The 129,239-nt window shown below is 48.8% G+C and overlaps 3 protein-coding genes and 2 long non-coding RNA genes across 6 annotated transcripts; 1 reads left to right on the forward strand and 4 right to left on the reverse strand.

Annotated features, from left to right (window-relative positions):
• Window positions 1–1,015: 1,015 nt before the first annotated feature.
• Window positions 1,016–27,967, reverse strand: CSF2RB (colony stimulating factor 2 receptor subunit beta). 2 transcript variants are annotated; one of them, XM_045002537.1, is made up of 14 exons: window positions 27,708–27,967; window positions 26,249–26,411; window positions 23,076–23,205; window positions 20,757–20,941; window positions 20,028–20,185; window positions 19,417–19,588; window positions 14,552–14,687; window positions 14,301–14,461; window positions 13,757–13,902; window positions 13,479–13,650; window positions 6,722–6,812; window positions 6,382–6,451; window positions 4,629–4,732; window positions 1,016–2,851 (listed from the first exon to the last, which is right to left on the reverse strand). In XM_045002537.1, the coding sequence occupies exons 2-14, from the start codon at window positions 26,310–26,312 to the stop codon at window positions 1,594–1,596; spliced, it is 2,847 nt and encodes a 948-aa protein (XP_044858472.1). In that variant the 5' UTR covers window positions 26,313–26,411; window positions 27,708–27,967; the 3' UTR covers window positions 1,016–1,593. The 2 variants fall into 2 exon arrangements, with proteins under 2 accessions (XP_044858472.1, XP_044858471.1); XM_045002536.1 differs by lacking the exons at window positions 26,249–26,411; window positions 27,708–27,967 and having other exon boundaries at window positions 23,076–23,559.
• Window positions 27,968–45,984: 18,017 nt separating this feature from the next.
• On the reverse strand, window positions 45,985–50,161 carry LOC123368615. Its single transcript, XR_006578836.1, has 3 exons — window positions 49,757–50,161; window positions 48,411–48,487; window positions 45,985–46,230 (listed from the first exon to the last, which is right to left on the reverse strand). It is a non-coding gene; the product is annotated as an uncharacterized LOC123368615 (long non-coding RNA).
• Window positions 48,081–68,824, forward strand: LOC123368609 (cytokine receptor common subunit beta-like). Its single transcript, XM_045013531.1, has 12 exons — window positions 48,081–48,199; window positions 49,746–49,960; window positions 52,453–52,565; window positions 52,997–53,168; window positions 53,785–53,920; window positions 54,030–54,190; window positions 54,590–54,729; window positions 54,830–55,001; window positions 56,674–56,764; window positions 57,038–57,107; window positions 64,501–64,604; window positions 67,300–68,824. The coding sequence occupies exons 1-12, from the start codon at window positions 48,081–48,083 to the stop codon at window positions 68,015–68,017; spliced, it is 2,211 nt and encodes a 736-aa protein (XP_044869466.1). The 3' UTR covers window positions 68,018–68,824.
• LOC123368612 lies at window positions 50,253–60,425 on the reverse strand. The gene is made up of 3 exons (XR_006578835.1): window positions 60,320–60,425; window positions 51,821–51,885; window positions 50,253–50,579 (listed from the first exon to the last, which is right to left on the reverse strand). It is a non-coding gene; the product is annotated as an uncharacterized LOC123368612 (long non-coding RNA).
• A 4,360-nt stretch (window positions 68,825–73,184) lies between the features above and the next one.
• On the reverse strand, window positions 73,185–92,917 carry NCF4 (neutrophil cytosolic factor 4). The gene is made up of 10 exons (XM_044981036.1): window positions 92,728–92,917; window positions 90,243–90,327; window positions 88,734–88,887; window positions 88,343–88,413; window positions 85,078–85,205; window positions 84,025–84,082; window positions 79,114–79,212; window positions 76,964–77,094; window positions 76,787–76,852; window positions 73,185–73,871 (listed from the first exon to the last, which is right to left on the reverse strand). Exons 1-10 carry the CDS (start codon window positions 92,757–92,759, stop codon window positions 73,637–73,639), a joined length of 1,059 nt encoding a protein of 352 aa, XP_044836971.1. The 5' UTR covers window positions 92,760–92,917; the 3' UTR covers window positions 73,185–73,636.
• Between the last annotated feature and the right edge of the window lie 36,322 nt (window positions 92,918–129,239).

Below are 129,239 nucleotides of genomic sequence, written 5' to 3' on the forward strand. Positions count from 1 at the left end.
TTGCCCGGCCACCCGACGTTGATGTTAGTAAAACGTCCCCTATGGTCCACCACTGCTTGCAGCACCATTGAAAAGTAGCCCTTTCGGTTAATATACTGGCTGGCCTGGTGGGCCGGTCCCAGGATAGGGATGTGAGTACCATCTATAGCCCCACCGCAGTTTGGGAATCCCATCACGGCGAAGCCATCTATGATGACCTGGACGTTTCCCAGGGTCACTACCTTTGAGAGCAGTAGCTCAACGATTGCATTGGCTACTTGAATCACAGCAAGCCCTACGGTAGATTTGCCCACGCCAAAGTGGTTCGCTACTGACCGGTAGCTGTCTGACGTTGAAAGTTTCCAGAGGGCTATGGCCACTCGCTTCTGCACAGTCAGGGCTGCTCGCATCCGGGTGTCCTTGCACTTCAGGGCAGGGGACAGCAAGTCACAGAGTTCAAGGAAAGTGCCCTTACGCATCCTGAAGTTTCGCAGCCACTGTGATTCATCCCAGACCTGCAGCACTATGCGGTCCCACCAGTCTGTGCTTGTTTCCCGGGCCCAGAATCGCCGTCCCATAGCATGAACATGACCCATTGCCACCATGATCTCCACGGCGTGGCGTACCGTGCTTTCTGAGAGGTCTGTGCCACTCTGAGACTTCATGTCCTCACCGCGCTGCCAGAGCCTCCTCGCCCGATTTCTCAGCATCTGACTGTTGAAGAGGTGGACGATAAGGTGCGAGGAGTTGACAACAGCCATAAGTGCAGCGATGATCACAGCGGGCTCCATGATCGCAGTGGAGTGCTGTGGCGTCCGCGCTGTCACTAACAGGAAAAGTGCGCGAACTGATTTCCCGCCGGCGGGAGTGACGGTTGAATGCTGACAGTTACCCAAGACCACCCTCGACACAGTTTTCCCCCCAGCATGCATTGGGGGGGAAATCCCAGAATTCCAATGGGCAGCGGGGAGTGCGGGAACTGTGGGATAGCTTCCCACAGTGCACCACTTCCAATTTCGACGCTTGCCCCGTTAGTGTGGACTCACAAAGTCGAATTAGTGTCCTTACTGTGGACACACAAATTCGACTTTGTAAGGTCGATTCTACAAATTCGACTTAAGTTGATTCGAACTACTCTTGTAGTGTAGACATACCCTAATTCTTCTGGATGGGTATTATCTCTCTAAAAAACTAGATCTGTTTTCAGAATGCGAGGCATTTCAGTCCAGGTGCTTGCACCAGAATCTTATCCATGACATGACGTTTGATCATTCATGCCGTGAAGTTTGCGCTGAACTCAACATTACATTGCAGCAGAAGCATGGCAAGGCTAACGTGATAATGGCAGGAGGATGAGCAGATCTCTCCCATGGGGATAGGTTTCCTGGTTTCTCTAGCCAAGGACACTGATACAGCTGAGGAAGACATGGTGCTGATTAACATCCGCCACGCACTTTGGAAGAAGGAGGGCTGGGAAGAAGAATTGCCCTTTGTGTTTTTCCTGCCTGGGTTCAGAAGGGGAAACAGTGATGACAAGAAGAGGCAACATGCTTCGAGTGGGAGACTTTTCATCCATTCACCTGCTCTCTTGCCCTCACCAGTCCTCTCACAGCGCTAGCACAGTTCCTTGGCCCTGAAAGCCGGTTCCTGTCCTGCCCACGGAGGCAACACAAAGTAATCGTCACACTTCAGGGTTTTGAAGAGCTGAATGGCCTGCATGTGAAGTGCAGGCTCTTGCTCGCCATTGACAGATCCTCCATCACAGGGCGGCTTTCCAAATGCCTGTCTGGCTTCTGATGTCTGATCAGCCAGGGGGTCTTTCTCACCCATGGGGGTCTTCTCACCAGGTTTGAGGCCGGGAAAGAAGCAGTATTCCCCCACCTGACGTAGAAAAACTGGCCCGGTGCCGTCGGGGTTGAACATGATCACATTGTCCTCTTGCCCAGGCTCTGCTTTAGCTAAATCAACCCCCTCTGAGAGGATGGGTGGGGGAAAACAATTGGGTTCTGGGGTGCCATAGAGAGCATTGGGGAACATAACGTAGCTCTCAATTCCAGAGAGATTGGCTGATGCTGGAGACGGAAGTGGGACTGTGACACAAAGTTTTTCAGGTCCCAACTCAGGGCTAGGGGTGCTCTCTGTGGCATGGGGCAGTTGTGGGTTGGATGACAACATGCCAGAAGCAGTGAGAATTACCTCTGGCAGGGCCAGTGCAGGGGACAGATGGGCAGAGTCTCTTGCTGGCATCAGTGACAGATCTTCCGTGGTGACGTATCCTGATGGCAATTTCTGACAGGAGTTGTTTAAGATGGCAGCAATAGGTGACCTTTGACCTTCGGAGTCCCCTTGCGCCACTTCCCCACCTGCTGGCTGGCCTTGTGGCCCTTCTTGCCCTCCAGCAAGGGGCTGCTTCATCTCTTTCTGAGCAGGAAGCGAGATGGGGTGGAGCTGAGCTGCTCCTCTCTCCTCCCCCACCAGCAGGGTCTGGGAAGGGGCCCCCTGGGGTAGGGACACGTACTCCAGGGACACTAGCCTCTCCCTGGTTCCCAGTGGGGCAGCTTCCCAGTCCTGATGAACGTCAGGCAGGGAGCACCCATGGGGGAGGCTCAAGTATGGACCATTAAAGTCAAAGCAGGACATGGGTGCCTGAGAAGCAGTGACCTTAGCACTGATCCTCCAGGGGAGCGTGGCTGGCGACAGGGACTGACTGGTGCCCTGACTTGAATGGCAGCCAGCCGGGGCTGCCGGATGTGGAGCTGGAGTTGTCATTTCAAGAGTCTGATACGGGTTCTCTGGGTCCAGTGCACCAAGGAAGCACATCATCCTATCGGCCAAGGCTGCAGGGAGCTCTGCTGAATTAACTTTCATCGGTCTGCAAGAGGGAAACAAGAGGAATCAGAGATGTCACCCTGCAGAGAACATCACATACAGACAGGGAGTGGAGCTGAGGGCCCCCTGGGAGAAAGGTCTCTTGGAGGTTAGAAGGAATCTTTCCCTGGGGGCAGATTATCACATAACTGCCTATGGCAGAGTTTCTTGTGCTTTCCTCTGAAGCAGCTGGCACCGGCATCTGTTCCTGGCAGGATACTGGACTAGATGGACCATTGGCTGGATCCAGTCTGGCAGTTTCTGTGTTTCTTGAGTCTAAGGGGCCCAAGCAGCACATCACCCTACAGAGACCGTGATCACCACCACCCACATTTATATAGCACCAGACCTTTGCCTGGCACTTGGCAGAGATTGTAAAAAGACATGGCCCCTGCCCCAAGGAGCTTACAGGCACTGAGATAGAAGCTAGTGAAAGGGAGGGAGCAGGCAAGGAGAGATGGGGGTTGAAACAAATACAAATCACGGCCTGCGCTTTCCAAAAGTGACCAGTGATGGCTGGGCACCCACCCATGGGTGGCAGGTATCAAAGGCCAGGGGAGACTAAGCCTCCCCTAACCCAGGCTGTGGCCTTGCCCATGCTCCACCCCAAGGCTGTGGCCTCGCTCCCCCTCTCCCCTGAAGCCGGCAGGGGCTCAGCTTCTTCCGGTGGCCTGGAGCTCAGGGCTTGCGCTGGCAGCCAGGGGCTGGGGTGGCTAGAGGCGACTCAAGGAGGGTGAAGTGCTCCTGTCCCCAGCCTGATCTCTTGCTGCAGTTGTCTAAGCCCTGGGATGGGGGGGGGCAACCTGTGGCACGGGTGCCGAAGGCAGCACACAAGCTGATTTTCAGTGGCACTCACACTGCCCGGGTCCTGGCCTCCAGTCTGGGGGGGCTCTGCATTTTAATTTAATTTTAAATGAAGCTTCTTAAACATTTTGAAAACCTTATTTACTTTACACACAACAATAGTTTAGTTATATATTATAGAATTATAGAAAGAGACCTTCTACAAACATTAAAATGTATTGCTAGCACGCAAAACTTTAAATTAGAGTGAATAAATGAAGACTCGGCACAGCACTTCTGAAAGGCTGCCGACCCCTGCCCTGGGAAAAGGGGTACAGCTATAAGCGTCTCCAAGTTGGGACTCAGGCTGTTCTAACTGAATACAGCCTTCCTCAGGCTAATCTTCTTAACCCAGAATCCCTCACAGCATAGAGCATGATGGGTACCCTGCCTCAGCACAACCTCCCTACACCAGGAGCTGTGAGGAGGGCAGTCTTGGGCTTCTTACATTGGCCCCACACTTCTGCATTGGATGAATTATCCTCTGGTCTATTGCAGTTCCTACTGGCTCTTGTATGCTGCCAGAGCCAGAATTGGCCCCAAGAGTGGTGGGGGCCTCACTTCCAGATGACAGAGAGTTAGGGCATGTGGGGGAGTGAGCCTGTGTGTATCTGTGTGCTGGGGGTGCTTATCCACCTCCATTTCCTGATTGGGAAATCAAGGGCATTGAGGCAAGCCCATTTTCAGGAGAGATCAGGGAGGAAGGGCTCAGGGTTTGGGACTGGTGTTTCCTGGGAGCCAGGGAGACCAGGGGCTGCAAGTCCATCCATTGACATTTCCAGATGGGCAGGTGGAAGATGTGCCAAGGTTTATTATTCACACCAGTTACATTTGCCACCCCTCCCTGATGGGTCAGCCACACACACGAACTGAGATGCCACCATCACTGAGTAACGTCTCGGAGAGTATCACCAGTGAGCAATGCACCAATCACTCACCCATCCAGCACTTGGATGCAGCTGGCCAGGTCCGTCTTCTCAGAAGGGCTCTGCTTGCCAAAGTCCAGCTGGCTGCTTGGCAGCGGAATCCCGAGCTGTATTTTCTGAAAAGAGACAAGGGCAGATAGCACTCCGGGCAGACAGAGGGCGATTCCCTGAGGGCAAATTCCCTGTAGTGGAGATACCACAGTGTGTGGTAGCACTTTAACCCCTTGTGAGGGCAACATTGCTTCTGGGGACTGGCCCTTTGATGGGTGGAATAGGTCTGGAGGCCCCTTGCTGAAGGCCTCGTGGCCCTGCCTCACTACACACCAGAAAAGAGCAGAGGAGAAGTCCTCCAGGCAGTCTAGAGTGGCTGCAGGGGAGCAGCTAATCAGAAGGGCTGCTGGAGTGGTCAATCGGGGGCACAAGGGCCATATAAAAGGAAGCAGCAGGGGCATAGCAGTCAGTTGCTGCCTGGAGCTTGAAGAGGGAGAAGTGAGTGCATGGCTGGCAGAAATAGGGTGACCAGACAGCAAGTGTGAAAAATCAAGATGGGGTGGGGGGTAATAGGAGCCTATATAAGAAAAAGACCCAAAAATTGGGACTGTCCCTATAAAATCAGGACATCTGGTCACCTTAGGCAGGAAGAGTAGCAGGACCATGGGCAGCTCAGTGTGGGCAGACTGAGCCCAGAACCTAGCCAGACCAGGCGAGGGTACCATGATGGGCCCTGCTGATCTGGTTGAAGATTGAGCCCAGGGAGAGCTGACAAAAAAGACATTAACCGAGGGTATCGAGATGGGCCCCTTTTGGGCTGTTAAAGAAGGCAGTGCCTCTGGGGGGAAGCCTTGGTTCCACAGCCCCATACCAGGGCCATGAGCAAGAACTAGAGACTGTACACCCCCGAAGGAGGGACAGTGTGTGTGACTTGGCCGGGTGGGCGGGGGGTGCCTGTGAGAGGCAGGTGCCATGCCATGTAAGAACTGAAAAGAAAGCAGGGTCACACCCAACCAGGAAGCGGGCACCTGTGAGAAGTGGGTGCTGCCATGTTCAAAACTGAATAATTGCCGTCATGTATTAGCCAGAGAGGGGGCACTCACAAGTGTAAGCTAAAACACAGTGGCAAAAATACTGCTATCTCCTGGGCTTCTCCAATGGGCAGTGTCCTCGGACAATGTAATGGGGTATTTACCCTACAGGTGCTGTGAAAGGGTAAAGGCTTGAGAGGCCAATTAACCTGCCTGCTTGAACCTGGAGGATGGGCCAGGCCAATTAGAAATAAAGCCCAGGTGGGGAAGAGAAGGGCTTGTGGCCATAAGGAGCTGAGCGAGGCTAGTGGGAGGAAGGAGACCCAGGGGAGAGGAGGCGGGAAGTAGCCTGAGAGGGAGGAGGCAGAGCAGACAGGCTACTCCAGGGGTGAGTAGGAAGCCAGAAAGGAGACAGGGGCCCTGAAAAGCACTAACCTGCCTGAGCCCCTGAGCGAGGGAAGGAGCGTGCCAGCCCCTGGACAGCGGGGTTATTGAAGGCACAGGACCTGGAGACAAACTGTGGGGATAAGCTGTAGTGGAGGCAGGCCTGTGAGGCCAAGGTGGCCAGCTGAGCCCAGCCAGGCTGAGGGATTGGTTTTGTTTACAGTTCTATTGGACTTGGTAAAGAACTCAGTTGGCCAGAAGGGGCAGGACTCTGTCAAGTCATCTGACCAGAGGGCTGGGATACTCTTACAGCTGGAGTAGGCCAAAGTGTAGTAGGGGAAAGCTCAGTTCTCTCTTACCTGGAGGTAGCTCTGGAGCAGCTGACTCCTGCCAGGATTTGGAATCTTTTCCTCCCATTTTTTCTTCTTGCTGTAACAAGACAGAGTTTGCAGGGTCACTTCTCTTGTGGGGAGGCTCCACCAGACACACAGCCTTACCCTAGGCCCCCTTGTCAACACAGAGGTCCTGAAACTCCATGGCCCTCAAGCTGCTGGCCAACATGGAGAGCGCTTTGCACTGCACCCCAGGCATATCTCCCGCTCAACTAAGCCCTAGGATAGGGGTGTGCCCATGCAGCACCTGCCTGCACTCACTCTATCAATGTGCCTGGCATATCTCCAACTCCCAGTGCACACTTACCTGAGTAGGCATCTATAAATGCACCAGCCAAATGCTATCAGCATGGTGGTGAAGACTGGGACCAGCAGTAGGAGAATCAGTTGTGACTCGTCTGAGGCAGAAAAATGAGAGAGAGAGATAAAGAGACAGCAACACAGAATAGCTTCATTCTATTTCAAACCTTACAGTCTGGATGCTCTTGAGGGATGATACTGAGGTCAGGAAAATATAGGTTGCCTATCAAGTCACGTGTCCTAACTGACAGATCTGTTAGACCATGGAATACTCTCCCAGTTCTCCCAGGAGGTGCTGTGGAAATTGGGTTCCCCTCTACAGATCTCATTAGGTCAAGCCCGAAGCGGATACGATATGGTCCTCAAGCCCCTGTTCTCCCCAGTCTCATGTTAGGACTATTTAAAAAAAAACCCTAAAGAAATTCCCAGAGCAAAGAACTTTGTTAAAGTGAAGCTCAGGCTGAGGGCCTGTCTATACTCTTGGCTAAATCAGCATTGTTGCGATCAATGTAGAGGTGTCGATTTAGTGGGTCTGGTAAAGATCTGCTAAGATGATGGGAAAGCATTCTCCTGTTGACATCTGTACGCCGTCTTCCTGAGAGGCAGATGGTAAGTCAGCCGGAGAACGTCTCCTGTCGACACAGCATAGGGATCTGGGGGTCATAGTGGACCACAAGGTAAATATGTGTGAACAGTGTAACAGTGTTGCAAAAAAAAACAAACCCCGCAAACATCATTCTGGGGTGTATTAGCAGGAGTACTGTAAGCAAGACACGAGAAGTAATTCTTGCACTCTACTCCACATTTCAGGAAAGATGTGGACAAATTGGAGAAAGTCCAGAGAAGAGCAACAAAAATGATTAATGACCTATGAGGGAATATTGAAAAAATTGGGTTTGTTTAGTCTGGAAAAGAGAAGACTGTGAGGGGACATGAAAACAGTTTTCTAGTACATAAAAGGTTGTTACAAGGAGGCGGGAGAAGAATTATTCTTCTTAACTTCTGAGGATAGGACAAGAAGCAATGGGCTTTAATTGCAGGAAGGGCGGTTTAGGTTGGACATTAGGAAAAACTTCCTAACTGTCAGGTTAGGAAGCACAGGTTAAGTACTGGAATAAATTGCCTAGGGAGAGTGTGGAATCTCCATTATTGGAGATTTTTAAGAGCACGTTAGACAAACACCTGTTAGGGATGGTCTAGATAATAATTAGTCCTGCCATGAGTGCAGGGGACTGGAACAGATGACCTCTCGAGGTCCCTTCCAGTCCTATAATTCTATGGTGTAGACCAGGGGTCCCCAACGTGGTGCCTGCGGGCACGGGCATCTAAATGTGCCTGCGTCCTGGCCGGCGGTGGAGCATCCGCCAAAATGCCGCCGAATTTCGGCGGCATTTCAGCAGCGACGCCTCTCGATGACGCCGCTTGCCGCTGACAAGCGGCGTCATCGAGAGGCGTCACCCCCGAATTTCTGCGGCATTTCGGTGGCGACGCCTCTCAATGACACTGCTTGCCGCTGACAAGTGACGTCATCGAGAGGCGTCGCTGCCGAAATGCCGCAGAAATTCGGCGGCATTTCGGCGGATGCTCCACTGCCGCCACGGTCCGTCTGGTGCCCGTCAGACGAAAAGGTTGGGGACCACTCATGTAGACACTGCTGTAAGTTGACCTAAATTTCATCTATTTCAGTTACGTAATTTATGTAATTTATGTAACTGAAGTAACGTCACTGAGATCGACTTACAGCTTTAGTGTAGACCAACCCTCTGAGAACAAATCAGTAACGTCCGGTGAAGATCCTTACAAGAACATTGCAGATATCAACAAAAAAAAGACTTGCAGTTAAGTGTAAATGTACAAGAAACACAAACATTTGAGATTCTGGAAATTCACCATTAAGGCCTATTCAGTCAACTCTCCTGTTTGTACAATCAGGGACCAGGAACCACACGATGATACCTAGTGACCAATCACACAGCCTGAATTCCAAATGCTGAACAACACACCTATGAAGCAATGCTTCTCTGAATGACCAGAGAAACCCCTGTAGGCGCTGAGAGATTTGCTTAAAATCAGTTACAAAGAGCCCATCTTTTCGTTATTTCACAGACATGACTTAGATCCACAAATTTCTCTCACTGGTCTTGTAGTGGGCTGAGCACCGCTCCAGCCCTGAAGGGGTTGGAAAAGGCCTGCAGAGGACTGGGGAAGGAAGCAAAACCCTGGCTGATTGGGGGAAGTGGCTGCAGCTGGGGCCACGCCCCAAACTAAGCAACTGGGCCTTATAAGAAGGCCAGGGCAGCCAAGAGCTTAGCAGGCTCTCTCTGGTCTGTGAGGGAGCAGGGACTGGCTGCCAAGCAGAGAGGGTACTAGGAGTGAAGCAGGTCTGGGGAAAGCCAGAGGAGCAGGGGAGCTCCTGGCTGGCAACTTCCCCAGGCTGCAAGGCCTGGTTTAAGGCCTAAGAGGGTACTGGGTGGTAGAGGAAGGCAGCAGGTCTGAACCCCCTTGCCTGTGATGAGTGGCTTATACTGCAGTCTGCCCCAGGGCGCGGGGGCTAGATGGTGACTGACAGTAGCCCAGACTGAGGCGGGGTGGGATTAGTGGGTGGGGGTTCCCCTGGGTGGGGAGACACAGAACCTGAGTGTGGGGGTACTGCCAGGGGGGCAGCAACCCAGAGAAAGGGGTACTGGGGTCTGGGAGGGACACGGGGGCCCCAGCGGTAGCGGATCACTGGCTGACAAAGGGTGCTCCAGAGGGCTAGTGAGCTAATTCCCACAGATGACCAGCAGGAGGTGCTGCAGGGGTGAGTCCACACTCTTACAAGTGGTGGAGAATGTGGGCAGGAGCGGTCCGTCCCTGACACAAGGGGCCAGAGCAAGGACAGTGGGACTATTGCATAGAGACTTTGGAAGGGGACAATGGAACCCCAGTATACTGGAGTGTATTTTACAGAGGACAATGGAACCCCAGTATACTGGAGTGTAACTCTGGGTGGGGGACAGGCATCAGTGCCCTGGCAGAAGGGGGCTGATGACCCACAGACACTATGGGAGGTGCAGTGGGCCCTCCATGGACAGCGGGGCCGGCTGGCAGAAGAGCAGCGGGCCCTGGTAAAACTCCTCTGACAGGAGTTTCAGAGAAAACAGGGAGAGTGGCGTGGAGAAGCTCAGGAGAGACTGAGAGCCAGGGCCAGGGGGCCTGTGGATGAGTGCCGGACATGTTATGTCTGCTTAAGGCACGGACATGTAAAAAGGCATTGTCCCTACTGGAGTGGAGGCCGGGAGCCTCACCCAGGAGAGAAACAGGGGCAAGTTCCGGGGACTGTCCGCCGGGTGAAGAGACCCAGACAGCTGCCAACCTGTTGGGCCTGTGGGCAGAAGGGCCACCTGCAGTGGGCATGCCCAGGCCCAAGTGAGAGGGTCCAGGTCCACCCTGCTGGGGCAGTGGGACCTGAGAGGGACCGAAGGGGAGCGAAGGCAGCAAAGAGACGGGGAGCCTGTTAGGGCTGCCATCTCCTAAGACATATTAGGAGGCACTGCCCCCTCAGAGGAACCGAGGAGCGGCTGGACGAGGTGCCTGAGGGTCTGGAGGGGCCAAAACTAGAGGAGGTAATGACCGGGATGGAGGGAACCCTGCAGGAAGGTGAGACCCAGACTGTCACAGAGAAGGAAACCCAGACCGAGTGGGGCTGGCAGGAGGCTGGGACTCAGACGGTAATGGAGAAGGGAACTGTGGAACCCAGACCCTGAGGGAAGAGGGCTCGGGGGATTCTGGCCTGTGCGCACAGCTGGAGGCTGCAGAGGGGGCAATGCCGAGGTGAAGGCCTTGGACCTCACTAAGGAGTATGAGGCCATTGTCGAGGAGGAGACCCACTTGCAGAAGTGGCTAGAGGACTCCAAGAAGAAGTGCATGGCTCTGGAGGCCCATGGGCAACTGGTCCAGGCCAGGAGACACCCCAACCCCCAGGGGTGGTGATCTTGAGGAGGGGGAGGGATGTAGCAGGGTGCAAAAGGCCTGCAGAGGACTGGGGCTGGGGAAGGGAGCAAAACCCCAGCTGATTGGGGGAAGTGGCTGCAGCTGGGGCCACATCCAAACAGACTAATTGGGCCTTATAAGAAGGCCAGGGCAGCCAAGAGCTTAGCAGGCCCTCTCTGGTCTGTGAGGGAGCAGGGCCTGACTGCCTAGCAGAAATGATACTAGGAGTGAAGCAGGGCTGGGGAAAGCCAGAGGAGCTCCTGGCTGGCAACTCCCCAGGCTGCAAGGCCTGGTTTAAGGCCTAAGAGGGTACTGGGTGGTAGAGGAAGGCAGCAGGTCCAAACCCCCTTGTCTGTGATGAGTGGCTTATACTGCAGGTTCCCCCGGGGCACAGGGGCTAGATGGTGACTGGCAGTAGCCCAGACTGAGGCGAGGTGGGGTTAGTGGGTGGGGGTTCCCCTGAGTGGGGAGACCCAGAACCTGAGAGTGTGGGGGTACTGCCAGGGGGGCAGCAACCCAGAGAAAGGGGTACCGGGGTCCAGGAGGGATCTGGGGGCCCAGCGGTACCAGATCACCAGCTGACAAAGGGTGCTCCAGAGGGCTAGTGAGCTAATTCTCACGGATGACTAGCAGGAGGCACCATAGGGTGAGTCCGCACGCTTACAGGCCTCCAGCCCCATTTTCAACCTGACCACATCCAGTGGGATCCAGTCTGCCTGGTGTGGAAGCAGGGAAAGAATTAATAAGGATTTGAAGGGGATCTTAATGCATGTCAGTCAGTTAGCAAGAGTTAGCCCAGCTGTAACCCTAATGACGTGAGACTTCTAGAAGCAAGGATAGTGTGAGGCAGAGGGAAAGAACTGTGTAAAAAGTTATTACGACCTTGTAACTGATAACCAAATATGCAGCCTGGTGTCTTCTAGGAGTGAGAAAACAAGATAGCAGAATGGCTTATGTATAAACAAAATGTAGTTGTTGCTCTTTATTGTCTGTATTATTGCTAGTTATTGTCTGTAACAAAAGTATAAAGGCTTGCTGTAATTGTTTACCAGTTGAGAGACCTGTCCGGGACTGGGGCGACCCTGTGTCCTATGGCACTCTCTCCCTCCATTGTAATTACTGGAGAAATAATAAAGTATTTGATTTTGCTGCACCCAAACGAAAAAGCGAGAACTGAGTTTTTCTCCAACAATGGTTCCTCTTAAAGGTAGTAACCTGGAAACCTCAAAGGCTGCAGTGCAGACATACAATGTGGAGAAGAATAGTCATGTGACCCTCCTGTGACATTCTGTACCTTTGGGGAGCATGTTGTAACCCCCATATTCCTCATTTTCATATAACTGTGATCTTACGTATAAAGCATGCCTTGTAAGGTATCAGGGGAAAGGTTATGATGTGATGAAAGTAATTTTCTCTATCCATATATGTAGATCATAAATGCATATGAAGTTATTATAATCGCGTAGTATGGTTGAAACTAAAACCTGCTGTAAATTAGGAGAATCAGGCAGATATTAGCTCCTCAGAGGCAACAGCAAGGAAAATAACTAATGCCAGGACAGGGTGTCAAACAACTCATCAACAGCCATTGTCCAGCAAGGGAGCTACAATGCAATGGCTCACCTGCATGAGGCCACACCAGGGGAATTGCTCGACCTTGCTTGGAGAGATTCAGTAATGCTCACCTGACTCTGAAGCAGGGGGCAGGGGGCAAAGCCAAGAGAGGAGAAAGGACATGATAAAAGGGAGAGACATTTGACATGCTCTTCCTGTCTCTTCCACCTACATCTACAGCCACCACACCAAGCGAGTGAAGCACTGATCAAAAGGGAGAGCCTGGCTGAAGAGCAACCAGCCAGACTGTGGTGAGAAGCATCTAAGTTTCTAAGTACATTGAAAGTGTTAAGATCAGCTTAGAATGCGTTTTGCTTTTATTTCATTTGACCAAATCTGACTTGTTATGCTTTGATTTATAATCACTTAAAATTTATCTTTGTAGTTAATAAATCTGTTTGTTTATTCTACCTAAAGCAGTGTGTGTGGTTTGAACCATGTCAGAGTCTCCCCTTGGGAAAACAAACCTGGTACATATGAATTTCTTTGTTAAATTGACAAACCCATATAAGCTTGCAGCATCCAGCGGGCATAACTGGACACTGCAAGACAGAGGTTCCTAGGGTTGTGTCTGGGACCGGAGATATTGGCTAGTGTCATTTGGTTGCAAGTAGCTGGGAGCAGCTTACATGCCAGAGGCTGTACGTGAACAGCCCAGGAGTGGGGGTTCTCACAGCAGAGCAGGGTAAGGCGGATCCCAGAGTCAAGGATTGGAGTGACCTAGCAGATCACCAGTCCATATAACACCAGAGGGGAATGTCACACCTCCCTAATTTTCCTGGGAATCATGGAACTAAAACCTCTGTAGGACACTCTGACAATGTAGGCAGTTCATACTTCTAATCCTCCTTGTGGAGGCCCCCTTCCCTCCTCACCTAGTGCATCCACTTCCAACCCCTGATTTTCATGTAGTTTTCTTGCTCCCATGGAGAATGGCAGTCCTAGGATCCCATTCATATAAGCCCTAGGATCCCATTCATATGTACCAGGTTTGTTTCCTTCTCTGTGATCTGAAGCATGCAACCAGGTACCAAGGGGACCCTGATCAGGCTCTTTGCTTAAGTAAGTGTATGAAACCCCGGTTCCCCTGAAACTCCAGCCAAGAGACCCATTTCTCTAGGGAGGGAACTGACCCCCCTCCCCCAAAGCCCCAAGCCACTAGCCCAGCTGGGATGTACCACTCTCAGTTTCCCAGGTGCACTCCTCACTCCACTCGCTCCAGGGCCCCTTGTAGCCGCCCAAGTGCACCCTTGCCCGCATTCTCCCCCTATAGTGTGTGGAGGGCTCCAGCATCTGCAGGGTGAAGATGAGGGGAGGCTTGTCATTGCTGATGTTTACAAGCTGGGCATTCTGGGAAGAGAAGAGGAGAAGAGATGGAGGAGGGGTGAGGAACTCTCTGTCCCAGCCACCCACCTCCTTGGCAGAGTCCTGGGCTCCCAGCAGTACCATCACCTACCTCTATGGAGTCACCAGTCTTCCAATACAAGAATTCATATCTCTGGCCTATATGCTCAAAGCTTAGGATCTGTTTTGTCCACCTCAGCTCATACTTCAGGTCTTTTGTCTTTGTCATTGTCACGTTGACAGGTGCAAGTGGCTTGACTAGAACAAAAACAATGCATTAGGAACATGCATCCATCTCCCAGCTTATCTTCCTGCCCATTCCCTTTCCCACGCTGGGTTGTGGGCAGGACTAAGAATACGCGGGTGCAAAACTTGTTGCCTCAGCAGACGAGCACCAAGGACTGCTAATAGCAGTGCCCCTATCTGACTCATCTCATCTCCACATGCCCATTCTGTACCTCCTCACGGCAGTGCTCTGTCGGTGCCAGTAAGGAGCTCCAGTGCTGGGAGCTTCCTTTACCAGCCCTCTGCCCACCCACACATCACTGTCTAGCTCTTTTGTTAACCATTCCACCTCTCTGCTAACCCAAGCATTTCCTAAGCTGGAGGAGAAACCACCAGATAACCCTGGGCAGAGGATCCAAATGGGTTCTCACTGTTTTTGTAGGCTTTAATCAGTTTCTCTTCCTTCTTGGGCCGGACAGTTATGAAGTACTGGCTCAGCCTGCTGGGGTTGGTGACATTGATCTCACAGCTGTGGAACTGGTAGTGGCTGCCAGGCAATTCCTCCTCATGGACTGGAGAGCATTCTGTCTCTCTGGGGAAGAGAGCAGCCAGGCCTGAGTGAGCAGGAGGGATAGTCAGATACAGGAGGACAGGCATATGCTGCCATGGGCAGGTCACTTACTCTGATGCCGGTGGGGTTCTGTAGAAGAGCGTGAACAAGACAGAGCTGGTGACCTCTCTCCTCACTTCCCAGCTGCACGTTAGCCGATCAACCCCATTGAAGAGGCAGCGAAGGTTCTTGGGCTGAGCCTCATCCCCTAGTGAGGAGCCAGGGATTAGTGTAGCTCTGGGAGGGGCAGGGTTGGGAGGGATGGGGAGGACAGTGGAACAGGGACTGATTGTGACCATTGAGGGAAGAAGGGAAAACTTTTAGACCTGGTCTACAGTACAGAGTTAGGTTGACGTAAGGCAGCTTACATTGACCTAACTAAGTAAATGTCTACATTTAAATTTCATTCCTGCTGATTTAACGCACCTGCAATGCTGACTTAATAACTTCACCTCCATGAGCAGCATAGAATTTAGGTAGATGTAGTTAGGTAGAAGCAGTGTCAGTGTAGACACTGCGTTACTTACATCAGCCATTAGTGGCCTTCAGGAGGTGTCCCAGAATGCCCCATTTTGACCGCTGTGGTCAGCATTTTGAATTCCATTGCTCAGCAGCAGGTACACAGGAAGCCACCCCTCCCTTTTAAAGCTCCATGAATTCTTGAAGTTCCATTTCCTGTTTGCCTGGCTTGGAGAGCTCACCTAGCAGCTCTAGAGCACGCCTAGCAACTGACCATGCTGGCTACATGCTACAGACGCATTCCTGCCTGGAGTACACTGGGGATGGGAAGGGAGTCAGATCTCTTGGGTCTGTCAGGAGAAGAAGCTGTGTAGACACAGCTCTGAGCTAGACATAGAAATGTCAACATCTAGGAGAAGGTCACTTGGGGCATGGAGGAGAAGGGCTACAGGAGGGACCAGCAGCAGCATCGTATGAAAGCCAAGGACCTGTGGCAGGTGTATCAGAAGGCAAGGGAGGCTAACAATCACTCTGGTGTGTAGCCGCAGTCCTGCCATTTTTACAAAGAGCTGCATGCCATCCTCGGTGGAGACCCCACTACCACCCCCAAGAGCCCTGTGGATATTTCAGAGGAGCCTGAGTCACAGGTCCCTGCCATGAACACTGAAGAGGAGGTGGAGGAAGAAGAGAAGGAGGAGAATGGAGGACACGTGACTGGGGGTTCCAGCCTCATAGTTAGCCAGGACCTGTTTTTGAGTCCTGGGCAGTCCAGCCAGTCCCTACAGTCCAGCACAGGTGAGTGAGATGCAGGGGAAGGAACCTCTGGTAAGGCTGCAGTTTGCTTTGAAATTGTTGGGATGGAACCCACGAAGTAGCAGGACACATCTGTTGATTTACTCTTTTTTTACTTAGGCTAGAAGAGGTAGTGAAATAACCAATAGAGGTAGTGTCGCTATCTGCTTCTCATCCCCCTCTAGAGTTGGAAAGAAGGGTCCCCACAGAACAGTTTGTTTATGTGCACCAGGATGTCCCAGAAATCCTCCATAAAGATCTTGAGGAAACTTTACTGGAGGTAGTCTGCAATCCCCTGCTGAAGGTTTCTGGGGAGGGCTGCCTTATTTCTTCCACCACAGTAGGACATTTTCCCGCACCACTCAACAGACATCTATTCCATCTCCACCCTGGTGGAAACTTTCCCTCCTTTGCTTCACAGATATTATGCAGAACACAGCAGGCAGCTATAACCATTGGGATTTTTTTCACTGAGATCACTCACTTCTCCACTAGGGTGAGCAGATAGCAAGTGTGAAAAATTGGGATGGAGTGCAGGGTAATAGGTGCCGATATAAGACAAAGTCTTGAATATTGGGATTGTCCCTATAAAATCGGGACATCTGGTCACCCTATTCTCCACTGTCCATGCAGCTCTCATTTTGGTGTCTCTGAGTTGGAGGGCTGGGGCAAGCTCTGTACATAGATCCAGGAATATGGCCTTGCACATCTGAAAGTTCTGCAGCCACTGCTCATCATCCCAAACCCACATGACAATGTGATCCCACCAGTCAATGCTTGTTTCTCGGACCCAGAACCGGCTCTCCATCATCTGCAGCTGCTCCATGAATGCCGTCAACAACTTTGAATTGTTTCTTTCTATGTCCCACAGTAATCTAGCCTCCAAGGAATCATCATAGAAACCACAACTGCATTAAAAAGGCAAGAGGAAAAGCAGCAGAGCAGTCTGCAAAATATCTTCAATGTCTGTACACCAGTGCCAGAAGTATGGGGAATAAGCAGGATGGACTAGAAGTCATGGTATATGAAGAAAATTATGACTTAATTGGCATTACAGAGACTTGGTAGGACACCTCTCATGATTAGAGGGATATAGTTTGTTCCAAAAGGATAGGTATGGGGGGAAAAGGAGACAGCATTGTGCTGTACATCAAGAATGAAGACACTTGCTCTGAGGTCCAAGAGGAAGTGAATGGCACACATACTAAGAATTTCTGGGCGAGGATAAAAATGGAAAAGCTTAGTAGCAATGTTATGGTGGGGGTCTATTATACAGCACCAAATCAAGAAGAGGAAGTGGATGAGGCATTCTACAAGCAGGTAACAAGATTAGCTAACACACATGAGCTAATATTAATGGGGGATTTTAACTTCCCTGATATCTGCTGGAAGACTATTACAGCGAAATATAATATGTCCTGCAAATTCTTAGCATGTGTAGGGTACAACTTTCTGGATCAGTTGGTCAACTAGGGGGTCATCCATTTTGGACCTGGTGTTGACCAACAGGGATGAATTAGTTGTGAACATGAAGGTGGCCGGGAACTTGGGAGGAAGTGATCATGATCTGATAGAATTCAAGATCCTAAGGAAAGGAGGACATGAGAACAGCCAAACAAGAACACTGGACTTCAGAAAGATAGATTTCAACCAACTTGGAGAAATAGTAGGCAAGGTCCCATGGAAAGACCAATTAGGAAGAAAAGGAGCCAAAGCAGGCTGGCCGTTCCTAAAAGATGTAATATTAGAGGCTAAACATCAAGCTATTCTAATGCAGAAGAGAGATAAGAAGAGCCACAGGAAGCCAATGTGGCTGCACAAGCAGTTTTTTACCTATCTAAAAACCAAATGGGATACATCCAGGAAATGAAAGGAGGGCCGTGTCACCAAGGAAGTATACATGGGAATATTGTGAGTGTGTAAGGACAAAATCAAGAAAGCCAAGGCAAGAATGAGTTACATCTGGCAAGGAATGTTAGAGACAAGAAGAAAGAGTTCTACAAATGTGTCAGATGAAAAAGAAAAATCAGGAATGATGTGGGCCTGCTGCTCAATGGAGAAGGTGAGCTGGTAATGGAAGATAGTAGGCACTGAGCAGCTATGCCTTCCTTTGCTTCAGTCTTTCACAAAAAATAACGTGACTGGATGACTAATGAAGTTACCATAGATAATAAAGAGGAAGGGATGCAGATCAGAATAAATAAAGAACACGTCAGAGGTCTTCTGACTAATTTGAATGAATTCAAGTTAGCAGGGCCGGATGCAAGGCCAGTGTAACCACTAGGCAAACTAGGTGTCCGCCTAGGGCGCCAAGATTTGGGGGTGCCAAAAAGCGGTGCCCCAATTTTTTTTTTTACACTACAGTGGAGTCACATCTTAGGTGGGGGTTAGGTTCTAAGGTCAGCGCATCAGAGGAAAATCGTGTTTAGTGAAAATTACCATAAAGTACAGTACACACAGTATACACTAGAACAGGGTTCCTCAACCTACAGCACGCGTGCCAAAGGTGGCACGTGAGCTGATATTTTTTTAATGGCAGGCCGCTGGCCCGCTCAGCCCACTGCTGGCCTGGGGTTCCGTCTGGGACCCCGGCTTGCAGCAGGCTGAGTGGGCTGGTGGCCGGGACCCTGGCTTGCAGGAGCCGGCAGACAGAACCCCAGACCACTCAGCCCGCTGCTGGCCCTGCTTAGCCCGCTGCCGGCTGAGTGAACGGAACCTTAGGCTGGCAGCAGGCTCAGCAACGGCCAGGACCCACAGCCTGCCATTAAAACAAAATCAGCTTGCATGCCACCTTTGGCACACATGCTGTAGGTTGAGGACACAGAACATTATGGGATGCAGATGAAATTATGGGATGGAGAACACTACATTCTGGGAAGTTGAAATCATGTTCCCAGTCACCGCTTTGCCACTCATTCTGGCCCAATGAGGCATTGCAAAACCTTCCCAAAACACCCTGTGCTAGATGGTGGCGAGTTGCACACTGGGATAGCTACCCATGGTGCAGTGCTCTCTGCATCGATGCAAGCACTACTGATGAGGATGCGCACCACCAACACAAAGAGCATAGTGTGGACACACAAAAGTGATTTAATTACTGCGGAGGCTGTATGCCAACAACATTTGGGTCAACATCATTTAGTAGTGTAGCGATACCCTCTGTTTCAGAGTTTTCTATGAGAGCCCAGAGCATTACGCTGGTCCATTCATCCAAAAGATACAATCTATATATTGCAAGAGACAGAGAGACTGGCCTCTCCTGAGCCCACATCCCAAAACCCACCATCTCCACCGGCTCTCACTGGCCCTATTGCTGAGAGGCTGGATACTGAGCACCCCTAGAAAAGTCCCATCAAGGTGAGGGGTTTCAGGTGCAATGGCAGGGGAAGTGTGTATAAGGAGCTTGTACTGCCCCAGCCAGTGCTGCACTGGGACTGGTACTTGTGCCATGGGACTATAACCAGAGCGCTGAAGTTTCCGCAGCTTCTGCTCTGCTACCAGTCAGTGGCACCAAATTCACTTCAAATAAGAGAACACCAGTGAAACTGGACCATTTTCATCAAATTCCAGAGATTCTCATCAGCTCAGCCCCCAAATCCTCTGGAAGCAAAGCACAATATCCCTCTGCTGCCAGCATCTCATCACATCCCCTCTTCCCCCCATGACCCCTCGGCCTCCTGAATTACCTTCCTGGGACTTCCAGGACACAGCAGTGCTCCATTCGCTGGACTGCCCAGACCAACCAGCGCCCTGGCTCGGCTTGGATCGCACACGAGCTACATAGGTGCTGCCTGGCACAAGGGCATCACGCCTCAGCAGGTAATGGGAGGACTTTGCGACTGACACCGAGGAAGAGTTCTGCCAGTGGGGAAGAGATAGTGAGGAGTCAGGGGTAGTGGAGAGAAAGAGAGAGAGAGAGAGAGACTTGTTAGAGAGGCATGGGAGGATCCTTTTCTTGGGCAATTCTGCTTAGCCAAGCACAGCCAGCACTGTGATCCTGGGGTAAAGTGGAGCCGGATACTGCTTGTGCAGGGTTCATTGCTCTCATAGTGCAGAGGCTGCTTTTTACTTGATAGATCTCTGGCCATGGCTATCCAAGGCTGGATGGCACAGGATTTGTAAGATGTACACACAGCTAGCTGCAGCGTGCACGGACCCACCCTCAGGTTTCTGAGGATCAGCTGGGTTCAGCAGCAGCCAAGCAGGTTTCAGAGGATTGCAAAGGGTTGTTTTCTACCCTCTAAAAGGTGCAACCTAGAACAGCACATGCCAATGCCTAAGCACATCTCATGCCTACCTCCCAGGATTCCCACTCCCTCCTGTAGGTCACTTCAAACTCCAATTCATCATGCACCCAGTGGCTTCTCTTACTCCCTTCAGCTGCTTCCCAGGCCAGCAAGAAGTCACCTGCTTCTGTGACGTTGATCCAGAGCTTCTGAGGTGGGAGGGGCTGGACTGGAAATGAGAAGGGAAAACACAGGTTGTGGTTATTAGTAGATGGGGATGGAGAGTGGGCAGAGGGCCTGTTTAATTCTTATCCTGTTGGCACTTGGCAGTGTAACAAGTGGAATTGCCAAGGCCATAGTAAAAATGGTGGTGAACAGAACAGAAGGGTAATAGGGACACGAGTGCGGTATTCATTTAAAGGTGAAGACATATTACTGAATATTTTTCTGAGTAAAAAGGTATGTTTAAGATCAATTTTTTCCTAATGGCAGAGACACTCAGCCAGAGCAAGAGGGTGGGTCAACTGGGAGGAATACGTTCGGCTTTTCTTCCATTGTAGGCCGGTAAGGAAGGAATCGATCCATCCATCATCCTCTAAGTGAGAAACAGGAGCACAGGCCTCACAATGGAAATGAAACTATTCCTGGCAAGATAATAGGCTGGCATGCAGAAGTAAGGTTAAAGGTTAGCGATCAGGATTCTTGACTAGGGTTAGGGGATCAGGGCAGAGGAAGAAGTATTAATTTCAAAGGATCTCAAATATTCCTGGAGCAAAGAGAATTGGGTGTCTTGCCCTTACCATGCTGGAAGAGGCTGACGTTCAGCTCGGCCTGCAGCAACCGATCAGGTTTGAAAGTGTAAGTATCATTCACCCCCATAGCAAAAAGGGTGCTGTTCCTGTGGCAGCTCCAGCAGACACAGGAGTCCTGGCAGTCAGGCAACCTCTTGGTTCCCTGAGGCTCACATGGCATCTGCGTGCTGTTACTGTGTGTGAAAAGAGAGACCTAGGAGAAGCTGATTTAGGTACAGATAGAAAATCCCAAATTAGGCTCCTGAAACCTTCCCCACATTCTGTTCTAGTCTATATAGATTCTTATGCTGCGCTCATCACTGTAGCATCTGAGCGCCTTTGAGTAGATTATTAAGCAATGTGACTTCACATCTGTCATCTGTGGATGTGTCTCTCATCCTCTTCTCAGGGGGAAAAGCATATGAAGTGCAGTGTCTTGTGTTGGTAGGGATTTTTTTTTTTAAATATACACATGTTGCTGTGTATTTATATTAGCAAAGGCATGTCAAAGAGGTTGCCTTGCACTCGGAGTGGAAGGTGGTGAGGTTGTGACTGTTGTTAAGTTCCCATGGAAGTTGATTCCACAGTCTCAGACTGGCCCCTGAGAAAGCTCTGTCTCCAGCACAGATGAGTGTTACTCTTAGTGACAAGAATTCCACTGTGCCAGAGGAGTGGAGTTGTCAACCACAATTTTTGTTCCAGAACATCAGATGGCCCGTTAGATGGCTTGGGCTCCAACCCTGGAGAGCCTTGAAGATAAGGACAAGACCTTTAACTTCATTTGAAATTCTGTGGGAAGCCAGTGGAGGACAGTGGTGGTGAGTTCCTGATAGCCTGTGTTGCTGAGGAGACGCACTGCAGTGTTCTGTACTAGCTGGTGTTTCCTATACACTGAAGGTTTCATGCCCAGGTACTTTTCCTTGCTGTGGTTCAGCCAAGAAATGACAAAGGTGTGAATAACTGAAGCCAGGTCCACCAGGATGGGACCGAGTCTCCCAGCCAACCAGAGATGATAAAAAGCGTTATTTGCTGGCACTGCTATGTGAGAGCTTAGGGTCAGTGAGGAATCCATGAGTACTCCTCAGTGATAGACTGAACTGACTGATTGTGGGTATGTGACTTCAGCCAAGAGAGACTGCACTGTGGCTGCAGACTCTTCAAAATGCTTTCCTCTGCCCACCAGCATCACTTCTATCTTGCTCTGGTTCAGCTTCAGCCAGCTGTTCTTCACACATGAGCTGGTCTCATCCAAGCACTGGGCCGTCTTGATGGTAGTGGCGTGCTTGTGTGTGGTGAAGGATAAGTAGAGAGCTGTGTTTCATGGGCATATTGCTGGCAGTAGTGTCCATGTTGTCTGACTAGTTCATGCTTATCCCAGGATCCATCCTCACAGCTCGTCTGATTGGACTCCAAAGCATTCTCTCAAGGGTCAAGTCCTTGTATGGGTTCTTTTTCCAGAGGTGATGGGCTCACTTAGGTCCCAACCCAAAGCACAGTGAAGTCAGCAGGAGACCTTCCACAGACTTCAATAGGCATGGGATCAAGTCACTAATGATTTCAGCATCTCTTCCCGAAAAGACAACAGAGATGATACCTTCCTATTCTCCACCACTTTCCCCCACTCCTAAACCCTGACCTTTACTCTCCCCATCTCTTGCTTTCCACATCTCCCCTTCTGTCCCTCTCTCTCTCTCTGCCCATCACATCCCTCCAGGCCTGATGGCTTAGTTCCCCTCTTTAAAGGAAACAGATGTGGTGGGCAGATACTGAGGTACACAGCCCAGTAACTCTGGGCGGAAACCCGATTGCACAACTTTGCATAACCACTTCCCTCTTTTCACAATCTCTCCACCCATCCTTATTTTGCAGATGTGACCTCACCAGAGCTATGTTCCTTTTGACCCTGCAACGAAGAAGATCCAGGGGAAAGTTTGGGAGTGGGGAACCATCCTTCTCTCTTCTGCTGTTGAATGAACCTCAACCCAGCTGTACTCTAATGCCTATTTCTCCACTCCAGGTACAGTAAGCTAACAGGCCCTGCCATCACTCACACCTGGGATCCCCCAGAAAAATCAAGGGAGAGTGATAGAAAAAGTAATGAAAATAAACTGATCAGCGCACCTTCCTGTATCTCCCCATCCTCCCAATGCAGACCTTAAAAGAGTCTCCAACTTTCACCCCCAGCAGGGCCAGCACAAGTGTCCACGTGCTCCTCAAAGCCTGGCTATCAGCTCGGATCCCTTTTCCTCCTCCCACTCCCACCTCTTAGGTTCAGCAGCCACAGGCCTCCTGTGTCCTTCTGTAACAGAACAGGGGTCAGGCACTTACTTGTTTAAATTGTCCTCATGGTAAAGAGTCACATTGAGGAAGCGACGTGCCGCTGTGCATTCCTGCCATGTGCAGGTCGTCTGGGAGGTGTAGTCATTGTAGCAGTGCAGGCTCTGCATCGGGAGGCTCTCTGCAGGGGGAAGGAAAGCACAACACTGCCGGTGGGTCATAGAGATGGGCAGTGAGGAATAATAGGATGTGCACACCGGTGCCATGGTGGGGAAGGGCAAAGATGGGGGAACAAGGCGCAAATGGGTAAACTCTCCTGGGAGTCCCTCGCATGTCAGTGAGCTCACGTGTCAGGGATGTCATGGACAAAAACCTCCACCTCCCCGATGCTCACTGTCCAGAGGCTGGAAAAGAGAGGTTTACTTACCAGGAGCTGTGGTAATGAGAGAATCGCCCCTGTGCATTCACAGTCTGGCCAACTTGTGTGAGTCTATCATAAGCCTCGGGCAACTGAGTGTTTTTCTTAAAGCCCCAACATCTGCATTGAGGTTATTACCCGAGAATCTCACTTTTCATGTAAAAAAAGTAAGTGTCTGACTTACACAGCTGGGAAGAGAAGCTTGAAGGATGAGCCCTAAATACGCCAACACCAAACGACAAATCAACCGCAACCAAGCTGTAGTCTCATTCAAATCTCATGATATTTAAGTCACTCTTGGGATTTTTTGGGCCTGACCCTTGATTTCTGAACACTGGGGGTTGGCAGTCCTGATTCATATTGTGGGAGTTGCCCTGGTGAAAGCCATGTCCATGGGGGGTGCATGAGCATCCTCACAGTGTCATTGGTCAGACAACCACCTCTGCATACGGGAGTGTGCCCACCAACTGCCTCCATTCCTTCTCCTGAACTGCTTTATTATTGTTGCATTATTTCAGGAGGTGTCGCTAGCAGTAATGCACTATATGACATGTCACATGTCATGCCATGACACAAAATGCTTCTAAGGCCCAAGTGAAGGACTCGGCAATGAAGAGGGCTCACCTGGTGTGAGCATGGGATTTGGACCTGAGAATGGATCACATAGCTTAATGGCCTCAGAGGTCAAATAGTCCTGGAGACTTGAGTGTCTTTCCCTGAGCATGTGAGAGGTGAAAGCCCTGCCAATAGCACATAGGGCTGGGGAGTGTGATTGCCCCAGCACAGCAGACATCAGACATGCACATCCACCTCTGGAAAGAGAGATGTGCATGAGGCACCTGCTCTGAAACCCATTTTAGGGTCTGTACGGTGTCTGGGCTTGGTGCAGAGCTGGGGCAGCAGGGGCTCAGAGAGAACATTGTGGAATTTGGAGAAATTCCTCCCTCTCTAAGGTACACTGACTTAGGGTACGTCTATACTAGCCACCGGATCAGTGGGTAGTGTTCGATGTATCGGGGATCGATTTATCACATCTCGTCTGGATGCAATAAATCGATCCGCTAATCGACGCCCGTACTCCACCTCGGCAGGAGGAGTAAGCGGAGTCGACGGGGGAGCCGCGGCAGTCGACTTGCCGCCGTGAGGATGGCCAGGTAAGTCGAACTAAGATACTTTTAATTCAGCTCCGCGAATCGCATTGCTGAAGTTTCGTATCTTAGTTCACACACCCCCGCTAGTGTAGCCCAGGCCTTAGAACAAGCAACAAACAACTAGCTCAGGGGTGGGCAAACTACAGCCCGGAGGCCACATCCAGCCCTTCAGATATTTTAATCCGGCCCTTGATCTCCCGACGGGCAGCAGGGTCAGGGACTTGCCTTGCTCCGTGCATGCCGTGGCTCTGTGTGGTTCCTGGAAGTAGCGGCATGTCCCCCCTCCGGCTCCTATGCATAGGGGCATCCAGGGGGCTACGTATGCTGCCCCTGCCCCAAGCGCCACCCCCGCAGCTCCCATTGGGAACTGCGGACAATGGGAGCTGCAGGTGCGGCACCTGCGGACGGGGCAGTGTTTCGAGCCACCTGGCTGCACCTCCACGTAGGAGCTGGAGGGGGGACATGCTGCTACTTCCAGGAGCTGCTTGAGGTAAGTGCCACCTGGAGCCTGCACCCCTGACACCTTCCTGTGCCCCAGCCCCCTGCCCCAGCCCTGATCCTCCTCTCACCCTCTGAACCCCTTGGTCCCAGCCCAGATAACCCTCCTGCACCCACAACCCCTCATCCCCAGCCCCAGCCCAGAGCCTGCACCACATCCGTACCCTGCACCCCAACCCCCTCCCCCCAGCCTGGAGCTCCCTCCACACTCTGAACTCCCCATTTCTGACCCCCTGCCAGAGCCCTCACCCACAGCCAGAGCCCTCACCCCAAACCCGGACCCCAATCTCCAATTTTGTGAACATTCATGGCCCACCACACCATTTCCATATGCACATGTGGCCCTTGGGCCAAAAAGTTTGTCCACCCCTGAACTAGCTCTAACTGTACACAGATGGGAGATTAAACCTAGAAACAGGAGCAATCAATGGACATGACAGAGGGTCCTGGTTGTTCTCTGCAGCGGTAAAGAAGGAACTAAGGCGGTTCAGGGGGATGGACACCCCTAGACGTGAGCCTTCGACATTGACACTGGTGACTTGCTCTGTCTCTCTGCCCCCCACATTTCCCCCCTCCTCTCGGTCTCTCTCTCTCTCACACACCTCACAGAGTCATCCTCCCATTTGTCCACACCTCCAAATGGATATTCGGTCACTTACACTCCCACCTGAATCTACGTGTCATTCTAGCCCTCCACTCTGCTTCAGGGGTCTGTCTATCCCTGCTCTACACCTCCAGTTCATCCACCTACTCACCAGCCAGCTTGTTCACACATTTGCACAATAGCCCACCGGTCCATCCATCCATCTACTCACTCTCCTCCTCTTCCATCCATCCATCCATCCACTTCTCCATCCAACCATCCATCACTTCTCCATCCATCCATTTCTCCATTCATCCATGCACCCTCCCATCTATAAGTCCATCCACATTTCCATCCATTTACCATACCACCCATTCACATAAACAATCGCCCTCTTGCCTGTCAGTCTAGTCACCGACATACGCATCTGGAATGGCAGAGGGAGCAGTCGAGCAGAGGAAAGGGGGAAAAGAAGAAAAGGGAATGGAGAAGAGTAAAGGGACTGGAAGGAGGGGAGGGAAGATGATTTAAAAGGCAGGGAAGAAAAAGAAGAGGAAAAGAAACTGAAACTCACCTCGCGATTCTCCAACCCTGAAAGCCCAGCACAGAGCCAGCAGAGCCCTGCAGAATGCCTTCATGTTCACACCAGCCTGAGCCCACCCGCTCAGTCCTGCTCCCTGTGCTCTGGGCTGGTCGCCGGCCTGGGGTTCTTGCACTCACAACTCCTTCTTTGTCACCTGTTGAATGTGGAAGCCAAGCTCTGATGGTCAGGTGGGAGCAGTTGGGACCTTCTGTGAGATACAAAACTTCCCCTCCTGCACTGAGGGGACCTTTCACTGATCCATCAAGGCCACAAGGGACCATTAAGTCACCTAGTCAGACCTCCTGTAGGCAGGGGTGGCTCTAGGGATTTTGCCGCCCCAAGCACAGCAGGCAGGCTGCCTCCGGCGGTTTGCCTGCGGAGGGTCCGCTGGTCCCGTGGCTTCGGCGGACCTTCCGCAGGCGTGCCGCGGGACCAGCGGACCCTCCGCAGGCACGCCTGTGGGAGGTCCACCGAAGCCACGGGACCAGCGAACCCTCTGCAGGCATGCCGCCGAAGGCACCCTGCCTGCCGCCCTCGCGGCGCCGGCAGAGCGCCCCCCGTGGCTTGCCGCCCCAAGCACGCGCTTGGCATGCTGGGGCCTGGAGCCGCCCCTGCCTGTAGAACATAGGCTGGAGAATAAAATTTACTTCCAGGACCGGTTCATTGCAGGAGAGAGGGGAATTCAGTCTCCATGTTCATTCACCACTGGGCTTCCCCCGCACACGTACACAGCTCCCTCATTTGTTCGCAAGCCTGCCCTGGAAACTCACCATTCTACCCTACCCTGCCCCATCTCCCCCACTCATATACATCTCCCCTCTCTTGGGATGAGATGGGGATTTAGTCTTCATGTTCCTTCAGTTCTGGGATTCTCCCCCATATGCTTCTCCTCCAGCGACACCCCTCGAGAGAGTTGCTTTGAAGTGATTCCAACTGGCAGTTTGCAGCCAGCTCCCCTGGAATTGCTTTGGGACCCACTTCACAGGCATAATCCCAAAGGAGATTTATTGTCTCTTTTTGTGGGATCTAGCATTGAATTCGGTGATGCAAAGCCCATGGGCCAAATTCTCCACTGGTGTAACTCAACTGAAGTGAAAGGAGTTGCACCACTGGAGAATGTGCTCCCATATTACCGCTCTCTAAAGAGTATAACAGACCCACACCACCTTGGGCACAGCCACAGAGCCAAGCCTCTGTGCTCTGGGGATGTCTGGTCTGTGGCTTTTCCCCACTTGGGGAGCATGGAGATGGGGATCCACCCAAAACAACCCCCAGCTTCCTAAATGCCATTTCCTTTGATAGAATATAGCCTGCTAGACAAGTGAACATTCATCACAGAGAAGAGATTTCACTGTGACTAATGGCTCCAGAGCTCATGAGCCCTTGTCTGTCTGGGGACAGGCTCTCTCTGCCATGTACCCTTTCCCCAGTAAAGGCAGAGTTTCCTCACCTGAGCCAAGAGCTGCCGGCGGGACGGCTGCCTCACAGCTGGTGGATCGCTGACCCCCTCAGTTCTCACTCCCTGGCAGCTGGAGTGTCTTTACACATACAGGAATCAGCATTGACCATGGCTGTCCAAAACCGGAATGGATCCCCCTGGGAAATAATGAAGCTGGGGCATCCCCTGCACCTTTTGCCCTCTGCAGGCTTCCACACCCCTATATGCCTCCTTCCAGGGAGTAGACACAGTCCTGAACACTCTGAAGTTGGAGTGTGACACTCAGACTCTGAACTTCCTATTTTTGCTGCTTGTTTGACACCCTCGGAGTGCCTACTGATGCAGTTAAAATCTGGGCGGGGAAGGAAGTATTTCTCTTTTCCTTGTTAAGTTGTATTGTTTCTGATTAAACAGTTTCCAGGAATCAGGGCACACTGTTTTCTCGAAATTAGGAGTAATATGCTGCTAAAAGAGGCTGTCCCTTACTCCCTATCTCCTTCCTCCACTTCCCCCCCGCCCACCTACTCGGACCCTCGGGAAGAAGACAGATGGAAAAGGGAAGTAGTTCCCTCCCTTCCTGTCCCCCATTTGTTTCATCCACCTGCTGTATCTTCCCATGACCTAGATTGTAGATCTTTGGGGGCAGGGATTACTCTTTACTACATTGACCGCTGGCGTCCCAGTGAACTCAGTCAGCTTTGCATCATACTTTAAATAATAAAGAGAGCACAAGAGGAGCTAGAAGAAAATTAGAGGGTAGAAATGTAGGATAACTCACCCAAGAATCCCACTTGGTTTTAAATACAACTTCCTGTAACTACCAATTAGCCTTCAACCTAGAGGCCCATGAAGTGGGCTACGGAGAGTTGTGAGTGTCAAGGATGGGGCCCTCTGAAGCCTAGCAGCCCCTTGGCTTGGGTTATAAGGGTCAAGGTGGTTGCATGAAGGCAAACTGGGGGCCAGCATTCCTCTGAGGTTGGCTGTAAAGGCATTTATAGGCTACGGATGGGGCGCTCTGCAGTGCAGTGCCCAGGGAGACTGTGTGTAAGGGGCACGGCGTGGGGTGACTGGCGAAAATGGCAGGCTATAAAAGGTTATATCAGACTGAGTGTTAGGGCACACTGGAGTCCAGCAGCCCCATGAGACAGATGGCAAGGGACCAGAATGAGTCGGACTCAAGAGCAGAGCTCCACTTGCTACAGGGTACATCTGCACTTCAGGCTGGGGTGTGATTCCCAGTTCAAGGAGACATACTAATGCTAGTTTAAAATATAATGCAGACAGCAGTGGGAGCAGTGGGAAGGGCTAGCAGCCCCAAGTATGTACCCATCCAAGACCCTAGGCACAGTGGAAGTATACGGGAACAAGACCCCGGGAATGATTCCTTGCATAGCTTATCAGAAGGGACTTTTGTGGTCATCTAGTTTGACTGCCTGTCCAACTCAGGCCATAGGGCTTCCCTGAATTAAATTCCTTGTTGAACTAGTGCAGATCTTTTAGAAAAACAGCCAATCTTGATTTTAACATTTCCAGTGATGGCAAATCTGCCATAGCCCTTGCTAAATTGTGCCCTGATAAAAATGTTAAATAGTGTAGGGCCAAGAACCAATCCCTATAGACCCCACTAGCAATACAATGATGATTTCCCATTTACAGTTACATTCTGAGACCTATCCATTAGTCAGTTTTTAATTCATTTAATGTGCCATGTTGATTTTGAATCAGTCTAGTTTCCTAATCAAAATACCCAGCAGTACCAACTCAAATGCCTTACAGAAAGTCAAGTATATTACATCTACACTATACCTTCATCAATCAAACTAGTAATCTTATAAAAAATATCAAAACTGACAAGATCTATTTGCCATAAACCCAAGTTGATTGGTATTAACTTTAATTCTTTACTAATTGAGTTCCATCTCAGCTGCTCCATTAATTTACTTGGGATCAACAGGCCTATAATATCCAGGTCATCCTGTTTACTTTTTAAAGTATTGGCACAACATTAGGTTACTTCCAGTCCTCTGGAACTTTTCCAGTGTTCTAAGAAAGACTTATTGAAATCCAACATTCACAGCCCAGACGTCCTCAATCAGCTCTTTTAAATTCCTGGACCTGCTGATTTAAAGATGTCTAACTCATAGGCACTGACTCTGTGGGTGTTCCAGGGCTGGAGCACCCATGGACAAAAATTAGTGGGTGCTCAGCACCCACTGGCAGCCAGCTCCCCCCTCCTGTCCCAGCGCCTCCTCGTCCCTCCCAGCGCCTACTGCTTGCCACATTCAGCTGTTTCGCAGCGTGCAGGAGGCTCTGGGAGGGAGGGGGAGGAGTGCGGATGGGGCATGCTGTGGGGAGGGGAAGAACTGGGTGGGAAAGAGGTGGAGTGGGAAGAGGCAGGGCAGGGGTGGGAGCTTGAGGGAAGGGGTCAGGTGGGGGCAGGGCCTGGGGCAGAGTGGGGGGTTGAGAACTCCTCGGGCCCAGAGGAAGCCGGCACCTATGGTACAGTAGCTGCTGTTTAACTTCCTTCTGAGTTACTATTAGAATAGAGAGTCTTTCATCTTCATCATACAATATGAATACATCACCCTGCTTCCCACCCACCCCCAAATACAGAACAGAAATGGTCATAGATAGGGCCCTACCAAATTCACGGCCATGAAAAACACATCACAGACCACAAAATCTGGTCTCATCCCGTGAAATCTGGACTTTTGTGTGCTTTTACCCTGTGCTATACAGATTTCACGGGGGAGACCAGCGTTTCTCAAATTGGGAGTCCTGACTCAAAAGGGCGTTGTAGGGGGGTTGCAAGGTTATTTTAAGGGGGTCACGGTATTGCCACCTTTAGTTCTGTGCTGCCTTCAGAGCTGGGTGGCTGGAGAGAGGCAGCTGTGGGCTGGGCACCCAGCTTTGAAGGCAGCGCCCCACTAGCAGCAGCACAAAAGTAAGGATGGCAATACCATACCAGGCCACCCCTACTTCTGTGCTGCTGCATTCAGAGCTGAGCGGCCGCCAGCCAGAGTGTGGTGGCTGCTGACTGAGGGCCCAGCTCTGAAGGCAGCAGCGCAGAAGTAAGGGTGGCTTGGTATGGTGTTGCCATCCTTACTTCTGTGCTGCTGTTGGCGGTGGCTCTGCCTTCAGAGCTGGGCTCCTGGCCAGCAACTGCCACTCTCCAGATGCCCAGATCTGAGGGCAGCGCCGCCAGCAGAGCAGCACATAAGTAAGGTAGCAGCACTGCAATCCCCTCTACAATAACCTTGTGACCTCCCTCCTTTTTGGGTCAGGACCCTTACAATTACAACACTGGGAAATTTCAGATTTAAATAGCTGAAAGCATGACATTTACTATTTTTTAAATCCTATGACTGTAAAACTGACCAAAATGGATCGTGAATTTGGTAGGGCCGTAGTCATAGAAAACATCTGCCATTTCTGTGCTACTGACAATTCTACCACTTCTGTCTAGTAATAGACCCGTACCATTGTTGGGACTTCTTTCCATGGAATTTCAGTACTGTAGCAAAGATTTCACTGGATTTCCTCACTGTGGTGAGAACAGGGGGAGGGAGACGGGTCTGTGAGCAGGCAGTGAGAGTGTGTGGAAGTGTGGCTGTGAGCAGCTGTATAGGAAAGCATGTCATCAAGCAGCTGAGTGGAAGAGTATGCAGGGGAAGAAGGGTTTGCTTTGCATCACTCCAGGGTGATTTTTCCCAGATACAGGTTTCCTGTTTGCCAGAGGTCATTCTCCCTCCCTTTCCTTCCCCTGCAGAACAACCCCTCATTCACAGAACTGGCTTTCAAGATTGTTGGTGTGGGGGATGTATCTCTGCCAGTCAAAAAGAACCCTCAGGTTTCCTTTGCTCAAGTAAACTCCAGGGCTGACAGACAGGTGATCCAGCACTCAGCTCCTAAGCCTCTAAGGGGCTTTGTTACCTGGGGACGTCAATCAGCTTTCAGATGCCTGGCAGGTCCCTTGTCTCACCTGGAGGACAGATTGTGAGCCAGTCAATTACCACATCCCGAGTTATTTCAGTCCTCTTCTTTCCCGTCCTCACTCCAACCCTGCAAGGCCTTGAAAGCAGAAGTTGTATTTAGTTTTGTAAAAGACACAATCTCCATCAAGCTTTCAGTTCATGAAAAATACAAGCCATCACCTGCGTCCAGGCGGGGCGTATGCTAATCGGTTGTGGAGTCAGATGTGTCTGGATCCTTCAGCTGAACGCCTCCACACCTGGCAAATAGGAACAAAGAGGAGACTTCCAGTACAGTCTGCTATGGCCCCTCCCCAGGCTGTTCTAATGAGCAGAAGTTCCCTTCCCTTCCCCCGCTGCACAATGGACCAACTTCAGAGAAAAGAAATAAGTGTTTATTATTCAGCGCAACAAGCCTCTGGAGCAGGGATGCTCAGTTTTATTAAGGCTTATGATACTGTCTCACATGATCTTCTCATAAACAAATTAGAGAAATATAACCTAGACAAACTTACTATAAGGTGGGTGCACAACTGGTTGGAAAAGTATACCCAGTAAGTAGTAACAATGGTTCACAGTTTAGCTGGACAGGCATACCAAGTGGGGTCCTGCAGGCACCAGTGCCAGAACTGGGGGGGACCAAGGTGCCATAGCTACCCCCTCATGTCACCTGCAGATTCCGCCCCGCCAAATAATAGATTCTTCAGGGGAGATGCTACAATTACACCTTTGGCCCACCAGAAGCTGCTGTGGTGCCAGCCCCTGGCCCCGCCCTTGCCCTGCCCCCATCCCACCCCTTCCTCAAAGTCCCCACCCCCTTCCTATCCCCATTCCACTTCTTCCCCCAAGTCCCTGGCCCTGCCCCACCTCTTCTCCGCCTCCTCCCCTGAGCGCACCGGGTCCCCGTTCCTCCCCCTCCCTCCCAGAAAGTTCTACGCACCACCAAACAGCTATTAGGCGGGGGGGAGGGAAGCCCTGGGAGGGAGGGGAGGAGTGGGGACGTGGTGCACTGGAGGGAGGAAGGAGGTGAGGATGGGGGAACTTGGCTGCCGGTGGGTTCAGAGCACCCACTAATTTTTCCCCGGAGGTGCTCCAGCCCCAGAACACCCACAGAGTTGGTGCCTATGGCAGGTTGGGTGGTGGAAGAGAAATGCTAGTCCAGTATAGCTGGGCCTGCTGTACTCATGCTACTCCTGGGGGCACATGTGGCTCTGCACGCTCTCCTCTCTGCAAGCACCGCCCCCGCAATTCCCATTCACCACAGTTCCCCATTCCTGGCCAATGGGAGCTGTGGGGGCGGTTCTTTCAGGGAGGAGCAGCACACAGAGACCTCTGCTCCCCTCCCCCCCGCCCCCGCCCAAGCCAAAGCAGGCAGGGAGCCTCCCTTAGTGGCAGCCCCGCTGTACCGCCGGAAATCGCCGGAGATTGTGATCAACAGGGAGCTGCACTTAGGGTCGATGGGAGCTGCCCCTGGCTTGCGAGCCTTGCAAGGAAGAACACTGGTCTAGATCAGTGGTTCCCAAATCACTGGGAGCCGTGATCGGCCAAACCTGCGGACGCGGCAGGTAAACAAACTGGCCCGGCCCACCAGGGGCTTTCCCTGCACAAGGGGTGGAACAAGTTTGGGAACCACTGGTCTAGAAAATATTTCATACTGCCCCAGGGCAGAGGACTGGACTAGATGACCTATCAGGGTCCCTTCCAGCTCTGCATTTCTATGATTATATTGCCCGTCCAGCAGCACCTAGCACACTGATGGCACTGTATAGTTAATATATAAAAATCCCATACAAAAAGCTACATATAGGCCCGGATTGAGCAAAGCACTTCAGCACATGCTTAACTTTAAGCACATGAGTTAGCCCTCTGGTTTCCATGGGACTACTCACATGCTTGCTGTTAAGCACATGCTGAAGTGCAGGCCTGCACAACATATGGATGCGGCCCGCGGAGCCTCACTGTGTGGCCCGCGGGGGATTCTAAATCCCCTGCACACGGTGCTCTGCAGGCAGTCCAGAGCCCTTTGAATCCCGGCTGCAGCAGGGATTCAAAGGGCTCTGGGCTGCCGGCAGCCGCGGGGAGCCTACAGCCCTTTAAATCCCAGCCGCGGCCAGGAATTAGAGGGCTTTGGGCTGCCGGCCGCCACGGGGAGCCCAGAGCCCTTTAAATCTCAGCCGCGGCCGGGAATCAGAGGGCTCTGGGCTGCCGGCAGCCGCGGGGAGCCCTGAGCCCTTTAAATCTCAGCCGCGGCCGGGAATCAGAGGGCTCTGGGCTGCCGGCAGCCGCGGGGAGCCCAGAGCCCTTTAAATCCCAGCCGGGGCCGGGAGTCAGAGGGCTCTGGGCTGCCCGCAGAGATTCCCAGCCGTGGCTGGGATTTAAAGGGCTCAGGGCTCCCCGCGGCTGCCGGCAGCCCAGAGCCCTTTGAATCCCAGCCCGCGGCCGCTAATTGCCCCCTCTCCAACTCCTGCCCCCCAGGACCGCATCTCCTATCTAAATGCCACTGCTCCTTGTCCCCTGATTACCCCCTCCCGAGACCCCTGCCCCTAACTGCCCCTTGGGACCCCAGCCCCTATCTAAGTCTCCCTTCTCCTTGTCCCCAACTGACCCCTCCTGAACCCCCCCCCAACTTCCCCCCAGGACCCCACCCCCTACCTGTCTCCTGATAAACCTCTGGGACTCCCATGCCTATCCAATTGCTGCCTGTCCCCTGACTGCCCCTCCGAACCTCTGCCCTATCCAACCCCCCCTGCTCCCTGTCCCTTGACTGCCCCCTGGAACCCCCTACCCCTTCTCCAACCCCCAAACCGCTTACTGTGCCACTCAGACCAGCGTGTCTGGCTCCGTGCAGCTCCAGACAGTTGCTGCCATGCTCCCCCATGGAGCCCACAGCCCTCCCCCCCCCTGCCCCCCAGCACCTGCCTTCCAGATTTGAACACCTCAAAATTCAGGAGTGCTCATGCTCAATTTGGGCAGCTTTTACTTCATTTCTCCCAAATCAAATATACTGATCCATTGTAACTTGCTGTAGAAAAAGTAGGATAAAATTGAGCAAGAAATGCTTATTAAGACTGGAATTGCTATTTTCAACAGCCATTGCCTTTTTGTTTGTTTGAAAGGAAGACAGTGATATTGCATTGGCAAATTCCCCATAGAAAGAAAGAGTGGAACAAAAGAATAATAAAGGCACCTCAACTTCTCCTCATTTATGGAGGACAGTCTTATAATATGCATCCAGATATCCTCCAATCACAAGCTGAAAATTGTTCCACTTTACTGCAGCTCTGTAACCATATGGGAACCAATCCTGTGTGTGTTCTGTGCACATCTAAAATTCCTGCTGAATGACCCGCCCTGGGAGCGAGTTACCAGTGACCCAGGGCTGGGGCGGAAGGAGGTGGTGGTGGGGCCACTGGTGGGGGGGAGCCCAGAGCTGGGGCAGCAGCAGGGTGGAGGGAGGGCACTGGTGGGGAGGAAAGGGGGAAGCCTAGCGCTGGGGCGGCAGGGGGTGTGGGTGGGTGGGGGGAGAGCCCAGGACTGGGGCAGCAGGAGGGTACGGGGGGAGCCCAGGGCTGGGAAGGGGGGCAGCAAAAAACCTAGAGCCGGCCCTGCTGGGTTCCCCCAGCCCCCGGAGCCCCGGGCCCTTTAATTTGATCCTGAGGGCTCCCAGCCACCTCTGGTTGATTTAAAATAAAGTATCACCTCCCCACCCCCAACCTTCCTTTTTGGCCCACAGCTGTTTTGGTGGGGCGGCGCTGGGGAAGGAGGGTTTGTTTCTACAGGGCTGGGCAGCCCTGGGGTGGGGTGTTTCCGCGGGGCCGGGGGGTTTCGGCCCTCAGCTGTTTTCTTTGGAGGAATGTGGCCCTCGCCGCTTTACGAGTTGTGCAGGCCTGCTGAAGTGCATTGCTGGACCAGGGCCTAATGGAACATTCAAGCTCCAAAGTTATCTGCACAAGTCAGGAAATTCTCTAGTTGAAAGGACGTGTCTCATTGTTACAATTAACACCTAAGATAACAAAGAGACTAAAGAAAGCAATAGCTAGTCTATTTTTTTTCCCAGTTTGTCATGGTCTGTTTTACTGCGTCCCCGGTATAATCAGGAGAGCTGGGTGAGTAAGGGATATTTTGGTTCATTGGTAATGCTGAAAAAAATAAATTGTTTTGGGGTCAAATGAAGCATTTTGACAAGACTGAAATGTTTCATTTTGATCTACCCTCTTAAAAATAAAATTAGAGGGAATTTGGAAACAGTTGTTTCAAACAAAACCCAAAGCATTTAATTTCAAAACTGTCAAAACATTTCATTTTGATTTGGGGTTTTTTTTAATAAGTTGTCCCTCTTAACTCCTCCCCCCCCACACACACACTGAAATAATTCAGTGAAATTGACATAAATGTGTCAAATATTTTGGTGTCATAGAATCTGCATTTTTTTTTTTTGCCAGGAAAAATGTGAACATGTTCATCCAGCTATTAGTCAGTGAATCAGTTTCTCCTGTTTGTGTGGATTTTACACCCAGCAACAAGAGAAAAAAACATTTAAAAAAAACAAGGAAAATGTGATTGTAAAAAACACCAAAATTTGCAGGGGGATTCAACCCTAATCCTAACCTAACCCTGAAACCACTTTTAATTTTTTTTTTTTTTTTTTACAAATGGAATACATTTCAAGTTAATGGCATCCCTTTAAAATTACACACATAAGCTGCATGCTGCCTGTTGGTGCAAGTACATTACAGTACCATCTTCCATTATAAAATTGCACAGTATTTTTCAAATATATCATAATTTTTGTATAATCTAAGAAACATAAGTAGCCCTTGTTAGGAGCAATATATGACTTTCTTGGAGGATTTTTTTTTGAACAGCCCTGCAACTGAAAACCAATTATTGCAAGAAAATTTTTATAAAAGTGTTTTCTTCCTTCCAAATTCCTCATGTTAAAAATGTCTAAACAGATTTTGCTGAAGCTTTCAAAAAAAATTTCACTTTCAGGCAAAGATCAAGCTTGGGAGATTTCAGCCCCATAAGTAAAAGTTTCAGAAAGTTATAAGTGACAGAGAAAAGGGAGTTAAAGGTTCATTCTAGCTTCCACTCTAACTATAGCAGGGTTTGATATAATAGCAATTTGCTGGTACTCTGTTATGTAAGGCTGCAAAAGTTGATTAAAAAAAGGAGGAAGCCAGAGAAGGAGTGAAATTTGACCGAGCAATTACGTCATGGAAATTATCATCAGTCATCATGGGTCCCATTTCCTAAAAGTGGTAAGAGTTACAGAAAGCCATGGGATTTAACGCATTCAAGGCGGAACCTTGACGGTCTCTTGGTTTTATGATAGGGAACTTAAAATATTTTGGCCTGGAGAGAGGAGGAAGGAAAGTGACTTTGCAGTCTCTGCACTGGAACAATACATTTCCCTCAATGCTTCCAGGAGTAGCTCTGAGTTCCCAGCATGCCCCCCGGTTACACAAATAGTTACAACCCCCCCTTGCCCCACCCCGAGGGATTGTAATCAAGGCATATATTATAAGCAACATAGCAGCTGTCCCTTTAAGCCTAATGTGGGAGCACAGTGAATTAGCTTAACTCTTCTGGGGGCTGGGGTGTGCAGAGGGAGCATATGCTGCTGCTACAAGAAGAGGCTAGCCTGTAGCTGGGCACTGAGAAGGTCTCTGTCTGCAAGAGGCTCCTAAATAAAGTGGTTTGGACTCCCAGCATAAACAAAGATTTCCTTCAAAAGCTGAGTCTTGTGATTAAGAATGTAGGGGGACTGGAGCTTCCCAGTGGAGCACATGGCAGAGAGACAGAGATCTATTTAAGAGCAGGATTCTGCTCTGTACAGGAGGGCCAATCATCGCTGCATACACACAACCAAAGGACTTGCAGGAGAGGAGAGCAGGTAGGTCTCTGGTCCTCCTGAAACGCTGACAGACATCAGACTCCCAGCAGAGGTGAGTTCACACCAGGGCAGGGGGCGTCTCAGGACTTTTGTTTTCAGAGAGCTGTAACTCTTGAGTCCTTAAAGAATAAAGTCTCTGTGGTTAAGAAATTCCTCTGCTAAGTCTGTGTTCCTTGCTTTCCTGCCACATTGTCCCCTAAGGGGTTAAACGGAATAAATGACTAGGGTGCTCAGCAGGTCTCAGACACCAGTTTAAGGGTCTAGGGTGGCTGGACAGTGGTGCCCCACATCGCAAGGGTGTCAGACAAAAGGCCTAAGCCTGGGAGTGTGTCCTAGAGTCCCACAGCTAGCAGCAATGACGAGACTCTGCCCAGGCCCACTTGGCTTGGAAGCACATGGGACCCAATCATTGGGTCCATTCACAACAGACTAGGGACCACACAGAGTGGTACTGGGCCAGGTTGTGACAACTGCCAACTCTCCAGGGTAATAGGGAAGAGTATGTCAGGCCAAGAACACTGGGATGGCTGGACCCTAACACAGCCAGGAGTGAGAGAAACTCAGGAAATATGCCTGGGAGTGAATCTCTGCATGACATTGTCATCTCACATGATCAGAGCAGATCCCTGACTGGGCTGCAGGAGTCTGGGCATCTCTCCTGCCATCACCTGAAAGTATCGTCTCCTTACCTGATGATGCTGATAGTGTCACCCTGGTATTAGCAGCACCGGGTGCATTTAAGCTAACGCAGAGTCTGAAGGGTCAGCATGAGCTATGGGGATAGATAGCTAGACATGGATGGGAGGTGGGAATCTAAGCTCTCAGGAAGGGATAACAGAGCCTGCACCCCAAAGGGAGTGCCCATGGACCTGTGTCAGGGCATGCAAACCCCCTAGGCAAGAAGGAGTTAAGAGCAGTTGGGTGCTTGGGCAGCCCCACCCCCCACACCTGTTAGGCATGCCATTCTTAGAGGAGAAGTCTTAAAAAGGGAGGTGCCCAGTTCAGAATGTACATAGACCTCTCCCCACTAGTTCCCAGAAATAAGCATCATGGTGGATGAAGCTAGTAGAGGTTTCCTGCAAACAATGCACAAAAGCTCTGAGGATGCTGAACCAGGCTCATCAGGTAGCTCCTAAAAGGAGGGAGGCCAGGGGCATACTTGGACTATTTTTGTGTTGTGCTTTCCTTTGTTACCTTTCCTTGGATGCCTGAGGACAGCTGGGCAGGAAGGGCTAGAGGCTGGCTGCAGTAGCAAGAAGCCCAGGAAAGAAGCAGGTGGTCTGAAGAAGCAGACCTTAGCCACCTGCTACAGGGACCCTGGGTTGGAACCCAGAGTAGAAGGAGGTTGGGTTCCCCTATGGGCCCCCAAGGAAAGGCCTGGTGAAGGCTCTGGACAAGAGTCACAAGCCCTAGTAGACCTAGAGTTGAGCCAGAGACCTGGTACAAGGCTGCCATACTGTTTTGGACTGGACTCAGTCCCATCCCTTCGGGGTAAGTCAGAGTGTGACCTGGCTGGAGGAGGCTGAGTTGCAAGACAGAGGGGACCGCCAGCAGCCAGCGTGAATGGCTGTCTGGCAAGGCAACAAAAGGAGGGAAAACCCTGTGCCCAGCCACAGTGGGGCACACTGATGGATGAGTCGCTGTCACAGGGCTCCAAGACAGGGACAGTGCCTGGACTCCATTCAGTCTCAGGGAGGCTTAACAGCCAGAGATTCAAAGGCTTGGATTCCCCTCACACCAAGCTGGAGGGCAGCTAAGAGGAGGTGCTTGACTGGATCTGTGACGATGATCACATAAAGAGATGAGTTCAATGGAAGTGACCTCATGCCATTCCTGTAACAGGAGTGCTGGATGGGGTAGTCAGCTGCAGAAGGACTGGGGCAATGTCTCTCATATACACAAATCAGACACCTCCCCTCAGAGGCTCTCTTTCACAGAGCAGAGATACCATATCAGCAATCAGCTTGCATGCACCCCCAGCCTGTTCTCACAATCTTGGGTATTGCTCAAGTCCCCTTTCAGACAGGGTGGTGTGAGTGGATGAAGTACAGCACATACGGGTAAACAGACGCAATCTAATCACATCTAAACAGGAGTTTCCTTCTGCTTTCTGTGGCACTTGAGCATGCTACTCATTTCTACAGAATCCAGATGGTATTACAGGGAAGAAGTACAAGTGAAACCCAAACACCAGAGAAGAGAAAACCTGAAATCGAAACACAGTCAAGAAAGTAAGAATCCTGGAATTTGGAGAGGGAGGCTTAGTCCCTAGTAGGCTAATGTCTTATGCACCCTGACAGATTTGTGATCCAAATGCAGTCTCACCTCTAGCCTTTGATGATCCTGCTGCATAGATAGATCAAGTTTCCCTTCTTGAAGTCCTTCTTGCGTCCACACAGAAAAGAGGTTACTTACCTGTAGCTCGCATTCTTGGAGTATACTGCCCATGCAGATCCCTGCTACTGAGATGCACACTGAGAGCTGGACCCATCAGGAAAGCATAGACATGTTTCTATAGGCAGGGCAAAAAACTATCCACTTGTCCTAGACAGGAGCGCCGGCAGCCTTTTTGGCGCCCTAGGTGGCAGAAGGTCCCACCTCCGAAATGGTGCCCCTGAAATACTACCACCCCCCCAAATGTTAGTGCCCTAGGCGACCGCCTAGGTCGCCTGATGGGTTGCGCCAGCCCTGGTCCTAAACTATTATTATCATATCCCTGAGACAGCCTTACAAGAAGATACTGCAGCTAAAGAGGGGATTGTGCATGTCAACTCCATTTTTGCTCGACGTGGATGTATCTGACAGTATTATACAGCCATGTGCCAAATTTAGTGGGCCTGAGTTTAAGTAGTTTGCAATAAAGTAGGAGGATTTGGCAGGTGACTGCCTCCTTATTATCCCCAATCCAATGGGCCGGTGGCAAACTGAGTCTAAATAATAAAGTGCCAATAGAAAAAGGCTGCAGAGTCAGACTCTGATCCTGCTTAGAACTGTTTAATCACAGAATGGCACCACTGAAGCCTAGGCTGTCACCAGCTGCTAGTAAACAGGAAACTAAAAACAAGAATCCCTCCACGGCTGGAAATTGATGTCGAAATCACTGAGGACTGGGAAAGTATAGAGACAAATAAGGCAAAATGAAAAAAATCGGTATAATTTGGGGGCCTGGGAGCTGTAACCGCTTTGTGAAAATGGCGCTGTGCCTATCTGTGATAGAAGACAATGGTCGCAGGCAGCAGTGACGTTGTCACCCCAGATGGACACACACTAAAGAGGAGTCGGTGACACTGTCTGCACATTTTAGAAGGGAGGGAAATAAGTGGTAGTGAGTTACTATTGGAGGCATGACCCAAAGCTGATTGAAGTCACTGAGAGCCCGGGGGGCAAGGTACTGCACGAACATGCAGTGAAAAGCAGTCACTGCCCCCAAAATCGTACAGCCTAGGTTATGGTAAGCTACAGTGGGGCAGGGGGAGATCAATACAGAACTCCTGTTGCTAGCGCTACTTCCCTTTTCCTTCACAAGTGTCTGACTGGGCATTGGGGGCAAGGAGATGGGAAGCAAAGACCAGCCTCTGTTAGCGACGTGTTACTCTTGATTCCTAGAAAACAGCGTGTCCTGATTCCTCCAAACCGGTTAATAAGAATCAGTGAAAGATCACAATGAAATGAGATATTTCCTCCCCCTCCCAGCTTTTAAGAACTGCATCTGCGGCAGGGACCCGGTGGGTGTGAAAAACACCAAAAATAGGAAGTTCAGTGTCAGTCTCACACTTCAGCTCCACGGTGTTCAGGGCTGTATCTGCTCCTTGAAAGGAGGCATATAGGGGTGTGGAAGCCCTCAGAGGGCAACAGGTGCAGGGGATACCTCAGATTCATTATTTCCCAGGGGGATCCATTCCATTCTATTCTTGGACAGCCAAGGTCAATGAGGATTCCTGTATGTGTAAAGATGCTCCAGCTGCCAGGGAGTGAGAACTGAGGGGGTCAGCGATCCACCTGCTGTGAGGCAGCCGTCCCACCGGATGCTCTTGGCTCAGGTGAGGAAACTCTGCCTTTACTGGGGAAAGGGTACATGGCAGAGAGAGCCTGTCCCCAGACAGACAAGGGCTCATGAGCTCTGGGGCCATTAGTCACAGTGGAATCTCTTCTCTGTGGTGAATGTTCACTTGTCTAGCAGGCTATATTCTATCAAAGGAAATGGCATTTAGGAAGCTGGGGGTTGTTTTGGGTGGATCCCCATCTCCATGCTCCTCCAAAGTGGGGAAAAGCCACAGACCAGACATCCCCAGAGCACAGAGGCTCGGCTCTGTGGCTGTGCCCAAGGTGAGGTGGGTCTGTCGCTCTTTAGAAAGCAGTAATATGGGAGCACATTCTCCAGTGGTGCAACTCCTTTCACTTCAGTTGAGTTACACCAGTGGAGAATTTGGCCCATGGGCTTTGCATCACCGAATTTAATGCTAGATCCCACAAAAAGACGGTAAATCTCCTGTAGGATTATGCCTGTGGATTAGGTCCCAAAGCAATTCCTGGGGCACTGGCTACAAACTGCCAGTTGGAATCACTTCCAAGCAATTCTCACCTGTGGTCCTGCTGGAGGAGAAGTAGATGCGGGAGAAGCCCAGAAGTGAAGGAGCATGAAGACTGAATCCCCATCTCCCTCCAAGAGGAGAGAGGTGTATTTGAGTGGTGGAGATGGGGTAAGCTGGGTAGGATGGTGTGTCTCCAGGTTAGGCTTGGGAACCAATGGGGAAGTGTGGGTGTGTGTCTGTGTGTTCGGGGGAAGCCCAGGGAATGAATGAACATGGAGACTGAATTCCCCTCTTTCCACAGCCTAGGACTGTTTCTTGCTGATGAGGTTAATGTTAGTCGAATAGACCACAATAGCCTCTCAGTTCTCTGGGCATTCAGCAACGCCCCAGTAAGGAGATGGGGAACTTGCTCTGCAATGAATTGGTCCTGCAAAGTAAATGTTATTTTCCATCCTGTGTCCTACAGGAGGTCTGACTAGGTGACCTAATGGTCCCTTGTGGCCTTGATGGATCAGTGAAAGGTCCCCTCAGTGCAGGCAGGGGAAGTTTTGTATCTCACAGAAGGTCCCAACCGCTCCCACCTGACCATCAGAGCTTGGCTTCCACATTCAACAGGTGACAAAGGAGGAGTTAACAAGTGTGAGTGCAAGAACCCCAGGCCGGCGACCAGCCCAGAGCACAGGGAGCAGGACTGAGCTGGTGGGCTCAGGCTGGTGTGAACATGAAGGCGTTCTGCAGGGCTCTGCTGGCTCTGTGCTGGGCTTTCAGGGTCGGAGACTCTCGAGGTGAGTTTCAGTTTCTTTTCCTCTTCTTTTTCTTTCCTACCCTTTTTATCATCTTCCCTCCCCTCCTTTCAGGCCCTTTACTCTTCTCCATTCCCTTTTCTTCTTTCCCCCTTTCCTCTGCCTTTCCAGATGCGTATGTCGGTGACTAGACTGACAGGCAAGAGGGCGATTGTTTATGTGAATGGGTGGTATGGTAAGTGGATGGAAACGTGGATGGACTTATAGACGGGAGGGTGCATGGATGAATGGAGATGTGGATGGATGGAAGCGCAGGAGAGTGAGTAGATGGATGGAGAGACAGGTGGGCTATTGTGCAAATGTGTGAACAAGCTGGCTGGTGAGTAGGTGGATGAACTGGAGGTGTAGTGCAGGGATAGACAGACCCGTGAAGGAGAGTGGAGGGCTAGAACGACACGTAGATTCAGGTGGGAGTGTAAGTGACCGAATATCCATTTGGAGGTGTGGACAAATGGGAGGATGACTCTGTGAGGCATGTGTGAAAGAGAGACAGAGGTGGGGGGGAATATATGAGGGGCAGAGAGACAGAGCAAGTCACCAGTGTCAATGTCAAAGGCTCACGTCTAGTAGTCCATCCCTCTGAACCGCCTTAGTTCCTTTTTCATCGCTGCAGAGAACAAACAGGACCCTCTGTCATGTCCATTGACTGCTTCTGTTTCTAGGTTTAATTGCCCATCTGTGCACAGTAAGGGTACGTCTACACTACGGGATTATTCCGATTTTACATAAACCGGTTTAATAAAACAGATTGTATAAAGTCGAGTGCACACGGCCACACCAAGCACATTAATTCGGTGGTGTGCATCCACGGTCCGAGGCTAGCATCGATTTCTGGAGCGTTGCACTGTGGGTAGCTATTCTGTAGCTATCCCATAGTTCCTGCAGTCTCCCCCGCCTCTTGGAATTCTGGGTTGAGATCCCAGTGCTTGATGGGGCAAAAATCATTGTCACGGGTGGTTCTGGATAAATGTCGTCAGTCACTCCTTCCTCTGGGAAAGCAACGGCAGACAATCATTTCGCGCCCTTTTTCCCTGGATTGCCCTGGCAGAGGCCATAGCATGGCAACCCTGGAGCCTGTTTTGCCTTTTGTCACTGTCACCGTATGTGTACTAGATGCCGCTGACAGAGGCAATTCAGCAGCGCTACACAGCAGCATTCATTTGTTTTTGCATGATCGCAGAGACGGTTATCAGCCGTTCTGTACCGTCTGCTACCATTGTAAATTGGCAATGAGATGATGGTTACCAGTCCTTCTGTACTGTACTGTCTGCTGCTGTCATGGGTGCCCCTGGCTGAGGTTGGCCAGGGGCGCAAAAGACAAAAATGGGAATGACTCCCCAAGTCAATCCCTCCTTTATGGTATCTAAAAATAGAATCAGTCCTGCCTAGAATATGGGGCAAGTGTACTAGAGAACCAGTGTATCAGAGAACCAGAGAGCATAGCTGCTCCGTGTCAGATCCCGCAGAAATGATGAGCTGCATGCCATTCACAGGGGGTGCCCCTGCAACAACCCCACCTGTTGATTCCCTCCTCCCCCAGCAACAACCCCACCTGTTGATTCCCTCCTCCCCCAGCCTTCCTGGGCTACTGTTGCAGTGTCCCCCAATTTGTGTGATGAAGTAATAAAGAATGCAGGAATAAGAAACAGTGACTTGTTAGTGAGATAAAATGAGGGGAAGGCAGCCTCCAGCTGCTATGATAGTCCAGACAGGACGTTAAGCAGTGTGGGGGAGAGGAGCCCAGCATCCCGCTGCTATGATAGTCCAGGCAGAACAGAATCTTTTCTTTACACATGAAGGGCGGGGGTTGATGGAGCTCAGCCCCCTGTTGCGATGATGAAGACGGTTACCAGCCATTCCGCACCATCTACTGGGAATGACCGGGAGGCCAGACAGGAGCACTCATGGGCTGATGTTGAGGATGGATACCAGTCCTTCTGCAATGTACCATCTGCCACAAGGCTGATGATGAAGATGAATATCAATCATATTGTACCATCAGCCACCAAGGGGGGGGGTGAGGATGCTGCAGTCACTGCCGCAGCATCGCATCTACCAGCAGCATTCAGTAGACATAGGGTGACATTTAAAAGAGTCAAGAGATTATTTTTTTTCCTTTTCCTTCTGTGGGGAGGGGGGGAAATTGATGAGCTATGCCCTGAACCACCCCGGACAATGTGTTTGACCCTACAGGCATTGGGAACTCAGCCAAGAATGCAAATGCTTTTCAGAGACTGCAGGAACTGTGGGATAGCTTGAGTCTTCAGTCCCCCCTCCCTCCCTCCATGAGCGTCCATTTGATTATTTGGCTTTCTGTTATGCTTGTCACGCAGCAGTGTGCTGCGTCCCTGCTGTGCCCTCTGTCTGGAGATTTTTTAAAAATGCTTTGGAATTTTGTCTTCTGTAACGGAGCTCTGATAGAACAGTTTTGTCTGCCCATACAGCGATCACATCCGTACGGTCCATGCTGGAGCTCTTTTTGGATTTGGGACTGCATCGTCACCCGTGCTGATCGGAGCTTCACGCTGGGCAAACAGGAAATGATATTCAAAAGTTCGCAGGGCTTTTCCTGTCTACCTAGCCACTGCATCCGAGTTCAGATTGCTGTCCAGAGCAGTCACAGTGGTGCACTGTGGGATACCGCGTGGAGGCCAATACCATCGATTTGTGGCCACACTAACCCTAATCCACTATGGTAATACCGATATTAGCGCTACTCCTCTCGTTGGGGAGGAGTACAGAAACCTGTTTAAAGAGCCCTTTATATAGATATAAAGGGCCTCTTAGTGTGGACGGGTGCGGTGTTAAATGGGTTTAACGCTCCTAAAATCGGTTTAAACGCGTAGTGTAGACCAGTCCTTAGATCTAGTTGTTTGTTGCTTTGTTCTAGTTCAGTGTACCTTAGAGAGGGAGGAATTTCTCCAAATTCCTCAGTGTTCCCTCTGAGCCCCTGTTGCCCCAGCTCTGCACCAAGCCCAGACCCTGTACAGACCCTAAAATGGGTTTCAGAGGAGGTGCCTCATGCACATCTCTCTTTCCAGAGGTGGATGTTCATATCTGATGTCTGCTGTGCTGGGGCAATCACACTCCCCAGCCCAATGTGCTATTGGCAGGGCTTTCACCTCTCACACGCTCAGGGAAAGACACCCAAGTCTCCAAGCCAACTGACCTCCGAGGCCATTAAGCTACATGATCCATTCTCAGGTCCAAATCCCATGCTCACACCAGAACAACCCTCTTCATTGCCGAGTCCTTCACTTGGGTCTTAGAGGCATTTTGTGGCCTGGTGTGACATCATGACATCGCATAGTGTATTACTGCTAGCGACACCTCCTGAAATAATGTAATAAAAATAAAAACAATAAAAGAGTGACAAAACAAAATAAGTTTCTAAATGAAAAGTTTGTTTTGAAATGAAATTTTGAAATCTTTCTGATGCTCCACGTGCCAAACAAACTCTTCAGAATTTCCATTGTCTGAGTAATTTAACAGCCTTTGGTTTCGTTTCAGTTTAGAAGGAAAACCAATTTTGTAATGTTGAACTGACTCATGCAATGGGAATTCCACGTGTGGCCCAGCTTTAGCCCTGCTCACAGACAGCACAAACAATTCTACTCCAATCAAGGGTGGCGTCTACCTGGAAATTTTACACACCAGAAGGGATAAGATTTCCCTCCTGGGTCACTAATAAGGAACCGATTGCATCTCAAACTGGAATTCCAGCAGTTCTAGATTATCTGCTGCATGTGAGGTCCCCAAACCATCTGCACCTTCTCAGAAAATGAACCAAGCACCTATCTCTGTTCCCCACCAGCACAGGGAAGGGAGAACTATATTTTCCCATTCCATTTGCTAGATTTTTAAAAGGCCTTTTCAGTGTTTCTCTCAACCCCCACATTCCCAGTAGGGAACCTACCTTTCTCGGGACTTAAACCTCATTCTAACAAAACTGATTGGCCTTTCCTCGGAGTCACTGATAAATGCCTCCCTCTTAACGGGAGTCTCTTAAAACTGCCTTTCCATTTGCCATGGTCTCTTCTGGGAGGGACAGTGAACTACAAGCAATAATCTCCACTCCACCCTTTCCAACAATCCACAAAGACAAAATGATTGTGAGGCCCCAGTTGAATTTCATCACAAACAGTCTATCTTCTACATTATATTCTTCCCTGGATCCCATTCCCCTCCCAAGGAAACATGTATCCACACCTTAGACGTTGTGTTAAAAAGCCAAACAGACATTTGTAGCTCTCTGGGAAAGATGTCAAGTAAAACCTCTCAAAACAGACACATTCTCTGTGGGTTAAGAGGTGCACAGGGCTATGTTACGCCTTCGGGAAAGTGCAGGTTCCTGCATGGATAAGATCTCACTCCACTAGAGCACCTGCAGCACCGTAGCTGGCCTTGGGCATCAGGACTGTGTGGTTCAGGAGAAGGAATGGAGGTGGTTGGTGGGTGCATTCCTGTATGCAGAGGAGGTCGTCTGACCCATGACACTGAGGATGATCATGCATCCCCCACGGACATGGCTTTAAACGAGGGTTCTGTGTGCTCACCACCAGGGCAAATCCCACAATGCAAATCAGAACTGCCAACCCCCAGTGCTCAGAAATCAAGGGTCAGGCCCAAAAAATCCCGAGAGTGACTTAAATATCATGAGATTTGAATGAGAATACAGCTTAGTTGGGGTTGATTTGTCGTTTGGTGTTGGCGTATTTAGGGCTCATCCTTCAAGCTTCTCTTCCCAGCTGTGTAGGTCAGACACTTATTTTTTTTACATGAAAAGTGAGAGTCTCAAGTAATAACCTCAATGCAGAAGTTGGGGCTTTAAGAAAAACACTCAGTAGCTCGAGACTCATGAGAGACTCACACAAGTTGGCCAGACTGTGAATGCACAGGGATGATTCTCCCATTACCATAGCTCCTGGTAAGTAAACCTCTCTTTTCCAGCCTCTGGATTGTGAGCATTGGGGAGTGTGAGGTTTTTGTCCATGACATCCCTGACACATGAGCTAACTGACATGCAAGGGATTTCTGGGAAAGTTTACCCATTTGTGCCTCATTTCCCCATATTTGCCCTTCCCACCAAAGCACCAGTGTGCACATCCCATTATTCCTCACTGCCCATCTCTATGATCCACCGGCAGTGTTGTGCTTTCCTTCCCCTTGCAGAGAGCCTCCCAATGCAGAGCCTGCGCTGCTACAGTGACTACACCTCCCAGACGACCTGCACGTGGCAGGAATGCACAGCGGCACGTCGCTTCCTCAATATGACTCTTCACCATGAGGACACTAGAGGCAAGTAAGTGTCTGACCCCTGCGCTGCTGCAGAAGGACTCAAGAAGAGTGGAATGGGAGGAGGGAAAAGGATCCATGCTGACAGCCAGGCTTTGAGGAGCATGTTGACACCTGTGCTGGCCCTGCTGCGGGGTGGGAGTTGGAGACACTTTTAGGTCTGCAGTGGGAGGATGGGAAGATACTGGAAGGTGCGTTACTCAGTTTATATTCATTACCTTTTCTATCACTGTCCCTTGGTTTTTCTGGGGGATCCCAGCCATGAGTGGTGGCAGGGCCTGTTAGCTTACTGCACCTGGAGTGAAAAAAGAGGCATCAGAGTACAGTTGGAGTAATGCTCATTCATCAGCAGAGGAGAGAGCGCTGGCTCTGTTCTCACAGACCTTCCACACCTCCCTTCTTTGCAGCAGGGTCAATGGGAACATTCTGTTCTATGTGGAGTTTTGCACTGCCCTCATCACTGTCTTTTCTGAGTGCCTTCCAGTAGTGCATTTAAACAACATGACTACACAGCTGTAAGATGCGCTTAGCTCTCTGATCCTTTCCCACAGTGGGAGAAGCAGGTGCAGTGCAGTTTGAGTTGTTTTTTGTTTGGAGTAGGAGGAGTGTTAATATACAAATGTTGCGCTGTAGCTGCATTAGAGAAGGCAGGTCAAAGAAATGCACCTTGCACTTGGAACGGACAGTGGTGAAGTTTGGGATGGGCCTTAGTTCTCAGGGGAGTTCATTCCGCAATCTCAGAGTAGTGCCAGAGAAAGTTGTGTCCTCTGCCCAGGTCAGCTTTACCCTTCCTGTAGGAGTTCCTGTGTGCTAGAGGAGTAGATTTGTTGACCATCTTCTTCAACCTGGAGTTTTAGATGATCTGTTAGATAGCCTGAGCTCAGGTCAGGGGAGTGCCATGAAAATAGGGACCAAAACCTTGAATTTTATTTGACTTTCTATGGGAAGCCAGTGTAGAGAGCAGAGGAGAGGTCTTAGGTGTATACCTCAGCCAGCATTGCTGAGCTCAGCACAGAGATGGCCCACACCTGCTGATAATGGGGCAGCACAACCCCAGAACAGCTCAAGTCATCCTCCCTCCCCAGCAGCTCCTCCTCCTGGAAAGCAGTGGCCTCTCGCTGCAGCTTGCAGCTGTTCCTCCTGCCTATCCCGGACAGGTGCAGCTCCCAGCTCCCCAGCTCAACTGCCCTGCAGGGAGAGGGCCTGACTGCAGCATGTGACCCAGCAATGGTGGGGGACACATGACCCCACATGCCCCCCTATGCATCGTCTCTGGCTCACCACCTTCCATACTAACTGCAAGGCTCATTTCTTTAACCAGCCTTCTCTCATATAAATACAGAGCAACGTGTGTATATGTTCTCCCCCTGAGGTTAGGGCAAGACAATAACTGTAGCAGACACATATTCACATTTCTTAAAGATTTACTGGAAGGTGCTCAGATACTACAGCAATGAGTGCAGTATAAGAACTTATATTGAGTAGAATAGAATTAAAGGGTGGGGAAGATTTCAGGAGCCTAATTTTGGATTAGCTATCTGTATCTAAATCAGCTCCTCCTCACCCTCTTTCTCTGCACGTGGGAGAAGCACACAGATCCCATGTGAGCTTCAGAGAGCCGAGGAGTTGCCGATCTGCCAGGACTCCTGTGTCTGCTGGAGCTGCCACAGGAACAGCATCGTTTTTGCAATTGGAATGCACGACAGATACACTTTCAAACCCGATCGGTTGCTGCAGGCCGAGCTGAACATCAACCTCTCCCAGAATGGTAAGGGCAAGACACCACCGCTCTCTTCTCTCCAGGAATATTTTTGATTCTCTGAAATGAATACATCTTCCTCTGTGCAGGTCCCCCAACCTTAAGCAAGAATCCTGATCCCCAATCAGAGTGGATTGGTTTAAATCAAAACCATTTAAATTTTAATCATGATTGAAATCAGCAGGCAGCAAATCTTGATTTAAATCCTCAATATAAGTTTTGTTTTGTATTTGTACTTTTTTAGTTATTTTTCTAAAGAGATGTTGATTTTCATTGGTTGGTAACCATTAACACATGATGCTTTGCAACTAAATATAGCCTTTCAAAATGTGACAGAGATGTAGTAATCAGGACCGAATGTCTTTTAGGGCTAATCCCAGGTTGACCCTAGGGACTTCTGCTTTTGTTTCTTAGCTCCAGCCCTTGTCAAAGTCCAAACAGCAGAGATGAAAAATGTCCGCTATCTTGATTTCCCTTTTCCAGCATTCAAACCGATGGGACAAAGCTTTCTGCACATTCTTCTCCATGAGTGGACAGGGCAATCAACAAATTTTGTCCTACAACAGTCCACTTAATTTTGATAGTCCACCTGAATATGTGGGGGAAGCCATCCTTCACTCTGCGTGCACTAGTTGAGAATGGGTATTCTTATCATTATACCTTGTAGCATGGAATACAGACATTACAAGTAAGATTAATGCATGCAGCAACTTACAAGCATTTTATAGTCTAAACACATCCTTACAAGTCTAACACCTATCTTGAACACTACTAACATATAAGTGAGCTGGTCTGGTTTCCAGCTATGAATTTTTCAGTGCTCAGCTGATGCTTACAGACTTTAAAGGAGCTGGCAGGTGGTTTACCAGGATCACAATATCTGTACACTTTTTAAAAGCATTTATATAGCCTAACATACATTTATTCAGATTCCTACTTACTTTTTGTATTATGTTACAAAAAGGCAAATGACACATTTCTTATTTACTAGGTTATGTTTAAATTCTACTTGTGATTAGTATCAAGCTCAATTAGGATAGAAATTCAGATTCAATTAAAAAGGCACAAAACCAGAATTTTAATTTGTATTATGATTACTATAATTAGTTAAATAAAACTACTGTGTGTGTGCTGGATACATAAGAAAATTTTTTTTTGTCAAAACATGTTTTGCATTTAAAATTAAGAGAATTGTTAAACAAAAGGAAGTAGTAATTGACTTTAATTCATTGTTTCGAATCACCACATTCTTCAAGATTTTAAAACTAGTAGATCACGTCCTCTCACACCTAGTTTTTATACAGAGATTAGAAGAGCAAAACAAGCTTTCCTGCTTTTTGAACTCCAGTTGGTTTCTTAATGTGGAATGAACTAGTTGAATAAACAGAAATGAAGAAAATATTCTCTAAGCACCAACAGAAGAGGTTACTGCTGTCAAAAGCTGCTTTTAGCACTGTATCAAATTCTGAAACCAGGTGCTTAGCCAGTAACATCCACCAGTTCACAGTCTCACAGGCTTTAAACTTGGCAGCAAATATGTGTTGCTTAATATTATTATTTTAATTGATTTAAATTATTATAATAGATTATGGTCAATTTAGGCTTTAAGATAGTTGTCATAATTTCACAATTTAATTTTAAATAGGCTTTTTTAAAAAAATAGGCTGTATTTAAACTAAAAAAAAGATTTAAATAAAAAATAATTTTAATTAAAAATTTATTTATACCCACCCTGCCCCTAACCCTTCAACTTACTTCTGCATGTCAGCTATAATTCTACTAGGAACTGAGTTTCATTTTCATTGTGACACCTGTTTAACAGCTTCTCATTTACAAGATTCCAGATAGATAAATAGATTCTTTCCTTACCTGCCTACAATGGAAAACTTGGACATATTCCATCCACCTAACACCCATGTTCTAGCTGGGTTTCTCTGCCATTAGGAATAAACTGATGTCAAACAAACGTTTTCACTCAGAAAAATACACAGTGATATGTCTCCACCTTAAAATGAATGCTGGCTGCAATGGGTCTACCTGACAACACTCACCTACCTATTCTTCTTCTGTTCTGTTGATTGCTATTTTCCATAAGGCCAGGGCTGGCCCACAACATTTTAGCACCTGAGGCAGGGAGCTCAAATGACGCCCACATTCCCCCTTGCTTGGGCCAAAACTTTGAAAGGTCTCAATTCTGGGTCCTAGTGGTGCCGCCCCCCCTCCCCCAACACACACACACACAGTCTGGCACCTGAGATAGCAACCTCAGTTTGCCTCATTGTAAGGCCAGCCCTGAGTAAGGCCTTGGCAACTTTATGTCTTCCACTGCCAAGTGCCAACAGGCCTTAGATGGGTTTTCTTTTCTTTTTTTCCCCAGCCCTGAGAAATCCCACAAAAGCCTGATGTTAGGCCGATTTGGGTCCTTCCTTATGGAAATAAGACTTAGACTCTCTCCCCATCTACTAATAACCCCAGCCCATGTTGTCCCTTCCTATTTCCAGTCCAGACCCTCCCACCTCAGAAGCGCTGGATCAATGTCACGGAAGCAGCTGGAGGGAGAAGGGCAGCTGGTGTTTTCCCTAATGCACTGGAGCTTGACATGGAATCCTGGGAGGTAGGCATGAGATGTGCTTACGCATTGGCATGTGCTGTTCTTGGTTGCATCTTTTAGAGGGCAGAAGACAAACCTTTGCAAACCTTTGAAACCTGCTTGGCTGCTGCTGAACCCAGCCGATCCTCTGAAACCTGAATGGCCCAGACGGTGGGTCCATGCACGCTGCAGCTAGCTATGTGCGCATCTTACAAATCCTGTGCCGTCCAGCCATGGCCTTGGCTGGTTAAGACCAGAGATCTAGCAAGTAAAAGAGCAATGAGCCCTGCACAAGGAGCATCTGGCTCCACCTTACCCAGGGATCACAGCGCTGGCTGTGCTTGGCTGAGCTGAATTACCCAAGAAAAGGGTCCTCCCCCCACCTCTCTCACAAGTCTCTCTCTCTTTCTCCCTCCACCTTCTCTCACCTCTTGCTATCTCATTCCCACTGACAGAAATCTTCCTCTGTGTCAGTCACACGCTCCTCCCACGGCCTGCTGAGGTGTGATGGCCTTGTGCCGAGCAGCAACTATATAGCTCGTGTGCCATTCAAGCCAAGCCAGGGTGCTGGTTGGTCTGGGCAGTCCAGCAAATGGAGCACTGCCGTGTCCTGGAAGTCTCAGGAAGGTAATTCTGGAGGTCAAGGGGCCGGGGGGGAAGAGGGGATGTGATGAGATGCTGGCAGCAGAGGGATATTGTGCTTTGCTTCCAGAGGATTTAGGGGCTGAGAATTTGATGAAAATGGTCCAGTTTCACTGGTGTTCTCTTATCTGAAGTGAATTTGGTGTCACTGACAGGTAGCAGAGCAGTAGCCACAGAGACTGCAGCACTCTGGTTAGTTGCCCAGCACAGGAGCACGGCACCAGTCATAGTGCAGCACTGGCAGGGGCAGTACAGGCTCCTTATACACACTTCCCCTGCCACTGCACCTGAAACCCCTCGCCTTGATGGGACCCATCTAGGTGTGCTCAGTATCCGGCCTCTCAGCAAAACGGCCAGTGAGTTCTGGTGGAGATGGTGGGTTTGGGGATATGGGCTCAGGAGAGGCCAGTCTGTGTCTCTCGCAATATGTGGATTGTATCCATTGGATGAGTGGACCAGCGTAATGCTCTGGACTGCCCTAGAGAACCCTGAAAGTAAAAGTTTTCCCTTCCTCCCTCAATGGTCACAATCAGTCCCTGCTCCACTGTCCTCCCCATCCCTGCCCCTCCCAGAGCCACACTAACCACTGGCTCCTCACTAGGGGATGAGGCTCAGCCCAAGAACCTTCGCTGCCTCTTCAATGGGGTTGATCGGCTAACGTGCAGCTGGGAAGTGAGGAGAGAGGTCACCAGCTCTGTCTTGTTCACGCTCTTCTACAGAACCCCACCGGCATCAGAGTAAGTGACCTGCCCATGGCAGCGTATGCCTGTCCTTCTGGATCTGACTCCTGCTCACTCCCCAGAGTGAGCCTCCTGCTCACTCAGGCCTGGCTGCTCTCTTCCCCAGAGAGACAGAATGCTCTCCAGTCCACGAGGAGGAATTGCCTGGCAGCCACTACCAGTTCCACAGCTGTGAGATCAATGTCACCAACCCCAGCAGGCTGAGCCAGTACCTCATAACTGTACGGCCCAAGAAGGAGGAGAAACTGATTACAGCCTACAAAAACAGTGAGAACCCATTTGGATCCTCTGCTCAGGGTTTATCTGGTGGTTTCTCCTCCAGCTTAGGAAACACTTGGGTTAGCAGAGAGGTGGAATGGTTAACAAAAGAGCTAGACAGTGATGTGTGGGTGGGCAGAGGGCTGCTAAAGGAAGCTCCCAGCACTGGAGCTCCTGACTGGCACCGACAGAGCACTGCCGTGAGGAGGTACAGAATGGGCACGTGGAGATGAGATGAGTCAGATAGGGGCACTGCTATTAGCAGTCCTTGGTGCTCGTCTGCTCAGGCAACAAGATTTGCACCCGCGTATCCTTAGTCCTGCCCACAACCCAGCGTGGGAAAGGGAATGGGCAGGAAGATAAGCTGGGAGATGGATGCATGTTCCTAATGCATTGTTTTTGTTCTAGTCAAGCCACTTGCGCCTGTCAACGTGACAATGACAAAGACAAAAGACCAGGAGTATGAGTTGAGATGGACAAAACAGATCCTAAGCCACATAGGCCAGAGATATGAATTCTCATATTGGAAGACTGGTGACTCCTTGGAGGTAGGTGATGGAACTGCTGGGAGCCCAGACCTCTGCCAGGTAGGTGGGTGGATGGGACAGAGAGTTCCTCACTCCTCCATCTCTTCTCTTCTCTTCCCAGAATGCCCAGCTTGTAAACATCAGCAATGACAAGCCTCCCCTCATCTTCACCCTGCAGATGCTGGAGCCCTCCACACGCTATAGGGGGAGAATGCGGGCGAGGGTGCACTTGGGCTACTATGAGGGGCCCTGGAGCGAGTGGAGTGAGGAGTGCACCTGGGAAACTGAGAGTGGTACATCCCAGCTGGGCCATGGGCTTGCGGGAGGGGATCAGTTCCCTCCCTAGAGAAATGGGTCCCTTAGCTGGGGTTTATGGGGAACCGGGGTTTCACACAGTTAATTAAGCAAAGAGACTGACCAGGGTCCCCTGGGTACCTGGCTGCATGCTTCAGATCACAGAGGAGGAGTATAACTGGCTTATCTGAACAAAACGTCTGTTAGTCTATAAGGTGCCACAGGATTCTTTGCTGCTTATCTGAATGGGAGCCCAGGGCTGCCATTTCCCGTGGGAACAAGAAAACAGTATGAAAATCAGGGGCTGGATGTGGATGCACTAGGTGAGGAGAGAAGGGGCCTCCACAAGGAGGTTTAGAAGCATGAACTTCCTACACTGTCAGTGTCGTACAGAGGTTTTAGTCCCATGATACCCAGGAAAATTAGGGAGCAGGGCCACATGACTGTAATCTTCCCCTACACATTGTATCTCTGCACTGCAGCCTTTGAGGTGTCCAGGTTACTACCTTTAAGAGGAACCAGGCAGACTGGATCCCACAGGATGTGGTCAGGTTGAAAATTGGACTGGAGGCCAGTAAGAGAAGTTCATGGATCTAAGTGGAGGGCTGGAGAAGGGAAGAAATGATCCATGCTAGAAAGGGATCAATCAGTGGAGCTGGTTGAACTGTTCATTCTGAACAACATTTTCATGTCTGAAATAAGAAAAAGATGGGCTCTTTGAAACTGATTTTAAGCAAATCAGTCAGAGCCTACAGGGGTTTCTCTGGTCATCCAGAGAAGCATTTCTTCATGGATGTGTTGTTCAGCATTTGGAATTCAGGCTGTGTGATTGGTCACTAGGTCTCATGGTGCAGTTCATGGTCTCTGATTGGCTTCCTGAACCTGTACAAACAGGAGAGGTGACTGAATAGGCCTTAATTGTGAATGTACAGACTCAAATGTTTGTGTTTCTTGTAACTTCACACTTAACTGCAAGTCTCCTGGCATTTCAAATGACTGGGTGTTTTTCTTTTCTGTTGATACCTGCAATGTTCTTGTAGGGATCTTCACCCTGAAGTTACTGATCTGTTCTCTCAGTCTGAACTTCACTTTAACAAAGTTCTATGCTCTGGGAATTTCTTCAGTTTTTTTTTTAAATATTCCTAACATAGGATTAGGAGAGTAGGGGTTTGAGGACCATATCCCCTTTGGGGCTGACCTAAAGAGATCTGTAGAGACTAACCCCACTTCCACAGCACCTCCTGGGAGACCCTGTGCCTTGGAGTTGTGCCGGAGAGGGAATTTTTTCTTGGGAACATCTGAGGTCTGTGGGCATATGAGGACTCACACAAATACAAACTCATCCCCAGATGTTTGCACAAATGTAAACTGGTTATCCAGACGTTCATGGAAAACCCAACAGAAAGGGCTCGGGCACAGACAGATCAAATCACGAGTTGGTTTTAGCAAATGTGTTCATGGATTCATTGCCCTGATTAGGTCACACCTAGTCTGTCACACATGCACAACTATTCCATGGTCTAACAGACCTGTCAGGACATGTGACTTGATAGGCAACCTACATTTTCCTGACCTCAATATCATCCTCCAGAGCATCCAGAACATGAGGTTTGATATAGAATTAAGCTATTTTCCATTGCTGTCTCTTTATCTCTCATTTATCTGTCTCAGTCTGGTCACCACTGATTCTCCCACTGCTGGTCCCAGTCTTCACCATCATGCTGATAGCATTTGGCTGGTGCAGTTATAGAGGCTTACTCAGGTAAGTTTGCACTGGGAGTGAGAGATTCACCGGACACATTGGTAGAGTGAGTGCAGGGAGGGGCAGAGAAACAAGGGTGAGGTGCTGTATGGGCACACCATTATCCTTGATCTAGGGCTTAGTCGAGCTGGGGATATGCCTGGGCTGCAGCTTGAGTGCTGGGCCATGGAGTTTCAGGACCTCTGGGTTGACAAGGAGGCCCAGGGTAAGGCTGTGTGTCTGGTGTAGCCTCCCGCTAGGAGAAGTGACCCTGCAAACTCTGTCTTGTTACAGCAAGAAGAAAAAATGGGAGGAAAAGATTCCAAATCCCAGCAAGAGTCAGCTGCTCCAGAGCTACCTCCAGGTAAGAGAACTGCTGACCCTGGAGAAGTGGAAGTAGAAGCTCTGCATGGGTCAGAGAAAGGGGAAATGCTGCCCTGGGGTTTATTGCTGAGTGTGTAGCTGCCCAGGTGGAACCTGAACATGCTGATCAAACCACTGCCCCTGACTGGGGGATGATGGGAGCACTGAGGACAAAGTGGAAACAGCAGATTAGGCCATTGGTCTCTCGCATCCATTATCCTGCTTCAGTGACCAAAACCTGATGCTTCAGAGGTAAACAAACTCCTGCCCACAATGCACCTGGCCAAGAGTGCAACACTGCATAGAGAAATTACTTCCTGGCCTTATGTGCACAAGATTCAGTTACTACTAGTGTACCACTTGCACCACTACTACCCATGTTATTATGAGCCAGGGTGTTAGCTGGCTCTTTATAAAGTCAGCCCTCCGCCCTTCAGAGGTAGGGAGGTTTCCAATACAGTGTGGGAAGATCTATTTCTTCTCTCCCATCCCCCCAATGTTACTTTTATTGAGTGACCCTCTCATGATATGGGACAAGGGGAAATGAGTCACTCAGTCTGCCCACTCCCCTTAGTAATGATCTTCCAGGGCAAGCCCCAAACCACATGCATTTCCATGCGAGGGCCAGTCACAGTGTTTGATTTGCTGGAGCGCAGGGACTGTTCCCTCCTTGTGCCCCAAAAGGACTGGGGAAGGCAAAGGCAGGAGGCTGAGTCATGGTCCTGCCCCACCTCTGTACCAACTGCACCCTGGCAAGCAGGTATAATCACCCTACAGGATGGTGGCATCTGCCTAGGTCCACCTCAGAGACACAGTCTCTCCCCCACCCACCCTGAAGTGGTGGTGCTCCCCACCAGCACAATTCCTCAAGACCTCAGCCAGATCTATGCCAGGTGCCTCCATGACTCCCATCAGCACAGTATTGGGTGCCTCATAACCTTTAGTGTATTTCTCCTTACAATGCCCTTGTGAGACAGGGCAGCACTACTATCCCATTTTACAGCTAGAAAACTGAGGCAAGGAGGTTAAATGACTCACCCAAGGTCATGAACAAAGTCTGTAGAGGAACAGGAACTTAAACCCAGGTCTTCCACACCTGACACTAAACACCATCCCCCCTCCATTTTTGTCCTTTGCACATGAAATAAACCTGTCACTCTTTTTCTGTCCTGTAGCTGCTGCCCAGTCCTCAACCCACCTCCACTGGCCCTCTTGGAAGCTCTTCAATCTCAGCTACATCCTCTGTCCTGCGAGGTGATCAGAAATGTAGTGCTCCAAGGAGAGCACCCCTGTCTGACAGAAGGGGACTATTTCCATTCCCTTTTTAAATGCTCCCAAGCAACCCATCAGCTTTTAGATCTTTGCCCCACTCTGGGCAGACACCTCCATTGCTGTTCCTGAAGTCTTGGCTGTAGGAAGTAGCCACCCCAGCACACCTCCTCCTGGCTGGGTGTGTCAGTGCAGCAACTTTTGCCTTAGTTTTTCCCTAAAAATCTTTGGCCTACTCCAGCTGCAAGAGTACCCTGGTCCTTTGGTCAGACAGCTTGACAGAGTCCTGCCCCTTCTGGCCAACAGAGTCCTTTACCATGTCCAATAGAACCATAAACAGAACAAAACCCCTCAGCCTGGCTGAGCTCAGCTGGCCACCTCATCTGCGCCACTTATCCCCACAGCTTGTCTCCAGGTCCTGTGCTTTCAACAGCCCTGCTATCCAGGAGCTGACATGCTCCTCCCCTCACGCAAGGGCTCCAGCAGGCTACTGCTCTTCAGTGTCCCTGTCTCCAGTCAGACTTCCCACTCACCCCTGGAGTGGGCTGTCTGCTCTGCCTCCTCCCTTTCAGCCTTCTCTCAGGCTACTTCTTGCCTCCTCTCCTCAGGTCTCCTTCCTCCCACTAGCCTCACTCAGCTGTTTATGGCCACAAGCCCTTCTCTTCCCCACCTGGACTTTATTTCTAATTAGGCCTGGCCCATCCTCCAGCTTCAAGCAGGCCTCTCAAACCTTTACCCTTTCACAGCACCTGTAGGGTAAATACCCCCATTACATTGTGTAACTGTGCCTCAATGCCAAACTGCTGAGAAACCGGGCAAACAACCTAGAACTGGGGGTTATTCCTCCATAAGATACACCAAACCAGCAACAAAAGTAAACTTCTGTTTCACTACACTGGCGAACAAGATGTCATAAAAGCTGTTTCCTTAAGCATTCCAGTTCTTATATCACCACCAAAAACACTGGATTTAGAGATGAGTGGTTCTTTAAAACCAGTCAAAAAATAAAAGGTTCTTCTGATCCCAAAGGGCCAGCCACACACCCAGATCAATATGCAACTCAGATCCTACCCAAAAAATCATGCTGATGCCAATCCTTTAGTATCTAGAATCTAAAGATTTATTTATAAAAAGAAGGGGAGTTAAAATTGCTCAAAGGAATCAAATACATACAGTAATTGCAAAGACCACACTCAGGCTTGTAGCAGTAACAGAATAAACTGCTGGCTTAAGTCAAGTCTCTGGCTGCTTCCAAGGTCCTCAATTCCTTGATTAGACTGCTTCCATTCATATAAGTTCATAGTCCAGAGGTTTGGGCAGGAAAGAGGCCGGAGCAGGATAGAGGCAAAATGGAGGGGTTTCCAGGGCCTTTTATATCTTTTGCCATGTGCAGGGAACCTATTCTTTCAAACAAAGCTCTTAGCACATCTAGTGGAAAATTAGAGGTGACAAGATAGTGTTTGGAGTCACATGGGCAAGTCACATGTCCATGCATGAAGGTTTGGACACAGAAGACATGTAGCACAGCAGGCACTCACTGTCACAGCATCTCCTGCTACTCAGTTCCAGCCTCAGTGTCCCTCCTGCTGGCCAGTGTCTTTCTACCGGTGCCTGCTTCCTCCTGATCACCACCACTTATAGCACTTCAGGTCCCGCATCCTTGCCAGACCCTAGTGCCCCTTACCTTGGGGTGTTGCCTCACAACAGTGCCCCACACTCTGGGTCTCCTCTCCCTGGGGAACCCAGTCCCCTAAGCCCACCTCACCTCAATGACCCACTGCCAGTCCTCATCTAGTCCCTTCCCTCAGGGCCAAACTGCAGTCTGAAGTGGCCACTTCTCATCGGCAAGGGGATTTAGAGCAGCTGCCTTTCCGGCTCCAGATGCCTCCCTGCAGCCCTAGTACCTCCCCTGGCCTTCAGCAAGGCCTCAGTCTGGGGACTTACCAGGCCAGAGCTCTGCCTGCCTTTCTCCAGCCCTGCTCTGCCTCAGGTACTCTGCTTGATCTCCCAGGCAGCCGGTCCTCTCTGCTCTTCAGCTGGAGCAAGAGTCTCTCTTGCTCTCTCAGCCTGCCCTTTTATCAGGGTCAGCTGGACCCTAGTTGGGTGTGTCCACACCTGTGGCTGTTTCCCAACCAGCATCCCTTGGCTGCTTTTAATCCCTTCTTAACCTGAGCGGAGTGACCACCCCGCTACAAGAAGCCATTACCTATACCTCAAACAGCACCTTTGCAGGACAGTTCATTCAGTGTAGATTGGCATCTCCCATGGTCTATTGTCTGTTAAGTGTTTTTTGATGAGCCTCTTAATTTGAATAGTGCCTCCAAGCTGTGCTGGCTAACTACCTTGTGGACGTTACCTCAGGAGCAAGCATTAGAAATCCAGGTATAGCACCAATACTTATATCTTCAAATACAAAAATAATACATGCATATGTAACCCTTCTGCCGGGCCGAAACGATAGCAGCAAGGGCCAGGTTCAATACATAGGGGTCCCTTCCCCACAACATAATGCAAAACCAGCTCGAGCCCCCACCCAGTGACCTGGGAAAATCTTACACACACCCCTGGGCACCTCGAAGAGGCAATACTTCCCCTCTCACAAGCACAGAGTCTTGGTGTAGCAGAAAAGGTTTAATTACATGACAAACAACAAGCATTAAATTGGGAAAATACCTCAGCTAGAGTTCATAGGTCAAACCGTGAGCAAAGACCCACTCCAGCAAATTGGGCCATGTCCTTCTCTCGGGGCCCTTGAGTCCAGCAACCCCCAAATCACCCACAGTCCCAAAAGTCCCACAATCCAAAAGTCTCTGTCCTGGGTCAGTGCAGCCCCAGAGCTCAAGAGTCTCTCTGCAGAGGTCCCCCTCCCCAGCCTGGGTAGAAAGGGGCACCTTACGTGGTTTCGGGGCCAACTGCCCTGCCTCTTCATGGGGTTCTGCTTCCACTAGTCATCTCCGCAAACAGCTCAGCTCTGCTTGCTCTGTGGGCTGCTCCGCTCTGCCAGCTGCTCTGGTCCACCAGCTGTCCTGTGAGCCACTCCAGCCGTCCTTGTGAGCTGCTTGGCTCCACTCACCCAGTGGCTGCACAAACTGCTCCACTCCGCTCTGTCAGCTGCTCTGCTCCACAGTATGGCTTCAGGCTCCCCCACTCATTAGCACAGTACTCAGTGCTCTCAGCTCAGCAAGTCCAGCTCTTCAGTGATTTCAGCTCTTAGTGATTCCAGCTCATAGTAGGGGAACCCAATGCCCATGAGTTCAGCTCAGTAACTGGTATCTTGATTCTTAAGGGAATCAAAATATTAACTCTGACATTCCACAGTGGAGAGAGGCATGGGTGGAACTGGTGCTTCTGGCTTACACGAGGAGTCTGCACCACCAAGTACAGACATCTGTCCCCAGCCTCTCTCTTTTCAATGGGTTTTGGAACCCATGTGCCCCATCTAGCAAGCGCTATCCAGCTGACAATGAAACCCCCCATCACAAGACAATTTTGTAGTTCCCCATTTACCCAATCAGGGTGACAACATTTCATTCCTCCTGCCCCAATAACAAAGAAATTGGGGATCCCACAGCGGTGAAAATAGCCATCCCAGGCTGCTGTGAGCTATGCTAATGGGAGTGGGAGTGCCAATGCAAATAATTGAAATACCAATGCGAATACATGAAACTTCTTTCTGCACTCCCCATAATTTACCACCAGATGTCAGGGTAGAGCTCATCCTGACTCTGCTTACACATATAGATAGCATAATCATAATCAGCAAATCATAACCTTTTTATATACATCTTATATGCCACATTTTGTATGAGATTTGTTGCAAATATATAAGAGAGGTTGCAGCAATGATCTATATGGTCATATCTTAATCAGATAATGTCACACATTGTCCTTCGAGGACCCTGCCCAGCAGTGCATAGGAGAAGCCCAAGTGATAATATTTTTGCCACTGTGTTTTACCTTATGCTTGGGCAAGCTGAACTGCACCTACTATCGTGTTGCTCATTCCCTCCATGGGTTCACATCCACCCGGAGATGCTGTCAAGTCTCTCTAGTTCTAACTGTGTTGCAAATTATACCTGTAGGCCACGCACTGTTCGTTTCTAGGCTGAGGCACAAAAACCAAAGATTTACAGAGTGTCCAAACAACAAAGTTATATTGCGCAAGGTTCAAACAACGTTCGAGCGTGGTGTCCCCCTGCTAGTCAGGGAGAGACCCAGGCTGCAGATTACATAGAAGTTATATACCTTTTAGGTGTGCGTGCTACCCTCATGGATCGGAAGCCTTAGCCAATAAACAAGCCATTTTCTTATCTTTAGCCTATTACAGCTAATCATTGTCCTCGTGCTGGCTAGTGCACAGTCCAGCTGTTACCTTGCATACTAGAATTTTTCTTTAATTATGCTGTTGCCGCTGTTTTCCTATCCTCTTTCCTGTTTCTGGCTTTATCTTTCTTTAATGCTGCCCTTGGGAGCTGTGTACGTGATGTGCTCTCTTTTAGTTAATGATGGATACAAAATAGGGGAACTTACAAAATGGAGTCGCTCATGCTAATTACCCTTAACAACTGAAATAATCTTGTGTCACCGGCAAACGTCACCAACCTGCTGCCCAGTTCTCTCTCCAAATCCATAATGCACACAGCTCCCAGGGCTGGCCCCAGAACAGCTCAGTAATGAGCTCTCTGCACCCTGAGGAACAGCCATTCCCAATAGTTCTTTGTTCCTAGTTGTGTAGCTGGTTTTCAATTCATGGTCGGACTCTGTTCCTTACCCTGTGGTTTTAAGTGTCTGTCACATTTCATTAGGTGTCGGATCCAAAGGTGTTCAGAAATCCTAGGAAATGGGGTGCCCCAGCTCACCCTGGGATGGCAGAGCTCTTATGCTATAGACACAGGCTGATTTCCTGGGCCCTGGCCCTACCTACAGCATCCCCATAGTCTCCCAGGGCAGGGCTGCCATTACGCACAGTGGCTGATTTGCTGCCCTCCTGCACCTGCCCACACTGTTCCCCTGCACCCTGTGGGCAGAGCTGCCACAACACACCTGGCATTACCTGACAAAGGGCGGAGTTAAATGAGAGAGATCAGCACTGGGGAAAATGAAAGGTCTGTGGAGAACAAAATAAATCTTGCCTGTAATGATGTTGACACCTGTGTCCTGTGAGCACCCCCTCTCTGGCCGATACATGCCTGCAATCACTCAGTTTTGAACAGGGCAGCACCCACCTCTTGCAGGTGTCCCTTTCCTGGTCGGGTATGAGACATTTTCTTTCAGTTCTTACAACAGGGTTGCACCTGCCTCTTATGAGCACGCCCCCAGCCAATGGTTCTTTTGGCAGTTCTTCAGTGACTCAGCCCTCCGGCCAAATCATACACACTGTCCCCCATCCTGGGGTATGCAGTCTCTAGGTCTTGCTCATGGCCTGGTATGGGGCTGTAGCACCATGGCTTCCCCCAGAGGCACTGCCTTCTTTAACCGCCCAAAAGGGCCCATCTTGGTATGCTCAGTTAATGTTTTTCTGGCAGCCCTCCCTGTGCTCAATCTTCAACCAGACCAGCAGGGCCCATCATGGTACCCTTACCTGGTCTGTCTAGATTCTGGGCTCAGCCTGCCCGATCTAAGCTGCCCATGGTCCTGCTTCTCTTCCTGCCAGCCAGGCACCTGATCTTCAGCAGCATTTCCTGGGCTTAGTCTTACTTGCAGTGAGCTGTCAATGGGCCTGCTGCTCTTCCAGCCAGCCATGCACCCACTTCTCCTTCTTCAAGCTCCAGACAGCGACTGACTGCTCTGCTGCTGCTGGTTCCTTTTATATGGCCCTTGTGCCCCCTGATTGGTCACTCCAGCAGCCCCTCTGATTAGCTGCTCCTCTGCAGCCACTCTAGACTGCCTGGAGGACTTCTCCTCCGCCCTTTTTTGGGGCGTGGTAAGACAGGGCCACGAGGCCTCCAGACCTGTGCCCCCCATCAAGGAGCTATGTTGTCCCCAGGAGCAATGTTGCTCCCAGGAGGGGTTAAAGTGCTACCACACACTGCAGTATCTCCACTACGGGACTTCTGGCTCCCCTCTGCCCTCAGGGAATCACCCTCTGTCTGCCAGGAGTGCTATCTGCCCTTGTCTCTTTTCAGAAAATACAGCTCGGGATTCCGCTGCCAAGCAGCCAGCTGGACTTTGGCAAGCAGAGCCCTTCCAAGAAGACAGACCTGGTCAGCTTCATCCAAGTGCTGGATGGGTGAGTGATTGGTGCACTGCTCACTGGTGATACTCTCTGAGGCGTTACTCGGTGATAGTGGCATCTCAGTTCCTGTGCGTGGCTGATCCCATCAGGCAGAGGTGGCAAATGTAACTGGTGTGAATGATAAACCTTGGCACATCCTCCACACGCCCATCTGGAAATGTCAATGGTGGACTTGCAGTCCCTGGTCTCCCTGGAAACACCAGTCCCAAACCCTGAGCCATTCCTCCCTGATCTCTCCTTCTGTAAATGGGCTTGCCTCAATGCCCTTGATTTCCCAATCTGGAATGGAGGTATGTGATGGGTTGAGTCACAGAAACCCCCTTGGGACTGTCACCTGATGTGCTGAGACTACCTCTGAGCCCATTCGCCCTGCCAGCTTGGGACTCCAGAATCCTGCCTTGTTGAGCCTGATACGCTAATCTGCTGAAACACAAACCCAGGGTCCAACCCTTGCCCCCCAAACTGCAAACTTAACTGAAAACAGCTTAGCAAGTGCTCCTGTCTCTAGCACCCAGACACCCAGCTCCCAATGGGATCCAAACCCCTAATAAATCCACTTTACTCTGTATAAAGCTTATACAGGGTAAACTCATAAATTGTCTACCCCGTATAACCCTGATAGAAAGATATGCACAGCTGTTTGCTCCCCCAGGTATTAATTGCTTACTCTGGGTTAATTAATAAGCAAAAATGATTTTATTAAATATAAAAAGTAGGATTTAAGTGGTTCCAAGTAATAACAGACAGAACAAAGTAAGTTACCAAGCAAAATAAAACAAAACATGCAAGTCTAAGCCTAATACATTTAAAAAACTGAATATAGGTAAATCTCACCCTCAGAGATGTTCCAATAAGCTTCTTTCACAGACTAGACTCCTTTCTAGTCTGGGCCCAGTTCTTTCCCGTGGTACAGTCCTTGTTCCAGCTCAGGTGGTAGCTAGGGGATTTCTCATGACTGCAGCCTCCTTTGTTCTGTTCTACCCCCTTTTATAGCTTTGGCACAAGGCGGGAATCCTTTGTCTCTCTCTGGGTTCACACCCCTCCTTCTAAATGCAAAAGCACCAAGTTAAAGACGGATTCCAGTACCAGGTGACTTGGTCATATGTCCTGTGAGACCCCAAGCCTTCATTCTTCCTGGCCTGACTCACAGGAAAGCTTGCAAGTAAACAGAGCCATTTACAACCAATTGTCCTAGTTGATGGGAGCCATCAAGATTCCAAACCGCCATTAATGGCCCACACTTTGCATAATTACAATAGGACCTCAGAGTTATATTTCATATTTCTAGTTTCAGATACAAGAGTGATACATTTATACAGATAGGATGACCACACTCAATAGATTATCAGCTTTGTAATGATACCTTACAAGAGACCTTTTGCATGAAGTGTATTCTAGTTACATCTTATTCACACTCAGCATATTAAATAGTAACATATAAAATCATATGGAGTGCAACGTCACACTCGCCTCCTGAACTTACTGCCAGAGACTTGGACACTGTCCATGGCAGAGGCAGTATATCTAAAATTACCTTATTTTTGGACAGTGCATTTGCTACCCAGTTCTCTTTTCTTCTGCTCCTGAGCATCTTTCTGTGCTTCAATCAATTTGTCTTTTAAGTCCAGTGCTTGCTCGTGTGCAGCCCTTTGTTTGGCTGCTTCTGCCTTCATGGCAGCCTTTTCCCGGGCAATTGCACATCAATTTCCATTTGTCTTCCCTTGAGACCGTCACTCAATGACCGGGGATACCACAGAGAACCCCTTCCTGCCAGAACAGGTGCCCCTTCACTCCTGTCTTGCTGAGTTAGGCACTCCAGTCAGCTTCAGCACAGACACAGAGGTTGGGCCACACCCCTCTGCAGTTCACTGAAACTGAGATCCACTCAGCTCAGGGGCTTCTGGAAATGGGCTTGCCTCAATGCCCTTGATTTCCCAATCTGGACATGGAGGTGAATAAGCACCCCCAGCACACCCTCCCCCACACACCCTATCTTCCTGTCACCTGGAAGTGAGGCCCTCACCACCCTTGGGGCTCATTCTGGCTCTGGCAGCATACAAGAGCCAGTAGGAACCACAATAGGCCAAAGGATAATTCCTCCAGTGCAAGAGAAGTGTGGGGCCAACGTAAACATTGCAGTGGAGACGTACCTTAAAGTGTCTTGAGGTTGGTGCCCAGCCATCACTGGTCACTTTTGGAAAGCGCAGGCCATTATTTGTATTTGTTTGAATCCCCATCTCTCCTTGCCTGCCCCCTCCCTTTCTCTATCTTCTACCTCAGTGGCTGTAAGCTCCTGGGAGCAGGGGCCATGTCTTTTTACAATCTCTGCCAAGTGCCAGGCAAAGGTCTGGTGCTATATAATGTGGGTGGTGGTGATCACGGTCTCTGGAGGGTAATATGCTGCTTGGGCCCCCTAGATTCCAGAAACACCGAAACTACCAGATTGGGTCGAGCCAATGGTCCATCTAGTCCAGTATCCTGCCAGGAACAGATGCCGGTGCCAGCTGCTTCAGAGGAAGGAGCAAGAAACTCTGCTATAGGGAATTATGGGATAATCTTCCCCCCGGGAAAGATTCCTTTTAACCCCGAAGTGACCTTTCTCCCAGGGGGCCCTTAGCTCCACTCCCTGTCTGTATGTGATGTTCTCTGCAGGGTGACTTCTCTGATTCCTCTTGTTGCCCTCTTGCAGACCGATGAAAGTTAGTTCAGCAGAGCTCCCTGCAGCCATGGCCGATAGGATGATGTGCTTCCTTGGTGCACTGGACCCAGAGAACCCGTATCAGACTCTTGAAATGACAACTCCAGCTCCACATCCGGCAGCCCCGGCTGGCTGCCATTCAAGTCAGGGCACCAGTCAGTCCCTGTCGCCAGCCACGCTCCCCTGGAGGAGCAGTACTAAGGTCACTGCTTCTCAGGCACCCATGTCCTGCTTTGACTTTAATGGTCCATACTTGAGCCTCCCCCATGGGTGCTCCCTGCCTGACGTTCATCAGGACTGGGAAGCTGCCCCACTGGGAACCAGGGAGAGGCTAGTGTCCCTGGAGTACGTGTCCCTACCCCAGGGGGCCCCTTCCCAGACCCTGCTGGTGGGGGAGGAGAGAGGAGCAGCTCAGCTTCACCCCGTCTCGCTTCCTGCTCAGAAAGAGATGAAGCAGCCCCTTGCTGGAGGGCAAGAAGGGCCACAAGGCCAGCCAGCAGGTGGGGAAGTGGCGCAAGGGGACACTGAAGGTCAAAGGTCACCAATTGCTGCCATGTTAAACAACTCCTGTCAGAAATGGCCAGTGGGATACGTCACCACGGAAGGTTTGTCACTGATGCCAGCAAGAGACTCTGCCCATCTGTCCCCTGCACTGGCCCCACCAGAGGGGATGCTCACTGCTGCTGCCGTGTTGACATCCAACCCATGATGGCCCCAGGCCACAGAGGGCACCTCCAGCCCTGCACTGGGCCCTGAGACAACTTATGTCGCAGTCCCAGTTCCATCTCCAGCATTAGCCACTCCCTCTGGAGCACACCAGCATATATTTGGGAGTCACGTAACGTTTCTCCAGGCCCCACATGGTACCTCACAACCCATCAGTGTTTCCCTTCCTGTTCCTGACCCTTCCTGTCAGAGGGGGTTGATACTTCTAAAGCAGAGCCTGTGAATGAGAGTAACATGGTCATGTTCAACCCCAATGACACTGGGCCAGTTTTTCTGCATGAGATGGAGGAATACTGCTTCTTTCCTAGCCTCAAACCCACACACAGGCCATTCAGCTCATCAGAACTCTGAAGTGTGACGCTTACCTTGCATTGCCACTATGGAAAGGACAGGAACCAGCTGTCAGGGCCAGGGAACTCTGCTAACTCTGGAGAGGACTGGTGAAGACAAGAGAGCAGGTGATTGGATGAAAATTCCACTGTTGGTGTCACTAGGCATAAATCTAGGTAACTCGGGAGGATGGAAGACCACAAGTGTCAATGAAGTCTTCTTGCTCTAGGCCTATGTGAACTAAAGTACCTCCATATTAAGCGCTTCTGTTAGCCTTATTAAACTTTTGTAACCTCCTGTGCTATGTGCTGACTGCTAGCAGCTGCAAAGCCAGTTAGCCCTAGATGCAGCCAATACTAGATAAGATAGGCGGAAAGCAAATGCTGTAATCAAGGTTATATGCATGAGAAAGTAGCCCACACAGTGGGAAAGTACAGAAAGAGAAAAACAAAGGGGGTATAAATACTGGGACCCCGCCTGCGTGCGGGTGTGCAGGATTTGAGATTGCTATTTCTCCCTTGCACCTTATTTGAGCTCAAATAAACTTGTGTTTGCTTCTCCACCCTGGTGTGTTAATTAGTGCGATGCACACCGGGCAACGAACCCCACTGTTGCCCCCTCGGGCCCTCTGGGCTGGCAACACCACCATTCAAAGCATGTCACCTCTATTGTTTTCCCCACTGGTCTTCACCCTCTTACACTGGGAAACAAAAATAGCAATTCTTCTTTCCAGCCCTCTCCACTCCCAAAGGGGCTGGAAGACATCAGTCAGCACCATGTCCTTCTCAGCTGTATTAGTATATTTGGATACAGAAACCAGGAAATATATCCCCATTGGAGAGGGCTGCTCATTACACACACTCTAATCCCCTTGCCATTACCATGTTAGTCTTGCTATGGTTCTGGTGCAGAACATAATGTTGAGTTCAATGCAAACTTCACGGCATGAATGATCAAACTGCATGTCACCGATAAGACTCTGTCACAAGTACTTGGAATGAAATGCCTCACATTCTTTAAACAGATCTAGGTTATTTAGAGGGATAATAGTCATCCAGAAGAATTGGTGTTGGAAGGGTGTAGATACCAAGGAGGGATTGGAATTGTTGCGTATGGGACAAAGTGGGTCGGAGTAAAGGATGAAACAGAAACAGGGAAATTTGGCTGGGGATCAGGAAACCTTTCCTAATTGTGATATCTACTATCCTGTGGAATAATGTCCTTAGGGAAGCAGTGGAAGACCAATCATACGAGACATAAAACTAGATCGGAAAAAACAATGGAGAATATATATTATTGCAGGGAAAGCTGGGGGCGGGGGAAGAGGCTCTTAAGATGGACAAGCTATGATTTAATTGGTCTGTTCTATCTCTAATTCAGAGCAATCTGGATTGCTTGTTAAACTGGGAGCAAACAAACAATATGTGCTTTAATAGAGTTAAATGTAAATGTATACATCTGGGAACAAAGACTGCAGCCATACTTACGGGATGGGCAACTCTCTTCTGGGAAGCTGTGACTCTGAAAAAGATTTGTCATGGAGGGTCATGCTGCTTAATCAGTTGAACATGCGCTCCCAGTGTGATGCAGGGCCCAGAAGGGCTAATTCAAATCTTGGATGCATAAACAGGGACAGGGGAATCTTGGGTAGAAGTAGAGAGGTTATTTTACCTCTGTATTTGGCACTGCTATGACCACTGCTAGAATACTGTATCCAGATCCGGTGACCACAATTCGAGGATGTTGATAAATTGGAGAGGGTTCAGAGAAGAGCCATGAGAATGATTAAAGGACTAGAAAACATGCATGATCGTGACAGACTTAAGGAGCTCAAGCTTTTTTGCTTAACGAAGAGACGGTTAAGGGGTGACTTGTCTATAAGTACCTACATGGGCAACAGATATTTAATAATGGGCTCTTCAGTCTAGCAGAGAAAGGGATAATACAATCCAATGACAGGTTGAAACTAGACAAATTCATACTGGAAATAAGGCATACATTTTTTACAATGAGGGTAATTAAGCACTGAAACAATTTACTGAGGGTCATGGTAGATTCTCCATCACTGACAATTTTTCAACCAGGATTGGATGTTTTTTCCAAAAATCTATTCTAGAAACTATTTTGGGGACGTTCTCTGGCCTGTGCTATACAGGAGGTCAGATTAGATTATCACAATGGTCCCTTCTGGCCTTGGAATCTATGAATCTATAACTGCTAAAATACTATGATTTGCTGCTTTCCAGTGCATTGGCTGTTTGTGGAAGATGTTAACATCAAGCTGGTGCTTTGGTGAAGATCTGAGCAGTTTCTTGTAAGGTATGAACTGTGCCAAACAAAGAGAACCCAGTTCTTTCCGGTTCCTCTAGTGCAAGGAAAAAATATTGGCTCAGAGCTGTAACCAGTGATCACACTTGACAAAAATCAGCTCTTAGTCCATCGGTCAGCTCCATTACTGATTGATTTAGATGTGTCACCTACCAGGGTGGGATTCTTGCATCTCACTTGTTTGGGGCATCATGTGACATGGCTGATGAGGGGAGGAAAGGGCAGTTCTGGGAGTATGTTTCTGTTTTTTCTGCTATGTTAATCGGACGTTGCCAGGCCTGCATTGTGCAGTGCAATTCTTCTTTTGGATATTTTAAGTTCTGATAAACTCATTAGTTTTAAACACGTGAATAGTGAATTGATTGCTCTTGAAAGGAAGGGGCCGACAGCACTGCCTCAGGCTGACCAGAGCGGAGATAGGTGCCATCCAAGCATTCCTAGCCCAACTCATTCCTGATTTGCTAATCCAGTCCCAGGCCTTGCGTGAATAGAGAAGGCCACATATTCCAGTCTGTGCTGTGGTTTTGTTACGTGTCTATGTAGGCATTAGAACAAGACCATAAAACCCCCATGTATTAACTCTGCCCCTGCACCCAGATGCCTGGATGTGTATCAACTCGCTGCGCCCCCGAGCTGCCCTGTTTTCTGTATCCCAGATCATCTCTGTGAGCCTGAGCCCAGTGCCCAATGAGGTCAATGGGAGTCTTTCTACTGAGTTCCTTGTGTTTTGCATGAGGCCCAATTAGTGATGCAAACAGATCTCTTCAGGAGCCCGGAACCATGTCATCTTGGCACAGCAACAAACCAGTGCCAGGCCAGTGGGCCCGAATCTTTCATTCTTTGAAACCCCCCCTGGAGTAGTTTCTACTAATTAATAGTGAGTATTAATTAGAAAGGCGAATTAGTCTTATGATTTGATTTCTATATTTGCAATTGTGTGTTTGCTAAAGGAAATGCTTTATTCCTGTTTGCTGATATTGCTTTTACTGAGAAAGGGGGGAGGGGGAATTCTCTCCAGAGATTGATAAGGTTATACCCTATGAGTGTCCAGCTTGGGCTCATAGAGATTCTGTACTTTCTTTTTGTTCTCTTAATAAATTCTTTTCTATTAAGGACTTGTTGGTCTTTCCTTGGGTGGATTCTCAGGGAAAGGAGGTATCCCTCTGTAGTTGGATCCCGGTATCTCTCCTAGAAAAAGGGAGGGGGGAGGAAGCAGGGGGAATGGTTTGTTTCTCCTGGGTGTGAGAACTCCATGGATTTGGGGCTCTTGGAATCCCCTAGGATTTTGGGGAAGGACTGTGTCTCAATTCACATTTCTTAATTGAGTGGTGGCAGCGAGAAGAAACCCCACCCTAAGGGTTAGGGTGGTGGCAGAATACATGCGGGTCCCCATCTTTGAACCCACAAGCTCAAAGTGGGGGTGAGATCCCATGACACCCCCCCAGATCCCTAGCACTAACTTTGGGTGGTTCCGCACCCCCTCCCCTCACCTGCAGCCTTGCTGTTCATATTGTCATTGTTATTTGTCTTGCGGTAGCGCCTAAAGAGAGCCCCATAGGCCATGGTGCTGTGTATACGCATACGATTCCTTGCTACTTGGCTGGGGATGGCGCGCTGCATGCTGGCACCTGTGCACTCCGTGCTGAAGCAGGAGGAAGCCCAATAGGAGATCTCTGTAAACTGCACTTTGGCCTCCCTTTTTAGTCACTGAGCAATTTTTTCTCCTCCACACCATGTACCTTGGAACAGCAGAACCTGTCACAGTTAATTATTGAGGGTGGGAGATAATCCTCCCATAGTTACCACTGATTACATTTTAATGTCTTCTACTTGCAAACCTCCGGCATTCCTCTGCAGTCAGCTCATTCTGACCTAATCCCACTGACAGATAGTGGGGAAACAGCCCTAATTCATGCCCAGAATCAGTTCACATCTGTGGGCAAAATAATCAATAGTTCCAAGACTGGGGGTGGGGCTGGGGCAACTGGGGAAAGAGAGAGTCCCTCTCCCCTTGCAAACTTTGTGGCAAGTAGGTGACCTGTGTAGGGCCAGCAGGAAGAAACAAACTCTAGAAGCCCCTGGGTTCCCTGAGGAGCCATATCAGACAGGACAGCCATGTGCAGATCCTAAACAACCATTGCACCCTCTAGCCAGTGGACAGTGTTACTGTGTGATGCCCTCTCGCCAGCCACGGTTCATCTCCTCCCTTCTGAGGGATTCATTCCCACTTGGATTTACTATCTGTGGAGTGGATCTGGACATCAGAGAACACGACCCCTGAGATGTTGGCATCTTCATGCCCACAGAGAGACGTTGCTATGGGAGACGGGGCTTAGACGAGCAGGAACAGGTTGTCATAAAAGCCCCCAAAATTATCCCCCTCACTGTAGGGTGACCCAGCAGCATGGTGAATCCCAAGGGCCATTTGGGGTCCCCCTGCAGCCTTCCCATTCCCTTTGGTGGTGCTCAGTGATCACTCAGTGCTAAAGGCATTAGACAGAGCTCTGCTTTATTCCGTGACCAGTTCCAGTTGGCCCCATGACAACAGTTGGAGCTTCTGCTGCGCTCCACCCAGATTTCATGCTGGGGCGTTCAGCCCGTAAAGGCATAGTCCACAATAGCACATCTTCTCTTCCCAGCCAAAACAACACTTCAAACCCAACACTGACACACAGTTACAATTATTTATATCCAGCTTACTAGCTACATTTACTAACAATGTCCAATTAGTCTTTGAGGTGCCTGGGCTTGCAGGGCTCCCCTGACACCTCAGCACTTCTGCTCTCAGGCGGCAGTAGGTCCACTTGTTCTGGTTGTTCCATGTCCCGGGGCACCAGTATCTAACCTGCTGTGATTGTTGCCTGTCTCAAGCCTAGTTAAAAGAAACAGTCAGTACAGTGGATGGAGGGGTGCAGCCACCAGTTGAAACAGCTCCCTGTGGCAGTCACTGTCCTTTTACTGCTAGTGCCTGACTAGTGCCTCCTCCTGGGCTGGTGTTGTAGACACTGAGGTCATCTTGGTGGGTGATGTGCAACTCCCAGGGGAAAAAATGCTTCTCGGAGGGCCGTCTCCTGCCCTGAGACACCATGAGTTCGACATCCTGGTCAGAGACCAGACGGATCAGGTCACCCTCAGAGTCCCGGTAATTCAGAACAATGTCATCACAGTCAAACTCTCTCCTAGGAAAGGAAAAATGGATTCAAACAATGCCAGGAAGATATTGCATGTTGGTGTACGAGAGGCAGCAGCCCTCTAAGGAGAACCCTAAAGAATGGCAGCACACCCAGTTTTTTGAAGCTAGTTAACCCTTCCCAAGCCAATGAGAGGTGTCAGATTCTTAACAACAAGAAGTTGCACTATCAGCTGTCCTCATACCACGTTGTGTATTAACACTATACAGATATGAAGCTGAGGGCCGGGGTCTCTTTGCCCTTCACTTGAATGCTGGCCTCTGTGGGTACATCTGCAGTAGGCCATTACTTATTGAAAATGGTTGCCAGCAATGCATCTCACTAACACAGGGGTGGGCAAACTTTTTGGCCCAAGGCCCACATCTGGGTATGGAAATTGTATGGTGGGCCAGGAACGCTCACAAATTGGGAGTTGGGGTGCGGGAGGGAGTAAGGGGGTGAGAACTTCAACCGGGGGGTGCGGGTTCTGGGGTGGGGCTGGGAATGAGGGGTTGGGGGTGCAAGAGGGTGCTCTGGGCTGCAACAGAGGGATTTGGAGGGTGGGCGAGGGATCCAGGCAGAGGGTTGGGGCACAGGAGAGGGTCTGGGGGTCAGGCTCTGGGCAGCGCTTACCCCAAGCACCTGGAAGCAGCGGCATGTCCTTTCTCCGGCTCCTATGCAAAGGCACGACCAGGTGGCTCTGCGCACTGCCCCGTCCACAGGTGCTGCCCCTGCAGCTCCCATTGGCCACAGTTGCCAACCAATGGGAGCTGCGGGGGCAGTGTGTGGAGCTCCCTGGCTGCCCCTACCCATAGGAGGCGGATGGGGGAAATGCCACTGCTTCCGGGAGCCGTGCAGAGCCCCAGCATGTGTGGAGCGGGGCAAGCCCCCAACCCCACTCCCTGGCTGAAGCTTGAGAGCCGAATTAAAATGTCTGAAGGGCCGGAAGCCGCCCCCCGGCCGTAATTTGCCCACCCCTGCACTAGGGACATGCTATAGAGTTTGGCTGCTAGCAGACAACAGTGTATCAAACACCATTACAGAAAGCCAGCTAGACTGCTAGGGCCAGGTGAATTTGCAATTGGAGCAGTTAGGAGGCAGGAGTAGTATTGCCTACTGAATATATCTGTAATTCCACTATCATTCAAAATGAAGTTATAATGCTTCTTCTACTACCCCTTTCAAAGGTTGGGCAAACATGTGGGGGATGCTACTCCAGCAGCTCCCAGATGAGTGGCCCAACAAAGAACTGCTCTACAATAAGTAAAATAGTTTATTGGTTTAATATTTGTTTGCAGTGTTGTTGTAGCCTCGTTGGTCCCAAGATATGAGAGAGACAAGGTGGGAGAGGTAATATCTTTTTTTGGACCAACTTCTGTTGGTGAGAGAGATGAGCTGTCAAGCCACACAGCGTTCTCTCTCGGGTCTGTTGGTCTACTGGTTTAATAGTGTATTAAAACGATTTAAAATTGGTAAATTCATAAACAACTCCTTTCCCCCTTGTTTGTTTCCTTTCCAAGTAGGGTGACCAGATGTCCCGACAAAATCGTGACTGTCCCGATATTTAGGCATTTGCCCCCATCGGTCGGGACGCAATTTGTCCCGAAATTTCGCACTTTGGTGTTTTTTTGCTCCGCTGGCGGCACTCCCCGTTTTTTTTTTTTTTTTATCCCGATATTTTCTTCTTCTCATCTGGTCACCCTATTTACAAGAGTGGAAGAAAACTGGCCCCCATGTTTGATTTTTAATATTCCAAGTTTTAAAACTATAGTGAAGTTCTATTTCCTCCTATTGCCGTGTGTCCAGCTTGTTATTTGTGGTACTGTCCATCACAACAAGCCAGCTGATAGATGGCTCAGTGGCTCGCAGGCCTCCTAAAACCAGGTTGGAGAGAACAAGGTGAGCCAAAGGGAGGTGTTAGAGTGCAGAGAGGTCACTGTTCAATAGTGTTGTCATCTCTCTCAATTTTATCGCCAGTTTTTCTTAAAGCCCCAGCTCCTGCAGTCATTTGATTACAAGAGGATCTCAGACCTCATGCTTGAGAAAATAATCTGAAAATGTGACCCTTCTCAAATGCCAGAAGGTAAATAAAAAGAACTCTCCAACATTTATGATTGAAGTCTCAGGATTCTCAAGCCAATCTCATGATCTTGAGGGCCTGGACTCATTATTTCTATAAGCTTAGGGCTGGCAAGGTTAGGGTTGTGTGGGGAAAAGCATTGGTGGGCTGAGATGGGAGAACCAGCCATGTCTATGTGACTGCAATGCCTGTGAGTTCCAGACACACTGGACTAGCAACAGTGGGCAGGGATGTTGGGGTAGATTCTGTTTGTTCAGTACCAAGTCCAATGGGGTCCTGGTCTATAACTAGGGTTCTAGGCACTACGACAATACAAATCATAAATAACAGGGTGGGCAGAGACATTATCAAGACTTGCTCAGAGAAGGTGCACACTCAATGATGCTGGCAACACTTGGACCCAACATTTTATGTGCATTGCAGATGTCTCCACGGGTGGTGGCAATGCCTTTTCTCTCCTGTGTAGATGAATGTCTAGGGTGGCTGGACAGAGGTGCGCCACATCCCAAGGGTGTCAGACAAAAGGACTGAGGCTGAGAGTGTGTCCTAGAGTCCCACAGCTAGCAGCAATGACGAGACTCTGCCCAGGCCCACTTGGCTTGGAAGCACATGGGACCCAGTCATTGGGTCCATTCACAAGAGACTAGGGACCATACAGAGTGGTACTGGGCCAGGTTGTGACAACTGCCATCTCTCCAGAGTAATAGGGAAGAGTATGTCAGGCCCAGAACACTGGGATGGCTGGACCTTAACACAGCCAGGAGCGGGAGGAACTCAGGAAATATGCCTGGGAGTGAATCTCTGCATGCAATAGTGCCTGCACCTCCATCTGCCTGTGCTGTACCTCATTAATGCCATGAGGTCCTTGAACAATGGGGTGCTGCTCAGATCCTCTTCCACTGATATGTCCCTAGAAGAGGGAAAAGACATTGTCATCTCACATGATCAGAGCAGATCCCTGACTGGGCTGCAGGAGTCTGGGTATCTCTCCAGCAGTCACCTGAAAGCATCGTCTCATTACCTGATGATGCTGAGAGTGTCATCCTGGTAATAGCAGCGCAGCCAATTGATAGTGCCCTCCTCCGGGGGTAAGTCTTGAATGATCTTCACAAAAGCACATGGGAAGATTCCGGTGGAATTGTGGACGGTTCCCTGGGACAAGTGGAAGGAAGAGAATGACAAAGAGGGCACTATTTTTGCTACATGTGATCTGCTGTGGAAATGTAAGTCATTTCCATGGAGATGGCCACCAGAATTCCCCAGATATGGTCATGTAAGAAGAGCCATACTGAGTCATACTAATGGCCCAACTAGCCCAGTATCCTGTCTCTGACAGTGCCCAGTGACAGATCTTTCAGAGGGCATGAAGAGAACAGGGTAATTATTGAGAGATTCATCCTCTGTCATCGACTGTCAACTTATGGCAGTCAGAGGTTTAGGGACACTCAGAGCATGGGGTTGCATCCCTGACCATCTTGGCTAACAGCCCTTGATGGACCTATCCTCCATGGACGTATCTAGTTCTTTTCTGAACCTAGTTGTACTTTTGGCCTTCCCCACATGCCCTCGCAGTGAGTTCCACGGGTTGACTGCGCGCTGTGTGAAGAAGAACTTCCTTTGGTTTGTTTTAAACCTGCTGCCTATTAATTTCATTGGCTGACCCCCTCCCCCAGTTCTTATGTTCTGCGAAGGGGTAACTAACACTTCCCTATGCATTTTCTCCACACCTTTTAAGATTTTATAGGCCTCAGCCATACCATCCCTTAAACATCGCTTTAGTCTAATCTCTCTTCATTTTTGTTGCCTTTCCCTGTACCCTTTCCATTTCTAATACATCTTTTTTTTAGATGGGTTGACCAGAACTGCCTACAGTATTCCAGGTGTGGGCATATAATGGATTTATATAATATCATTATGATATTTTCTGTCTTATTATCTGTCTCTTTACTAGTGGCTCCTAACATTCGGTAGCTTTTTTGACTGCTGCTGCACACTGAGCAGATGTTTTTGAAGAACTATAAATAATGACTCCCAAGATCTCTTTCTTGAGTGGTAACAGCTAATTTAGACCTTACCATTTTTGTATGTATAGTTAGGATTATATTTTCCAATGTGCCTTGCTTTGCATTTATCAACACTGAATTTCATCTGCTAACTTGTCGCCCAGTCACCCAGTTCTGTGAAATCCCTTTGTAACTTCACAGTCAGCTTTGGACTTAACTATCTTGAGTAGTTTTGTATCATCTGCAAACTTGCCACCTCACTGTTTTACCCACTTTTCCAAATCATTTATGAATATGTTGAACAGCACTGGTCCCAGTAGAGATCCTTGGGGGACCCAGATATTTACCTCTCTCCACTGTGAAAGCTGAGCATTTATTCCTATCCTTTGTTTCCTATCTTTTAACCAGTTATTAATCCATGAGAGGACTTTCCCTCATTATCCTATGGCTGTTTACTTTGCTTAAGAGCCTTTGATATGGGACCATGCCCAAGGCTTTCTGAAAGTCCAAGTACCCTACATCAACATAATGAGATGAGTGCAGTGGAAGTGACCTGATGTCGTACCTGTAACAGGAATATTGGATTGGGTGGTTGGCTACAGAAGGACTAGGGCAGTGTATGATATACAAACATCAGATACTTCCCCATGAAGGCTGTCCTCTTACAGAAAGCAGAGATACCATATCAGCAGATATCCTGCATGCTCCCGCAGCCCATTCTCATTACCTCCCCATAGTGTCCAAGTCCCCCCAAAACAGGGCGGTGCAGGTGGGGCTGGAGGGCAGCGTGTCACAAGTAATGCAAACACAGGCAATCACATCTGAACAAGAGTTTCCTTCTCTTTTCTGTGGCCTGTGTGTGTTCTACTCACCTCTACGTACGCTAGAGTGCACTATAAGCAAAGAGAGTACAAGTGAAACACAAGCGCCAGAGGAGAGGAAACCTAAAATCCAAACAGAGCCTAGAAAGGAAGGACCCTGGAATATGGAGTTAGAAGTTTAATCCCAGATCCTCAAAATTATTTAGACTACTAATTTCCATTTAAATCACAGGAAGTCAGGAGTCTAAATACCTTTGAGGATCTGGGCCTTGGTCTCTCATGGACTAACGTCAGATGTACCCTGACAGCTCAGAAACTCTAGCAAGCCCCAGTAACCTCCGTCTCACCTCTAGCCAATCTTTGTTGATCCTGCTGAGTAGATAGATCAAGTCTCCCTTCTTGAAGTTCAACTCCAGTGTACTGGTTCCAAGAAAGTCAAACAGTGCCTGGGGGAAATAATAACCATTTCAGTGACAAATTCAGAGTTACAGAACTCATAGACTCATAGACTTTAAGGTCAGAAGGGACCATTATGATCATCTAGTCTGACCTTCTGCACAATGCAGGCCACAGAATCTCACCAATCCACTTCTATAACAAACCCCTAACCTATGTCTGAGTTATTGAAGTCCTCAAATTGTGGTTTGAAGACCTCAGCTCTGCTTTCCTGCTTTCCCTGTCCAGCATATTCACAGGAAAAGGTTATTTCCCTGTAACTCATGTTCTTGGGAGTATATTGCCTAATAGATCCCTGCTATTGAGATGCACACTGAGAGCTGGAGCAATCAGGAAAGCAGGGAGAGTTGGAGCAGCATGCACTTCCCATCACAGATCCAAATGTTTGTGCAAGGTCATATAGAGAACTGGAGCCCCAAGCCCCTCAGATCCTTTCTGCTATTCAGAATCAGGGCCGGCTTTAGGAAGTACGGGGCCCAATTTGAACATTTTCGGCGGGGCCCCAGTGGGGATGACTAAAAAAAAAAAAAAACCATGTTAAAAAAGACTTTAATTTCTTCGCAACCAGTTCCCTATAAAAAGTTCTGGTTTAAGGGATGTGCCACAGTATGTAGTTTTTTGTACCAATAGAGTTACCATACGTCCGTATTTTCCTCCTGGATGGCGATTTAAGAACCAAAAAGCCTGACATGTCTAGGAAAATATGGATGTATGTTAACCCTACCTAAAGATCTTTTTAAAAAAGATGGGCCTGAACTAGAAATGAGCTCTGTTTCACATGTGTGGGTCCCCGCCACTCCCTGGGGGTGTGCTAGGGTGACCAGATGTCCCGATTTTATAGGGACAGTCCTGATTTTGTGGTCTTTTTCTTATATAGGATCCTATTACCCCTCACCCCGTCTCGATTTTTCACACTTGCTGTCTGGTCACCCTAGGGTGTGCACATGTGTGGGTCCCAGCTGCTCCCTGCCCCTCTCATTGAAGCAGGTGTGCAGGGAGGGTTACTGCCCTGGGAACTGCAGGGCACCAGTGGACAAGGGGCTGGCTGGAGGCAGGGCGGGGGCTGGCTGGAGGCAGGGCGGGGGCTGGCTGGAGGTAGGGTCCGGCTGCAGGCAGGGCAAGGGGTGCGGGGTTGGCTGGAGACGGGCTGATGCGGGGCTGGAGGCAAGGCAGGGTGTGTGGGGCTAGCTGGAGACAGGGGCTTGCTGTGGGCAGGGGGTGCAAGGCTGGCTGCAGGCAGGGGCGGGTGCGGGCAGGGGGTGCGGGTACAGGGGGTACAGCCCACCCTGTACGGTGAGTGCCCCCTCCTCCTCCCCCCCCCACCGGGGTAGCAGCAGCAGCCCAGGGGCTATTTCAAGGGCCCAGGGCTCTCCTGCTTCTACCACCCTGGCCCAGTAAATAGCCGCGGGAGCCCTGGGGAAGCGGCAGGGCTTCGTCGGCTATTTAAAGGACTGGGGTGGCAGAGGCAGTTGGAGACCCGGCCTTTTGAATAGCCCCTGGAGCCCCCTGCTCCCCCTGCTGGGAGCCCCAGGCGCTTTAAATTGACCCCTGGGGAAGCCGGGCCACCCCAGTACAGCGCACTGGCTCTTGCTAGTACATCATACTGGGGCTTGGGTGTGGGTCCCTCTTAGGGGCAGGGCCCGATTCAGGGGAATTGGTTGAATTGGCCTAAAGCCGGCCCTGTTCAGAATAACAAATAAAGACTGAGAGCTCAGAAGATGGTGGTTCTCATAAAGGAGGACAGACACCGGAATCCCCTCTCGCTAGTGACTAATATAAATAGCTCTTTAAATGGGCTTTTATAAACTACATAAACTATAGTAACTATTAATGAAAAAAAGGGTACAGATGCAATGGAGAATGATTGATCCAAGAGCTGCTGTCTTCAGCAGCTGAAAAGGATCTCAAAGCAACTGAGCCCATAGTTTCTAATAGCCTTGCACTGAACATTTAGATCTTCCAGAGGGCAAAACCATGGCCCAAACAATTTCTGGTTTTGAGACAATTCCAAGCTGCTAATGCCTAGGGATGGAAGTGTGCATCCCCAGAGCAGGGCAGTTCAAAGGCAAAGTCTCGCTGGAATCCCTCTGTTCCAGAATACATTCTGGGTAAATCTTTCCATGGCATTTCCCCTTGGCTGCAGCCTCCTTTCCTTTGTGTAAGGGGACTGTTGTCCCCTTACTAAAACTCAGTGGGGGTGTTTTAGTTGGCTAGCTCCCAGTAGCAAAAGAAAGGGGAAGGGTCAATGGGAAATCAGGACCCTGAGACTGACAGTGCTCAGGAACAATGGAGAGAGGCCAGTGCTCCAGGTCAGCCTGATTGACAGAGCGGGCAGGCTAATCAGGGAGTCAGGAAGCCAAGAGGCCCTGCAGGCCAGACTTGGAGAGGGATCGTAACCCCGACGGGGCGGGGGCAACGCTGGGGAGAAGGGTCCTTCCACCCAGAGCCTGAGAGCGTGTGGCCACCGCCAGAGCAAGTGTCCGACCTGCAGCATCCCTGCAGCACAGCCAGGGCCTGAGAAGGGGGCCTGGGACTTGTGAGGAAGAGACTGAACTTCCCTGACATTCCAGAGACGCTGGTTGTGATGTCCCTGTGCCACAGAGCGGGGTGATGGGTTTTCCTTTAACCTTTCCCATTTTTCCTTATTTTTTTTAATTGATAGCTATTTAATAAATTGTATTTGATTTGAACTGTATATAATGATCAGTGGGTCAGAGAAGCATCCAGTGCAGAGAGAGCACCTTGGAGTGGGGTCACCCTAGCCCCTGCCCTAAGTGTCCACGACAAGGTTGGGGGTCGAGCCCCCCAGGAATCCTGGGCCCAGCCTTGTTGGGGTTATGAGAACTCTGCCACACAGGAGAGTGGAAGGGGAGCCCTTGAGGTCAGGCAGAGAGCGAGGACTCAGATCCTTTCGCTAGCCCACTTCACCAGGGTAGTGTGTAAGCCAGGAAAGTTCCCCACAATAGCGGGACCATTCCCCCACTTCCATAATATGTAGGGCCTCTTGACTGGGGGCATCTCCCTGTGCTGGGCCTGCTGCCCAGGGTACCTCCTCGCTCTCCCCAGCTGCTCACTGCACTCGGCTCCGGACTGCTCCAGCTCCAGCTCCCTGGGCTGCTTCTCTGGCCCCTCTGGCTCTGGTTGCTGCAGCTCTGCTCTCTGTGGGCTGTTTCTGTGACTCTGCTCCCAGCACTGACCTGCTTCCTGGCCCCTCTGGCTGGCACAGCTCTGCTCCCAGCAGCTTGGCTTGGGCCCCTGCTTTCTCCTTAGCTCGGCCCCACTCTCTGACCAAGGCAATTCCAGCTCACATAGAGGACCAGATCCGCTCCCCAGGCCTCCTCACTCCCTGATTAATCTGCCCGCTCTGTCAATCAGGCTGACCTGGAGCATTGGCCTCTCTCCGTTGTTCCTGGGGACTGTCAGTCTCAGGGTCCTGATTTCCCTTCAACCCTTCCCCTTTCTTTTGGTACTGGGAGCTAGCTGACCAGAACACCCCCACTGAGTTTTAGTAAGGGGACAACAGTCCCCTTACATTTGTCTTAGAGAAGCAAGAGGATACCAACATATTCCACCCTGGGGCCCCAAAAAAGAAGCTTAGTGTCTCTTCTAAGAAGGGCCTCCCAAACCAGCTTCAGAGTGCAAGTGTCTTGTGTCTTGACAGAGGAAAAAAACCACTTCAACTCAGGAAAACTCTGAGCCGCCTCTGCTTGCTCAAACAGGGAAGTGCAGGCTTCTAGCCGCATGCCCTGGAGAGACCCCACTTCCTGTTAGTGACAGAAAGGAATGCAGTCAGCCTTACAAATATCCAACGGGAGCTGGGGCTGAGGAAGGAGTGTCAACTCTTCTTTCCCAAAGCCAGGAAAGATTATTTTTAAATCAGCCGGAAACATCCAAATCGCCATCAAATGGCAGAGTCAAAATCTTGTATCAAACAAGTTTTCTACCCAATTAAATGGGAAGGGGGGGCAGGAACTTGCCATCCCCTTTGTTCTTCTCCTTCTTTTCCCTTTGCTCTTCCTATTTTCCATGTATCTTCCTAGATTTTGAGTGTATCTTTCCCAATGCCCAACTTTTCCCTAGGACTATTAGCTGTGTAAGTGTTCCCCCTTTCATGAGGTTTCAGTTTATTGAAACACTCTTTTCCCCCAACCCGCTCTCTCCCCATGAAATGTCTTGTCTTATTCAGCCTTGTCCCATCTACTTTTACCTTCCGTGTTTTATCTCTCTCCCTCCTTTCCCCCACTCTTTCACGTTCTCTCCCCACCCCTTTTCACTTGTAAGAGCTTCCCCTTCTCAGCTTAGGTCTTGAGGACTGGATTTTCCTCGCTCTTCCAGTCCTGGTGATGAGAATGCCGCAGGCCCTGATTCAGAGCATTTAAGCACATGCTTATCTTACAGCAAGCAATGGGACTTAAGTACATACTTCAGGCTAAGCGTGTGCTTAAATGCTTTGCTGAATCAGAGTCTGTGGGTGACCCCCTCTAAATGCAGAAACATTGGCAGTGAGTTCTCTATGTTCTGCCATTTCTGAGATTCAGCTCATATTGATCCTCCAATAAGACCCTCCTGTTATTCAGTCTCTATATATCTTCAGTCCTCTGCTTCACCCCATACTGGTCTCTCCTACCCTTTCCCTCTCCTGCACTGGAGTGAGAGGAATTTCCTATCTATGCTTATTCCATTTTCCCTCCTCCCCTAACACATGAACCTCTCCCAAGAACGGCACAGATGTAATAAGAGAGATCCCTGAGTGGAAAAGCAGCTTTGTTTACAACCTGCTACATGCTACACAGGGTACCCACCTCAGCCCGTGGGGCTGCCATGCGGTCAAAACCAGGCGCCTGGTGCGCAATGCTTTTGCTGCAGAGGAAGGAGACAACGGGAAGGTAAACACCCCATCCTAGTGGTAAGAAAAGTAGCTGAATAGCACAGTCTTTGCTTCCTCACCCTCTAGGAGGCAGGTGATCCAAGTCACAAGTCACTTTACAAAGCACCAGAGTAACTGCACGACGTGCGAGTCAAGCAAATAGATGCGGACACAACTACATTAAGCCCAGGGTTCTCAGCTATGGTGTGTCGCAGCAGCAAATCCTCCCTGGCAAAGCCCTCTGCTGAGCACAGAGGGGAATTCAAACCGTGTACTCAGAATCTTAGACCTCCCTTACCAACCCCGCTCTGGAGGAATCCCTCCCTCCCGCTGCGCTGAGCGAGGAAGTCAGACTTGCCCTGGGGAGTCTGGGAGGCTAGTTAGTTCCCATGGAAAAATCTCAGCCTTAAGGATTGTATTAATTCAATCCAGGCCTTCACACACACATGCTGCTGGGTTGAGAGGGGAATTAATTCTCCTTTGTTCTATGCAGCACAGCTCTCCTGTGGGATCCCAGTGCTGCTCTGGAAGATAGGCCCCTGCTCAGGTGAGGCATGGGGACCAATTGAGTCTCCACATTCATTTAAGATCTGATCCAACTGCTGTTGAGGTCAATGGCAAAACTCCCATTGACTTCAGCAGTGCAGGATCAAGCCCCCAACCCTGGCCTGCCCACACCACACACAGCTCCCTACAGAGTCACTAGCGCAATGAGTGGGGCACCATTTTAAAACAGTGCTGATGGCCTTTCAGCATTTCCCTTGCCTTGGACAGAATGCAGCCTGAATACTGCAGGGTTTTTAGCTACTGGGGGTGGGAACAGTCCAGTTTATATGGCACAGACAAGCAGTAGGGCAGGACTTGACTGACTTATTTGGGGGACACACTGGGACTCCCCAATTCCCTCTCCCCAAAGGGCGCTGGAGACAAGGGGCTGGGCACCCTCCCTTCGAGCAGGCACCCAGGAGGAAACACATCAGAGGCTTACATTCGGCGAGTGCGTGGGCGAAGCCGCCGCAGCCCCTTCGGCACCTGCTCACAGTCAAACTCCGACTGGTAGAAAAACAGTCGTAGGTCTTCATCCATCAGCACCCAGCTGGGCAGGCAGAGCAGCTTCTGTGTCAGGGGAGACAAGGGAGCAGAGTAACAGCAGTGGGAGAGATCCGCCCTATATGTTACCTGGGTAATGGAAACACCTCGCCAATCTACCGACACACAGAGGAGGTGCATCACTGTCAAAAATCCCCCTGCTAAGCGGGACAGGGTTGAGCAGCTTCTGGTTTTGCCTCTATTCACTGCTGGCCTTGGCCAATGTGTTGCCAGTGTGCCTGATTTACTCCAGGGACATTCACCCTCTTCCTGTCATCCCCCCACCCAGGAATCACAGCGATCCCTGTGGGAAGAGGGCAGAGCTGGGCAGTGGAAGGCTCCCCATTACTGCCTATCAGCCCATCAACTGCTGCAGCACCCAGTCAACCACTCATTTAACACAGGGCCCATAACACTGGTCTACAATTTTTGAGAAGTCGTCTGCTTCAGAGATAAAATGTGCTATTTATTATGTATTTTGATGTGCTGAATTCAAATATGACAATTAAAACAACTGATTGGCTACTGTTTCTAAGATATTTAAGTTTATACATTTTGTGTCTATGTATATTGTGTAGATAGTAGAGTTTTAATCATAAATTGTAAACCTAGGTCTTTTCATGTGTTTATGGTTGCTTTACATGATAATATTTCACCTGTCCTGTTTATGTAACACTTTAAAAATCAGCAAAAGGGTTATCTAACTAAAATTTATTATGAAACAAAAGGCAAAAAACTATTATGTACATAGTTTAGTCCTATTCAGTGTCTACTCGGCGCTTCTTGGCTTGTCACTTGTATTCATTAAATGGAGCATCTCTTGTCACTGTCCAGCAATAGTCTGCTCCATTTGCCCTGATAGCGTTTCTCCATTGTTGCAATGTCCTGGTGAAATCGCTCGCCGTGCTCGTCGCTCACTGCTCCGTAGTTCGGTGGAAAAAAATCTAGATGAGAGTGCAAAAAATGTATCTTTAGTGACATGTTACAACCAAGGCTTTTGTACGCCTTGAGGAGGTTTTCCACTAACAACCTGTAGTTGTCTGCCTTGTTGTTTCCGAGAAAATTTATTGTCACTAACTGGAAGGCTTTCCATGCTGTCTTTTCCTTGCCACGCAGTGCATGGTCAAATGCATCATCTCAAAGAAGTTCACGAATCTGAGGACCAACAAAGACACCGTCCTTTATCTTAGCTTCACTTAACCTTGGAAATTTTCCACGGAGGTACTTGAAAGCTGCTTGTGTTTTGTCAATGGCCTTGACAAAGTTCTTCATCAGACCCAGCTTGATGTGTAAGGGTGGTAACAAAATCTTCCTTGATTCAACAAGTGGTGGATGCTGAACACTTTTCCTCCCAGGCTTTTCCTCCCATGACTGTCGGAGTGGCCAATCTTTCTTGATGTAGTGGGAATCTCTTGCACGACTATCCCATTCACAGAGAAAACAGCAGTACTTTGTGTATCCAGTCTGCAGACCAAGCAAGAGAGCAACAACCTTCAAATCGCCACAGAGCTGCCACTGATGTTGGTCATAGTTTATGCACCTCAAAAGTTGTTTCATGTTGTCATAGGTTTCCTTCATATGGACTGCATGACCAACTGGAATTGATGGTAAAACATTGCCATTATGCAGTAAAACAGCTTTAAGACTCATCTTCCATGAATCAATGAACAGTCTCCACTCATCTGGATCGTGAACGATGTTGAGGGCTGCCATCACACCATCGATGTTGTTGCAGGCTACAAGATCACCTTCCATGAAGAAGAATGGGACAAGATCCTTTTGACGGTCACAGAACATGGAAACCCTAACATCACCTGCCAGGAGATTCCACTGCTGTAGTCTGGAGCCCAACAGCTCTGCCTTACTCTTGGGTAGTTCCAAATCCCTGACAAGGTCATTCAGTTCACCTTGTGTTATGAGGTGTGGTTCAGAGGAGGAGGATGGGAGAAAATGTGGGTCCTGTGACATTGATGGTTCAGGACCAGAAGTTTGTTTCATCCTCTTCCTCTTCCTCGTCTGACTCAAGTGAGAATGATTCTGGTGCATCAGGAACCGGCAGTCCTTCTCCATGGGGTACTGGGCGTATAGCTGATGGAATGTTTGGATAATGCACAGTCCACTTTTTCTTCTTTGACACACCTTTCCCAACTGGAGGCACCATGCAGAAGTAACAATTGCTGGTATGATCTGTTGGCTCTCTCCAAATCATTGGCACTGCAAAAGGCATAGATTTCCTTTTCCTGTTCAACCACTGGCGAAGATTTGTTGCACGAGTGTTGCAGCATATGTGTGGGGCCCACCTCTTGTCCTGATCTCTAATTTTGCAGCCGAAATAAAGGTGATAGGCTTTCTTAACCATAGTGGTTATACTGTGCTTTTGTGATGCAAAAGTCACTTCACCACAAATATAGCAGAAGTTATCTGCACTGTTCACACAAGTACGAGGCATCTCTGCTCACTTTGGCTAAACAGAAATGTGTCCCTTTGCAAAATCAAACACTGACAAATAAGAGAGCACGACACTGTATGATTTCTAGAGCTGATATAGGGCAATTTGTTCAGCAGAGTGATGTAAGTTTCGTTATGATTGCATCATCCATGACTTCTAGGAATAACATGATGCAATTCATATCATGTATGACGCAATACCAGCTTCAGATTGCATCATTCATTGTTTTGCCTAAAAAGCAAGTACTGTCCAAACCCAGTCATAGATTTATTCATAGATCCAGTCAAAGATGTATTTTAGTCATTTCTGGTTTAAATTGAGATTCCCTTCCCTTTATAACTCACTTATCCTCCGCTATTCCCAAATCAAGGGTCGTATATACTGACCCAATAGCATATCTTGAAAACTAGAGCCAATCAACAATTTTAAGCATCATTTTCGTTCTCAGTGACCCAGAATTAGTAAAGTTTGACTACATTTATTTCAGAAGCATTTTGGCTGTAGAGCAGTGTAATCAACCTGCACATGAAGGAGTTCTCTCCCCAGTGTTATGGTGCCTTGGGAAAGTAGGGTGTCCCAGGGTGAGCGTCATAAAGAGAGCTAGGTACCCCCTGCTGGGGTGGACATAGCCATCCAAGATGATTTCAAATGGGACCTATCCAAAGCATTGACTCTGTATGCCCACAGCAACCTCAACTCTAAGTTGAAGCTTTACCTTCATGTAAATATTGAGGATAGGGATCCGGCTCTCTGCAATCTCCTTTTTCGCACCGACATAAACCTTTCCTGGAAAGCACAAAACCAACAAACCAGAAGAGTTACCAAAAAGAAAATAGGAAGGAAGCAATATGCCAGTAGCATCCAGGACAAGAAATACAGGAGAAAGGATTTCCAGCTTTCCACATGTCAGTGTTCCCTGCTGGAGGAGATCCCTCAGCCATTGCACCTGCACTGATCTCTACAACGCCCATTGCTGGGAACTGGTTCTCACAGCCGGCACTCTGGCATCCTTCCCTACAATGAGCTCCACTAGGAGAAGCTTGGATTGGAATACCTACTAAGAATGTCTGGGAGCAGACACGGGGCTATGTTCGACAACAGCCTACCTGGCAACACGGGGAGGGTGAAGGCAAAGGTATTGCTTTTGTTCTCTGCCCCATATCTCTCCTCTAGCTTGCTATGCAGGGTGTAGAACTGGCGGTAGCGGCGGAAGATCAAGTATCTGCCACCTCCTTTTGTCTTCACCTCAATGACAAACACCTGAAGGAGAAGAGGGAGTGAGGGTCACATGCATACCTAATAAGATCTACAGAGTGCAAGTGAGGCACAGAGCAGATGCATATAGCCAGCCGTCCACTGTCTGGGCTGTTTTCTCAGGAGGCTGAAGTTGAAGGTAAGCCTTCTGTTAAGAACCTGGCATTTTGGGTGCTATAAAATCATAACCACGCCAGGCTGATTTTGCCTGTGTCCCCAGGTTTCCCATGGATCACGTCACTGTGACTGTTTCCTACCACACCATCAAGCGAACAGCAAACCTGGGAGGATTTGAGGCATTAGATAATGCTAACAATAATATTTTACTCTCCTATATCACCTTCCATCAGAGAGCAGGACACCACTTTATGACTGCCACTTGACAGATGAGGAAATTAATGCCCCAAGAGATTAAAGATAATATTTTCAAGCGTGGGTGCCTTGAATATCTTAAATCCACATTTAGGCTCCTAATTTAAGGTCCTGGTTTTCAGAGGTCGCAAGCACCCATAACTCTCGCTGACTTCACGTGCACAAGTTTGAACATTCTGGCCTAGGAGCCTTGCCCATGGTCATGCAGCAAGTCAGTGGCAGAGTTAGAAACAGTGCCCAGATTTCCTGACTCCAGGTCCCCTGCTCCAACCACCAGACAGTACTCCCTCCGATTTCCCAAACAGATTGGTTTGCTGTGATTAATGGACGGCCTGATTACCAAGCATTGAACCCTGTGCCAAGTGGCACCCAGACACTCCCAGGAGACTTAAGCAGATAGCAGCCAAGACTTATGGCAGCTGAGTCTAAACCCTGCAGTCCCTCAGTGAGAGATCGGTGGTCAATGCCTCTGGCAAGAGGAGCCTACCCAGCAGAGGGCACACTGAGCAGGCCTCATCCAGAGCTCACTCTTCGCACATCTCATGCCCCTCCTTCCTCCTTCCCTCCCATTCTCCTCCCTGGTGCTCCAGTGATTCACTGTCCAGATCTGACATCCTCTTCTGTGGAGGAGGGAGCTTCCTAATTTGCACGTGCCAAGATGGGCTATTCCCTGTCAGACTCTCTATCCCTCTATCCCCATTGAATCTCCTAAACAAGGCTATGGAAAGACTTAGGAAACAGGCAGTGTCAAAGAGCCCATCACTGCCAGGCCACACCCACAGGTACTTGGATTGTCAGAGTGCACCGGTGACAGACACCTCCCCATTCCAGAGGAAGGCAGGCCCCACCCAACAACATGGAGACCGGAAGGCTGTATAGGCAGCAGGCCACGCCTAGCGGCATCAGGCCAGGCAGGTTGCGTCCTATTTCCCTGACCCAATGCTGAGCCAGTCACACCTGTGAGCACAAGGAGAGAGTCTCTCTCTTACATAGTAACTGGTGAAGCCGCGCTTCTCTTGGGCATCTGCAATGTTAGCGGAGACAGGCACCTCATTTGGAAGCTGGTCAAAGTCACTGAAAGGCAAGAGAAAAAAAGAGCTGGGTTACTACAGCTGGTGTTGGCCTTTGGCACAAGCAAACTAATGGCTCCATGTAAGCTCTTCAACTCCTGGGCTGGTCCTATCTCCCTCGCAGGCAGTAGAGCCAGGGTGGGGAGGCAACATCTTGCTGCCAGGCAGCAGACAACAACAGAAGCAAGAAGGCAGCAACTCATGCCCCGATTTCTCTCTTTCTGGAAGCCTGGGGCCCCACAAACTGCAAGGACGACTGTATAGACCTCTGAGGTCTGATTTTCAGGGGCACTGAATACGTACAACTCCAACAGAAATCAGTGAGAGCTGTGGGTACGCCGTGAGTCTGAAAATCAGCCCCCATGCTCTAAGGTCCAGCCACACCAGCAGGGCTACACATCAAAGGGTCTGGCTTAGCGCACAGATAACATTGTCCCAGGGCACGTTCTTGACCATCCTACAGTGTCTAGAAAACTTGGTGTAAGGGGACTGTTGGCCTCTTTCTGAAACTTAGTGGGGTTTTTGGTTGGCCCTCTCCCAGGATCAAAAGAAAAGGGAAAGGCTGATGAGGAATCAAGACCCTGAGATTCACAGTCCTCAGGACCAATGGGGAGAGGCCAGTGCTCCAGGTCAGCCTGATTGATGAGGTAGGCAAGCCAATGAGAGAGTCAGGAGCATGGGGTCCCATCCTTCTCAGTGTGAGCTGGAGCTGCCTGTCCAGAAGGGCAGAGCTAAGGAGAGAGCAGCAGCCAGAGCCTGAGAGGGGTTAGAGGAGCAGCCCGGGGAGCTGAGCTGGAGGCAGAGCAGTAGCAGGGCTGGGGCTGGGGCTGGGGCTGGAGCTGAGGCAGAGTGGTGGAGCTGGAGCTGAGGCTGGAGCAGTCCAGAGCCGGGTGCAGTGAGCAGCTGGGGAGAGTGAGGGGGACCCTAGGCAGCAGGCCCAGTGCAGGGAGAAACCCTCAGCCAAGAGGCTCTGCAGGCCAGACTTGAAGAGGGATCATAACCCTGACAAGTGGGGCTGATGCTGAGAAGAAGGGTCCTGCTGCCTAGAGCCTGAGTGCATGTGGCCACCACCAGAGCAAGTATCCAACCCGCAGCATCCCTGCAGCACAGCCAGGGCCTGAGGAGGAGGCCTGGGACGTGTGAGGAACAGACTGAACTTCCCTGACATTCCAGAGACAGTGTTTGTGATGTCCCCGTGCCACAGAGCGGGGTGACAGGTTTTTCTTTAACCTTTCCCAATTCTTACTAATTTTTTTTAATTGATTGCTGTTTAATAAATTGTATTTTCTTTGAACGCAATGGTCAGTGGATCAGGGAAGCGTCCAGAGCGGAAAGAGCACCCCAGAGTGGGGACGCCCTAGCCCCCCATGAATCTTGGGCCCAGCCTTGTTGGGGTTACGAGGACTCTGCCACATGGGAGAGTGGAAGGGGAGTCCTTGAGGTCAGGCAGGCCTCTGGGTAAAGGGAGTGGGAGCGAGGACTCAGATCCTTCTGCTAGCTAAGTCCACCGGGATAATGTATAAGCCAGGAAAGTTCCTCACAATAGCGGGACCATTCCTCCACTTACATTAGGATAATAATTATAGACCAGTCTGCCTTGGCCTACGGTGAGCACGGGCACCTATCTCACTTATGTCTGTATACACAATAAATAGTAATGGGCTCACAGGTCTGACCAGACCATTTTCACCTTCTTTTCAAGCCCTTCTCTGCCCAACCCCTTGATAAAAACAGAGAAGCGCAAATTCATTTGCCTCAGTCACATGCCACAATGTGAGAGCTCTCTGTGTGTTAATCCTGAAGTAAAAGTGCTGGAGAAGGAAGTGGAGGAGTAGTGGGAATGGGGAAAAGGTGGTTTCCAGTTCTAGCAAATGGAATATTTTCCCACTCAGCAAAGACTATGGAAGGGGGATCAGTTCACCTTTCCGCCATCAGACCCCAGAACAAGGGGCCTCTGGCGGTGGAGAGTCCACCCAGAAGGGCGTTATAGTGGTGGAAGTTGCCCACAATCCCTTGCTCTGCTGGAGTTACTCAGCACCACTCCAAACTTGGAAGGCGCCACCACTTGCTGTTAGAGCAGCCACGGGATGTGTGGATGCTGTCCCAGCCTGCCTTTGGGGTGGAGCCCCAGCTGCAGTTTAAAGTTACTCTCCCCTGGTGGAACTGCAGGGAGGGCAAAGAGGCAAATACCCGCTGCCCTCCCTGGATGGGGAGCCTTCCATGGGGCCCCTGATAGCACCAGGGGGGCTATTCCTATTTAAAAACTGAGGGCTCCCACACGCACAAAGGAAGCCCAATGTTTTGGTGGCTGCAGCCACACCCAGGCAGTGTCTCTTCAAAGAGGCCTGTGTCCAAGCAAAAGGGAAGGAGCAGAGTGGTAACGCAGTGTGTCTGAGGAACTCACCTCTTGTCTCGCAGCTGACGGGGAAGAGACATCCTTTCAGCTCCTTGGGGTCCAGGTGAGCCACAGAAGGGACCAGCCCTTTCTCTCCTCTACTGAACTGGGAGCAAACAGGGCCCCACCTCTCTGGCTCTGTTAGTCTGGATGTACTGGGATCCCTCTGCAGGGCCTCAGGGATCTCACTCTGAATACATCAGTGTTAGCCTGTCGTTTCCCGCCCCCACCAGATTGAGGAAGTGCTACCGAAAGAGAGCCCGTAAGCAGGGCAGCTTTGTGATTGCAGCATGTTTGGCGAAATTGCCGCCCCCCCCCCCCGCCATGTTAGGGAAGTGAAAGGCAGACTGTCAAATGGGAACAATGAGCCTGACTCGTTACTGCCAGGTACCACACAGAAACTGCTGCCCCCGTGCAAAGGGACTGTCACAAGCTACCAGGCTGGTAGCGTTTCACACTGTCTTTGCACTGGTGTCCCTGCCTGCAGAGTGCAGAGCAGTGGAGAATCAGGCCCAGTAAAAACACCAGGGCAAGGCTGACTGGCATCGTGCAGAAATCTGGATCTCAGGGGCTGGCAAAAAGCAGTTCATCTCCCCACCCCCCATTTGCCTCTCTGGGTAATGACACGTGTCACCCAGAGAACACAGTTGGGCCTAGGTTTTATGCGGCTCTGTGTGAAATAACCCATGAGGGGTCTGTCCAGCTCCCTTCCCACTGATGTCCAAACTCCCACACATCCCTGTATCCACAGCACCCCTCCTCCCTGCCTGTGACCCCCTCAGGCTATAGCAAATCTCTCACTTCTGAGAGAGGCTCTGTGGCTCCTGGGGACTCTCTTATATGGCCAGCAGATGGAGCCAAAGTGCAGCTTTCCAAGCAGGGGTCGGAAGAGCTGTTATGAAATTCACCCCCTGCCACAGCCCTTGGGCACCAGACTCAAACGGGATCACGGACAGCGAACCAGCTGGGATGGGGCGGGATGATGGGTCGATGGGAGTGAGAAGTGGGACCCTTGAAAGGACAAGGATTAATGCAGCCGCATAGGCCTAAAGCAGCAATTGCTGCTGAGACTCCTAGTCACAAGGATTCCTGTCACCCAAAGAGGACCCTGCCTCCCCTACCACTGTGCACACAAGGTAATGACACGCCACCTGTAGCGGGGGGTTGGCAAAGCCTTAATGAGGAAAAGAGAAGGACGACAGTGTCATCTGCTAATGCTCCAGCAGCGTTGCAGCATAACCTGGCCCTTCTCCGATCAAATAGCTTCCTCACACAACCTCTCTGCCTCCCTGTGCGCCTTGCTTTCTGTTTCAATCCTGGTCTCTCCTCTGCCTCCAAATTCAGTACAAATTTGTCTCCTTTTAATCCTCGTTGGGCCAACTGACAGAAAGTTTGGGGCTTGCATGGACCCAGCCAGCACGCTCCAGAGTGGAAACCTGCTTAAAACTGTTACAGTCAAGCTAGAATCTGCCTTGCAAAGAGAACTCTGCCCCTCCCCTGGATGCAGTTCCCAGAGATGAATGGGAAGCATCATTACAAGGAGTCTGAGCTGGACTTGTTGTATTTTAGCTAGAAGAGGCTGATGGCTGCTGATCTCTGGGGATTGCAAAGAGAGACCCCCCGGGTTCTTTGCTGGTTGTCCCTGCAGTCCCCTCCCCTGTGCAGCTTGCATGAGCAGAGAGTACAATGGCTACAGGGAAGAGATGTTGCACATAAGTATCCCTCTGGACCTTCGTGCTCTGCTGTTTGCTCTGTTTTCTCTGCAAGCCCTGCTGCATGTGCAGTGCTCATGTAACCTGAGGAGGCAGACACAGTATTCCCTTCCCTTCCCCTGGGGTGCCTGTTAATGGAGCTTCCTAACTGCCATCCTCTTGCTTCCTCCTGATACCCAGAGGGAAATGAGGCCAGATCACCTTGAACAGAAGCCTTAGTCACAAGATCCAACCTGTGCTGGCTCAGGAAAAATTAAAGGGGAACCTAAGTTGGCAGTACATTGGGAAAGGAGACCCCAGGGCTGAGTGCAAAGGATTGGGAGTGGCACTAGTAGAGGGCATTCTCCATTGGATAGGGATGAGTGGGTTGGTGGGGTATTTCTGAGATCATTGGGCCTCATCTGCATGAACCATGTTCGACAAAACACATACAAGTTACATCTCATTCTCTCAAATGGCATGTAAGATAGACCAGAGATGCTACCCCAGGGGAACAAAGGAGCCTAAAGAGGGCATGATGTGGTACACATGGCTGTTCAGTTTTCACCTGTGCAATAGGGTGTTGCCTTCCAAGAAGAGGGATTACCCAATATAATCGCCTCCAGCCACAGTGTAAAAAAAGAAAAGCAAGTCAAGACTGCTCAAGGCTACTGTAATCTGCACCTTTACTATGCTGTCCGAGGCACTGCAGCCAATATCAGTGCTAGCCTGGAGTTCTTGGTAGACTCTGGGTATTTACAGGATGTATTGGTGGGTAATATAATCCAAGCTTCCCTTGTCATACTGACATCATACTGACCATACAGATGACAAGGAACCAGTATTCATTGGGATACATGCCACTTGATGTTCAGGTATATTGAACTGAATGTGGGAGCACTGTTTTCTTTACAAATTGGTCTCTGAATGGGTCGAATTTCTTTTCTGAATATGATCCCTGTTCATTTTACCCTGTTGCTGAACGTATTGACTCTTTATCTGATGACTGAATATAACAATAACCTGCTTTTCCAACACCATGTGCAGAGAGAAGCCAGCATTCCAGCACTCACCAGCATGCTCGGCCAAAATAACATCGTACCTACCACACTATTAGACATAGTACATTGTGCTGGCAAGATACATGCATAGATGAATCATTTCGTATCAGCCACGTCTGATTTACCTGAATTACTTTGTTTTTTTCCCTCTCTCCTGAGATTTGGAACTACGTTCCCATTAGCCATTCATCTGCCATGCTTGTACTATCTAGCTACTGATATCCCCAGCTCCAAGCCACTGTGCTACGTAATATTAAGATCTCTCACATCCAGCTAGGTATAGAAGATCTTTATAATTATTGTTTTATTTGATGACTGAATTATACCTCAGTGCATGTGCTGGTCAAAAGCTGCATCAGCCCAGCTGGTAATGTCTACCTTACAATACTAAGTAGATGAGTTGATGTATTACCAGGTGGCTGCTTTGAAAGTTACTTCAGTAGAAGCTGCACCACATTCTGCCCACGACTGCTGGTCTGATGGGCTTTCACTGGTACAGAATCAGGCTATCCTTCTTGGAGATATGTTTCAAGGTTACCTGAAGGAGTCCATCAAGAAATCATAGATTCATGAATCATAAAGCCAGAAGGGACCACTGTGATCATCTAGTCTGACCTTCTGTATAACACCTTCCCTGAGTTAACTCCCATTTGAACTACAGCATATCTTTAGAAAAACGTCCAATCTTGATTTAAAGATTTTTTCAGTGACTCCATGCTTTTGAAGCTGCTTTGTCTTTTTATGCTGCTCCACAAGAGACAAAGAGTTAATCAAGTGAGCTGAATGTTTCTATCCTCCTCAAGTAACGTTTAATGGCTCCATTCGCATCGGACAGTGAGTGCATGATCCTTTCCATGTTACATTTCATGCTGGGAGAAGAGGAAACATGAGGGGCTATTGAATAATACTAAAGATGGAATTCTGCTTTGGATTGATATAGGGCACCATTTTCAAGATTGCTTTGCCAGGGTGCAATGCAGCTAGTGGGAATTTGCAGAAAAGACCTGCAGTTTCTCTCAGGCTTCTGGCTAAGGTAATCACAACCCAAAAACACTACCTTGAACAAAAGAAAATCTCAGGGCCTGGTTCTGCCACCATTTCTCACACTGAGTTCAATGGTGCTATTTCCAGAGTGACACGCTAGTTGACATGAGTAAGGACGGCAGAATCATGTCCTAAAGAAATATTGTAGTGACCTTCAGTTCAAAAGGAGGAGTGGCAATGTCTTTTGAGCACCAGACTGAGCCACTACCATGGAATCTGGGCTGTAGATGCATGACTGCTCGTGGAAAACTATTGACTGAGGCAAAAGGTCCTACAGAGAAACCCCCAACAGAAGAGCCTTTAATAATGCTAAATGCAGAAGTTTGGCCCTTTAAGGTCCTAAGAATTAGAATTTTCTTTAGGTAACATTAGGAAACTTTTAAAAATTCAGCTATCTGGTACATGAAGGAGGAAATACACCTATCAGCATACAATGAAAAGGTTCTTCACGCACTGTAATGCTCATCACTGGTCGGTTATTTTTGAATGAATGAATGACTTGGATGAATATTGACTGAGGCAGATTACACTTGGGGCTTCAGGCTCAGCCTCTCACAGTCAGTGCCTACAGGGACAGGTTGCTGAAATGGAGTAGACCAGCCCATGAGACAACAGTTTGTCCATGTGAGGAAGAAACCAGAGCATAGCTAGGGTCAACAGAGCCAGACAGGCAAAACAGCTTCTTTGCAATCTGAGGCTATGATAATCAGTTTATTTTCTCTCCCATTAGTCTTCTGAGCACCTTGGGAATGCAGATAAAAGGAGGAAAGGCCTAGAGAAGGCTGTGATTTGTAGCAACAGAGACAATTTTACCTGTATAACCTGTCTATTATAGATTCTTGCTGTAGATTTGTCACACCCTAGTTTCTCCATGGCTCACCTTACTTCACCAATAGTCACAAAGAAATCAATGGCACTATTCATGGAATAAGACTCTACTGAGAATGAATAAGAGTCAGAGAATCAGGCCCCAGTGAAATATTTATAGATTGAGGCTGCACTTTCCAAGACCTATGCTAGAATAGTAGAGATAATCTGTTGTGAGGCTGAGTTCCCCAAATACCTGGGTTGCTTTGAGAAATAAGAGAACCATTTTCCCCCATTTCATGAGGAGTAATCTTTCCCTTAGCAAGGCTATTCTGTCCCTCCTGAATTATTGAGGTTAGCCACCATCACAGCACTGTCTGAACTGACTTGGACTGGATTCTGTAGAATCTGTAGCCTGAAATCTAATAGCACTGAGTGAATGGCTTTCATTTATAGCCGTCTGGTATAAAAGTGTTTGACTACTTTCCCTGTGCTGACATCTGGATCATATGGTCTCCTATCTGAGGAAAACAGCTCCTTTCGTTCCTGTGAAACCTCAAGGGAGATATGGATTCCTCTTTGACCTTGTTAAGGTCTCTTTGGTGACGAAGGCCTGCAAGACTTCTTACCATGAAAGCAGGATGTTTTGCTTGATGAATGAGTTTGTTGCTTTTATGGCACTCAGAGGGGGACGAAGTCCCAAGGTAAAGCTGAGCGGGAAAGGCGGGGGCTCATGCAGCAGCTGCAGAACATTTAGCTTCTTTGTTGAGGTAGCTTACCAGTTCCAGAGCCAGGGCCGGCTCCAGGGGTTTTGCCGCCCCAAGCAGCCACACAAAAAAAAAAAAAGCCGTGATCGCGATCTGCGGCAATTCAGCGGGAGGTCCTTCACTCCGAGCGGGAGTGAGGGACTCTCCGCCGAATTGCCACAGAATACCTGAAAGTGCCGCCCCGCTCCGGAGTTGCCGCCCCAAGCACCTGCTTGATAAGCTGGTGCCTGGAGCCGGCCCTGTCCAGAGCAAAGGATGCAAAGGGGAAGGCCATGAGACAGGGCAGGTTGCTGAGTGGGCCCAGCAGTACTAGTGAGAATATCTGAGTGTGCTGTGGAGGTACCCTTGGAGACAGCAGAGCAAGGAGCTGCTAACACGAAAGGTTCACCTTAGTTAGGCCTGTCAAAATTTAGCAGGGGACCTGCCTACTGTATTAGGCTCTGGAGATGGCTGGGTTGTGAGCAGGAGAGCTGAGCCCATGCACTCCAGGCACATAGGAGCTTCAGAATCTGGCCACTGTAGCCAGAGCTGCTTATTTTTCTCCAGGGATCTTCTTCAGAAACCCAGAAAGAGCTGTGCACCAGCAACTGCTCCTCACTAAGGAACAGCACAAACTGGTGTACACTAGCAACAGCGACCCCATCAGCCGGAGACTTTTTTTCTTCTGATTCATTTGTTTATCTGTAAACACCTGAGGACCGAGGGAACAACCCCCACCCTCCCCAGTATAAACAGCTGCTGTTCAGTGCAGAAACAGCTACAGTTCTGGCTCACAGCTGAAAGAAACCCAACAGACCAACAAAAGAGCAAACTGAATTTTTCCACACTTCAGGAAGGTTTGGGGTCAAGGTTTGGGTGGTACTTTATTCAAATCAGAACACCCTGTCCCTAACTACTTAATTTAGATTATCTTTAGCTATCTTGTAAATGCCAGTTATACAAAGTACAAAGGTGCCTTATACAGGTATACCTTATTCTCCTTTCCGTATAAACCAGGGGTAGGCAACCTATGGCATGTGTGCCGAAGGTGGCACGCAAGCTGATTTTCAGTGGCACTCACACTGCCAGGGTCCTGGCCACCAGTCCGGGGGGCTTTGCATTTTAATTTAATTTTAAATTAAGCTTCTTAAACATTTTAAAAACCTTATTTACTTTACATACAACAATAGTTTAGTTATATATTATAGACTTATAGAAAGAGACCTTCTAAAAACATTAAAATGTATTACTGGCACGCGAAACCTTAAATGAGAGTGAATAAATGAAGAAATGGCACACCACTTCTGAAAGGTTGCCGACCCCTGGTATAAACACTTTCATACCAGTATAACTCTGTCTGCACTGGGGAGAGGGGATGTTGAATCACTCTCACTATATAGACAAAGCAGTACAACTTTTTGGTGCAGAAAAGTCCCCAGTTCACTAATTTTACAAAGCCTTATGGCTAATTTTCTCGTGTGGCCTACTCTATCAGCATTGTGCCCAGTATACACCTGTGACCTGCCTCACCTGCTGCCGCTTCATGGCTTCATCCTCTCTGCTAGAGAAAATAAAGTTGGTGAGTGAACTCACCCCAGTGACCCCACTCCCAGCTGCCAAACCTTCTGTTCCAAGTGTGGGGTGGAAGTTTGCCTGAGGCTCCCATAGCTTACTATGCAGAGGTCGACTTACTATCCAAAACCTAGGCTAGGCTTTGTTTAGAGCAGGGGACTGGGAGTCAGAGTGGATTTTGTTCCAAGTTTGCTACTGATTTGCTGTGTGATCTCTCTGCCTCAGCTTCCTCATCTGCAAAATGGACATAATAATCCCTCCCTCCCAGGGATGTAGTGAGGGTTAGTTACTGAATCTGGAGAAAGCTCTTTGTGAGAGTCAGGTAAAAGGTGATAGGGGAGTGCGAGTATCATCAGCTTGGCTTCAACTGCCAGTGGAAGTCATCCACGGCAACATGTTCAGGCTCAAAAAAATGGAAAAGCTTTGATGCTTTAAAAACATACCCTTACTGTGTCCTCTAAAATATCAGTGTTTGCAAGTGAATGACAACAAAGCTGAAGAACTGTTTCCTCTTCCTCCCAAAGGAGAATGCTGTTCTTGAGTTATAGACCATGGTAGATGAAGGGAGCTTATAGATCTTGAACCAACAAGAGGGGATGCCATTTTAGATTTGATTTTGGTGAGTAGTGAGGACCTCACAGAAGAAATGACTGTAGGGGACAACCTTGGTTCGAATGAACATGACCTAATTCAGTTCAAACTAAATGGAAGGATAAACAAAAATAGATCTGTGACTAGGGTTTTTTATTTCAAAAGGGCTAACTTTAAAAAATTAAGGAAATTAGTTAGGAAAGTGGATTGGACTGAAGAACTTGTAGATCTAAAGGCAGAGGAGGTGTGGAATTACTTCAAGTCAAAGTTGCAAAAACTATCAGAAGCCTGCATCCCAAGAAAGGGGAAAACATTCATAGGCAGGAGTTGTAGACCAAGCTGGATGAGCAAGCATCTCAGAGAGGGGATTAAGAAAAAAGCAGAAAGCCTACAAGGACTGGAAGATGGGAGGGATCATCAAGGAAAATTACCTTATTGAGGTCAGAACATGTAGGGATAAAGTGAGAAAGGCCAAAAGCCATTTAGAGTTGGATCTTGCAAAGGGAATTAAAACCAATAGTAAAAGGTTCTATAGCCATATAAATAAGAAGAAAACAAAGAAAGAAGAAGTGGGACCGCTAAACACTGAGGATGGAATGGAGGTTAAGGATAATCTAGGCATGGCCCAATATCTAAACAAATACTTTGTCTCAGTCTTTAATGAGGCTAAGGAGGAGCTTAAGGATAATGGTAGGATGACAAATGGGAATGAGGATATGGAGGTAGATATTGCAACATCCGAGGTAGAAGCCAAACTCGAACAGTTTAATGGGGCTAAATCGGGGTGCCCAGATAATCTTCATCCAAGAATATTAAAGGAACTGGCACATGAAATTGCAAACCCATTAGCAAGAATTTTTAAAGAATCTGTAAACTCAGGGGTCATACTGTATGACTGGAGAATTGCTAACATAGTTTCTATTTTTGAGAAAGGAAAAAATGTGATCTGGGTAACTACAGGCCTGTTAGTTTGACATCTGTAGTATGCAAGGTCTTGGAAAAAATTGTGAAGGAGAAAGTAGTTAAGGACATTGAGGTCAATGGTAATTGGGACAAAATACAATATAATTTTACAAAAGGTAGATCATGCCAAACCAACCTGATCTCCTTCTTTGAGAAGGTAACTGACTTTTTAGACAAAGGAAACGCAGTTGATCTCATTTATCTCAATTTCAGTAAGGCATTTGATATGGTTCCACATGGGGAATTATTAGCTAAATTGGAAAAGATGGGGATCAATATGAAAATTGAAAGGTGGATAAGGAACTGGTTAAAGGGGAGACTACGGCAGGTCATACCGAAAGGTGAACTGTCAGGCTGGAGGAAGGTTACTAGTGGAGTTCCTCAGGGATTGGTTTTGGGACCAATCTTATTTAATCTTTTTATTACTGACCTTGGCACAAAAAGTGGGAATGTGCTAATAAAGTTTAGAGACTAACAAATTTATTTAAGCATAAGCTTTCGTGGGCTAAACCCCACTTCATCGGATGCCCACGAAAGCTTATGCTTAAATAAATTTGTTAGTCTCTAAGCTGCCACAAGTACTCCTCATTCTTTTTGCTGATACAGACTAACATGGCTACCACTCTGAAACATAATAAAGTTTGCGGATGACACGGAGCTGGGAGGTATTGCCAATACAGAGAAGGACTGGGATATCATACAGGAAGATCTGGATGACCTTGTAAACTGGAGTAAAAGTAATAGGATGAAATTCAATAGTGAAAAGTGCAAGGTCATGCATTTAGGGATTAATAACAAGAATTTTTGTTATAAGCTGGGGACGCATCAGTTGGAAGTAACAGAGGAGGAGAAGGACCTCAGAGTATTGGTTGATCACAGGATGACTATGAGTCGCCAATGTGATATGGCTGTGAAAAAAGCTAATTCAATCTTGGGATGTATCAGGCAAAGTATTTCCAGTAGAGAGAAGGAGGTATTAGTACCGTTATACAAGGCACTGGTGAGACTTCATCTGGAATACTGTGTGCAGTTCTGGTCTCCCATGTTTAAGAAGGATCAATTCAAACTGGAACAGGTACAGAGAAGGGCTACTAGGATGATCTGAGAAATGGAAAACCTGTCTTATGAAAGGAGACTCAAAGAGCTCGGCTTGTTTAGCCTAACCAAAAGAAGGCTGAGGGGAGATATGATGGCCCTCTATAAATATATCAGAGGGATAAATACCAGGGAGGAAAAGGAATTATTTAAACTAAGTAACAAAATGTGGACACAAGAACAAATGGATATAAACTGGCCATCAGGAAGTTTAGACTTGAAATTAGACGAAGGTTTCTAACCATCAGAGGAGTGAAGTTCTGGAACAGCCTTTCAGGGGGAGCAGTGGGGGCAAAAGACATATCTGGCTTCAAGACTAAGCTTGATGAGTTTATGGAGGGGATGGTATGATGGGATAGCCTAATTTTGGCAATTAATTGGTCTTTGACTACTAGCGGTAAATATGCCCAATGGCTTGTGATGGGATGTTAGATGGGATGGGATCTGAGTTACTACAGAGAATTCTTTCTTGGGTGTCTGGCTGGTGAGTCTTGCCCACATGCTCAGGGTTTAGCTGATTGCCATATTTGGGGTCGGGAAGGAATTTTCCTCCAGGGCAGATTGGCAGAGGCCCTGGGAGTTTTTCGCCTTCCTCTGTAGCGTGGGGCATGGGTCATTTGCTGGAGGATTCTCTGCACCTTTAAGTCTTTAAACTATGATTTGAGGACTTCAATGGCTCAGACATAGGTTAGGGGTTTGTTACAGGAGTGAGTGGGTGAGATTCTGTGGCCTGCGTTGTGCAGGAGGTCGGATTAGACCAGGGGTCGGCAACCTTTCAGAAGTGGTGTGCTGAGTCTTCATTTATTCACTCTAATTTAAGGTTTCGTGTGCCAGTAATACATTTTAACATTTTTAGAAGGTCTCTTTCTATAAGTCTATAATATATAACTAAACTACTGTTGTATATGTAACCCTTCTGCCCCTCTGAGTTGGCAGCAACAAGGGCCGGGTTCAGTATCCAGGGGTTCCGTTTCAATAACACAATGCAAAACCGGCTCGAGCCCCCACCCAGTGACCTGGGACAATTACCTACCACCCCCCCGGGCGCCTCTAGGAGGCAATACTTCCCCACTCGCAAGCACAGAGTCCGAGTGTAGCAAAATCCTTTTAATAAAGGAGGGAAACAATGCGGCATCACGTTGGAGAGACACCACAAACAGGACTATACACAAACCATAAGCAAAAAAACCCACCTCCAAGTACATTTGGCACTGTCCTTTCCCCCTTAGGGTCTTAAGTCCAATCACCCCAAAGTCCAACAACCCAAGAGTCTCTGTCTCTGGTCAGTGCCACCCCAGAGTTCAAAAGTTTATCTGCAGAGTTTTACCCCCCCAGCCTGGGTGGAAATGGGGGGGGGCACACACAGGGTGTTAAAGGACACCTTACGTGGGCCAGGGCCGACTGCCCCACTTCTCTGTGGAGTTCTGCTGTAGCCTTCACCACGACTGGCTCCATTCCACCAGCTGTGCCGCTCCTCCAGCCAACCTGTGAACCGCATCAGCCGTCCCCGCGAACCGCTCCACACTGCTCACTGTTCCACAGGCTGCACCAACGTGCTGCAGACTGCTCCGCTCTGCCAGCTGCTTAGCAATCAATCTTCAGGCTCTCCCACTCAGTGATCTCAGCTCAGTAAGCTTAGCTCTTTTAGTGATTTCAGCTCTTAGTGGTTTCAACTTGAGCCCCAGTGCCACCTTGGCCCAACAGGAATTCAGGTCAGCAGCCTCCAGATGGACTCCTAAAGGATTCAAAATTACCAGTGGAGAGAGGAGGATGTGCAATTGGTGTTCCAGGCCCTCAAAAGGGGCCCATACCATCAGGTACACACACCAGTCCCCAGCCTCTCTCCCTTCACTGGGTTTTGGAACCCATGTCCCTTGTCTAGCACGTACTATTTAATGTAAGTTGAGTCATTTCTGTCATAAAGCAGTCTCATAGTTCCTCATTCACATAATTAAGGTAACAGCACTTTTTTCTCCTTCCTGCCCCAATAACAAAGAAATTGGGGATTCCACAGTGTGAAAATAACCATCCCATGCTGCTGTGTGTTATGCTAAGTGGAGTGGGTTTACCAATGCAAATGCACATTCCTAAAATTCCTTTGCCCACTCCTCATAATGTAGCACCAGATGTCAGGGTAGATCTCATCCTGACTCTGCTTACATCTATAAAGTAAATAAGGTTTTAAAAATGTTTAAAAAGCTTCATTTAAAATTAAACTAAAATGCAGAGCCCCCTGGACCGGTGGCCAGGACCCGGATAGTGTGAGTGCCACTGAAAATCAGCTTGTGTGCCGCCTTTGGCACGCGTGCCATAGGTTGCCTACCCCTGTATTAGACGATCATAATGGTCCCTTCTGACCTTAAAGTCAATGATTCTATGAGATCTCCTGGAATGCAGAATGCAAGTGGGGAGAAGAAATAAAAACAGGTCTCTATGCCTGAAAGATATCTAGTCTAGCAACTCATCGCCTGGACCTGGGTAGTGCCAGTGCTTTGAACCCGACAGAAATGTGGCAAGACTCTGAATATTGTGTGAATCTATACACACACACGGGTCCCTGGGCAACTGGAACACATGTATATCTGTGCCTCTGGACAATCCACAGCTGCATACAGATGCCCCTGAAGAATTCTCTTTCACACACAAAGGTTTCAGGGCAATTCAACACTGGCATCCCAAGGCTTTTACTCTTTTTAAGATGTGAGGATGAAGCCAGAATAATCCCTCAACCCATGACATTTTCTGAATGAGGCATCTGCGGCTGGCATAGTATCTGAAGAACCCAGCCCCTGAGTGGCTGCCAGTCTCTGCCTGGGTGCCCTCACCCCTCTTGCCAGTGATTTATTTAGTTTTCCAGACTTCATGGCAAACAGCTTGTGGAGTCCAAGTGCCCATTGCAACAAGATACTCCCTGGGAATCATGCCAGGGCTGGGAGGTAGGGGGAAGCACATACTTCCATGCTGAGCGCTGAGCATCATTTGCAGGGCCAAGGGGAATTCCCCTGCAAGGGGCTGAGAATAGAGACAGGGATTTTCAGAATGAGAAGAGAGAAATGAATGGGGGGAGGGGGAATGAGATGGAAGGAAAAGGCAAAATAATCCTGTTTCTAAGGCACACAGTGAAATGACTCTTCTCCCCAGAAGTGCTTTATTTCAAGCCAGTGGGTTCCAGAGTCCTGGGAAGTGGACACGTCTAGTGCAGGGAGGTGAGAGTTGGGGGACAGGGGTAATGCCCCCCAACTTCAGCTCTCTCTCTCTCTGCCCAGAGTTCTGCTGAATGTGACATTTTTGCCCAGTGCCTCATACACAAAACTCTGCTGCTAATTTTATGCCCAGGGTTCTGTTGCTGTGTAATTTGAGGCCACAGACTCCTCCAGCAGCCTGCCAGCCAGGGTGCACACCACTTCCAAAGCGACTTCTGTGGCTGAGGAGTGGGGGAGGGGAAGGGAAAGGGGAAGGAGCCAGACAAGAGAGAAGCCTCTAAACTTGTGTGGGTTGTATGGCTGACTATAGTCTGCCTCGGGAGCCCCCCTGCTCCCCATCCTCTGCCTGGGGATCCTCCTTTGCCCTCACTCTGCCTCCCCCTCCTCTGATTGTGTCCAGCTAGCCAAATGGATCTGGCCCAGGTCATCCTGCAGCAGCCTCGCTAAGCATCCCCCATACACCGCACCTTTTGTTTGAAGGGTAGATTCCGTCAGGCTGCTGTAATGCTGACTTGGGATGATGGCCACAAGGCCCTTTTCACAGTACAAGGAGAAGGACATACGGAAGCAACTGGCAAGCAGCAATGTCTATAAAATTGCAGCTATGGCTTTGCACGTAGGGGTAGGTCTCTTTCACTTTCCCCAACAGGACTCTCAGCACCCCAGAGAGAGTCTTGAAGAGCCACTATGCCAGGGCTGGGCAAACTTTTTGGCCTTAGGGCCACATCCAGGTATGGAAATTGTATGGCAGGCCATGAATGCTCATGAAATTGAGATTGGGGTGCAGGAGGGGGTGCGGGCTCTGGGGTGGGCCTGGGGATGAGGGCCTTGGGGTGCAGGAGGGTGGTCTGGGCTGGAATCGAGGGGTTCGGAGGGTGGGAGGGGGATCCAGGCTGGGGCAGGGGGTTGGGGTGTGGGGGGAGGCTCGGGGTGCAGGCTCCATGCGGCACTTATCTCAAGCAGCTTCTGGAAGCAGCGGCATGTCCACCCTCTGGCTCCTACATGGAGGCGCAGCTAGGCAGCTATGTGCGATTCCCCATCCGCAGGCGCCAACCCCACAGCTCCCATTGGCCGTGGTTCCCAGCCAATGGGAGCTGCGGGGGCAGCACATGGGGTGGGGGCACCCCTGGCTGCCCCTACGCGTAGGAGGCGGGACATGCCGCTGCTTCCAGGAGCCGCGTGGAGCCATGGCACCTGCAGAGCAGAGCAAGCCCCAGACCCTGCTCCCCAGCGGGAGCTCAAGGTTTGGATTAAAATGTCTGATGGGCCAGATGCGTCCCGTGGGCCATAGTTTGCCCACCCCCCACCCCGCACTATGCTGTGTCCAGCAGACTGTAACCAAGCTGGGTTGGGCAGGTCTCCTTCAAGGGGTGACCACAGCCCTTTCTCACTTAGACTATCAATTCACTTGCAGTTAACACCCTCACATACAGTCTTTCACCCAACTCAGCCACCTTCATCAGCTGCATTTTGAAGCATTTAGGAGATGAGTGGGATTTCTTTTTCAGCTGGGCTGAAGCCACCTGGGATCCAGATTCCATCCTGGGCACAGGGAGAAGGACGGGGTGGGGGGTGGCTGTGAACCCGTTTGGTCACTGACAAGAGCCTTTGTACCCCTCTTTCCATAGAAAGGAGCACAAACACTGCCAACTTAAGTGCAAGAGTGTAATAAGAAAAGCCAAAGAGGAGTTTGAAGAACGGCTAGCCAAAAACTCCAAAGGTAATAAAATGTTTTTTAAGTACATCAGAAGCAGGAAGCCTGCTAAACAACCAGTGGGGCCCCTTGACGATCAAAATACAAAAGGAGCGCTTACAGACGATAAAGTCATTGCGGAGAAACTAAATGGATTCTTTGCTTCAGTCTTCACGGCTGAGGATGTTAGGGAGATTCCCAAACCTGAGCTGGCTTTTGTAGGTGACAAATCTGAGGAACTGTCACAGATTGAAGTGTCACTAGAGGAGGTTTTGGAATTAATTGATAAACTTAATATTAACAAGTCACTGGGACCAGATGGCATTCACCCAAGAGTTCTGAAAGAACTCAAATGTGAAGTTGCGGAACTATTAACTAAGGTTTGTAACCTGTCCTTTAAATCGGCTTTGGTACCCAATGACTGGAAGATAGCTAATGTAATGCCAACATTTAAAAAGGGCTCTAGGGGTGATCCCGGCAATTACAGACAAGTAAGTCTAACGTCAGTACCGGGCAAATTAGTCGAAACAATAGTTAAGAATAAAATTGTCAGACACATAGAAAAACATAAACTGTTGAGCAATAGTCAACATGGTTTCTGTAAAGGGAAATCGTGTCTTACTAATCTATTAGAGTTCTTTGAAGGGGTCAACAAACATGTGGACAAGGGGGATCCAGTGGACATAGTGTACTTAGATTTCCAGAAAGCCTTTGACAAGGTCCCTCACCAAAGACTCTTACATAAATTAAGCTGTCATGGGATAAAAAGGTCCTTTCATGGACTGAGAACTGGTTAAAGGACAGGGAAAAAAGGGTAGGAATTAATGGTAAATTCTCAGAATGGAGAGGGGTAACTAGTGGTGTTCCCCAAGGGTCAGTCCTAGGACCAATCCTATTCAATTTATTCATAAATGATCTGGAGAAAGGGGTAAACAGTGAGGTGGCAAAGTTTGCAGATGATACTAAACTACTCAAGATAGTTAAGACCAAAGCAGATTGTGAAGAACTTCAAAAAGATCTCACAAAACTAAGTGATTGGGCAACAAAATGGCAAATGAAATTTAATGTGGATAAATGTAAAGTAATGCACATTGGAAAAAATAACCCCAATTATACATACAATATGATGGGGGCTAATTTAGCTACAACGAGTCAGGAAAAAGATCTAGGAGTCATCGTGGATAGTTCTCTGAAGATGTCCAAAAGGTGTGCAGAGGCAGTCAAAAAAGCAAACAGAATGTTAGGAATCATTAAAAAGGGGATAAAGAATAAGACTGAGAATATAGTATTGCCCTTATATAAATCCATGGTATGCCCACATCTCGAATACTGTGTACAGATGTGGTCTCCTCACCTCAAAAAAGATATTCTAGCACTAGAAAAGGTTCAGAAAAGGGCAACTAAAATGATTAGGGGTTTGGAGAGGGTCCCATACGAGGAAAGATTAAAGAGGCTAGGACTCTTCAGCTTGGAAAAGAGAAGACTAAGGGGGGATATGATAGAGGTATATAAAATCATGAGTGATGTTGAGAAAGTGGATAAGGAAAAGTTATTTACTTATTCCCATAATACAAGAACTAGAGGATACCAAATGAAATTAATAGGCAGCAGGTTTAAAACAAATAAAAGGAAGTTCTTCTTCATGCAGCGCACAGTCAACTTGTGGAACTCCTTACCTGAGGAGGTTGTGAAGGCTAGGACTATAACAGCATTTAAAAGAGAACTAGATAAATTCATGGTGGTTAAGTCCATAGATGGCTATTAGCTAGGATGGGTAAGAATGGTGTCCCTAGCCTCTGTTCGTCAGGGGATGGAGATGGATGGCAGGAGAGAGATTATTTGATCATTGCCTGTTAGGTTCACTCCCTCTGGGGCACCTGGCATTGGCCACTGTCGGTAGACAGATACTGGGCTAGATGGACCTTTGGTCTGACCCGGTACGGCCGTTCTTATGTTCTTATGACAAGCAGCCCTGCCATTCTCTGCTGATTCCCTCACGCATGATCCACACTTTCTAGGAAAGTAGAGGAAGCACTGAATTAAACCCAGATTCCACACCACTTACGCCTCCCCTGCAGCTGACACTGCAAAACGGAGACCACTCAGCACTGATCTCCACTTCCCACTCCCAGTTCCCTTCCTCTTTAATGCACCAGCCAGCAGATGGAAGAGGGGAACTACATGTTAAAGAGAAGAAAACAGACCATGACAGCAGAAGAAATGGAGGGGACGCCCAGCTCCCTCCCAGTCAGATGGTACATATCAGCCTCTTTTTCTTTCCAAAAAGATGATGGGTTTGAACTGTTCAGGTAGCAGGAAGCAAATCGTCCCTCCACATGCTCCATTCTAGGCCCTCGTGACTGATTGCACGCCTGTATTCACACCCTACACACCAGTGTAATAATCTTTGTCCAAAATATGCCTTGTGAGGTATTTGAAAACTAATAACTCACTGGTCAATAATATTATGGTGACGTGTGTAGCAACATTATATGTAAAGTTATGAATTCCCTCTGAATGATGTTGGTAGCACATGTCCAGACTCGCATAGCTCTGAATAGGAAGGGTCCGTTAAGCAGCTCCATCTTAAACCATGGAATGTATGTTTACCCCAATTTACATATAAGTAGTAAATAAAGTGGTTGAGCCAGCCAGGGGGCAGGAACAGACCGACCTGCATTTTAGCAAACAACAGCATGGAACCTCTTCCACCATGAGACTCTTTGTCTGCATCCTCATAGTGGGAATTAACTTTATCTAGGGGGAACCCTCAGGCAAATGCATTTCAAAGGGTGACTGGACTATAAAAGTGAGGGGCAAAAACAGATAGGGGGAAATACCATGGGGTATCTCTCTTTCACTTTGGGAGAGATCCTGACCTGAAATTTGGTCATCCCTGTTGCTGGGAGCACATGGTAAGGATTTTACCTTGAGCCAAGTCTAGCTTGTTAAGTTTTACCACTAGAAAGCATTTTATCTTTATTTCTTTTGTAACCATGTCTGAATTTACTGCCTTGAATTTGTACTCGCTTAAAATCGCTCTCTTTGTAGAAAAAGACCCTTGTTTTAGTCTTAATCAAACTAATCCAGTGCTGTGTTTAAACTGAAATGTTGGGAACTCCAATTAAAGTGGCAAATCGTTGTATATTGACCCCTTGCTGGGGCAATGAACTTATGATAGCTGAACTGTCCAGGAGAGGGCTGGGCAGTGCATAACACGTGTCTTTGGGGAAAATTCAGAACTGGGAGTGTGTTGTGGTCACCCTGCAAGTAGTAACCGAGGTTGCTGGGCTCAGTGTTGCTGGCAGGCTGTAGCTATCCACAGGTACTCGGTGTGACTTGCATGCTGGCTGGCTGTTTATGAGGAAACCAGGTGGGACTTGCACCAAAGAATTGTGAGGCACCCCAGGTTGCAGGGCGCTTGGTGGCAATCCCTCACTTGTCTGGACTGCACTCCAGAATGTGATAGTGGCATAGTCTAAACAGGATTTATATACAGCTTGCTCCTTGAACTGAGAGTTACACTTTAAGCACGAGTGGAACAGTTTAAGTGAGTCTCAAGTGTAGTGGCTGGGAGCAGTCAAAGAAAGGCTACAGTTTGTTGTTTTCTGTTTGTTTATTTCAGATGAGAGACAGAGAACAGAAACAAGGGCAAGATGAGCAAAGAAACATATGGCAAATGCACCAAAAAATAGAAGAATTGTGTTCAGATCACTGCCTATTCCATGCTGGAAAAAAGACAGAGGAGTTAAGAAGCCTCCTCGTGGATTATGACAAAGCCAAGGGAGGGCAGGCAGCTTGCCTGGACTCATCTGAGGTCCCAGAGTCTACAGCTTCAGGAAGAAATAGATCCTCCAGCTTACAAGTTAGCCCCGAATGGATGCAGCTGGAGTGAGAGAAATTGCAGTTGGAAACCCTTTGAATCCAACATGAATGGGAAGAGAATGAAAAGAAACTAGAAGAGGACAAAAAGAAATGACAGTGTGAAATCAAGATGTGGGAATTAAGGGTGGACAATCCTCAAGCAATGATCAATCCTACCCAAGAAACCCCCAGCTGGGACAAATTGTGCCCAGCAGACAAAGAAACAGACTGTATTGCAGAAAGGCTATGTGAAGGGTCACGGGCAACTGGGAACCACATCCTACCCAAACGGGGAAGAAATGCATCCTCGTGGTAGTTAACTTTGCCACTAGCTCTCCTGAAGCAGTTGCTCTAACTAACACAGGGGCTGATTCTGTGGCAAAAGCCCTTTTCCCTATTTTTAGCACAGTGGGTTTCCCTAAAGAGAAATCCTTCCTAATCTGACCGTGGGTCAAATTCCATGTTTCAGCTGTTCAGTGAGTTTTGGAAGTTGTGTGGGGTGAATCAACTAAAAGCTGCACCACGTCACCCAGAGACAAATGCACTAGTGGAGAGATGTAGTGGCACTCTGAAATCTATGCTGGGAATGTATGCAAATAAGAGAGTTCAAGCCTCGGGTGAAATGCTACCCTATTCGCTTGCAGGAGGTGACCCAAGAATCAACCAGGTTCACCCCATTTGATCTCCTATACAGAAGGGAAAGTGAGGGGACCCCTAGATCTCCTCAGAGACTCCTGGGAAGGGGACACTGAGGCTAGGGAGAACCAGTAACTGAATATGTACAGGTTTCAGAGTAGCAGCCGTGTTAGTCTGTATCAGCAAAAAGAACAGGAGTACTTGTGGCACCTTAGAGACTAACAAATTTATTTGAGCATATGCTTTCGTGGGCTACAGCATCCGATGAAGTGGGCTGTAGCCCACAAAAGCTTATGCTCAAATAAATTTGTTAGTCTCTAAGGTGCCACAAGTACTCTTGTTCTTTTTGCTGAATATGTACAAAGGTTCAGGAAAGAGTTAAAAGATATTATGGGTATAGTTGAGACTAACCTCAGGGATAGTCAGTCCAAACAAACGGAGTGGCATGACCTACATACTTCTAAACAGTCTTTTGAAATAGGGGACTTGGTGTTAGTATTAAGCCCTATGGAAAAAATACACAATGCAAAATTCTTGGGAAGGATCTTTACAGGTGATAGAAGAGGTGAATGAAAATACATATCATGTTAAAAGGCCTCATGGTAATGCTGACCCACACCTTGTATATGTAAACAAACTTAAAGCTTACCACAGCAGAGAAGCCATGGTAAACATGATCTGTTGTGTAGAATGGGAAACTGAGGCACACCACCTCATTATTTGTCCAGCTTGACAAAGCCCTGGCTGGGATGATTTAGTTGGGGTTGGTCCTGCTTTGAGCAGGGGGTTGGGCTAGATGACCTCCTGAGGTTTCTTCCAACCCTAATCATCTATGATTCTATGATTTGATGACTGAATGCCAAACTGACTCATCTCTGGAAAGCATCAATATCTGTAGTGAGTTAAGACCAGTTGAAAAGGCAGAGGTGTTACCTGTGCTGCAAGAACCCAGAGAAGTGTTTTACACCAAGCTAAGGAAGACCCCCTTGTTGATTCATAAAATCATTACTGGAGGACCATAGCCATCTCCCAGCAGAGCAATGTGCAAGAGCAAATTCACACAGAAATACAAAGCATGCTGGCCCATGGAGTAATTAAAGAGTCTGCCAGCTTTTGGGCATCACCTGCAGCCTTGATCCCTAAGAACGACAACACCATGAGGTTTTGTGATGATTGTAGGAAACTCAATGCTGTCATAGTGCCAGATGCTTATCCTATGCCTAGAATTGATTAAATGCTGGATATCTTAAGCAAAGCTAAATATCTCAGCTCTTTTGATTTAGTTAAGGAGTACTGGGAAATTCTTTTAAATGATGATGCACAGAAAAAATCTGCTTTTATTACTGATATGGGACTACATGCATTGAAAGTGATGCCGTTTGGGTTAATAAATGCAGGAACCACTTTTCAGAAGCTGGTCAACCAAGTATTAAACAGATTACAAGACTTTGCAAGGTCTCTGACCTGCTACCTCCAGGCTAGCCAGTGGCCTTTTTAGGCCCTATCAGCCCAAGAACTGATCTGAGCAGCACAGACACAAGAGTCCTGCAGTGAAGCCACCAGCAACGGTGGAAGGAGATCATCTCTCTTCTTCTCTTATTCTTTCTAAGCCAGCCCCTTCTGCATGCTGTAATGCCCTGGCACACCCACTCTGTCTCTCCCTTCCCCCACCTTCACAGGAGAAAAATCAAATCAAATTTATGTACATTTGAGGCAAAACACCAACCTGTTCCTGCCTTTTTCAGTGCAGTGAATCCTTTGCAATAATAAGGTGCTGTTTTCATGATGACAATTCCTCCCCACAAGCCCTCCCCCCAACCTCCTTTCTCCATCGCTGTGGACAGCACCTCCATCATGCCTGTCCTCAGGCCTATAACCTGGGCATCATCTTTAACTTGGACCTATCTCTAGGTTCTCACACCTAGGCTATGGCTAAATCTTGCACATTTGTTCCCTAACATCTCTAAAGTATGGCTTTTCCTATCCATCCACACAGCTAAACTCTCCTCTAGGCTCTCATCATCTTACATCTTAATTACTGCAACATCCTTCTCCCTGGCCTTCACAAATGCAATCTTGTATTGCTCAAATTCATTCAGAATCCTGCTGTGAAGATCATTTTCCTAGCCTGTTGCCTTGACGATGTCTCCCCTCTCGTTGCATTCCTCTACTGGATCACACCTCTCTATTGCATCAGACACAAGATGCTTGTCTTCACTTTCAAGGTCCTTCATGGCCTTTCCCCACCCTACCTACCAACTCTCATTCATTATGGAAATGTCAACTCCCACCTCTAACACCAGCCTCCATCACCCACTTGTTAAGTTTTCAAACAAGCACCTTTGAGTTTTCTCCCATGCTGCTTCACATTTGGGAGGCGCTCCCCATAAACATTTGCAAAGCCATCTCATTATCCACCTTCAAATCCCTCCTCAAAACTCTCCTGTGCTGTGAGGCCTATAAAAAACTTGACAACAGTTAGGCCACTATTGCACCGAGATCATTTCCTATCATGCTGAACAATCCTTCCTCATTCTTTCCTTGTACTGCCCCAAATGTCTATATCCATCTGTTGTCTCTTGTCTTATGCTTAGATTAGAAGGACTTTGGGGCCAGGATTGTTGTTTGTTCTGTGTTTCTCCAGCATCTATCATAATGAGGTCCTGGTCCATGACTGGGCTGCTAGGTGCTACAGTAATAGAAATAAATAGTAATACTTAGGGTAAACTCCTGATTTTGCTCAAGGAGGAGGAGAGATGGTGAGATATCCCCTGGATGAAACTAGTGAGTCTCTATGAGAAAATCCTATCAGATATTTGGGTTATTTATTCGTTGACTTAGATAGTGATTAGCACAACAGTAGATAAGTGCTTTCCATAAAATGCACAAACCATCAGGCATTGACCCAATAAGCCATCAGTGTCCCACAAGTTACTAAGAATTCGTCTGCCACAAACATCCAACCAGAAAGAAATAAACCCCAACAAAGGCTGAGCAAATGTGTTTTGCAGTTTTATGTGAAGATCATCCTAAGCAGATCATTGGGGAAGTGAACTCTAAAGGCAGGAACCATCAATTGACAATGCCCTGCCACTGGCCATGAATAAATAATATCCAAGAACCGGGCAGGAAAATTCCTCCAGCTGTTCTCAACCATCATGGTGGAACATAGAGAAAGTGGTGCTCACTTAGGCCTTGTCTGCACTAGAAAGGGTTTGCTGGCATAGCTATACTGGCAAACCCTCGTAGTGGAGATGCAGCTTATACCAGTACAAGGACTTTTTTGCCAGTATAACTGCAGCTACGCTGAGGCTTTTGTTGACATAGCTATGTTGATTTGGAGGGTGACTTTTTCACACTCCTGATTGACATTGCTATGCCAGCAGAGCCTTTGAGTATCGGCCAGTTATGATAGGGTGGCCCCTGCCTGGATCACCCCCTGAACAGGCCTGTCTGCCTCAGTTTCCCCTTGCAGAGTTCCCAGTAACTCCACACCAGGCTTTTTCTCTGTCTCAGTAATACCCCTCTTTGAGGCCAGTTAATTGCCAAAACATAGTCCACATAATATATAACAAACTCCCCAAAATACAGTCCATTTATCACCCCCAGTACATGAAAATCCCACACCCTTGTCCATCAATATAGCACATACCATGCTCCAGCATTTTCCACCACACCCTCCTCTTTTATCCTTTTGCCAGGACAACCACCCAGCCCTTCCAGCTGGAATGCATCTCTGCTCATCCCAGCGGGAACCCCCACAACCTCGCTGCTGTAGTTCAGCCTCACCAGGAGAGCATCCCTAAGTCGTCTGTCTCCAGCTCTCCAGCCTGGAGATGTCAGCAGGTAATAAGCCCCATTGCTGCTCCCCTGCCTTCAGCTCTCTCCAGCTTAGAAGTCATCAGGAACCCCCTGTGCTGCTCTCCAGCCTTCAACCCTCTCCAGCCCTGCCTTTCTGGCTTAAGGAGGTCAGCCAGCAAACCCCTATTGCTATTCCCCTGCCTTCAGCTTCCCCACAGGAACCCCATCACAGCTTCCTTCAGGGACTTCCCACTGTCTCCTGGTTTCTAGCGGCTTCCACCTACCAATCTTCTGACTCTCCTAGGCTGTTGTCAGGCAGCTCTCACTCGCCCCTTTTCCTGACTTACTCTCACTATCTGTCCTCAGGCATTCCCCCATTTATACAGCCCAGGTACCCTCTCTTAAAACCCAATCAGGAGGCAGCTGACAAGTCACAGGTGTACTGGCCTCTTTCCTCTCATAGCAACCCTGTGGCACCAGGCCTTATAAAACAGGTCCCAGGCCTTGACACACAGCAAGAAGAATTAGAGACCTGACTGAGACCAAACATACTCTCCCCTGACGACTCTCTAAGTAAGAGCTCGAGCATCTTTGGGGATCACAGGAACGGACTGTAAAGATTTTTAATGTTCAAAGCACAGTCACTGTAATTCCCTTCTCCCTTCATTGTGAACTTTGAACCTGGGCGGCAAGGGAGGAAAAGGTTAGGGTGAAGAACATGGTCACTCATTCCTCATCTGGAGTGTGGTATCAATAAACGTCTGAGATAGGGTAGACAGATAAATGCCCATGCTTTCTGGGAGACCTACTACCCTGTTGACTGGAGAAAAAGAGGGGCACAGGGGAAGAGAGAGAGGGAGAACGGACAAGGAAGAAAGAGAGGAGCAGGAAAGAAGAACATGAATGGAGAAGAAAGACAGGGATGTGGGGGAAGATAAAGGAAGAGAAGGAAGGGGAGAATCCAACCACTTCTCCAAAGGCATGTGTTGCATTTCCAAACCTGACTACATATGTCCTGTTTTTTAATTTATGAGAGGCACGAAATTGGACCAAGTAGCAGCTGGGCTGTAAATCACTCCTCTTGGCTAAGCCATGATGAACTACATGTGCGGGAGAGCGTGGGGGGAGGGAGGGAGAGGGCCGAGTAAGTCAGAACCCAGACCCCCTCCCCTTCTTTGAGTCATTGCTTGGGATATGTCCTCTAGGCTTCCAAGATCTACAGGTATCCTGAGATGACACTCGTCATTCCCTAGTTATCTCTGATACAGGAGTAATGGAGCCTTGCATCTTTCCAGTGCCTGACCCCCTGCTGCATCCTCCCACCCTCCTCAGCACACTTGTATCTCCATGATACTAACAATCCTGCTGTTCCAGACGCGCTCTCCAATGCCTATTTTTTCATTTCTTTCACTCCTTTCCTCCTCCTCTCCCTCGCTCTCCTTTTTCCTCTCTTGTTTCATTTCTCTCTTTCCACTTCTCTACTATTTTTCATATATCTGACAGTAGGGCCCAGAGGACCCAGTCAGGGATCAGGGCCTCACCATCCCATGCACTGTACAAATGTATCGTGCAACACAGACCCTGCCCCAAAGAGCTCACAGTCTAAACAACAATCCTAAATGACCTTCTCCCTCTCCTTCCCTTTCTTCATCTTTGTCACCATCCTTCTTTCTTTTCTTCGATCTCTCTTTCCTTCCTGTCTTTCTGTGCCTTCCTAGCTGGAGAGAGGGCATTTGGAAGAGGGAGGGGGAGCATTTCTGGGGGAAGGAGGGATATTTGGGATGCTAAAGCAGCGCTAAATTTGTGCCAGGGCTTGGCAGTTCATAGCCCCGGCACCCCTGGGCTTGGCAGTTCATAGCCCCGGCACCCCTGGGCTTGGCAGTTCATAGCCCCGGCACCCCTGGGCTTGGCAGTTCATAGCCCCGGCACCCCTGGGCTTGCTGCATCAGTTAGGAATATAAAAAAAATTGCTTGAGCCCCAGCACCTAATTGCTTGAGCCCCGACACCTCTTTCATTACAAATTAAGTACTGGCCACAAGGGTGAGTAGAGAGGGACTTCTCAGTCAGTGACGAAGGAGGCTCGGCAGCCGAGGGAGCTGTCAGAGAGGACTATGCCGGTTGTATCAGTGGGACGTGGCCACGCTGGCACTTAGTTGATTGAGCTTTACCCTGACAAGTTAGCAGGGCAACTTCAATGGCTTGTTACCTGACGAACGAGCCTTTGTGCATGGACCTGCCAGTCGATTGATCTTTCTAGTGCAGACAAGGCCTCTGACAGTATGTTCAGACTCTGGCTGGAGGACTTTCCTAACTGGCTGAAGTCCCCTTGGAGCATATGGCTAGTAGACCCCATCCATCCTGAAATGTCCAGGATGGCCCACTGACCTATAATTAAAAAGTCCCACATTCCTTTGGGAAATGTAGAGGTCACAGCCAAGTAAGGAGGTAGAGAATCTAGTCTCCTGTATCTGGGAAGGGCTTCAAGGGAAGGGGAGGAGACATCGGGGGAATTCTCCTAAAGAAATGAAGCTTCCAGGAAAGTTGCCTTTACTAACCCCCCCAGCAGGAAATAATGATGGAGATTCTAGGAGTCGGATGCCAGTCAAAAGGAATAAACTGTCTCTCCATCCTTCTTCTCTCACTCCCCTCTCTTCCTCCGGAAAGTCTCTCCTCTTTCCTCCAGCCTAATCTTCTCCCTCCTATCTTCCCTTTCCCCTCACCCTCCTCCCCTCCCACATCATCCTCTTCCCAGCCTACTTTCGTCCCCACTCTCTTTCTTCCTTTCTATCCTCTCCTCTGCTCCCCATCCCACCCATCTCTCCATCCCGGACCACATCTCTGACCTTGAAAGAGAGAATGGAATTCCTCAAGGCGCCTTCCCGAATAGCAGCTAATGACTTGGCTTTTGACAAGGTCCTGCCTTGATGGCTCTCTCTTGTCAACTGGCATGCCCAGCATGGGAGGAAGCTTTTGGAATGAGAGCCAGGAAATCCACAGGCTGACCTGGTAATCCTTGGGAAAGCCAGGTCTGCATTAATGATTCTTGTAAAATAAGCAGCAGAGTTTAGCCTCTGAAGCATCTTGCCCCCCACCCCTGAAATACTGTCCAACATTGCACATGTTCAGTGCTGGTAAATGGAGGAGAGAGTAGTGGGAACAGACACCACCAACATGACCAAACTTACAGCTAGCGCAAGCAGAGAAGTCAATAGAAGTGCTCCATTTTTACCAGCAGTGAATGTGGCTCTCTTTGTGTTCCCTTTTGTCTCAGGATCTTAGCCACCACCTCAGCCACTCAAAGACCCACCTTACCCCCATTGCACCCAGACCTCAAAGGGTCTCGCTGAAAGAGACTGGCACATTTGAAGACACTGCTCCTCAGTTGTTCCTATGGAGACTGGCTGTGTCAAATTGTGTGCCCATTCTGACAGTAAAGCAAAAAAGAGGTGGAGAAAATTCCATGTGATTTGAGATTTGAACTCTCTTGCCCAGTGAAGCACAGAAGAGCAGCAGAGGGTCACAAACATACTTTGATCAGACAAGAAGAAGCATAAGGACATCAATACAGCCAGCTGTCCCGTTGAGTAGGACTTCTACTTCAGAGATACTGTCTGAGAGTTTCTTGACATTTTGTGGTCACTTATAGAAAAGTCACTGTTGCACACAGTTGAAAAGCGTAGCTAGGACTGACCAATGCAGCTTTGTTACCCATGTAATCAGCCAGCTAGTTTAATTCCACAGTTTAATTACATCAGAACATGCTTTTGGTGCAAGCAGTCCAGGATCCCTCTTCTTGACACATCAAAGCACACCTATTGTCTTTCTCTGGTATCCCATTTGCCACAGTGGTTTATACCAGATGTTTCAGAGCAAGGTTAAGAACAAAATGCATCCGGACATTTCTGCAATACAGCAATTTCTCACCCTTGCTGGTGATCAGCTTACGCCCTACAGGCTTGATACCTTCAGCTTGTGTCATGGCAGAATAGTATACTATATAATATTATCTATACTATAGAAATGTATAGTCCTTTTTCAGATCCCACTATGTTATATGCTGCAACAGTAGAATGCAGCAGTGAGTTCCCCAAGCTAATTAAGCATTGTGTGAAAAAGCATTTCCTTTTATGCACATTGAAATGTTTCTTATCAAGTGTCCCTCCTTTATTTTGGCTAAGGATAAATAGGAAGAGTTTGGCTGGTCTTCTCCCTCCCATTAAGTATTTCACAAATTTTTAACATCTCTCCTCTCACCCAGCTCCTTTCCTTGCTCTTTTGGGTGATACAAAAAGATAAAGTTGAACTGAGAGTTAACACAAGCAAACAAACAAACAAAATCAAACCATGGAATAATCACTCATTTATAGCTTAGGCCTCGTCTCCTATTTCAATGGGACCAGTCACAGTGTGTAAAGTTAAGCAGGGGTGTAAGTCTGTGCAGGATTGGGGCCTCCAATGATTAGCATAACAGGGCCCCGTTCTTGCTTGCGACCGCCAGCTACTACTGTAAAACAAGAAAAATAGCAAACAACAGCAACACAAGAGGCCTCCAAGAGACAACCTTCTGATCAGTGAAAGTCCCTCTACCAATGAAATGTCTGGCTGAACCTCCCTAGCGCTGATGTAGTGAGTATCTTTACGTTTGATTGCATACACACAGCACTAGTCACCACCTCACCCCCATCCTCTCTGCACTGCTACACACAGGCAGTGTTCAGAGGACACAGCTGCTCTGCTGAGAACTCACACAAGTACACCTAGCTGCACGCTGCCCCCGAAGGAGTGGGGAGAAAGACATTCCCCAGACAAGACAGACTGCTTAGGTGTTACAATGGGCAAGAAAACTAAGATCAGCCCTGACATAACACAGTCATGGTTAGTCTGACGCTGAAGGAAAGAGCTGACTAGCAAACTTCTATCTGGAGCAACTTTGGGAGGAGGATGGTTATTATATCCAGCCCATTCCACTCAGAATGTCCTTGGCCTGGATTTGCAAAGGAAACAATTGGCTTAAAGGTCCATACTGCTAAACCTTCCTTTCCCTGCCCTTCTGTTAGCATGCTGGTCTCCCGCAAAGTCCCCCAAAATGATTCCTTTACTTTGAGAAGATAAGACTGCATTGTGCACAGGGGTGGCTCCAGGCATCAGCACAGCAAGCACGTGCCTGGGGCAGCAAGCTTGGGGGGGCGGCATGCCAGTCGTCGTGAGGGTGGCATTTCTGTGGGAGGTCCGCCGGTCCCGCAGCTTCAGCGGCAATTTGGCAGCAGGTACGCCGAAGGTGCGGGACTGGCAGATCACCCACAGAACCGCCGCCAAATCCGCATGACTGGCAGACCTTCCACAGAACTGCCGCCGAAGGCTCCCTGACTGTCGTGCTTGAGGCGGCAAAAAACATAGAGCCAACCCTGATTGTGCATCACTTTTCAAGGCAGGTTTTGAGAGGATGTCAGTGTTTTGCTCTCCCATCTTTAGGCTCCTTGTAAGGAGCTATTAGTCTTAAAGGTTCCTTAATCCCCCAACTAAATTTATCAGCTGTTGATTGCAGCCAAGAGTTAAGCTAAATTAAACTTTGGAATCCCATGTACAGTGTATCAGATGCACTTAAGTTCGGTGGAGCTGCAAGCCACTGAATGTCCCAGTTACCAAATGCCAGGAGACCTGTCCTTCTAATGAGAGGTTTCTCAGGGCGCTTTCACCTATTCCAAACCGACGCAGCATTTGCCACTGAAAACCGATCCAAGGACGCAATCTGCCACTTGAACCCATACTACACAGCAGGGGTGAGTATGCGTGCAGGCGTGTGTAGTTGTGTGCATGTATGGAGGGGATGTGTGCTATGGCTGTGTGCAAGTTTGAGGTGTCTGTGCCAATACATACACATGTGGTATACATCTGTGTGTGTGTGCGCTCTCCATTACTTACCTTCAGTTATTCTCTTTCTCTCACTCTCTCAGCATCTGTCACAGTTGTCACCTCTGCAACCCCCATGGCTGCTCTCAGCCCAGACAGTGAGACATAAGAGTCTCACACAAACATTACATACACAATCCACATAAAGAATTGGTTGGGTTTTGTGACACTCTGTCATGTTTCTCCACCTTCCAAAACTGCACAGTTCTGTGCTATCCCAATGTCCGAAAAGGCACAACTACTGACCCGTATATGCCACAAAAACAGGCAGGGTACAACAGAGGACTTAGCCAGTAAAAAATACATAGAAAAAAAATACGGATGTTTAAGAGGATGTGGAAGGGGATACAGGCCTTTCACCTCTAGGTTACCTGTTCAAATTCAAGCCAGGTCAAAAGTCATTGCTATCTCACAGTTGCTCAGTGGCCATGTAAAATGGCCAACTTTCTAGCAGACAGGTCTTCTGATCACAAAATAAACACCCGTTGGTGCTAATCAGTCCCTTTGTTGGTAGTCTCAATAACTGAGGGCCTGATCCAACTCCTATTAAAGACTATGGATAGACTCCCGTTGATTTTAGTGGGAGATGGATTAGCCCCTGACAGGGCAATGGAGACTGAACTCCCATCCCATGACCTAGAAGTGGGCCCTGCAAGGCAAGGGTGAGGTACATTGGTGAAGTACTATGGGGAAGCTTGGGCTGCCAGGGGCCACACTGTTCCTGCTCTGCAGATAATGGAAGATTCCTCTCTTTGAGGCTATCAGTCTTTTTTCCCAGCATAGTATTAACTTTTTCCTAGGAAAGGAAAAGGGAAGGAATTTGAAATTCTGCCATCCCATATCCCCACAGCTACCAGACACAGGACTGGGAAGGGAATTGGGACAAAACACAGGCTACACAGCATAGAAACAGGCAGGTGAACAGACCCAGATACAACAGTTCAGAGAAGCAGATGCTAGTTCACTGCCCTCCTCTCCCCATCACCCCCCAACCATGCTGAGTAGAAAAATCAACAGCAGGGGTCTAGCCAAAGCCATGTGATCGGGTCAAATATCGCTCTCAGGAATGTATGTCACTCAAGAAATAGGGCAAACAGCTAGCAAGTCACCTGATTGTACCCATAGGAGTAATAAAGGATGCCCACAATGTAAAGAATGCAGGCAGGCAATGAGCTATCTCCCTATCCCATGTGTGTCTGTGTGTGTGAGAGTGTGTCTGTGTAGCATTATGGCTTTTGGGTGCTACCATGAAATACAGATTTATGAATAATATGAATAATTAGAGAGAATAAAATCCCACTCCACCTGAGAAAGGCAAAAGAGGCCCACCTCAAGAGAGAGAAGGTGGACACTTCACATGTGATGTACCAGGTACGGAAGTGGTTAACCAATCAGAAGAGGACCTCCATCACACCCAGAGTGAAAGCAGTGTGGGCAACCCCATAAGAGGTGCTATCTGTCTATGTTTTGTACATGGTGACAGCCATGACTCAGCTCACCAGACGAGAGAGGAAGAATGATCCATTGGGTAGGGTGCCTGGGACTCAGGAGGCCCAGGTCAATTCCTTGCTCTGCTAAAGGCTCCCTGCATGACCTTGCACAAGTCACAGTCTTTCTCTTCATGGGGATAATAGTGGTGTTGGAAAGATAAATACATTGAAGATTGTAAGGTACTGAGGCCCTACTAAAGGGGTGGCTGTACGAGTACCCTAGCTAGACCAGGCAGGTTCACAAACGGTGGCTCTGGCAGGAGAACTAAAAGGGGGGATGTCTCTGGTGGGCGTGGCAATGCATTGATTTCTGTTGGGAGATACTCGACACTAAACTCCCGTAAAAAGGAGAGATAACACTACTGGGCAGAAGCCAGTGTGGGTCTACAGGGCAGGGCAGTTTTAAGGGGCAGGCTCCAGGCAAGGCAGTGTAGAGCTCTGTAGGGCAACTTCACCTGAGAAAGCTGCATCATCTTTTGAAAATAATATTGTGAGTCTTGGGGGGTAAAAATGTAGCTACTGAGGTGTGAGTGGAGTAGGGAGGGGATTATCGAGAGGGTTGCTTACCAAAGCTTTGTAAGGGGGAATTGTGGTATACTGGGTGACTAGGAGCGCATATACTGAGACAACTAGGGAGTCGCTTTTGGACAAATTGTCTCTTCAGACGAAAGGGCATCAGAGGGATGCTGCTGAAGATTTCAAATCTCCAGCCTGAGATTCATCTGGAGGATTCCCAGATGAAGAAGGGAAGATTGGTGCTGGACAGGTAGCCTTGGGTGGAGAGTGAGGTCCTTTGACGTAATTTACAGCCAGTCCAGCATGGGCAGCAGCAGTGCAAGCCTCCCTCGCTCGTTGCCCTTGGCCATCTGAGCTAGAGAGACAAAAGCGAGGCGAGTTCACAGTACATGGCCTGTTCATGTACCTGGCCTTGAACTCTCCACTGAGATTCCCAATTCCTGTTTTTGTGATGTGGACATTTGTCCATAAGTAACCAGGCTGAGGCCGTCCAGCTCATTTCACATAGCCCATTGAACTGAACAGATGTCACAGAGTAATGACTTTTAGTTACTACTACTGTCTTCGGCTGGATTCAAACCAGTGACCTAAAGATAGCAGGGTCTGTAGCCCATTCTCAGTGCCTTGTGGGGGGTGGAATCATTAGATAATGAAATATTGCCAGGTAAATTAGCAGCTAACAGAATCTCACTTCCTGTCTGAAGCTAGTTACAGACTTTCTTAGCCAGCACTTTTCCCTGGTATGTTGGCAGGAAAAATTCCAGAATGAAGTTCTGGGATCATCACCATATTGCCTCCCCTCATTCTGCCCTGGCCCAGCCTGGCCCCAGGACAGCTGGAGCTACATGAGTCCTGTACAAACTTCTGACTATTAAAAGACATTTCATTTTGCACTTTGAGTTAGTAGACATAACCCCTCTGATTAGCTGACAAATCTTTACAAAAACCAGATTCCTTCCACTGGGAAGCATGCTAACAATCCAAATTTGGGGGACAGTGTCTGGGGATCCAGATTACCACGAGACCCCCTGACTGCTAAAACTGAAGGCAAGTCTCATTGAAGGCCATTTATCCTGATCTAAATCCTTTCAGTTCTCCCATCTCCCCAGCCAGTGTAAGTGTGGATAAGTAATGTAGCCACCTTTCCGCTGAGCTAGTTTATACCGGTATACAAACCCCTGTGGAAATAATTACGTGGGTTTATCCACCCCAGTGTGAATAACACCACAGTGGCAATTACAACTGCCTGATAGATACAACTATCTATTGTAGAGAAAACTTGTTCTTTCCATTCCCCTAACCTGGGGGTCAGGGCTTCCCACTGGGACTAACAGCTATTTTTCCTTTTGTAGATATCCATTTGAGAGTTGCTGGGAGGTTTTATGACACACAGATCTATTTCTTCGGCTCAATTTTTTTTTTCTTGTTTAGTGAGATGAGCCCAGCTCTCACCAGGGGCTTATATAGAAACTGTTATCACTGGTTTTGGTTTGTATTCTCTCCTTCTGCTGATACCTCTCAAGACCTTTCACTTTCTTCTCCACATCATTTACAGTATGTTAAGAGCAGCAAAGGTCCCAAATCTCATCGCTGCAGTAGCCTGCCGGTGACCTACTTCCAGCATCAAGTATCTGTTTACAGTTGCTAGATTTTGAGTCAATTTCCACAGAAGCGAGTTCAGAGACTAGAACTCACAAACTTTGATTCAAGGATTATAGAGTTCCAGCAGGTAAAATAAAGGAGCTGCTCCACAGACTGACAAGAAGTAACAGAAACTAATAAATACTTGAGCAGGTCTGACATCCAGTACCGGGTAACAAGGCATACAAGCAAATCATAGAGATAATTGGTATACACAACAAGATTGACATATTTCAGTCAGAAAGCAGAGGTGCAAAAATATGTGTGTGTCCACACACAGGAGAAGATATATCATCACACATCAGCAAAGAACACTGGTGTACAGAAACAAGTTTGATAGTTTATTCCTGGTGAGAAAAAGAACTTTGCGCTGTATGTACTTTCAAACAGCAGGCTCCGAAAAATGGGTGATTTCTTTTAATTGGGATACATTTCATGCACAGTCTGTCAAACAGACCCTTCCCTATGCCATGCACATGTACCAGAGTGGGCTTTTCCCCATCTACTCCATCCAATATCCGTGGGGCATTTTGCTTTCTTCCTTTTAGGCTAAAGCTTAACATCTTGTAGGTACTGCCTCCTTTAGTACTCCAATGTATATTTCGAATGAGATACAAAACCCCATTTGTTGCCATTAAAGATTCCATGGTAAGAAAACTTGAAGAGCAAGGTGTTTGCCCGAAAGCCCCGGTCACATTCCAATTCGGGAAAATACTTTCCACCTACTTAATTCTTACTGCACTTGAATTAGTTAAAATTATTCTTCACTTCTCCCAAAAAAAGTGTATTGGTAGAGGGCTTCTGGCACAGAAGAGATATTACATTGCACCCTAGACGTGGCTGCATCAGAGCTGGTCCCAGGGACATGCAAGCAGGGTAGCTGCATGGGGCACCCTTTTGGCAGACAGCTCACTAGGGCTGGGAAGAGTGGCAACACTATATTTTTCCCTTTTTTAAATAGGAAGAAGATGGAAGATAATCAGCTGGAGCCTCAAAAGAAGAGTGAGTTTGTCTGCAGCCTCATGAGGAGCAGGGAGAAGTGGACACATGCAGCTCAAGACTCATAATGAGGACACAGAAGAAAATGGTGCCACCTAGGAGATTCTTGCCCTTCCTCTAACAATAGGTCAGATCAGCTGCATTTCAATAATGGGTGAAGTGATCCCTATAGACAGCATATGCCCTATAAAGTGCTTTGAGACCCTTTTAATTGAAATGTGCTACAGACATCCAAGATATTCTTTTAAGTATTACAATCCCTGCGGGGATTGTTTTCAAATCTAATTGGCACTGTGCTCAGTCACTACGTCCTATGCGCGCCCCTACCCCCAGCAACTTCAACCTGAGTTATTATTCTTGGATTATTTCCTGGGACCAGGATAGAAACTGCCACAGATGGTTTGGGATAGCCCACGAGCTCAGAGAGCAAAGCAATCCTACATTATCCTGGGCACCTCAGTGCTGGAAAGATGCCGACAAAACTGGAGGGAGTTCAGAGATGAGAAACAAAAATGATTAAGGGGCTAGAGGGATTGATTTATGAGGAATGATTAAAAAGAACTAATTATGCATAGCTTGGCTAACTGATGACTGGGGGATAATATAACTGCCTGCAAAAATATCTGAAGGGTACACATGCCCAGGAGAGAGGAATTGTTCAGGGTAGTCCAAGGAGATAGAAGTGGGAATAATGAGATAAAGATGAGACAGGAAAATTTAAGCTGAATAGCAGGAAACATTTCTTGTTGGTTAGAACTATAAAACTGGGGAATATTCTCCCAAAGAAAGTAATCATGTAAGCAGGGCTGGCTCCAGGCCCCAGCACGCCAAGCGCGTGCTTGGGGCGGCATGCCGCGGGGGGCGCTCTGCCAGTCGCCGGGAGGGCGGCAGGCGGCTCCAGTGGACCTCCCGCAGGCGTGCCTGCGGATGCTCCACCGGAGCCGCGGGACCAGCGGACCCTCCGCAGGCACGTCTGCAGGAGGTCCACCGGAGCCGCGGGACCGGCGACCGCCAGAGCGCCCCCCGCGGTGTGCCGCCGTGCTTGGGGCGACAAAATTGCTAGAGCCGCCCCTGCATGTAAGTCACTTAACAAACAATAAGAAACGGAATTTGGTGTTAGTGAAAGGTGTCAGACTGGCAGCCCTGCAGACTGAGGTCTCTTTTTATCTACATAACAGACACATCATGGAGCACTGCAAGCTTCCTTTCTAATGAGCTACCAATGTGCACCAAGCCTGATCAGGAGGGTTTCTCTCAGCTGGGTCAGTTAACTCCAGTTTAAAGCACCTCCAAACCTAGCACCGAGGTTGGTGTGTGTGGATGGTAGGGAGCCCAGGAGAAACACCCAAGTAAGAGCCCAAGTTAACTCTGCAAGGAAGACATACTCTAAAAGAGAAAAGTCAATTCAGTTTCCAAGGCCTACTCAGTTCTTGACCTCTCCTGAAACCGCCGGCTGAGGTGGCAGCTGCATGCCTATTGATTAGTGTGATGAGACACCCTCCCTACCCAACTAATTTCATATAGGCAAACTTTCATTGATCAAATGACAGGTTCTAACAACATTCAGTGACTCCGGACCTGGGCGAGATTCATAGCAGTGACCCAGAGGAGTCTGGGTCTGCATCTCAATCTCACCAAGTGGAAAAAATATTAGCTAATGAACTATTGTCAGGTAAATTAGCATCTGACAGAGTCCTCACTCTGTCTGTTGACAGCAGGGTGTGGATTATCTTCCCTTTTTGTGAACAGGCTTCAGTAGGACCCACCTCAATGGATAAGAAAGGATTTCAGTCTCTTCCTCTAATCCATGTGGTTTTCACACTGCTGGACTAAACAAGGCAATCATATTGACTAGCACTCCACTTGCTCTGCATTAGCTGCTGGGTTCTCGGTTCCCACTGGAGGACAAAGACACATCAGACCAGATGGAAGGGCGGAGAAAGGCAGGTAAGCCACAGGCCAGGAGGAAAGACATACAGTCCCCATCTCCTCAAACCAGTTAAAAGAAGAAAATAAGAGGGAAAGGCTGCCCTGCTAGCTGCCAAGAGGAGGGGGAATATAACCTCCTACAAACACCCAAGAAGATGCTGTCATCCCCAAACCAGGATTTTCTCTTGTTACCACATCAGTCAGGTAGGAATTGGTGACATGAGCAACAAACTCCACATTGCAGGTTTCAGCAAAGGGCACATTGTGGGTCCATGCTGCTTTAGTGGCCTGAGGGAAACATTCAAGAACATAAACATCAGCTAAATCATAACATGACTAGATACACCATCTCTTCCACCCAGAGCCAGGGCAGTGGGGCAGCTGGGTGCTGGAGGGAGGAATAAGGAGTTCAGGATCACTCCCAAAATGTAACAGCATCTCCATCCTACCATTGTCTGAACTAAATTCTGTGGTGCACTGGAAATTCAAGGGCATGTACAAGAAAGTGAACACGCGATAAATAACCCAAGGGACACTCGACTGAGCTTCAGAGCTGAATCCCTATAACGTCCACTTTTGAAATTGCCTCTAGCTGCTGGAGAACTTCCAGTGTGCCACCAAATCCAGCACCAGAGTGATGCAGAAACTAGAGGGCTTTGATGCAGTATTTAGGTCCAGTTACCTTGCCTATACCTCTGTTATGTTCCCTCTCCTCTGGAATCCAGCACTCACACCAGGAAAATAACTCCCCAGAGAAGAGCTCCAGATGTGTTACTGATGTGTCTGACCATTTCCCAGCAACCTGTGTGGATTCTGCACTTGAGAGCAGTTGGCTAACAAGCCCTAAAATAAAAAAAAAAGAGATGCCTTTTTTTCAGCAACAAACATCTAGCAGATAGATCAGTGTGATTAGCGAGCCTCTGTAAAAACACCAGGAGAAATGAAAATAGCAAAGGGAAGTGCCCTCCCCAAAATACTGAAGGGCACCTGGGGCTTGGTGGCATTTAATTATTATTCTTATTTTACTAACTATACAAAGCAATCAATAAACTGATAGCAATGAGCACCTGCCAGATCAAGATGAGACAGCTCCATTTCCTGGCCCTTCTGTGTTAAAGGGGGCCTGAAGACGAGCTTGTCTCCCCACAGAAGTAGGTCCAATAAAAGATATTACTTCACCCACCTTGTCTATTTAAAGAAGATTATTCACTGTGGCTCAGTCTTGTCTGAGAGCAGGATTCCACCTTTGCAAGGAAATCAGGGTCAAG

Source organism: Mauremys mutica, chromosome 1 (assembly GCF_020497125.1).
Source record: "Mauremys mutica isolate MM-2020 ecotype Southern chromosome 1, ASM2049712v1, whole genome shotgun sequence".
NCBI classification, from domain to species: domain Eukaryota; kingdom Metazoa; phylum Chordata; order Testudines; family Geoemydidae; genus Mauremys; species Mauremys mutica.

Bases quoted from the DNA above. Each gene is read 5' to 3' on its own strand.
- LOC123368609 (XM_045013531.1), top strand. From the start codon at position 48,081: ATGCAGAGCCTGCGCTGCTACAGTGACTACACCTCCCAGACGACCTGC. The intron at 49,961-52,452 runs GTAAGGGCAAGA...TCCTATTTCCAG, and splicing joins CATCAACCTCTCCCAGAATG to TCCAGACCCTCCCACCTCAG. The intron at 64,605-67,299 runs GTGAGTGATTGG...GCCCTCTTGCAG, and splicing joins TTCATCCAAGTGCTGGATGG to ACCGATGAAAGTTAGTTCAG.
- NCF4 (XM_044981036.1), bottom strand. From the start codon at position 92,759: ATGTCTCTTCCCCGTCAGCTGCGAGACAAGAG. The intron at 88,414-88,733 runs GTAGGCTGTTGT...TGTGCTTTCCAG, and splicing joins CACCCTCCCCGTGTTGCCAG to GAAAGGTTTATGTCGGTGCG. The intron at 73,872-76,786 runs GTACAGCACAGG...TTCCTTTCCTAG, and splicing joins GACCTCATGGCATTAATGAG to GAGAGAGTTTGACTGTGATG.
- CSF2RB (XM_045002536.1), bottom strand. From the start codon at position 23,290: ATGGCACCGGTGTGCACATCCTATTATTCCTCACTGCCCATCTCTATG. The intron at 19,589-20,027 runs GTAGGCATGAGA...CCCCACTGGCAG, and splicing joins GGGAGTGGGAATCCTGGGAG to AACTCTTCCTCGGTGTCAGT. The intron at 14,462-14,551 runs GTAAGTGACCTG...TCTCTTCCCCAG, and splicing joins AGAACCCCACCGGCATCAGA to AGAGACAGAATGCTCTCCAG.